The sequence below is a fragment of the Amblyomma americanum genome, chromosome 10, assembly GCF_052857255.1.
Source record: "Amblyomma americanum isolate KBUSLIRL-KWMA chromosome 10, ASM5285725v1, whole genome shotgun sequence".
Classification (NCBI taxonomy): Eukaryota; Metazoa; Arthropoda; class Arachnida; order Ixodida; family Ixodidae; genus Amblyomma; species Amblyomma americanum.
The window spans coordinates 11,103,637-11,247,206 of NC_135506.1; the positions used below are offsets into that span (position 1 = coordinate 11,103,637).

Here is a 143,570-nt window from a genome sequence, read left to right on the forward strand (position 1 = left end):
TACTGGACATGGGCGGTGGCGCCCCCCGTGTCGACGCGTGGCGTATGGATCCATGTCTGCTGAGAGATTGATTGAGCGTGACCTCTATTGAACAGGCGTTGGAAGGCCCGGTTGGAGACATTGCAAGTGCCAACACCTGGGATGACCTCAAATCGACATGGCCGGCGCTTTTAGTTAGCGAAGGGCGCCAGCGCAGGAGGCGTATCTCGGAGGAGATAAACACAACCCTTGCCAGTATTCGCATTGTGCAGCGCGGCGCGCCGCTTACCTTTGCAATGCGCAATTACCTCGCCCTTTTAAAAGCGCGCTACCACATGCTTCTACGCCAGTCCTCGCGAGCCGCAAGTCAGGCACTAGTGCAGGGTAGACCTGTGTCTGATCCAACAGTGCTGCGGCAGGTGCGCACAGGTAGTCTTGACGTGACACGTCAGGTTCGCGTGGAGGAGGTCGTTTAGCCGGACGGTTCCAGGAGCAGCAGCGCGGCTGTCATCTCTGCCGTTTTTCAGCATCACTTCTCACAGCTGTTTGTTTCTGAGGCCGGACGGTGGGACGCCGCCTCCTTCACGGTCGCTTTAAGCAGTTTTCTCGGCCATCTGCCGCACGTGCCGAGCGATGTCTGCACACAGCTCGGCGCTCCGGTGAGCTCAGAGGAACTCTTTGCCACAGTTAAAGGCATGAACGCTGCCTCAGCTCCAGGCCCTGACGGCATTCCCATTAGCTTTTATGCGCGGTTTTACACCGTTCTGGAGAAACACCTTCTCCAGATGGTGAACGCCTTCGTTAGGGACGGCGAGAGGCCGGAGTCCTTCAGAGAGAGCCGTATTGTGCTCATCCTTAAGCCTGGCGGGAGCCCATCTGACCCGCAGGCGTGGCGCCCGATCACACTGCTTAATGCAGATTACAAGATTGTGGCGTCACTGCTGGCTAAAGGGTTGAGTACGGTTTTAGCGGAGCTCATAAGCCCTGCACAGACATGCAGTGTGCCCGGACGATCGGTGTTCTCGTCTCTCGCACTAACGCGTGACTTGTTCACGTTCACCTCGAGAACGGGAATACCGGGTTGTTTCGTCTTACTTGATCAGCCTAAAGCCTTCGACCGAGTTGAGCACCGCTATACTTTTAGGAGTTCTCGGGGCTTACGGCTTTCCGTCCGAGTTCGTGGCGCGGTTAGCGCAGTTGTACTCCGGCCTTACAGCTCGGTTGTTTTTTAACGGTTCGTTGAGCGACCACTTCAATATCGGGCGCGGCATACGACAGGGTTGTCCCATGTCGCCTTTGCTATTCGTGTTGTGTTTAGACCCACTCCTGCGGCGCGTAACTGAGTGTCCATCGGTGCGCGGGTTCCCTTTGCCTGGCCAAGGTCAGGTGAAGGTGTCCGCGTACGCTGACGACGTGTCCCTGTTTTTGCGAGACGAGGACAGCTACGCAGCGTTCTTACGGCTTTTTGCGTGTTACAGCGAGCTGTCCGGCGCCCTGCTTAACAGGGGCAAGAGCAAAGCTCTGCGCTTTGGCGCTTTTACGTCAGACCTGCTGGGCGACGTTGAGTGGGTCTCGGCGGTCAAGGTCCTTGGCGTCGTGTTCCTCTCCTCAGGAGAGGTAGCTCGCGAGTGGTGGTCGCAGTTAAGAACGACCGCAGAGCGACGTCTCGCAGTGGCAGCGCGTTTTCGCTTGTCGCTATCTGAGCGCGCTTTTGTAATCAGATCATCTGTGTGCGCGCCACTCTTCTACGCAGCTCGCGTCGCCTGTCCGCCGCGCACATTCATGCGTCGTTTGGCCACACTTTGTGGCGCTTTTTTCTGGGCGGGAAAGACTGAGACCGTCGCTCACGCGCTCCTCCGCCTTCCCACGCGCATGGGCGGGTTCAGCTTGCCCGATTTTCGCACCATGTGCAGTGTTCTAGCTGTCCGAGGCGTCCGCGACCTGGTCAACGTCACCGACTACCCGGGGAGGGGACTTCTCGCCTACCTTCTTGGGACGTCGCGGCGCCACTTTTTTGGTCCGGTAACAGGTCCTTCAGCCGAACAGCCGCCGAGGTTTTTTAGGTATGTCTGTCGGGCGGCCGAGTCTCTCACAGCCGCTCTGCCCGAGGTCGACGTCACTAAGACACAGGCCTCCCGTGTTTGCGAGCTCCTTGCTATCCAGGAGGCTACTCCAGAACAGCTCGCACGGAGCAGGCGGGTGCGGTGGCGAGATTTGACGTCTGGCACTCTTCCACCAGACGTTCGTGACTTCGGCTGGCTGCGAGGCTGGAGGGTCTTGCCCACTGGAGTCCGTGTTGAAGCGTGGGGCATCGCCCCTTCTTCGCGGTGTCCTCAGTGTGGCGACACTGAAACCCTGCAGCATGCCATGTATGACTGCGTGGTGGCTAGAACGTTTTGGCGGCTCATGTCGCGTATGTTTTTTGTTTCCCTGAACTCCCGCACCCGGCCACGTGAGTCATTTGTGCGGCTTCTGCTCTGTGTGGGTGCGTTTGTTTTGTGGCGGCAGAGAGGCGTGGCCTCCTTGCAGGGTCGACCTCAGCGGGCCATGTTCCCATTGTTGCTAAGAGTGAGAACGCGCCTCTTCGAACAGGCGGGCTTAGACTGGGTCACCCTCGACGAGGAAGAATTCCTACGCCGGTGGAGCACCCGGTTCATCCACACAAGCAGGGGCCGCGTCACCGTGCAGCTCCTGCCATACTGAGTGTGCTGTGCGCTCCTTGTGTGCGGCAATTGTGCGCGGTGTGTTGTGCGTGCATGCCCCACGTGCTCCCCCCCCCCCCCCGCACGTATGGACCCTCTTTTGAACTCTTTTGGACTTTTATGCGTTTTGTATTTGTGCATTTCATGCCAACGTGCATTTTTGCATAAGTAGATTGCCGCTAAAGCATGTCATTAGTTTACGTTGGGCGACATTACTCGCCGTTCTGTGCCTATGTTTTTGCGAGGGATACCAGTCCCTTCCAGGCCCGTGGTCAATAAACTTCTCTTCAATCTGGTTATCCAATTTCAGTGGAGGCGAAATTCTATAGGCTTGTCAAAGAACCTCAGGTGCTCGAAAATTCCTGGGCCTTTCACTATGGCCTCCTTCATAGTCCGAATCGCTTTGGGACGTCAACACCCCCCCCCCCCCCCCCCATAAATGAAACCATCCACTGCCGCCTGTTTTGTAGTGAAAGCTACACTAGGCTACTCAACAGCGCATTTCAGGCGGTCCGCGCTAGTCACTTCTGCGCATGCGCCGTAACCATGGCAACCTGCTGCGCCGAGTCACAGGTGTTCGCCGTCGCCTCGCCGGTCTCCGCGCTTCACGTCACACTTAGCTATGCGCCTCACTGCGCATGCTCGGTGCTCAGCGCAGCGTCGCTCGTGACGTCATCACTTAGCTATGCGCCTCACTGCGCATGCTCGGTGCTCTTAGCGGTTGCTCCGCGGCGGAGCAGCAGCCGCTCGCCTTGGGAGAAGGCACGATGGAAGAAGCAGACGCGGCTGATGGAAGGAGAAGACGCTTGGCGAGACGTTCTTCACGACTCTCGGGCGTCTCCGACACGCGCATAGCTCTCCGCTCTCCATTCATAGGTGGGCGGGCAGCTTCACGCCAGCCTGACTTCAGGGTCGTTAGAAGCAGCTTCCCGTAGGCTGTGAAGATGTCGCTTGCCACCAGTCGCGTCTTCGTCTTCCATTGCGCCTTCTCACAAAGTGAGCGACCGCTCCGCGGCTTATATCCTCCGCCGCGGCGCAGCCGCTAAGAGCATAGCGCACGCGCCCTTTCCTCAAAATCATCGGCGTCTGTATATATATATATATATATATATATATATATACACACACACACAGGGGTCAAGCCCTTCACGCTTGTCACCAAAATACGCCCTTCCCGCCGCGGTGGCTCAGTGGTTAGGGCGGTCGACTACTGATCCAGAGTTCCCGGGTTCGAACCCGACCGCGGCGGCTGCGTTTTTATGGAGGAAAAACGCTAAGGCGCCCGTGTGCTGTGTGATGTCATTGCACGTTAAAGATCCCCAGGTGGTCGAAATTATTCCGGAGCCCTCCACTACGGCACCTCCTTCTTCCTCTCTTCTTTCACTCCCTTCCTTATCCCTTCCCTTACGGCGCGGTTCAGGTGTCCAACGATATATGAGACAGATACTGCGCCATTTCCTTCCCCCAAAAACCAATTATTATTATTATCACCCCTTTCCAAAGAAGCCCTGAGGTGGTGGAAAAGAATCCCCCCTTTTCTTTCTTTTTTCCTTTTTTTCATTTTTTAATGCCCTATTCTGTATTCTCTCGTGTTGCCACCACCCTTCTCTGAATGCATATTACCAAGCCTTGTACAATGGCTCTTTTTTCCTTTTTTCACTACTTTCCTTTTTTTCGTCTGTTTTCTTTATTAGAGGCCTCGTTTGCATTACTCTTTACTCCCCCTCCTTCCCCCCTACCAGTTTCTCTGGAATGTAGAGAGAGAGAAGAAAGGGAATTTTAATGAAAGAAAGGCGGAGAGGTCGGCCGGTGGTAACAGGGCCCTGGCCTGCTACTCCACACAGGGGAAAGGGAAGAGGAGGAAAAGGAAAGTGTGAATGAAGGCTGATGATGGCATAATACAATGAGTTTCACGGGTGATGTCTATGCACACGCACACACACACACACACAACACTGGCTGGCGCTCGCATCGCGGTTACTGGACACACATAAAACTCAAAACTGGTGTCTGCAACACAACACCGACACATGTCATTAACCATGTAGGTTGTGCACAGGCGGTCACAAACGAGTATCCAGGCCTGTTTCACACAAAATGTTGAGCAGGGCTTTTGTCACGCGCCACCAATCAGAACGTCTCGTCCTTGCGCCCAGAAGAGTTTCCTCAGAGAGAGGGCGAGAGTCCAGGTTTTTCACGGTCGCCTCCAATGTTGTTCTTTCAGAAGTATACTTCGGGCACGCGCAAAGAAGGTGTCCAATAGTCTCTGGTGTGTTGCACTGTGCGCAATTTGGGTTACTTTCGATGCCGATCTTGTGAAGATAGTGTTTGGTGTAGGCAACGCCAAGCCGTAGCCGGTGGAGTAAAGTCCCATGACGTCGCACCACCACAGATGGGAAATGTAATCGTGAGCCAGCGTCAAGCTTACACACGCGGTCCTGTTGATGACTCGGATCATGCCAGTGCGACTGCATTGCCGCCTGCATTAAATGCGCCAACAAGGCTCCAATGTCTGATCTTGAAAAGGCTATCTCAATGAAAGCACCATCACTATGTGCCATCCGAGCCTCGGCGTCAGCACGCTCGTTTCCCGCTATGCCGCAATGGCTCGGTATCCATTGAAACTTTATGATATGGCCGCGGTGGAAAGCCTCGGCTAACAAAAGCACAATCTGTTGAACCAGCTGCTCGCATGCTCTTGGTTTTAGATAAGTTTGTACGACCTGTAATGCCGATCTCGAGTCGCAGAATATTGTCCATTGCTGCGCTGGCTGGTGACCAATATAAAGGACGGCTTCTCGTATGGCTGCCAATTCGGTTGCCGAGCTTCCTCCTTGTACAGGGGTGGAGCCCTTCACACTTGTCACCAAAATCCTGAGAGGAGCGACACCTCGAGGGCCTTTTCAAGGCAGCCCTGAGGTGGTGAGAAAGAATCTCCCTTTTTTATATTTTTATTATCTTAATCTTATTGTTCTCTTGTTATTAAAAAAAAATCGGCCTCTCCGGAACACCTGCACCGATTCTCTCTTCCTTTGTTAAAAAAAATGTTCTTCCCAGACTCTTCCCTCCCCCCCCCCCCCCCCCAAGTGTTCTGAACTTGTGCTTTGCAGTAAACTTGGCGGCTGCGTTTTTATGGAGAAAAAACGCTAAGGCGCCCGTGTGCTGTGCGATGTCAGTGCACGTTAAAGATCCCCAGGTGGTCGAAATTATTCCGGAGCCCTCCACTACGGCACCTATTCTTCCTCTCTTTCACTCCCTCCTTTATCCCTTCCCTTACGGCGCGGTTAAGGTGTCCAAAGATATATGAGACAGATACTGCGCCATTTCCTTTCCCAAAAAACCAATTATTATTTATTTGTGAACTTGTAAACTTTGTACCTCGCGCATTCTCTATAAAAACTGCGTGTTTCAAACGCTGTACTACACTCGAAAAAGGCTGGTCCTCCAGCCGAAACGTCGTGAATTAAATCCTGTTATGTTTCTTCAATTATTGGTGATTTTATATTATATTGACCAAATCAGCTGCCAGAAATCACTTTTGGTATATATATATATATATATATATATATATATATATATATATATATATATATATATATATATATATATATATATATATATATATATATAGAACGTTGTCAAGGCCAAGGCCTAAACCAAAGCCAATGAACACAATGAATGGCGTCATCTTTGGCTTGGTATATCCCGGCTTAGATGAACTAATCCACATTCATTTTTTCCTTCCCTTACGGCGCGGTACGGGTGTCCACCAAGATATGTGAGACAGGCGTCCTTTCCTTAAACATTATTTTCATTTTCCTTCCCTTGCGGCGCGGTTCTGGTGTCCACCAAGATATGTTTCCTTTGCTTAAGCTGTCCGGGCAAGGAGTCGCACCAAAGGACGATGGCGTTCCGTGGATACCTTGGCAATGCTGCAACACGCTGTCGCGCCCTGCTTTTAAAGGCGAAGCTTAAGCGTCCTCCAAGTTATTTTCATTTTCCTTCTCTTACGGGCGCGGTTCGTGTGTTGGTCTCCGCGGCACGATCACACCTAGCGTTCCACTGAACGCATCAATGTGAACCGGCGTTTTATGCAGAATCCACACTCTTGACCTGCGCATGCGATGTCGGCAGACGCTTTCTCGCTTGACCGGAGGTCAAAGTCAAGATAGATGGTACAAGAGCCGCTGCTGTAGCTGACGTCATGAGAAAGCTCTGTGGAAAACAGGGATACTGACGAAATCGGAACTGGGAACATACAGGATCGTTAAACAGGAAATTGCCAGAGAACATATCTATAATAATTGCAGGGGAAGCTCTGTTGTTTGAAGCTAGGACGGGAGTTTTGCGGACTCAGACACACAGTCAGGTAGCACGAGATAAACACGTCGTGCGGGGCTTGTGAAGACGAGGAAACGGCTGAACACTTGACACTTTTCTGTAAAGGGCTTCACCCTACAGTGGAAAACAGCGGGGCTGATTTATTCAAAGCATTGGGGTTTAAGGAGAGTGAAGGAAAAGATTTTAAGCGGGTTGACGTAACCAAGCGAAGGTTGATTGTTGAGTAAAATCAAGACCAGTAAAATTTCACAAGTCATGGCTAGGTGGCTTGAACCACCGCCTGATTTAAAGGGTGCAGCCTCATCCATCCATCATTCATGTGTCGAACCTGACTACCACCAGTTATGCTCACGGTTTGACCTCTACCTATATTCAAGGCGAAACTTGCAATCACCGTGACCTCTAGAAACATTCAAGGTCAAACCTGCGGCCCTGGCTGGCATAGTGAAACTTTTCACTTCAAAACCAATCATTTTCTTCGAAACCAAAGAAAAGGCGCATTACCCCTGGGGCAGTGGACACCTCAGTCGCGCTTTAAGCTATGTGGTGGTGGTGACAGATGTGCGCTGTATGTGTTGGCATTCACAATGTTGTAGCAGAAAGCGGCACTGACGCTATAGACCACTATAGACCATCTGCGTGTTTTGTGTTTATTGGCATTAGTGTTGACAACCCTCTAGACTCAGATAATTTTGAGGAAAGGAATGGCTCCCTGGGCCAGTGGACGCCTCAATCACGCTTTGAGGTACATGGCCTGGCTTGGCGGCAGGGAGAGAAGATGTGGGCTGCATGCAAGCATTAGCCCTGTTGTGGCAGACATGCGCCACTGCCACAGTGTTCACTGGGTGACTAACCTCTCGCGATCAACCATTAATTTAACCGCCACCTGGCAGGGTGTGTGCGGCCATCCGGTGTGCTGAACGCACTCAACGTTAGAGGACAAGCCGTGTCTACTTACCTGATACACCACAGGCTTCGCTCTTTGTACTCTGTTTCGTACATACCAGGCAACGCTGCCAAGGTTAGCGCCTGTTCGCGCATGCTAAGCCCGCGCCAGAAAAGTAGTTTATTTATTTTATTTATTACAATACCCTCAGGGCTCGCAGAGTGTTATAGAGGGGGTGGGTGAAAAAAAAAAAGTACATGTAAAAAGTACAGGCAAAAGGGAAAAAAAAGCAAAAATCACGATGCAGATGCTTGTTCAATGACATACTTGGTGATAAGTGGCTTGACGAATGATGCGTCTTCAATGCATGCGATATGGTGTGGAAGGTGGTTCCACTCAGTGCTAGTCTTCGGTAAGAAAGAATTAAAAAGCACATTTGTTTTACAGGTTGGGATGGCAACTTTATGCGGATGATCAACACGTGATGATACGTATGATGATATAGCAGAAAAAAATTCCTGTTTTAGTGTCGCCATACAACTACAGCGAACACAAGCACATTTCGTTGCGACATTTTTCCTCTTGCCATATTTGCGTACTGCGACACGCATTCTTTGAGAAGCAAGAATTACATGCGGCAGTATGATACGCGGTTAGCAGGGCAAATCGCTCTTACTCAATCCGCGCCCAAAACTTAGTTCACATTCAATGAACATTGCAGCCAGAGGGCCGAACACTGAGCGCCTAACAGCTTCTACCATGATTTTCAAAGCTACCACATCGTTTTATACCGCTCTCTGTTTTCGTCCAAACACTCACCGGAATTTCAAAAAGAAGGAATGATATGTGGCGGAGTTATATGGTTTCGCGGACGCACTACTTTCGTAGCGTATGCAGCGTTGCCTGCAATGTGTGAAACGGAGTATAACTAGGTTCAGCGTTTAGGTGGACATACTTTTGCTCGACACCACGGTCCTACTCTCGACAGCACATACTGGGTCGGCATGTGCGGCCCAGTGGATAGCAGGTCATGCGTGCGGCATGCATACAATGCATGTTTAGGTGGACATGCTTTTCATTTAGTTTCATTGGCGCCCTCCACCAGACAGCACACATATGTGTATGCTATGTATCACTTGCCGCATTTTCCCTCTGCTAGACAGAGGTACAGCTATTTGATGAGCATTGTTCCTCATTGATGCGATACTTGACGGTAGTCGAATTGGCAGATGTAGATTTATTGATTGAGTGATGTGCAAACAGTAGCCAGGCTCACCAGCAGCAGACTGGTTTGTTTGGGCAAAATGCATGTTTTTAATCGCCAGTGGTTTGTTTTCGTCATCCATGTGCTGAGCTTACTACAGTTTGCAATTGAAGTAAAAGATTTATTTCAGAAATTATATAGTACATGAAAAGTGAATGCTATTATAAATAGCATAAGGAGGTCCCAAGGTGAGAAACTTTAAGGGGGACATCCTTAAAATAAGCATGAGGTAATACACCAAAGGAGAACACAAACATCAAAAAAGGCACAAACATCAGAAAAGGCAAACATCATATAAAATTTAGGTGGTTAGAGCACAAAGCACAGTGCACAAAGCACTCAGTAGCAACTGTTTTTTAAAATGAACAGTTTACATTTCATGTACGGGAATGTCACCACGAGAGCTACCAATTTATTTCTGTTTCCGTATGCCAGAGGGCAGACGACATGGTAAAGGGCTGACTGTAGAATCTTTCTGCTGTTGGTGTGTGCCTGAACCGCAGCAAAATATACTCAACTTCATTACAGTCTACATGACACTGACCCAAATGGTAGTGCAAACCTGTCACATGCACTGAAAAAAATCTGAATAAAATGGACTCATTTTCTGCAGAAGTTGTGAAAGCTGACTTGCATGCTAAGCAAAAATGTCTTGTTTTACATCACCAACCATTTATTAGCAGCGCTTTTCTTTGGCCTGCATGATGATATATTTTAAGTATCCAAAATGATGTATCAAGCCTCTGATGACATACAGGCAGAAGTTTAATAAGCTCCCGATTTGCTAAGCACATAAAGAAAGGATCCCAATGGAGTGGCATGCACATCTGTTGGCTCTACAACTTAAGCTCCCGATGATAAACTGATGCGACTGGAACACCATGGTGCAGGAAACGACACAGCCTTATTTGGGGGGTTCTCTATCGCAAGCAGGAAGCATACTGGAATTGGAATTGCATGTGAGCCATACAATTAACACTTGCGATTGTCTAAATTTTTTTTTTTTTTCTGTGACAGAGTACAAGGTGGCAATGGAGTGGGGGTGCATCCTCAATGATGGGACAGTTTACAACAACGTCAAACTAAACATGATGACTAACGCATTGATTTCATCTCTGTGGTGATGCAAAAACTTGCTGCAATCGTGCTGTCCAAATATGCTTGGCAAAGTTTTCCAGTGCCCAAAGGAGAGTAAACTGTGGCTATCATGTATACACAAGTTGCAAAGCTTTCATAGTCCCGTAATCCCCAAGAAAACGCCTGCTCTGTGGCACACTAGTCTGCAACAAAAGGCCGTGCTGGAGAGCACCTCTGGTTTCGGGTCTATAAGGATAGAAAATTTTTCCTGGATGCATGATGTAATGACGTGTTTGGGTGCAAGGAGCCTGGGGGTTCGGCAAGGGCAACTTTTAGATTTCTAGCGGAAAGAGCCAAAGCACTGCACTGGTTTTTAAATAAATTTCAATGGCGCAAGGAAACGGACACAAGAAGAAAAAGATAGAAAGAGAGCCTTGTCTTCCTGTATCCCTGTGTTTGTTCCTTTGCACCACTCAAGTTTAATATGAACCAGCTAGCCCAGCAGCAAGTACTTCTGGTTTTTAAATTTTAGGCAGAACATAAGAGAAGCACATAAGTATCACAAAGAGCAAAACGTAAGGGCAAATGCAATAAAATATTCATGTGAACTAAGCAACACTACAAAGCATCCAGAGATTGAATGGAAGCTCCGAATACATAGGATTTCTCAATAGTACATTCAAATGAATGCTCCTGCAAGCACATCAGCAAATCCACAACCTGTGATCAAACACAAATTATACAGTATTATCTAAGTGGCAATAAACCTGATAGCCAATTATTTTAGAGAACACCCAATGTGAATGAGATCCGGCTTTAATTATTAAATCTCGTCACAACAAAGAATATAGGTTAAAGCAAAATGACAGAAAACAGTTGATATTCACAGCACGAAAACAGACCTTCAATAGCATGCACCTAGTGCTCCACAAAACAATGTGCCATTTATATCTAGTACAGACAATTTTTAGAGCTAGTAATGCAGTTATGCAATGAGAGAACAGGCAGTGAACTTGGAAGAGCCCCAGCGGTGAGACTAAAAATGAAACAGACTTCATACTGTGCGCTCACCCTGGCATCGTGCAGGATGTGGAAGCCCTCGGAAAGGTGCGATGCAGAGACCATGGAATGGTAAGGTGTCGAATTAGCCTAGACTTGACGAGGGAATGCAAGAAACTAGTGAGGCAGAACCCCATCAATGAGTTAACGGTAAGACGGAGAGTAGAAGAGTACAGTATCTCACTGCAGAACAGATATTCAGCTTCATCCAAGAACGACGACCTTAATGTTCAAGCAATGAACGATAATCACACAGCTATCACTACACAGTGCACTGTAGAAGCAGGTGGTAGGATTGATAGACAGGATACCGGCAAGCTATCTGAGGAGACGAAAGATCTTATTAAAAAATACCAAAGCATGAAAGCCTCTAACCCCACTGACAAAAGAACTGGCAGAGTTATCAAAGGTAATCAGTAAGCACAGGGTAACAGCCATAAAGAAGCATAACATGGAGAGAATCAAGCATGCTCTGAAGAACGAACGTAACTTGAAAATGTTCAAGAAGAAACTAGGCATAGGAAAAAACTGATGTATGCGCTAAGAGACGCGGAGTGCAATGCCATTTGTCAATGTCATTTAATTGTCCAGTCATTCTGTGCTTCCGTATTATCACAGATTTCCTCTCTTCAGGTTGTTCTGGATGTGCATTTTTGATGCTAATTTTTCTAGATAGTGTTTCAATTTTAATGAGTGTGCAGTTTTAAATGTTGGCCTATGCTGTTAACCTGTGCTGACTACTGTCTTGTACTATGCCCACAGGGCTGTTGTCAGGTTGCTGAGTACAACTTGTAGCCAACGGGACCATTCAGAGTTGTCTTTGTAACCGCTCTTAAAGAAAAACGAATTGAATTGGTTTGAATAAACAATATGGATAAGACAGTTAAATTAGCTGAATAGCTCTACATAAATCTATACAGTAGCCAATATAATCAGGACAATGATAGAAGTACTGCACACCCACTGGACATCCTACCAGCAACAAAAGAGGAAGTAAAAGAAGCTTTAGGAGCAACGCAGAGGCGGAAAGCAGCTGCTGAGGATCAGGTAACAGCAGATCTGTTGAAGGATGCTGCAAAGATTCCACTACAAAAATGAGCCACACTGTATAAGCAATGCCTTATAACCTCAAGTGTACCAGAATCTCGGAAGAACGCTAACGTCTTAACCCATAAAGAAAGAGATGTCAAAGGCTTGAAAAATTACAGACTGGTCTGCTTACTGTCCGTCGCCTACAAGGTATCTAATACTGTAATCGCCAAAAGAATGAGGACAACCTTAGACTTTAATCAATCAAATGATCTTGCAGGCTTTCGTAAAGGCTGCTCGACAACAGACTATGTTACACTATCAATCATATGATAGAGAAATGCATAGGATATAACCAACTCCTATATATAGCCTTCACGGATTGCGAGAATGCATTTGACTCTGTCGAAACCTCAGTAGTCATGTAGGCATTGCAGAATCGGGGTGTAGATGAGCCTTATGTAGAAATACTGGAAGATATCTATGATAACAGCTGCACAGCCTTCATAGTACTCCATAAAGTCAGCAATAAAATTCCAATAAGGAAGGATGTCAGGCAGGTAGACACGATCTCTGCAATGCTGTTCACCACCTGTTTAGAGGGCGTATTGAAAGACCTGGATTGGAAACAATTGAGGATATGAGTTAATGGACAATACATTAGCAATCTGCGATTTGCTGATGACATTGCCTTGCCATGTCACTCAGGGGATATTCGAATTGCAATGCATTATCAATGACTTAGATGTCCAAAGTCAAAGAGTGGGTCCAAATACATGCAGAAAACTAAAGTGATGTTCAATAGTCTCGGAAAGGAATAGCAGCTTATGATTGGTAGCGAGGTGGTGAAACTGCTAGGGGAATACATCTTCTCAGGGCAGGTAGTGACTGCAGATCCTATCATGAGAGTGAAATCTTCTAAAAATACTTCTAAAAATAGGGTGGAGTGCATTTGGCAAGTTCTCTCAGACCATGAATGGCAGCTTACCAATATACCTCACAAGAAAAGTAAATAACAGCTGTATGTAACCAGCACTCACCTATAGTGCAGAAATATGGAGGCTAACAGAAATGGCTCGACTTTAATTCAAAACAATGCAGCAAGCAATGAAAAAGAAAATGATAGGCATAACATTAACAGACAGGAAGAGGGTAGAGTGGGTCAGGGAACAAAGGTGAGTTTGATTTATAACTATAAATTAAGATGAACAAATTGGTTTTGGGAGGGTATGTAATGCAAAGGCAAGATAACCAATGGTTGTTAAAGGTAGTGGACCGGAATGCAAAAGAAGGCAAGCATAGCAAGAGGTGGCATTAAGTTAGGCAGGGAGATGAAATTAACGAATCTGCAGGGATAAGGTGGCTGCAGTTGGCACAGGACAGAGCTAACTAAAAGGATATAGAAGAAGCTTTTGTCCTCCAGTGGGTGCAATCAGGCTGTTCATGATGTAGATACAGATACTTGAATGCAGATACTCGAGCAGACTTTTTCTCATTTGGTTAAATTGGCAAATAAATCCTAAAGCCTCCAAAGTAAAGGAAGAATTATCATCTTTAACTTGGACTTTTATACCCTCTCCTGTCATTTCCATTACCAGTCCTAGAATATAAACACAGAAGGAATTTCAAAAGAGCAGGCCTCTTTTGTGCTGTAATGCAAACAAATAAAGCTGCAGTGGTAGTGATTTGTGAATTCATCAACAGTTCCCCAAAACCTAATGCAGGAAGAATGCACAATAAAAATAATGGGAGCACCTTCATTGATTTCCACAAAGCTTTTGATGGAGGCAGGGTGCAAAACTGAATTTGTTATATATGTATACTGATTTTGAAAGTCCTTTACAAACTGTTGAAGGTGTTTTAGTGAAAAGAAGTGATGCCATGATTTTATTTTGAAGCACAAAAGATTAACTGCTCAGTAGGCTGGTGTATCTTGTAGATGAAATGCTTATAGAGCAGCTGTGTGCCAGTGAAATCTAAAAGGACATAAATGCCTTTTTAAGACAGATTCGTCAACATGAAAGAAAGCTTACAAATTTAACAAACTATCAATAACATAGGCTGTCAAGCAACAGTTAGAGTAGGTTACATAGCTAGCATGTTTCTAGCTAATGGTAAACAACAAGATACCCAGCAAAACATGCTACCAATGGGTTTCATGGAACACTACAATCTCTTTTGTGTTTAAGTTCTTTGTGACGTGCCAAGTTGCACTTCTCAGAGAAGCTCTTCAGGCACAAGTCGCACTGAAATGGCTTTTCACCGTTGTGGGATCGCACATGTCTCGCAAGTTGTGAATGCTGTGCAAAAACCATGGGACATAGCTGGCACCGATACGGCTTTTCACCTGTGTGGGTTCGGATGTGCAAAACCAGGGTACTCCTTATTGCAAAGGCACTACCACAGTACTGGCAACGATATGGACGTTCACCTGTGTGGGTTCGTAGGTGTTCTATCAGGTTGCTACTCGCAGCAAAGGCACTGGCACAGTAGTCACAACGGTATGGACGTTCGCCAGTGTGAGTACGAAGATGTGCCTCAAGGGTTGCCTTCAGTGCAAAGCTGCTACCACAGTGGTCACAACGATAGGGGCGCTCGCCTGAGTGAGTGCGCTGGTGTACCTTTAGATGGGGCTTTTGTGCAAAGCTGCTACCACAATGGTCACAGAGGTATGGGCGGTCGCCGGTATGAACTCGCAGATGCACCACTAGCTGGCTTCTCTTTGTGAATACCTTTTTGCAGTGGCTGCACTCATGCAGCTTCTTCTTTGTCGGTGTATTCTGCTGGTCACCCATGCTGATAAGAGTAGATTCTATGTAGTTGCTCACAGGGTGCCTCGGATCGGGTGAATCTTGCCCATGAGGTGTGCCATGTCTGCTCCGTGCTATGATCAAACCTGCGTTTTAAAAGCAGAGCACTTTTAATAAAATGCACGAACGAACAATGCCGAGCTCAATTGAAGCTAGACATACAAGAAGTATGTGCAAGACACTTTCATCTATAGCTATGGATATTTATCCAAAGCTACATTCAGTAGAGTGAGTTAAAAAGAATTCAGGTCTGAAGCAAGGTATCACTACTACTAATTCTGCATGTAGCTGAAGAAAACATTTAAGTTTGCAGAAGTGTCATAATTTCCAATATTATTTCGTAGCTTTTTAACCGAGCTAAAATTAGTGCCTTTTACCCATGCGCTTGCGATATTGGTTTCATGATAGACATCTTTTTCAGTTCACCTATGCAGGCTTAAATGTGCCCTAAAGAGAAATCTGAACTAGTCTTTTCAGTGCGGGAACTCGATCTACACATTTCGAGCATTCTTATATATTTCAAATTATTGTCCCGTGCAGCCGATTTCCCTAATTTAAATCGGATCAAACGTCCCAGCTCCCGCCTTTACATGAACTCAATGCTGAAGATAGGAGGAGTCAACCAACGTGTGGTGTTCCTTTCAGCCAGTCCCGTGGCGGCTTCGCTTTCGCATTTATTCTGTTTCTTAGGTTTGTGTGAATAAATAGTTTGTCACAGACAACATTGCTTTAAATTAGGCCCAAGGAAATAAAAACAAGTGTGGACTATTTGGTTTACGTATCACTCCACCGATGGCAGGGCGGCAAGACGCCACGAGACTGGCTGAAAGGCACTGCACGCGTTGTATGACTCTTCCTACCTTCAGTGTTGAGTTAAAAAAAAAAAAAAGGAGTCGAGACGTTTGATCCGATTTAAATTAGGGAAATCGAAAGCACAGGGCAATAATTCGAAGAGTTTAAGAATGCTCACAACGTGTAGACAGAGTTCATGCAGTAAAAAGAGGAGTTCAGATTCCTATTTAATGCACCTTTAATAACCAACATGTGGCAATCAGTGATATTTAGTAAGACAACATGCTGTCATTTACAACTACTACTGTAAACTAAGCTACCTTCATCCTGCTCACTGAATGACAACCTTCAGAAAATGTCCTCTGGAGAAAATCAGCACATTCTAACCTGTTGAATCCTGTCCAGAAGGTACACCAAGTATGTAGTCCCTTGTGCTCCAGCCTGCATTTGAAAGCCATATTATACTAAGACACAGGCCTCCACATGACATGACACGCCTGGTCTTATGCACAAGAGAGAGTGAATGCAGAGTACTATTTCATACAACTGCCTTGGTCAGCGTACATGCATAATTACTGGCTTCATGGGAAGGACTGCATGTGTCTACCTATATAGGCATAAACAGTAGCAAGTTCAGTTATGCTTAGTGACACAACACATTGGTAATACACTCTTTTTTTCATTATCCCTCTTACATCCTTTCAGAGCACTGCTGTGAGCAAAGAATTGCCAAAGCTTACTTGCAACCCACATTTCAGGTGTTTACGAACATGGCCATATGTTCAGTATGGTGCTTACACTACGCTATCTCCAAGAGTGCAGTTAGGCAATATTGTACTTACTCATGTAAGACCTGCCTTGGGGAGAGGCCCACACTCGCATTTTGGGACACAAAAATTGGGGAAGGTAAGAAAATGGAGACCTTGATGACCCGGTTCGTCAATGCACTCTCTCAAATAGGTTCAAGGTGACTGGCATTTCTAACGCCATGGACAGCATGGAAGACTATCGAAATGCGCTGATGAGGCGAGGTCATCATAAAGCAACGAAAGCGACAGCATTGTGGAATGGTAAATAAAAGTAATTGTAACGTGTCATCAGCTGTTGTGTTATTGTGTGCAGAAGTCGCAGCTACATTACAATTTTTACAGGTATTTAATGATGCACGACCTTGACACTCCTGTAAAGCCTGCAACCAGGCAAAATTATAAAAAGTACAGATCTTACATGAGTAAATCCAGTAAATCTGGCACTACGTTGTGCAACAGTGCATAGCATCAAAGAGCAGAGCTCTACAATAACATTCAGCAAAATATTTTTTTCAAATAGCTTCATATTAAAATAAGAACTGCCCAGTTCAAAGGTAATTCAGAGCCCATACCACTATCCCAAATTGAAATCAATACGTGATGAATTACACATATGCAGAATAGCATTCAGTTTTGTGCAAAAGCTTTTAAAAAAAACCTATATGTCAAGGCATACCCCATACGGCAAAATGCCGCTGTTCATTAAAGAAGCCTTAAAAAGTAACCGGAGGTGTTAGAGTGCAGGCTAAATGCTCACAGCAATGAATAATTTTTTTGAAAGTGTCGGTAATGCTATAAGCATGAAGAAAAGAAGTCAGTCACTTGTGACAAAACACAAGGAACCACAGTGTACTCTTCAGCAACACCACCAAAATGCCTATGAACCAGTCAACAGCAGCAAAAACAGTGCAGAGTAGAACTCATCACACAATAATGACAGCACCACTTTTGCACAGTTCGAGTCCTCAGAAAGCTTCAAGCATAGGACAAGCAAATGAAATTGAAAAAAAAAAAAAAATTCAGTACCAAAGTGTCAAAGTCACATTGAATGACTTAAGAAAGCATTTGCAATGACTCGAGACAGTAAAGCGCAAGAATCCAGATAAAGAATGAGGCGTCAAACACAGAGGCCCCCAGAGACTTATTCCTATGGACACAATTTTCTCCCTTGAGGTACCTGCTTTGAGTGGAATTGTAAAAGAACAAGGATTAAAGGAAAGAATTTCATTTGCACACTTCTATTAATTGATCACAAAACAGCACACTTTTCTGCTCTTTCACATGATGTCACACATATAGTGCTTCACAATAATCACTTCTGTTTCAGAGACTTTGCTTTGACCTTCGAGCAACAGGACAGGGTTCGATTCATCCCAATATCTACTAAAAATTGAGCTCCATTTCGCAACCATATTTTTTAAAATCGTGAGTGATGTTTTGAAAACAATAGCCCTTCTTTTTCAAGGGTGAGCACAAGCAGCTTTTTTTTTCTTTCATTTCTCAAAGTGACAGAATGCAGACCAAGCGTATACCGGTGGGAGGTTGCCATTTGATTGGTGCATGTTGTTGGGTGTGTTCTGTACATGCCACAAATCAAATGGGAATCTCTGTCAGTGCCAAATTTCAACACTGCTCCGCTGCTACCTTTTATTCCCTCCTCTTTCCTGAACTCCCCCTTCTTCAGACCATTTAATTATGCATACCGAACCACCAGTTGTCATCCTTGAGAAACGAATGCCATTGTTTATGAAATGGAGTCAGCACACTAAATTTTTGTTCTGAGAATGACACCCTTATTCTCACTAGGTAAAACCCTGCAACTGAAGCAATTGCATTAAAAAAAATCTCCACCACAGTTATTGCATAGGCACGATGCATTGAAACCACTGCACACGCAGTTTTCCAGGTTATAGCATGAAGAAATGGAATCAGGGGGAGGATGGCAGCCGTAGTATTGAAGATTCCTTCCTCCAGCACCTTCTACACTTTGGCTTATCAATATTGGCCTGCAAAATAAAGAATAGTAAAGGAGAGTCATTACAAGAAACGCACAAATGCCACAAGCAGTGGTGCTTGTTTCTATTTGACAAATGACAATTCATAAAGCAGCAGCAGCCAAACACAAAAAACCACATCTGATTACACACTGTCGTCTTGTTTCTTATAAAGGCGTAAAATTCGAAAGCATATGGGCAGGAAAAGAAAAGAACAACTGGCTGGTTTGGTTTGGTTTGGTTTATGGGCGTTTTAAACGTCCCAAAGCGATTCAGGCTATGAAGGACGCCGTAGTGAAGGGCTCCAGAAATTTAGACCACCTGGGGTTCTTTAACATGCACTAACATTACAAGTACATGGGCCTCTAGAATTTCGCTTCATCGAAATGCGGCTGCTGTGGCCGAAATCGAACCCATGTCTTTCAGGTCAGTAGCAGAGTGCCGTAACCACTAAGCCACCGTGGCGGCTAGAAGTGCAACTGGCATTGCGTATGAAAAATAAGACTACAAATGATAGAAAATTATGTTTCCTAGATGTTAAAATGCAATGTCACGTGTGGAATCTCTTACAGTGCTTTTCATTTTAGCCAAGCTGGTTTGGCTAGTTCTCCCGGCACAATCAGATGGGCTCTCAAGCACCTAACTTTACATATGTGATTAGCTGAAAGTACTGCTTTAAAGGATACACGCACAAAGGTAAGGCCTAAATAGGTTGGCAGCAGTATATTGCTTTCGAAGATTCTTCCTCAGTCAAGTTGCACTCTTTGTCCTGCGAATTCAAATAGAGCAGAGCAGCCTAAAAGTAGCTGGAAAACCCCAAAGCCAACACAGCACTGTTTAATGAGCACTTATAATGCAGCAGGCATCATGGATTTTTCTGGGAAACAGATATTTCCCTTTAATGAAGGACAATGAATTTCGTGTTCGGCAAATTATTACACAGTACACGCAATACAAGCATGGGGCACTTAGCTAGATAGCATACTAGATAGCTTTCTCAGAAAACAAGACCTGATTAAGAAACACCAAAGTATGAAAGCATCTAACCCCATAGATAGTATGCAGCTGAAAGAACTGTCAAAGCTAATCAATAAGCATAAGGTAAATGATGTAAGGAAGTATAATGTGGAGACGATTGAGCAGGATCTAAACAAAAGAGATAGCCTGAAAGGAGTCGAGAGGAAATTAGACACTAGCAAAAATCAGACACACGCCCTAAGAGAAAAACAGGACGATGCTGTTACCAATATGGATAAGATAGTTACAATAATTGCAGAGTTCTAAAGAGATCTCTGCAGTAGTCAATATAATAAGAGCGGTAATCATGAAGTCAGTGGGGTAGAAAAATTGGCGATCCCGTCGATGACGACCGAGGAAGTAGAGAAAGCTCTTAAAATAAAATTAGAAGTGGGACATATGTTAAGGTTCTGGAAAATATCTATAGCAGTTGCATAGCGACAATACTCCTTCACAGGTAAAGTGATAAAATAGCAATCAGGAAGGGTGCCTGGTAGGGAAACACAATGCCTACAGTACAATTTGCCACATGTTTCAGGAGGCATCCAGGAGAACTGAAATGGGAAGAGTTACGTATAAAAGCTAGTGGAGAATACCTCAGCGACCCGCTGATGACATTGCCTTGCTATGTAACTCGGGGGCCAAGTTGCAAAGCATGACTAAGGACCCAGAAAGGCAAAACAGAAGGATGGGTCGAAAAAATTATGAAATACAAAACAATGTAGGGAACAGTTCAAAATAGGCAGTGAAGCACTGGTAGTGATAAGGGAATAGATATACATAGAGCAGGTAGTGAACACAGATCCGGACCACGAGAATGAAATAACAAGGAGAATAAGAATGAGGCAGAGTGTATTTGGCAGGCACTCTAGGTAATGAATAGCAGTTTGCCATTATCCCTCAAGAGGAAAGTATATAACAGCTGTTTCTCAGTGGTACTTACCTACAAGATGGAAACGTGGAGGCAAACGAAAAGTGTTGAGCTTAAAATTGCGGACAGCATGGAGAGCTGTGAAAAGGAGAACAGTATGTGTAATAAGAGACAGGGAGAAAGCAGAATGGGGCAGGGAAGACATGCGAATTAATGATTTCTTAGTTGAAATCAAGAATAAGAAACGGGTATGGGCAGGGCATGTGATGCAAAGGGAAGATAACCAACGGTCCTTGAAGGAATGAAGTAGATTCCAAGAGGGAGCAAGCATAGTAGAGGGCTTCAGATTGTCAGGTGGGTGTATGAGATTCGGCCGTTTGCAGGGATATAGTGTCCACAGCTGGCACAAGACAGGGCTAACTGGGGGGACATGGGAGAGGACTTCGCACTGCATAGTTAGGCTGATGATAATGATGAATGGCACCTGTATTTGAAAAGCATCTGGTTGCGCTAATAGCTCAATGCATGTGCAAGCAGTAGACAATACAGCAAATGGGTGTGCTAATTTTCAAGCTTTGAACAGTAAGGCACATGGAATGTAAGCTTGGAAGCAGCTGAAAGGTTGATCTTAGGAGCCTGTAGCCCCTGGTCCGCATTGTGATCTGCAATATCAAGCAGAGTAAGACAAAATATGTACCCAAAGAACCTAAATGCTACTTATTGAGGTGTTTATGTAATATGCGGATTAAACAATCATAATCTGGTAGCTGTTAATTTCAATGGGCAGATTAGTTAATCTCAGCAGCCTTGAGTAATAACTGCTATTTCCAAAGAAGCAGTGCTTATTAAAATACAGATTTGCACCGGGTGCCAGACAGAAATGACTTTGTTACTGATGCAGGAATATGATTCATCACAATTTGAAATATGCTGTTTTCGTAGGTTTCCCACAATAAAACCAGCTGGAGGGACCTAAACGCAGTGAACACAGAATGGCACTGGGTTTTGAAAGTTTCCTCAGCGCCATGGGTGCACTGCCTTGCCACGAGATCAGCACACATCTAAAAAAGAAACTCGATCCTCTGGTTTCAGCATAGCGAACACCGCACAGGTTGGCTTACCGCCAGAGCCCTGTCACCACACAGTGAGCTTGAGTTGGTCATGATCTATCGCTGCGTTCCGGGCATCCAAAGCGAATGGCTGTGTTTCGTTTTTGTTGTCTCTTGCGGCAGCGGGATTCAGGTTTGAGCTGTTTGCAGCGTGCCGCACATCTCTGCTAGGATACTAGGCGTGCAGGGGTTTCGGCTCGTTGTCGTGAGTCGTTTCCGGGGATCAACGCACAAAGGAACGCAGAAAATCCGCCTTGATATCCACGATTCTGTTGCGAAAATCGCCATCGATTCTAAATCTACCGCGACTAGAAAGCGCGACTACAAGGTGCTGTCACTGATATGTTTCACTAACATACGTTTGGCTACTTTCCCTTCCAGTAGTTCACTCTACTTCCAATAAGAAACTCTATGCTTCCTCCCATAGAGCTTTCCTCCATTGATGATCATTCGCGATGCTGCTACTGCCTCCGCAGCTGAGATCGATAGAAAACTCGCATTGGTGCTCAGTTTCTGTTTTTTTCTGAATTGCTTCGGAAGCACAGAATTTTTATTTATGTTAATACTTATTTTGAACGATAATTAACACTAGGCAAAAAATCTTAGTGGTCTCATTCAACTTTGGTCCCAGAAGCACGCAGTAGCACAGTAGCCATTTATCGATGCTCACGGATGGCCGCGCCATCTAGAAAGGATCAGTGAAAGCTCTCGCTCAATATCACTCATGCACCCGAGGAGGAAGTGAGTTTTCCTTCCTCCGTGAACGCGCCGGGAATGTCGCAATTATCTTCTAGAGAGCGTTCCTCTTCCTGCTTCTCTTAAACCATTGAATTTCTCTCTCGGACGGTCATATCTAAGGATTTTCTTTTGTATCTGTTTCACTGATTTTGTTGCCCGGCTGTTGCGCGTCTTGTCAACAAACTGAATTGGCTGTATTGGCTATTGGGGAAGACCGCGGCGGCAGCGTTTCGATGGTGGCGAAACGCAAAGGCGCCCGTGTGCTGTGCGATGTCAGTGCACATCAAAGATACCCAGGTGGTCGAAATTATTCTGGAACCCTCCACTACGGCACCTCTTTCTTCCTTTCTTCTTTCACTCCCTGCTTTATCCCTTCTCTTACGGCGCGGTTCAGGTGTCACCGATATGTGAGACAGATACTGCGCCATTTCCTTTCCCCAAAAAACAAATTTTTCCATTTTTCGAAAGGAAATGGCGCAGTATCAGTCTCGCATATCGGCCGACACCTGGACCGCGCCGTAAGGAAAGGGATAAAGGAGGGCTGAGAGAGGAAAGGAAGAAACTCAACAAACTCGAAGTGTACAAACGATTGCAACTTGAACAGAGTTTACATTGTTTACCACGGGCGTCACTTCAATCCGACAATCGTTTATCAATCGTAATCGTAGCAGTAAGACCGTCGGAAAAAGATGTTTTTTTTTTTTAGCTCCAGCATCATCGTCCGAAACTGGGTGCTTTTGTATTACTGGTTCGTTTCTTGGAAGGGTGCTTGTATGCATGGTGTATGGCGGTAGTTTTAAACCACGGTAGGTGGTAGCAGGCTAGAGCAGAGCCTAAGGAGGCGCTGGCTAGAGGGATTGCCGTAGGGCTTTGTTTAGTTATTTTGGTGGGCTTTTATGTTAGGACGTCGACCGGACGATGGATCGAGACGCTAGGAAAGCCACGGGGGTTGAGAGCTAGTGCAGTGCGAGTAGTGAAAGCGTTGGCGGTATCTGGACGAGACAGACTTCGAGGGCTATGTAAGAGATTTAAGGAGGCCGTTCGGGCAACGGGAGGGGAATGGACAGCTAGACTCAAGGAACTCAAAGCGACAAGAAGGTGCTGAAGGTGGAGCGAGAACAATCGCTACATACAATAAACACTGTTCCGTAATGAAACGCGCGCCATAGAAGGCTCTTCACAGCTAAACCGGTGAAATGTTCGAACTCAAATTTTGCACAGAAATGACATTTGGTCGGCAGAAGTGCTTTATAACGTATTTGTCTGGAGTACTTGCCTGAATCGATTAGAAGAAGTCGGATATTAGCATCGTCTGCGGCGACGCCGAAACGAACAGGCTACTCTCTCAGCAACTGCACTGGTGGCGCCATCTCGTCGGCCGACCGTGAAGATTAGGTAAAAGATAGTGGGGAGAAGTCATTTGCGGGAGGTTTGAAGACTCTTCAGCAACTGCTTTATCAGTGATCACAAATAGCTTAGTTTGGCCAAAACTGCACTAAGTGCACTAAGTTTGAAGACTTTCGTGGTACAGCATCCTCAAAGTGGGGATGTGTACGCTTAGAGAGGCCTCTGAGAGGGTGTATGTGAGCACATGCACAACCCCAGAGGTCCACAGACAGTCTAGCTGGTTGGAAAGGAAGGTCGCTGAGGCTAACCGTGTCAGTAGGGTAATGAGTCGACGACTTGGATATGGCGTAGTGGACGTTAACAGCGACATGTACGAGGCCATCTCCCACACTTTTGTACAAGATGGTGACACTACAGCAGTCACACTGGCGAAAGGATAAGGAGTAGGACACATTGCCAGACAACAGGTTTTTTGGGAGCACCCAGGGCCCTGAGGGCACCAACGTAGACAAGGACGAACTGAGGGAAGAACTAAGAGCAAAGAAACGTAGGATCCGTAGGAGAAGAAATAGAGAGATACGCCAGTGCCAAATTAATTCAGGCATAGAGTACTTTAATATGCAAGGTGGCAGGAATATACTGACATGGGAGGAATCAGAAGAAGAGCCAAGGCAGGAGGAATTAATGATATATGGTTTAGTGGGAACACATCTTAGGGATATGGAGAAACCATCCCATAATCCTGACTACGCATGGGAATAACGCAATAAACAGAGGGCAGCCGAAAGGAGGGTGGAATTGGGGCATTCATTCATAAAAGCATGAATTAGCAAAGGGTCAGACAGGAATGGAAGAAACATCTTTAGCTAAAAGGAAAAGTGGCAGGGGAGCAAACACTCCTTGTCTCTGTATGCCTGTGGACAGGAGCTAATGGCAAAGAGTAAAACAGAAAAACTGTAGGATATATAGCAAGCGACATTGATGAGCTAGAAGGAGAGGACAAGATAATTATACTAGGCGACATGAATGCACACATGACAGCAAAATGCACAGTGACGGCTGAATTCAATTCAAAGATGCAATGGAAAGCGGATCAGTCTAAAAGCGAAATGTACAACCAATACGGCTAACGAATATTTTTCAAATTACATATCATATGTTCGCCTGTTCATATTTAATCCTTTATGTCTCTCCTATTAACCCTGTCTTTTTCCAGCTGCGGCCACCGTAGTACTGCTGGCAGTACTGTTGGCAGAGCAATCTAAATACTATCTCATCGAATATTCTACAACAGGAAAACTAAGCTCGTTTGCGTGCACGCACACAATGTACTTCGAGCGCAGTAGTTTCTACCTCCTTGGGACGAATATCTGGATTCGCCCACTGAAGGTTCTTTGTTCTGGCCCTCTTAGCGCCGCTACTTGTTACAAGAGAGGCGGGCTTTTTTTTTTCTTTAGCACAAGTACTTCCATGCCTAGACATTGCTGAAGAAATATTTATGATTATGGTCTCACCTTAAATGGCGCCTTCCCACGATGGGGAACAAAATATAGCGTTTTTGGTCTGGACTGCTTTTCACGGGAGCTACCATGGAAGCATGTGCATTTTATCACCGCTATATTCTTTGTGTGTCTACTACTTTCCCCTCTTCTCAGATCACCAGGTTAAAAATTGCAGGGGACACATGCTCACCAGAAGGGTATAACGAAGTAGCGTTAATGTCCATACTAAATTTGTCATTCTCTGTTTTACATTCATGGATTCCTGGGAGTTACCACACCACTCTTGGATCAGCGGTGCAGCCGTTAAACGATGAGCCACTGCCCTGCGATATCAGCTGCTGCCGCGGGTGGGGACTTATGAGACACGAAGGAAGGATGAAGAAACATCTATTTAAGCAAGCGAGATTAATGATCTTGAGGTTGAGTGGTTGCATGGCCTCCGCATTCCAGGACTCCACTGGCCATGGCCGCTTGATGAATTTGTTGGACGAGCGCTTCTTGTCCCGCCAGGGCGTCGCCTGACAGCTCAAATGACGAGCCATGCGCCTTTTAAGTGCTAAGATTTGCACCAGCACCCTAAGGAGATGTTGAAGTGTGGGACATTGCCGGCGCACAAGGCACAGACGGAACGATATGTTAGTGGGTACATTTTGCTGCACCTTTGTTGCTTTGGGAATGTGCTTGAATAAGTCTCGCCACTGCGTTTTCAGTGCTCAGCTTTTTGTGAGAGGGATGATAAATCTTGCGGGTAAGTCACTGGATCTTGGGGCGTGCGCCGTAATTGGATGGCAGGGCCACGAAGGTAAAGGATGGGGATTGATCGGAAGAATAGTGTTGCCAAGGTAATTCGGAGGAACGCAGGAGGAATCTACAAGTTCCCCGGCTCCACAGACCTCTATGTTTAAGGCCAGAATATCCCAGAGAGCAGCAAGACAAGGACTGTGGGTTTTTGCGTCCAGAGCAACCCGAAATCCTCCCACACTATCTAAACCCGAGCAACCTCTCGCGACCTTATGGAAACAATGAATAACTGCGCAAAAAAGGACGGGACAAGAGAGAAGAATCACACGAGGCAAGCGCAGACTAACAACTGGTTTAATGCACCAACGCCTCCTTCCTTCGACAACAAAGTGCATGCGCACCAACCACAAAGACAAAAGCCATAATCATCTAGTCAATCCAAGAAACTCCAACTCCTGGTGCAATAAACCAATTGTTAGTCTGCGCTTGTCTCGTGTGATTCTTCGCTCTTGTCCCGTCCTTTTTGCGCAGTTATTCATTGTTTCCATAATGTCGTACCAACTAGCCCCTCACCGCACTCTTTTAGATTTCATCTCTCGCGACCGCCGGCACTCATGGTAGGCTGTTTACACACAATCTGGTGGGCTGGCTGTAATGACGTCACAAGTTCACTTGACCCAGATGGCCTGCTTATGTTGCTTCTCTGGGGATTTTTCGCACACGCCGCCGACCGCCACGACGATGTGTTTCCCGCTGATGTTTACTGAGGTAAACGACAACAACGGGACCCTTAACGCTACCGCGTTAATATGGGTGATCCTCCCACACTTCCTGCTATATATGAAATGCGACCAAATAATGAGGTGCGCGCTGACGCATCTAGGCGAGATGCAGTGCGAATGCAAACTAACTTGAAATCCTTATAAGGAATTTCAGCATTTAAAAACTGAGTTAGGTGTAGATATACGTAGCTATGTGTAAATCACGTGACGATACCAGCTCTGTTGTGTACAATAGTAACATTTATTGACCGCATCTTCTGGGCCGAAATGCCCTCAGCGTAGTGGTTCCAGTCGTAGGAACGGGGCGTAAAATTGCAGTGGCGGCGGCTGCGACCCACCCTGCGGTTCCAAGCAGTGGCGCCCCTGCTAGGCACCCGGAATGGTACCGCGGCAACAGCCAGGGAATCTACGTCCGCGGAGCTCCCCATTTGGCTCCGGGGGCGGCCGGACTTCGCGGAGACTGGTATGTGGGGAAGCCGTTCGCGGACAGCCACTGGGCGATGAAGATGAGCCGCGACACGACGATGTAGCACGTGGCGGCGATCACCACCAGGACTGCTAAAATGAGGCACGCCCGCGGCATGTTCACCGCGTCACGCTGGACCAGAGGGAAGACGCCGTCTGGCGTCGACGGCTGCGGCGAGTGCCCGGGCTCGTCTCCAATGCGCGGCTCCTCTCGTTGCAGCTCCATTTCGTCCGCCTCCGGTAGTACCCTGTACGAACCACTCCTGTCGTTCGCCGTTGGCGATGGCGTTCGCACCGGGGTCCTCATTGATGGCAGTCGGGAGATTTACGTCTATCCCAGGGCTTGTGGGCTTGTCCTTCGAGCTTGGCTCGCCCTGCTCACGTGCGGCATGAGGTGGCGCCGCCCTCTTTATCGTTCACTTCCGGCGTCTGAAAAAAGCTGCGTTCTTTCAGTCGCAAGCCATGGACATTGCCAGAAGATATTTTCTGGTGGGGATTCTTCGTTTTCTCTCTATTTCTTGCTAAGGCACTGTATGCTAATGCAAATTATAAAAGGAAAAACACATTGCTGACAGCAGGTGTGCAGTGACCCGATATTCGGCGTCGGAGAAGATGACGAAGACGTGAGGGGTGCAGCAAGTAGAGACCAAAATGCTGTCCGTTATTTCACGGTCAATATTGTTCTGTTGTTTTTATTCATTGATTTTTCAAAATTCACGATTGGTGCTACAACTTTGTCGTCATCTTCCATGGACACTTCTTTGTTTATTCAACTATACCTTGGCCAATCCCGCCGCGTGGGTATGTGCCATATACCTGGGGTGAAGAAGAAGAAGAAGAAGAAGAAGAAGAAGAAGAAGAAGAAGAAGAAGAAGAAGAAGAAGAAGAAGAAGAAGAAGAAGAAGAAGAAGAAGAAGAAGAAGAAGAAGAAGAAGAAGAAGAAGAAGAAGAAGAAGAAGAAGAGTAGGGTCGATGAAGACATCTTGGCCTTAGTTTGAGCAGCCCGCTCTTGCTATCATTTGGCGCCACCACCTTTGGGTTCAGCCACAGATCTGTTTGCACCGCTGTTCAAAATTTCCTGATAGAATCTCACCGACTGCCTTGCTAAGTGTTCCAACCTTTTCTTTTCTATCAATTATTACATTTTGACTAAATCATTAATATTTAATCCCTCTCTTTATTATTATTCTTAAAATTTTAAAATCAAAACACTCATCCCTTTTCTGTTCATGACGAAAAATTCACCGGTGTTGCGCTCCCACGTGCTTTTCCTTTTTGTTAACTGCGTTCAGGTGAATAGCCACCCGATTCTTGGCCGATCCCCCAGTGTGGGTATGTGCCATCTTTTGATAGGCTAACAACAACAACAACAACATCAGAGTGGGTAGTTCCCTAGGGTACAAACAAACATCAAAATAGTGACGGAAGGAAAAAGCAAATTAGCGCAATATGCTTCTATGGGCTCTCATTAGACGGAACTAGAATTTTACTTGTACCGGAGAGAGAGATAATTTTGCTACAGAGCACTTTGGCCTTCGAAGGTAGGCCTTTTATTTTGAAAGTCCAGCGCTGGCTATAATCTTTCGCGCGAGCCGGGCCAGCAGAAGTTGGTGGCTGGGCAGGAGGAGGGACAGCCACTAGTTGCACGAGGCTCTTGTGAGGTAGTGGATTGGCAGTTGGGGGTACTACTCACATATTCTCAGACCATGTCGTAGGGAGTCGGGGAGTCTGCGCATAAGCTACAAGTTGGAGGTGTGCCGGCGGGGAGGGCTGGCTCGTTGGTTCTGTGGCGTCAGGAAAATGTCTGTCTAGCTGCCCATATAAGACAACTTCCTTTCTCGAGAGTGTATGCTGAGGGGGGGGGGGGGGGGGGGGGGGGGTCTCACGGTGCACAGGTAAGTTGTTTCCGTAAAGGAAATGCGTGCTCGAAACCTGTGCCGCCCCACGGACGGAAAGGTGAGGTACTGTTGTGGTCAAACGCTTGTATTTTAAAACAAATTTTTCTGCCATCTCAGGTTTGTGCTTTGTTTAAACTTACTCTACCAAAAGTCTATTCGGTGCCACGGGTCACTTTACAATCTGTCTGCACGAAAACAATTGTTCAGTGCCCCTCTCAGATCAAGCTAAAAATTTCTGAAGCGGACCGCAAAGGCGTGTCTCCTGCTTACATGTCGATCCTCCATCGCCTTCACCTTCACCGTCATGTCAGCTACGTCAGAAAAGTCATCAGCTACTACAACTCTAAGAGCTTCGTGATCGTTGTCCTCCCAGGTTTTCGACCTGCCCAGATTGAGTAGCAGCCAACGTCTACAGGATCATATCGCGGTCTAAGCCGACGAACTGTCCTTTGTCTTCCAGACCAGCGACCGTTTTGAGGTCTTTCTCGCCTGCTCGCGACTGTGCTCTTGTTAGCTATACCTACAGGAGACCTATCATCAGGTGTCCGTTACTATACCTGTCAGTTTCCGCCTACCCTCTCCCGAGTTCCTTACTTCTCAGTGGCGCAACAGGTGAATAATATATTCCAAATTTCCCAATCGTAAGCGATTTTGAAGACGAGGTCACCTTGAACGGATTCGGTCTCTGCAATCATCAGCTGAAAAAAAAAGTCGTACTCGACATAATTCTACGAACTACCATAGCCCGCTGGTCATTTGCAAGCATATTTCAGTAAGGAAATGGGTAGCACACGTACGCAAGAGTACTTGGGTTGTAAGGTAGGACTCCAAAACCAAGGTCCCTCAAACTGTAAGTCTTCGTTCCTCTTGAGGGGTATACGACTAAAATGCCATTCATAATCTGAGAGTAATTGTCAAGTGCGCACCATCCTTTCTTATTCTGGTTCTTCTCGATGTCAGTTGTGGTGCAACGGTACAACTATCCGCACCTACGTGTGCGGGTGTGCGCGAATAATTGGGCTTTTCTGAGTGTCTGTGTAGATTTTTTTGTTACAAATAGCCTTCGGAAGCCCACGGGATCTCTGCGACGCCTGTCGGTTGCAAGCGGTGAAGCTACAGAATCCAATCCGATCTATGGAATCAGCGTCATCTCCAGAAACCGTCCAAGCTGATGATGACGATGATAAGAATTCGCTTAGACGAAGGAGGCGTCGCCAAGTGGTACAACAGCTAGCTGCCGGTAATTATTCATTAAACAATGATTAACAACCTTTTCTCCGCGTGTATCAGTTAAATAAAATGTCATGAATGACGAAAGTTTCAGGTAAACTCCAGCAAATTCCAGTGTAATAATCGATTCGGGTTTCTAACAGAAATACTCGGGGTGATTTTGCAAATAGTATTGGTTAAAAAGTCCTGGAACTTAAATGGCGGAGCCTAGGTGAATAAAAAAGAGAATTATAATAAGCGCATGCTGATAAGTATGCTGTTCGTGCCTAAGGAAGAAGAAGCATCGCGATGGCTGGTGAGCCAGCGATTTTCGCTCCACTATTTTAGCGTGCAGAACGATAATTACACCGGATAAAATGTGATTAGGTGTCGTAGGCGACTCCAAGTATCCATGGGTTGTGCGGTGGTCATGTGGGAGCTGGTATCCATCATCTTTCAAAATGTAGTGTTCCTGTTACGTTAGCACATACGATCTGCCTTCTCCAACTTACTTTATGTCTGAGCGGGTTCTGGCAAGCGTATGACAACTTCTCTTCCTCACATTTTTCTGTATCTCTCGGTTCATGCATGACAAAACTCGTGTGAAGGGACTCCTGCATTTCATCAAGTTATTTCATGTCTCTCGCAACAGGCGCAGCGTAATACTTCGGCTATTTATATTCTTCACAAGAAATTACTGCTAGAGAAGCAGCTTATCACGCGCTAAACTAAGCCGCACAAATATGAGGGTGTTCTGAGCCTTCAGTAAACCGTGGTGTGCAGCCTCAGAATGTAAAAATGTCTAGTTACCTTTTAAAACTGGCCGCCGCGGTGGCTCAGTAATTCCTCATCGCAATGTCGAATTACTGAGCCACCGCGGCGGTCAGTACGCCGGGCGCACAGCACGGTTTACTGCAAGGATTACTTCAAAGAAAACATATTTAAGCTGCGTGAAGTGTACAAGGAGCTATGTTTTCGAGATGGTTATCGAGTTGATGGGAGACTTGTGTTCTTTGAAACAGTTTTGATTTTCGCGAATTAGTGAAACGCATGTCCGCTCTTAATGTTTAGGAATGTAGCACAGAACATGCTTGTGAAATGCTGTAAATTTTCGAAACAGGCAATAAAGACAAAAAAAAAAAAGCCGCGGTGGCTCAGTGGTTACGGCGCTCGGCTGCTGACCCGAAAGACGCGGGTTCGATCCCGGCCGCGTGGTTGAATTTCGATGGAGGCTAAATTCTGGAGGCCCGTGTACTATGCGATGTCAGTTGAAGTTCAAGAACCCCAGGTGGTCGAAATTTCCATAGCCCTTCACTACGGCGTCCCTCATAGCCTGAGCCGCTTCGAGGCGTTAAACCCCAATAAACCATAAACCTTTTGAAACTTTGTGTTCGAGAGCCAGTGAATGTCTTCCCAAGGTTGCAGACACGCGCCTGGCAGAGCCATGAATAACCGAAATTTTCAGAGACCAATATATCCAATATTTGTCTCACTCCCCCCCACCCCCCACCCAATCTGCTGTGTGATGTAAGCAAATTTTCATTGCCGCTTACGTGTGAACTTGTTATTGATCATTGACTGATCAGTTGATTGATTGATTGATTGATTGACTGATTGATTGATTGATCGATCATCGGTCGACGAGAAAGAGCTTTTAACTCCTGGTGCTCTCATTGCATATACTGAAGATGATGCTGCTTCCGGCGTCGCGAGTACCAGTACCGGTATGTTCATCTTCTGGCTTCGGCCAAAAGCTTGCGTTGCCTAAACCAGCACGTACCGACAGTCCTTTCTGAGTGGCCGGATCCGTTATATACGGACAAAACAGAGATGAATTATTGTCACAGCTGTTTTCTTAGGTATAGCATTAATAATTGCTTGATGATGTGCTGCTTTGACATTGCCTCAGCTATGTTACCTCTATAAGGGTGCGATGCATTTTTTCCCCTCTTTTATCCGCTTCGACGTGCTTCGTTACTCCTCCTTTCCACGCCTTTTTCACTTGCATGTGCAGGTTTATAATTTGTATTCATCGTTCGAGGCCGGCGTATCATACGAAGCCTGGACGTTTTTCTCTCGCGAGCAAAGGGCCCCACTCGGCTAATACGCCAAGTCCCCAAGGCATGCATAGGCAGTTTAGTAAACTCTCAGCATATGGGAACAATGAAACTGCGCAAAAAGGACGGGACAAGAGAGAAGAGCCTTTTCTCTTCTCTCTTGTCCCGTCCTTTTTGCGCAGTTTTTCATTGTTCCCATAATGTTGTAGCAACTAGCCCCTCACCGCACTCTTCTAAACTATCAGCGTACAGCCGTCAGTAGCACCATCTGCAATGTTGCCAACAAACTTTGACGCGGTCATTTATCTCAACCTGCTGAACCTATTTTGACGCTCTTGCTACTCGAACAAAAATGCCTACAGGCCAACATTTACGTCAGTTGTTCTGTTCCCTTCACAGGAAAGTCCGAGTAAGTTTGTTTTCTCCTCATGAGGCTTCTATGCCATCGCATAAAATGCCACTCAGAAGTTTGGGGCTGACGTTTCGTGGGAAGCTGACCACAACCGAATTACAGTGAATAAGTGATGGAGTTTTCGCGCAGTGATGCCGCCACCGGAAGCAACTGCAAGCGAATTATGGTCGTTGGTATGGTCGCTACCCTTGTTTTCACATGTGTGGTCCTGGGTGTCATGTTCGGTGAGTACACGGAAGCCGCAGTCAAGTTTCGTTTATCAAATATTGAGCCGCCTGCCCATCTTGCTACGCATAGTTTGCTGCTACCCGTACCATCTTTTACTATACCATCGGTTTTAAGATTTTTTCGGTTCATACTAGGACAGGTGCTGCTTACAGTTAGCCTCTGTATGCAGCCAGGATTTGGCGATGAATTACACAATGTTTTGATCGTTATGAATTGATAGCTGATTTTACCAACTGTCGCTTCTTGCATCTAACATAATGAAGGCATCCACTCATTCACACAGGTTTGCTATGACTTCCGCAATTGCTTTATTTTAGATCTAGTTTATCGTTCAGGAGAAGCGTAATACGTATACATCAACGTAATATCTTTATCAACTAAATTTTTGCAGAAAAGTTGAGCCCCAGATCCAATCTTGAATATACTTGTGAAAGAAGGACTGATCACTTACCCTAAAACAAGATGAATACAAGTCAGCTGCGGAACCGAGCATTCCATATTCGACTTCACTGAATTTTTTCTGTGCGACAAGTTTGACACATCACCCCTCTCTCTCTCATTTAATTTTTGCACACTCCTTCGTTTCTTACTTCATTGCTCAGGGGAGGTATTCATCAAGAGTGAGACAAATACTCGCCTTTTTTTTTCCTCATTTCCAGCTCAGTTTTCATTTCATCGAGGACAATGAGACAGTTCGTATACAGGGGACTTGTGCGACCCTCAGATTTAAAAACAGAAAACCGGGGGCAAGCTTCATCTAATGTTCCCTCTTATCATTGTCTGGTTCCCAAAGGTACAGTGCTTAAATTTGTTCATAAAGTTCCCGGCCAGTATGCATATTCATTCCTCCTTTCTTGGAGGCTTATTAGAGTCGTGGAGCATAAGCTTCATGGGGATTTTTGTCTGGGCAAGTTTATTTATTTATTTACAATACCCTCAATCGCCGAAGCACTGCAGAGGGGTGTGGGGTTGAAATGGTATCACATGCAAAGAAAATGAATATGCGGAGACATCTGCTACAGCAGTGAACATTTGTGAGGCATCTAGGTCGAAGAGTAGCAAGTTGTATGTAGAAGACTTTAGGAAAAACAGTAATAATAAACAAACTGCAACAACAGTAGAGTGGACAATAACCAGCCATTAAAAGCTCGACATAATATTAAAAACAAATACCTAAGAATGAAAAAATGCAGATAACAAAACGGACCGCTCAAATTGGTTCTTTGTGCAACTGGCTCATTTTTTTCGACGACAGATTAACACAGCGCTATAGAACACAGAACACAAAAATACCTTAAAGATCACATTTGGTTGCTGTAGTTTTTCAGGCTTTTACAGTTGTCATGGCGGCTGTTGTTCTTCTGCCTCTTCCTGTATCATGCTCATGTGCATTTGGCGTTTTTTTTTAGAATATTGAACGCTCACTGATTTCTGTTTGTGTCTTGTTTTCTGTGGTTGGTTTTATTTGGCTAGTTTTCTTAGCACGCTTCATAACATAAGTGATTTTTCGCGTTGCAACGATTTCCAAGCGTTTTTTGAGGCATTCACTCTCACAAATCAGTGGCCGACGGTATCACGTGGTCCAATGTAATTAATATAAGACGTGCTTGTTATTTCGGTGCAGTAAATAGACAAAAGAAAAAAGCAGCGCCCGTCCTGCCTTGCGTGTCTTCTTCCTGTGTCCGTGTTCCATAGTGTTGTGGTATTCTGTCGAAGGAAAACATAAGCTGCATCTCCGCCGTCACACTAAGCAGTGTTTACACACAGTTTACTGAAGATTTTGCACCGAAATGATGAAAAATAACAGTGTTCATTTGGCAAGGAACTGTGTGCATAATTTTTGACTGAATATACAATAAGTGTTCATCGACGTCGGGAGCATGTGGTCGGGAGCTTATAGATTTGCCCGAGAGCAGAGTTGTGCATATTAACAGAAAAGTGTGCCCAGTGTTCGACAGAATATCATGAGGTGAAGTGAGCCGTGATGAGAAAAAAGAAAGGGTCGCCTAAGCGTAAAGATAATGTGAAATCGTCAAAAAACAAAGGCAGTATTCCATACCGGTTCATGACCGGTATTCGAACCTTACGAGCCAAGTATTACCTGCTCCGTCAATACGGAAAGGTATGCAAAGTGATATTGATTTCTCCGAGGCATTGTCGGAGGTGTGGGAGGCCTGCGCCTTCATTGCAGAATGTCTTTGTCATACCAATCGCTGATAGTCCTCACTGCCTAATGTTTCCAAATTTGGCTCTCCGAATCGTAAATTTGCATATATGCAGAACATCACGCCGTCTGCGGCTGCAAAACAGTATACTGAGAACTGTTGATGCTTCGCAGGCTGCAGCCAGTAGTTTACGCAAGAGACCATATACGGCTCTTTCACTGCCAATCTCTCGAAGATTCCCGCATGTCTTCCTCAGATTAGCAACCGTAATGTGAAACCTCCTGTGATAACTTTTACCACATTCCAGTTGGTGGCCGGAAAGAGGTGGTTACGGATAGCGGAGCAGACGCTACGATACCGCAGGCGGATTCTGGAAGACCTGATCCACCTACTGATGCGAAGGGCGAAGACACCGCGCTATACGGTGAGTGGATCGCGGAGCAGAACACAGAAACCTCCGTTGATGTGGACTACACCACATTGCCCCTGGTGAGCTTTCACTTCTGAAACAATTTCAGAAGTGTTACAATTGCCACCGGGCGCGACCATCGAACAAGCATCTTATTGTCATAGGCAAAGAACGGTCGTTTTTTTTAGGCATAATCCAGCCCCACTCTCAACGTTTCGCGTTTTGCAATGTCCCAGAGGCAACCCAATGTATGACTTCCTACCGATGCGGAAAGCGAACTTTCAGAGCCCCACATTTGCGTGATTTTTTGTATATGGACTTCCAAAAATACATATCATGATCTTCATCATAATTACGTAACAGAGATGCCATTGGTCACACCTCCTAAAAGCTCCGAAGGCACAACGTTGTTTTTTTATGCGATTGCATAAAGAGCTTGTCCGCTCGTTTGGCAGCGTCTGGTGTCACACTTGGGTCGATGCCAAGTGTTGCGACACGTGATCACACACGGTCGGTTATCATAAATAGGTGTATGACTAAGACTGATATGTAATGCGTGGCCACGACAACCATGTCAGGCCATGTGAAGTTCCATACCATGTGACGTGACCAAACTGATCATGGCGTCGTTAAACCGGAAACGACAACCGGAACTGACATTAGCAAACGGGAAGTGACGAGAGCATTGTTTAGGCATCCGCTTATGTTTGTGGTACCTCCATTCTACAGTAATCACAGTGAATGGGCACTGCAGTTATTAGGTATAGGAATAAATCAATGCGTAGACATTTCTAGTCTATCTCGTCAAAAATAGGTTCGAACGTGAGATGCATTGCAGGGGAGGCGGGCCATTTTTAAGAGTGCTCTCCCTCGAAGACAGCGGCTTCAGATCTTCAGATAGCGCGCGTTCCTCCGCTAGTTGAACGCTTTGAGCGGCATTGGTGTTCACCCGGGAGTCGTTCGGAAGCGTTCGTTCGAACACACACAACATGAGCCGGTGGCACAGATTGTGCACGCCTGTTCATTGTTCAGCCAATAGCTGGGAAGACTGCCTCCTCACCCACTCGTGGGCGCGGGCGTCACCCTGGTGCCGTGGCCATAAAACGAGGAATCTGCTCTTCACCGTTATTCCAGCCCGCGTGGCAACTTTTGATCACGGCACGCCGGTTTTCTTTGCGCTCAGAACAAAAGATTTGCTTAAATTGCTTCAGGTTCTGGTCGTATTCCCTCTCCGGTTCAGGTTCTTGTTCTACCTCCGGTTCTTCCGGGTGGCGTTTACCTGAGATTGGCGAGAACGGCAGCAAATAACAATTTGTGCCTAATGAATGTTACAGAAATAAACGAGTCCTGTCCCCTTTCAGTAATCCGTATTCTGTGCTATACTGGTTAGGTGCCAATACTGGCTATCGGTTTACATTGTCTCGTATCCACTCAGACACGTAAAAAACTCGGCGGACACTTAAGTTCCACCTTAAGGGTATGACGCGATAACATTAATGATTTCCTTCAGCGGCCCGGGGTCCTCTTTGCGTATCAATTCGCAGAGAAGGACACTGTTGGACAAGACACACAAGGCCTCCCTTTAACGATGTCGAGTGTACGTTCCTCAGAGGTCGAGGGGTAGCGTGCATCTCTCATGACCCAAGGGACACCGGTTCGAGCCACGGCTTGGCCATCTTTCTTTTTAGCGTAGTTGCTTTTCCTTCTCCAGAGGCGCTGCGTAACGTTGGTGTGACGACGTCGCTAGCCTGTATACCAATGAAGAATTCTGTAGCGAGGTCATCCCTACTGTACTGTGTGATCGTTGTGAAGCGTTTGAATTACCCGCGCTAGGTCACGTGGTTGCGACGCCACGACTGTCTCGACCAATCCCGATTTTCTAGACACGCCGACGCCGAGTTCGCTGAGCATTGAAAGGTCACCAGTTCACGTCATGCACCTATCCTATTCAGTTTTTTTGTTTTCATTTCTGCTGAAGGTTCTGACATTATTTAATCGAACGAAGAATCGCACTGCAGAGCAGAATCTGAAGACCAGCAACGTGTTTCGTTTATGTTCGGAAATCTCTGTCACTTGACAACATGCTGACGTCCTCGAGCAAGCTTCGCCTTCTGCCTTCTGTACAGCCGGCCTCACCTGCGTCACGTCGGAGCGAGCTTCAGCTGACACAGTCGACCCTGTCCTGCTGTACAAGCCGTGCGACAACATCGTGTACAGCGTGGGCACAAGCTGCACCACGACGGGAGGTGAGCTTTCGTTTTATTTTCTGTCGGCAAATGGGCCGTACAGGATTTACGAAATTCACACACCGTTTGGCGTTGGTCATAGCTGTGTGTGCGGCAACCAACGCTATCATACCTCCGGTCAGCAGCTGGACATGAACAGCAGGCCCAAATCACTTCCCAATTGATGACGTACACATTGGCCAGAAAACGGGTCAATAAGAGGAAGATGAATATTCAGGCCACGTTGCCATCTCATTCGAAATGAAGAATTTCAGTCAGTCAGTCAGTCGGTCGGTCGGTCGGTCGGTCGGTCGGTCGGCCAGCGATGGTCAACCAGCCAGCCAGCCAGTCAGCAATAATAATAATAATAATAATAATAATAATAATAATAATAATAATAATAATAATAATAATAATAATAATAATAATAATAATAATAATTGGTTTTGGGGGAAAGGAAATGGCGCAGTATCTCTCATATATCGTTGGACACCTAAACCACACCGTAAGGGAAGGGATAAAGGAAAGAGTGTAAGAGGGAAGGAAGAAAGAGGTGCCGTAGTGGAGGGCTCCGGAATAATTTCGACCACCTGGGGCATGTAATGTACTCTGGTAACGCACAGCACACGGGTGCCTTTTGCGTTCGGCGACTGAGATCCTCGAAGCAAATGGTGGCCACAGTGAGTGCGAAAATGCGAGTCCGCGCAATCGGCACGCGCTTACAGAGGAGCCGCCTCGCAATTCTTAAATCGAAATGTGCTTACATTCGTAACCCGCCGCGGTGGCTCAGTGGTTAGGGCGCTCGACTACTGATCCGGAGTTCCCGGGTTCGAACCCGACCGCGGCGGCTGCGTTTTTATGGAGGAAAAACGCTAAGGCGCCCGTGTGCTGTGCGATGTCAGTGCACGTTAAAGATCCCCAGGTGGTCGAAATTATTCCGGAGCCCTCCACTACGGCACCTCTTCTTCCTTTCTTCTTTCACTCCCTCCTTTATCCCTTTCCTTACGGCGCGGTTCAGGTGTCCAACGATATATGAGACAGATACTGCGCCATTTCCTTTCCCTAAAAAACCGGTTATTATTATTATTACATACATTCGTACCGGACCACTTTTTTGCCATAATAGGAAAAGCGGTCATTAAAAGCCTATGCGCCAGGGCAATTCGCCTTATGTTCGCTGCGGCACTCGTCTTGCTCCTTGTTTGCGGTCATCGCGTGCATTTAGACACCGACTGATGACACGTATTTTGAAGGTCGCTCACAATCTCGTTTCCCCCCTCGTGAGTAGACGAGAAAGGCCTCAGTGTGGTTGCCAAGCTGGAAAACAAAGGGAAGTTCATCGGCTTCGACTACGACGGCTCCGTGGACGTGAACTGCTACGCCAACCTGGGCAGCTTGAAAGGCTGGGAGGACAACGGCTACGCTGCCCTCGGAGTTGTGCTCGCTAACGACTTCGCCGACGTGGCTCAGGTGACCGCGAAGGTGAAAGTAAGTGAACTTAATAATAATAATAATAATAATTGGTTTTTTGGGGAAAGGAAATGGCGCAGTATCTGTCTCATATATCGTTGGACACCTGAACCGCGCCGTAAGGGAAGGGACAAGGGAGGGAGTGAAAGAAGAAAGGAAGAAAGAGGTGCCGTAGTGGAGGGCTCCGGAATAATTTAGACCACCTGGGGATCTTTAACGTGCACTGACATCGCACAGCACACGGGCGCCTTAGCGTTTTTCCTCCATAAAAACGCAGCCGCCGCGGTCGGGTTCGAACCCGGGAACTCCGGATCAGTAGTCGAGCGCCCTAACCAGTGAGCCACCGCGGCGGGTTGAACTTAAAATCCCAGATTAAGAAGGCTAGGAGAGGTCCCTTTTCGATCCGCCTCTTAATTTTTTGCCCTTTATGTACCGGTTATTTAGTGAACACTTCAGAAAGTTCATAAATGTGGGGAGCTTGAAATGCAAAGTGTCAGCTGTGGTTGACGTCAGTTACTAGCGCATATATCAGGTTCTCTCAGATCATGTATAGCATGTTACCAATATCCCTCAAGAGAAAAGTATACAACAGCTGTATCATGCCGGCACTCACCTACGGGGCATAAACGTGGAGGCTAACGAAAATGGCTCAGCTTAAGTTAAGGACAACGCAGTTAGCCATGAAATAAAACTGATAGATGTAACGTTAAGAGACCAAAAGCGGGCTGAGTGGGTGAGGGAACAAACGCGTGTTAATGACATCCTAGTCGAAAATAAAGAGGAAGAAATGGACTTGGGCAGTGCATGTAATGTGGAGGCAAGACAAGCGCTGGTTCTTAAGGGTAAAGGAGTGGATTCCAAGAGAAGGCAAGCGTAGCAGGGCGCGGCAGAAGGGTAGGTGGGCGGATGAGATTAAGAAGTTTGCATGCATAGGGTGGGTGCAGCTGTCAACGGACAGGGTTAATTGGAGAGACATGGGAGAGGCATTTGCTCTGCAGTGGATGTAGTCAGGTTGAGGATGATGATGATGATGATGACTATAAGAAGATTTTCTTTCTATTTCGAAGTCCCTATACTCAGAACTTTTGAACGTGTTCACTGAAACGCCTGCTATAAATGACTGCATGGGGGTGTTTCTTTGAACGACTACTGTTTTTTTTTTATTTCCTGAAGCACGCCTTCGACGCTATCAAAGGAACAAGCCGCGCGCACATCCCAAAGATCGTCGGCATCAAAATAAACCCCGCGGCCGCCGACATAACGAAGGAAAATTCCGCGAAACTCGCCGACCTTCTCGATAAGTGAGCGTTACTTATTTTCATGCAAATTGAAATAGTCGAGTTCAATGTCAGATCAAACGCCTGCTGGAAAAGCTTTCAGCTCATCGCAAAGCTGAATTCACGTACACGAACTAGCGTCGAGGTGGACTCCGAGACACCGCTTTCTTCCCTCCAAGAACCGCATGCCGCGTAGTACAGTCGGCAATAAAAGTTGAGCCAATTTCTCTGTTAATAGACACTGGCTCGATACGAAATTTTTGAAGGTAAAAGTTTGATGGAAACCGTGAGGTAATATGTAGCTGTAGCATGGCATGACCGGAAAGAAATTGGCAACTATGCGCCAATGGCGCTTTTCAGGCATCATGGAGAATTTTGTTTCCGACAACTGTATACGCCTTATTGCAAACATTACTGTCTGAATATATTTGCGCATCTCTAGTTCGCTATCAGAATTCTATCAAATAATTCAAAAGATTGTTCCTGTTGCCACTGGGCACTGTAAATAGATGCGACTAATTATTATTTTCCACCATTTTTTCTGAAATTGATCACAGTATATCGGCTTTTTTGCTAAGTTTTAGCATGCAGGAATGCTGTATCGTAGAGTCCTTGCAGCATGCGCAGCGTGTCAGATATATATGTGCTTCAATTTTTGTCCCTTCTTTTCTCCATAGCGTCTCACTCGTAATTTTTGAATCGCACATTGGAATCAAAGGTGCGCCATGCAAGATTGCAGTAACCGACGTCTTGATAAGCAAAGTGAGTACTTATTCTTACGGGAAGTCACAAAACTAGGAAAATAAAAATACAGGGCTAGAAGACTAAAAACTAATAAAGGCGAGATAATAATGAAATCAAGCGCTGGATTCTAGGTTAACTCTAAAAATTTAGCCTGCCGTTTCTACCATTGTTAAATTTCTTTTCGTCTACTTCGTTTGCTGCTCCGATCTCTCTTTAGCTGGTGCGTTAATGTTTCCATCAGTATCTTAAGCAGAAGGCAATCAAACACTGTTATATTTTTACGCTTTATGCCAGAGACTGTAGCTTTATCGCCTGACCTTCGTGCTCGACATATGGAAGTTGTGGCTTCTGTGCTCGCTGGCAGCGGATTCCACCTTTCTTCTACTCGGTCGAGCTTCGACACTGTGCCTTTTACAATTAAAAGAGGTAATATCGAAGGTTACACTGAAGTTTTGTTTGCTCTCAGACACAGATGTATCCTCTAATATATTGACGTAGCGGGGGAAGCGGTGACTGGGTGCTTTGAGCATCCTCCGTGTAATAATAATAATAATAATAATAATAATAATAATAATAATAATAATAATAATAATAATAATAATAATAATAATAATAATAATAATAATAATAATAATAATAATAATAATAATAATAATAATAGGTTTTTGGGGGGAAAGGAAATGGCGCAGTATCTGTCTCATACATCGTTGGACACCTGAACCGCGCCGTAAGGAAAGGGTAAAGGAGGGAGTGAAAGAAGAAAGGAAGAGAGAGGTGCCGTAGTGGAGGGCTCCGGAATAATTTCGACCACCTGTGGATCTTTAACGTGCACTGACATCGCACAGCACACGGGCGCCTTGGCGTTTTTCCTCCATAAAAACGCAGCCGCCGCGGTCGGGTTCGAACCCGGGAACTCCGGATCAGTAGTCGAGCGCCCTAACCACTGAGCCACCGCGGCGGGGCACCTCCATGTATGAAGAAGCAGTGTTCATTCTCTAGTGCTGCGGGGCACTCGCCGATTTTGTGTTTGGTCCCAGCTTTTCCCTAGCCTGGTGCTCGGTTTCTGTGGTGTGACATTTTTGGTAAAACGCGTATATTATCCAACCTCGTCCAGACAAAACACAGGTTAGCCATGGTGCCCTTAGACCAAGCTGCCCATGAGCCATTACTGACCCATTATGAGCATTATATTTGTATTCTTTCGCTGCTGGTGTTTCTAGCTTTTCTAGTTTTATTTTTTCTAGGAATTTGCCGTTTCCTTTAGTCATATGCGCAAGAAAATCTGGATAGGGTCGTCTTATAGACGTTCCCTTAAATTCGGCGGAAGTGTGCCTGAAAGGACGCTATGTTGTTATTCAGGCAAATAATTGCAAAAAAAAAAAATCCCTTGAATTTCAAGGAACGTCACCTGGTTCCTAGGAGACTTTCTTACTCGGTAGTTAGAGCAGTTCCTTTTCCCCTTTTCCCGCACTCCCTTTTAAAGACCCTTTTAAAGACCCTGTAGACCAATGACGAATTGTGTAGTGACGTCACCACTGTTGTACTTTTTGATCGTTGTGATGTGTTTGAATTACCCGCGCTGTGCGATGTATTTGTGACGTCACATCGTCCCCGCACCCCTAGGATTGTCGCCGTACGTACGCCCTAACGCTATCGCGTTACAAACCGTGTGCGGCGATCGTGTTCGTGCCCCCAACGGCTACACGCGTTTCGGCATGGTAATCGCGCTTGGAATTCCACAAAAGCTTTACCACATTACCAGACTTACTACTGCTAGGCGCTTTTTTCCTCCAGTCTTTCACTTCACGCCGTCAGTATTCGGTTCCCTCTCAGTGAGCCCTCTCTCGGTTTCCTGCACCCGCATCATATTTGATCAGTTGCCTAATTGCACGACGCGCCGCCAGGTGCACACGTTTACAGCTACAGAGCTTTTTAAAGCTTGCAACAACACTACTGATTATCTAACTAGTTTGCATCTTGTCCCTACTAGTTTAATGATATATCCAGCACATTATAGGGCATTCTGTTGAAAATGAAATGTCGTTGCAATTGTCCTTGAAGTCCTGCACTGCCCGACCCCACTCTAGACATCGCTCTTCTGTTTACGGTCATTAATCACCGCTTCATGGTGCCTCCTATGAAGACATCACAGCAAATAAGAAATTGTATACTCTTCTTTAACAATGCTGGATTTGTTTACCTTTAATACTTTTATTAATACTGTCTCTGCTGTCTTCGTCCATGCTTGCTTTCACTTTAGCGCAATCTAAAATAGAACGTACACTTGGTTAACGCTGAATGCTTAAAAGGGCAACCCCCGTTGCTGACAAAGTTATCTAATAACTTCGCGAAAACTTTCTCAAATTTTATTGGGGGCTCTATACTGCTTCAGCTGGTATCAAGAAAGACAAACTAGTGTACTTTTCCAGTGTTTCTAAAACACGACTGATAATTCTACAAAACATGTTGCAGAACAACGTGATTAAATTGATGGAAGACATTGACAAGCCAGTCGCAATATCGTCGACAGCAGGACTGCTTTTAATCACTCCCAACGAGCAGAATACTCAACGCGGGAGCAGGTGTAAGGGTTCCAGGGTGGTCCCTCGTACGAGTGTAAGTACCACGGGCGTGTATTATGATTCTGATGCTTTTGCGTATTCATGTGTCTCGAATATGGATATATCATTAGTCGCTGCAGTTACACACTCTAGAGTGTTCATGAATGCGATTGACAGCGGTCTCAGAACATGAATAGCAGCCTACCAATATCCCCCTAGATGAAAGTACATAGCAGTTGTATATTGAAAATTGTAGGCTGAAGAAAAATGTTGACAAACGTTAGGGGCAACGTAGTGAGTTATGGAATGGGCATGTTAGGGGTTACCTTTAAGGCCCGTTAAGGGAGCACTGTGGGTAAGGAAAGATACCCGAGTTAGCGATATCCGAGCTGAAATCGAGAAGAATAAACGGTCATGGCCACGGATGGGTTAGCGTTGCGGAATGAGAACTGAGTGGTTAATTCGGACAGTAGACAACTAAATTGCAAGAGAAAGGAAACAGAGTAGGGGAAGACAGAAGATCAGGTGTGATGATGAGGGTATAGAACGTACGGGCTTGGGGAAGGGGGTGGTGCAGCTGGCGCGTAGCAGAAGTGATTGGAGTTCAGTGAGACATACCTTTGCTTCCAGTGGATGCATCCGGGCTCATCGGTATGGTTGTTATAAAGATAAGTGAAATGAGTGAGTCCAAACACGCATGTTTTCTACAAATATGGAAGTTCTAAGCAAAGCTGCTTTTTTTCTTTCAACAAAATTTTTTGTATAATTTCTCAAGCAACAGAAATTGGTGGAGAAACATAATGTGTTTCAAGCAACGGTTCAAGCAGGACAGACATGCGTGCTACAATGTTGCATATATCTCATAATGATTGATACTACTTTTACTCACTCGAAAAGGGCAGGATGGATAAATCGACCAGAGAGATAGTGGTCGAACTACCAAGTACCCTTCGTATGATCCACTGGCATGCATCACGATATAAATCAATGACTCATGCACCCTGTGTAGGCTTAACAATTTTTCTTTAGCTCGTCACACCAAGTTTCGGGTTCGTAGCCTCTCTCAGTGAGCGGCATGGAAGTAGACTTCTAAAGTGCTGAATTTGCGCGGGAAATTTATGAATTCTGGGAGTAAAATAGCATAAATAAATATAAGCCGGATGTTACGCAGAGTTTTTAGAGGAAACTTTTTGTTGCTCGAGATTAACGTTTTTCCCATGCCATATGAGCGCGAATCCGGTTGTGCTTCACTTCTGACAGGACAGGTGCGGCCTGTTCAAAGGAGCAAGCCGGGACGGACACAGCGTGATTTCTAGCCTCGGAGTTGTCATTGAATATCTCGTTACGGACTCGGCCAACTCACTGGCAAGTGTTTCGTGCCTTGATTGTTTTCGGCTTCGTACAACCCTTCTAAAATAGTCTATAGACTTCTTATAGACTCTATTGCCTTCCTAGAGATATTTATTTTGTCTATGCATAGTCCATAGACTGTCTATAGACAAACGTCTACTAAAAGTGTATGGCCATTAATCTATAGATTGTCTATAGGCTGTCTATATGATTCGTACTGCCTATAAAGTGTTCTCTAGGGTTTGTCTATAGACAGTTAAAAACTTTTTAGTCAGAAGTCTATGGACAGTCTATAGACTGTATAAAGAAATTTTGGCAAGGGAACGTTCCTTTTTGTGGTTTCTTGGCCGAGAAGTAGAACAATTTCTTGACAAATGCATGCAGAGAGCCCTCAACTCACTTTATTCAGCGAAAGTTGGTATTTTGCAGCAGTGCTGGTTACAAACTTGCAGGTTCTCCCTGGCAGAGTCAAGCAGGATAGAATCTACAAAAGATGTCTTCTAAAAACAATTTCTGTAGAGGTCTAGGATAAGACTAGGAATCAAATAAAACGTATATATCTACTTAGAAATGCCATTTCGGTGGGTTGTGATCATAGGACAAAGTCACAACCATGGCACAAAGGAAGGCAAAAAAATCGCATACATTTTTGCAAATATTCCCGCGTCTCGCGTCCGCCTAGGTCGCTCATTGGCTCTGGCGTCCTGGTGCTGAGCACAAGGTCGCGGGATCGAATCCCACTCGTGGCAGTCTCACTTTGTATAGGAGAATGAAGGGAAAAAACGTGCCTATTTCGTTCTATGTCAGTGCACGCTAAATATCCCAAGGTGCTAGAAATTTACCCGGAGCTTCTATTATATTTAACCTATGGGCATTACGGTTCTCGAAACAGTATTGCTGTTTAGTAGGATTGGACGACAGCGATAAATAGCTGAGATTTTTTATGCAAAATTCAGTGGTAAAGAGTGTGAAATTTTCATGCTATATAATATTCATTAACCGCATATTCAGTTGCGCAAGTACTCCGCTAAGCATTCGTTTATTTATTTGTTCGTTCGTTTATTTAGCGAGCCAACTTTCGTAGACGCCTTCGCCTTGTTTTTGGCGCATTATGGCCCAAGGTGCCGCCGCGCCAGTAAAACTGCTACATCGCAACAAATCCAAAAACGAGAGATGTTTATACCGCATTTCTTTGCTCGCACTGACGCTGGCCTGTATTTTCGGGACAAATTCCTCAGTTGAGCTTTTTTTCCAGTAATAATATGCTGGGTGTCCTCCTTCCTTCTCCGACTTTCATTTCATACCCGGCAGTTCTGGACAAAGGCATTTTTGAGCGGGAAACCCTTTATGAATATGAACGAATTTTTTTTTTTCACATAATATAACAATTCAATATAACAATCAATATATCCGCAGATTACCCAACGGCAGTCTTGCTTTTTTTTCTATTAACGTTTTTGCTATCGTCAAATGTGTTCCCCATTGGCCTTCTATGGCAGTCTTAACTGTTCGATGCGATCGATGGAAACACCTTAAAAGGTAGATTTTGCTACATATGGGAATAATGGATCATTACCTTCAATGTTTCTATAACAATGTCCTACAACTTTCCAACTTTCAAAATTTTTGCCAGAGAAAGCTGGACTTGTATATCTAGCCTTAGATTCTCATAACCGGACAAAAATCCTTCCGTGCTCGTAGACGTGGTGAGTAATAAGCAATAACACCGCAGCTGCCCGACAGCTCCGTCAAGAAGCGTACAAAGTACGGTGTGGCCATGTTCAACCTGGAGCACTACTTCCTGGACCAGCACCCCAATTGCCCACCGCTCAACCTGAATGCGTTCAAGTTGCCCAGACCAGCATCGACGTGGTAATGGCGGATGGAGTGCTACTCGGCAGAAAAAAAACTAAGCGTACCGCTAAAACCTGCAGCTACAAATATTTCCGAACAGTTTGACTAACAAGTTTATGTGCATGCAACGTTTGAGCAATCAACAATCTGCAATATTGCATTGTATAGAGTGCGACTCGCCGTAATTCACTCCCGTAAGAGAACCTTTGTGACATAGTGAATGCTACTAGTGTCTTTTAGGTGGCGCACAGGAACTAGATAGGGCATCTACAGTGAACTGTGTATACAGTCGAACCCGACTATCGAGTCATTGGCTATATCGAACACACCGATTATCCCCTTAAGAATCACGTCTGAAAGAAAGTATAGGAAAGTCGCGCAGAATATTGAACCCTAATTTCGCCGGTCGTTCGATATTTATTTATTTATTTACTTATTTATTTATTTTACTCCTAAGGCCTGGGGCATTACAGAGTGGAGTGGATGAATGAAATAAATATAATTCAAAAAAGAAAACCTGAAGAAGACAAACTTTTGTAGTCGGTAAACCATCTCATTCAAGACCTGAATCAATGACTGCAAGAAGACAAGTTTTCCAGTGCTGGTGCTAAGTGCGATACGTGCATGTCAGTCAGCACCGCTTCCTCTTCAGAACCGTCGTCTATGTACTCTCTGCCTGCATGGTGTGATGCATACCCAAAGCCACCGAAAACTAACACCCTTTCTCCCGTCACACTGAAGCCGGGAGAGCTCCTAACAGACGGGCGTAATTAACCCGCGTGACGTCACTTTGATTCAACACGACTTCTCGATATCGTACCTATGCATGTCTGCAAAGTGGGCGCCCCGCTGTCCGTTGTAACAACCAAAGATGTACAGCTGTTCGTCATACACGAAGGCACAACGATGTATGCGACCCGTGGGGTGCACGCCTTCCACCCTTGGCCGCACCCACATCGATGTGGTCGTTTTCAGATAATACAATGAACTATCGTACTGGTCGTTGCCCTCTAGGTTGAACACCTGGACACCCCAAACATACATTCGTGTTCCGATTGCGGACGCCGTGTGGTAGTAGCGCTTAGCCGGGGCCTCTCCGCTGGTCGGGACGCGATGCCACGTCAGGCTCTCCAGGTCTAGAAAATATACATCGTCCGAGGAACTCCGGGTTCAAGCCATCAAAGATGTACATCCGGTGACCCAACACGCAAACAATGCTCGGTGTCGGTACTTGACCGCTCATCTTCGGGCGGCTCCATGTCATGGCGGTGGTATCGAACCGGTATATGTCGCCAATCCATGCCCTTGTGCTCCCGCACATGTATAAGCGCAGTGGTCGTAGGTGACAACACTGTGGACGATGAAGTTAACGGACCCGCCGTCGAGGTGCAGCTCAGTCAGCAGCACACGCCACGCGCATGTTGCGGGGTGGAAGTGGTATACGCCGAAGTGGCTGCCTAAGATTTCGTCGCTGTCACCGTGGTAATTGTAGAACACGTCGAACGAGTAGACCTTCCCTTTGATGGTGACAGCCATGTCGTCGACCAGTTCTGGAACGCCGTTCAGCAGCGCAGTGCACATCGTGCAGTGGTGACCAGTTCTCTCAGAAACGAAGCCGGGCGTTAGTTTTTCTTCGCTGCTATCGGGTAAACATGCACTACGTAAGAACAGGTCTGGTACTTTTCTTTTTTTTTCTGCAAGCCTGTTTTAGTGTGGTAGCTTCTAACGCACCGTTTTCCGGTATGACAATGTAACAACTGTTCCCCGGTTCACACGAAGAAGACAGAGGGAAATAGTGTAAGAAGGTTTGCGCAGGGAAAGAGGGACACAAGGAGGGAAGGGAGGGCGCTGCGCACCGGGTGGCGCACGAGTTCGTGATAACGAAACACATTTTTCTTCGCTACAGCTTAGTGCATCGTTCAATGTGAGGAAGCGAAGCGCTAGGAATAATTAGCTTCTTGAATAGCAAACGCCTTGTGTGATTGCTTCGGAAGCCACGGAATTGTAGGCCCTGCACACGCACATGATTTGCAGTGCTCGTAAGATTGCGAACACAAGCGTGTAGTCTGCTAATACCTGCATAGACGTGTAGCTGAGGTCACAAAGATATGCGAACATCAGAATCAGGCAGCCATGGAAGCAGTCGACAAGCGTGTGCACGCTTGAAAGCATCAGGGGTAGGCCAAGCCAGCTAACATGCGGCCGTTGGAAAATGCGATCAACGCGCTAGGAAAGCTGACATCAAACGCTTTACCCCATAAGAATCCTCACATCCCAAGGTTCAAATGCTCGCGCCAACTGTATCCAGGCAGAATGACGTAGTCGCGAGTCCTCACCTCTGCGTACAAACCAATCTTTCGCTGCAATTCCCGTTACTGGTGTTAACCATTCCTTCAGTTTTAATGTAGGACTACAAATTAGGTGTTAATAAAGATTTATACTTGACAAAAAGAAAAATTTAGTAAACTTAAGTTCACCTGAAGAGTACGACGCGATAGCGTTAAAGGGTCCCTACGGTGGCTAGAGGGTCCGCTGGCAAACCCTTTTGCAATCTGCACATCATTGTTCATATGAGTTCGTGGCGCTAATTAGTCACCCTAATTAACAAAGTGTTTCTGCAATGCAATTCGCCTGCTGTCTGGTGGGAGGTGCTCGTACAAGGCCTCTATTTATTCCAATGAACGGATGTTCCTCACTGGCGTGGATGGAGGCAGCGTTCCCGGATGACGACTGAATGGACAGCGGTCTAGATTCCGCTTTACCGCTCTCTATTCTTTAATTTCAGTAAAACTGCCTTTCCGCCTCACTGCCGTGTCGACCAGTCAAGATTTTGTAGTCGCCAGTTAGCTGACGCCGGGTTTTCGGCCAAACGGGACCTTTAACGCAGCCGCGTTAAAAAAAGAAATCGAGTGGACACTTAAGCTCCGCCTTAAGCGTATGACGCGTTAGCGTAACGGGTTAATTCTCATATATGCAGAAGGTTATCCTCTGCTTTACATTCATACATCCCTGGCAGCCCTCTAACCCCTCTTGTCGCAGGGGTGCAGTGGTTAAGCGATGCGCCAAAGCCCTGCCATGGCAGGTTCTCCAAGCTGTGGGCCTTGTGCCGCCCAGGTTTCTCCTCCCGAGCGACCAGTCATTCATTTAACAGCCGGCTGCCACGATGGGCAGGTTGTGATGACGCAACAAGGTCACGTGACCTTGGTGGCCAACCTGCTTCCTAGGTTGTTCTTACGGGGAGCACCTGCCAGAACCATGCCCCAGATCTTTTGCTTACCGAGCATCTATGCCGACAACGCCGACACCAGATTTTCTGGACATTGGGCTTTTAAAGCTACGGCGTTAAAACAGCGCAATCTATTCGATACAGTGCAGCCAGATACAGTGTTAACGTTCTTCTTTCTGCGGCTCAGTAACTAAAGAAATGGTGCCCCCTGATTAAAAAAAAAAAGAAGAGGCGCGCGGCGTTTGCAGACGAGGTGTCTACTCCATTTGTCGATTCACACACTACGTGGTGTGCAAAACCAAAGACATATTTATCAGACACCTTTATTGTGCAGGACTTCAGATATCGGTCACACAGGCCGTTGTGTAAGTACCTGAAAAGAGCACGAAAGTTATCAGCTCTTTTACACACCTATATTGTCAGCTGCTAATGTATACGAAGATAACCAAGAAGACACGTGAGCGCAGTTCAGACACGCGCCAATTCATTTTAACCGCTGAGATTACCGCAGGCGTTAGATAGCAGAGACGTACCACATCATCACATAGTAGGGTATGTGTAGCATCTAGCCTACTATAGCCCTCTCTGATTAAGGCTGGCCCTAAACATGGATGCCACTAATTGAATTTAGTAGAACGTTCTTGCGGTCCAGTTGATCGATGTCCTCGAAGGTTAAGACGCCGCGACCAGTACGAGGACGCGGTCAAACGAAACCAATACGCCATCACGTGCGCAGACTCTAAGCTGCGTACTCATGGTAGGGGAAGCACAGGTATATAAGCGTGCGAACAGAGGAGGGGCGACGTGAGCAATATATTTAGTTCAAGCATGATTTTTGCGATAAATTGCCTGAGAAAGCTATGGCGTGTAACTTCGAAGAGAACCCTACGCTCACGTGTTCAAGGAAGCAGTAGGTGCTTTTCGAAGTCTTAAAATCAGTGGTTTTTAAAATCAGTGGTCTCCTTCGTTTTCTAGGGTAAATATTTTTGGAAGCAAAACACTTGCTGCAAGTCTTCACACAATTGGACAACAATTCGCAACAAGTAATAAATATACAATAGCTTTCAGGACCACCTAATGAGCGTAAAATGGTGCCAAAAGTGATTATGAAGAGAGTAGATGCCTTCGTTCCTATTTATGCTACTCTTTAGATAAATGACAAAAGGTGGCCCAGCACCGAACGTCGCGGTAAGCCTGCATAAACAGAACTAATTATATCGACTAAGTGGTTCGCGGAAGTAAAGAAACACGCAAATTCTGTTTACCTTCCTGTGGTGACACGTATTCTACTCAAATACGCCCATCCGTCTGTGTTCTGATAGCAGATCGCATTATCTTCAGGTGCACAGCCAAGCTTTTATCGCCATCGTTGGATTCCTCGCTGAGAATGTGACTAACGTGCGCGGTGCTCTGCAGGGCTCTCACAAGAATATACATAAGCTTTCGGGAACCTTCAAATACTGGCCAGTATGCTGTATATTGCGTCCAATACGATCTGCACCTGATACCATCTGTCAGACAAGATTTGATGAATTCTGTTCGCTCATGTTTAAGACATAGATACCGGCCAGGTGCTCCCGGATTGTAATCAGAATGCTTAGCAGGAATATGGACAATAAATAGCAGCCTATTGAATGAGCGAACGTTCACACAAGCGTAAACCAAAAGGTAGACATGCGGAAACAGGTAAAAACTGTTCGGCTTTCTTAATAGGTGTAAGGCTTAAGGCAGTTTAACGCCCCACAGCTACTCACGCTTTGAGGGACGCTGTAGTGGAGGGCTTTTGACAATATCGATCACCTGGCGTTCTTTAAAGTGCAATGACACCGCACAGTACACTGGCTTCCAGAATTTAGCCTCTATCGAAATTCGACAGACGCGGCCGGGACTGAACCCGCATCGTTCGGGTCAGCAGCCGAACGCCATAACCACTGAGCCACCGCGGCGGCGGGTTCGACGCTAAGGCGCCCCTGTGCTGTGCGATGACAGTGCACGTTAAAGATCCCCAGGTGGTCGAAATTATTCCGGAGCCCTCCACTACGGCACTTGTCTCTTCCTTTCTTATTTCACTCCCTCCTTTATCTCTTCCCTTACGGCGCGGTTCAGGTGTCCACCGATATATGAGACAGATACTTCGCCATTTCCTTTCCCCAAAAAACCAATTATTGATTATTTCTCAAGACATCGCAGATAAGTTAGATTGTTTCCGTCTGCCTTGAAAAGGACGAATAGCAAATGCTAAACTGCCATCTAGAATCACGAGCTTCAAGCCAAAGTGATGTTAATGAGATTCGTTAGAAGAAATCACCGGGTTGGAGTTTAATCGATCTCGTTGAAAATTTCACGTTTGGAAATTTTGTTCTCGTTTTTCTTTCTGATAAAGTGGCGCCCCAGAGAGACCTGAATATAAACCACACACTAGCGACTTTCTTGCTTGCGCGAAAATCGAGCACGAAAGAAGGCGTTTTTTGCGTACAAAAGAAGAGTTTATTGCTGTGTCCAGTAGCGACGCCAAAGTTGCATTATCGCCATACCACCAAGCTGTATACGCCGAAGACGGTCCTTTTGCTTGAGATGCAGCACCTACGGTCGACTACGATGGGTGAGAAGTGATAGCGTTGACCATTTGAATAATGAAGGATGGTGATTCGGGTAGATCCAGCTGTGCATCAATTACTGCTAGTAAGCACAGGTTCTGCAGTGTCGGTGCCAAGTGCAACACGTGGAGATCGCTCAGAGCCATTGGTTCCTCGGCAATCTGCCCTTCATAAAGTTGAGGTAAAGGGCCAAGTCCGCCGAAGATAAACACTCTTTCGCCCATCACTGAGCAGCCATGGCAGAATCTGGCAGACGGGCCTAAGCCACATGGCTTCACTTCGGTCCAAAACGACGTCTCGGGGTCGTACTTGTGCATATCTGCTAAACTGGCACGCAGAATATCGCTGTACCCTCCGAAAATGTACAGCTCTTCGTTGTACACGAAGGCTGAGTGTCCTCGGCGACGCACAGGGGCAACGCCTTGCACCTGTGGGCGCACCCAGGAAGAGGTGGTCGCTTCAAAATAGTAAAGGGCGAAGGAAGGGTCTTGTGGGCTGCCGTCAAATAGATACATGCGCGTTCCTATGGTAGAGGCAGTGTAGAATGTATGCCGAAGAGGGGCCTCTCCGCTGGTGGGGACACGATGCCACTCCAGGGTATCCAAGTCAAGGAACCGAACGTTATGCGAATTATTCAAGACACTGAAGACATACATGCGGTGACCAACCACGCAAGCTGTGCTGCCGCAAATCGTTGTCGGCGCCTCACCGGATACCTCCAGACGCCTGCATGTCGTGGTGTTTGTGTCAAAGCGATAAATGACACAGGGAAATGGCCAGCTCTCCGAACGGCCCCACAGATACGCGCATTGGCCATACGTTACAACTGTGTCGCGGTAAATCTTAAACTTCTCGCCGTTGGGAAGCTGCGTACGCACCGCATCCCACCCGTACGAAGCGGGGTCGAAGATGAACACGTCGACGAAGTTTCTGGGCTCGAGGCAACTGTTGAACGAGTAGACTTTACCGTTGATGCAGGGAGCCTTGTGCGTAAGATGTTCCGGAACGTCGTTCAGCCGCACCGTCCACATCTTGCAGAGACACCCAGCTCTGTCGGAGAGAAGGCTCGGTAATTCCAGCGATGGTGGCGGCGTTATGCGGCCTTTTTCTGAAGCAGCGAGATGGTGATCGGTATCCGCGGCGTGTCCTCCAGACGTTGTGCGTCGAAGGGTAACTATCGGCAGTCAGGAGGGTTCTTCTGCTCTTACGTGTCTTTTTCAGAGCGAAGTACTTTCTTGACGCCGCGAGACACGTGGTTAATGCCTTCCATTCGAGAATTTCGTCAGGTTGATATGTCTTACGAGCCGCATTGATAGGGTCTAAATATCTTTCCGCCTCAAAGGAAGCACGTGAAATATATATAGCCTATATCCTCCGGAACTTTCGCCTTTCCTTTCGCATGTGTTTGGTTGTCGCCTTATCGTCTAGCATGTTTTTGGTATCAGTGTCATGCAGCTATCTTCTATTCACATCGCGAACAACAAAATTTCTGTTCAACTCAGCCGCGATGGTGAAACTGGGGCATGAATAGTTGGCATTTCACATTTACATTTCATCTTGGAGCAAGAAATGCCTACAGTGGCTAAATTCCTGCAGCTGTTTCTGGTGAGCTAGAAACTTGTTATTTGTATAATGTGCGTTGCATATCTGGATTTAAATTAGTGTTCAGCGGAGTACTTTTAAAACTCGATTTAAAGAAAAAATTATTTGGTTAAACTGAGAAATTCTTCGAATTCAGGAAAGCATTTTTTAGCCTTCTAATTAAAAATGGTAACGTAACGGCACCCAAAAGCTTTCCTGGCATCATATTTGCCGCCAACCCACGCCTGCGTACATAAGAAGTCCGAGAAAACACCCCGAATCACTTGTGCATGAAACGCCATCTGCGCAACCAGATTCGAAACCAAGGCGGAAGCGCCGCAGATTGGCGCGTCCTCTGTTCCGTGCAGAGGCGCACCTTGCAGCCTTTTAAAATCAAAACCAGGGCCGTGACATTGGCGCCTAGATGATACTGTTTGCACGCTGGCACAAGCTGCGAGACATCGTGGGCAGAATAAAGGATAAATAAGCTTTCTTTTCTCATATATTCCTTGGGGAACTCCGTTAAACCGAGAATAGTCGTCACTTGTTTCGTAATGTATGGTTATTGAGAAATTATAACTCTATGGGTACTTGCTGCGTAATCAAAATTTGTTCGTTAGACTGGGAGCTTCGTGAAATCGAGCTTTGGTTGATCGAGCTTTAAATGTATCATCGTACTTACTAAGGTTGGGAGGACGGGTGAATCATATGTAGCATTAAAGGAAAGGAAGTTAGTATGCTATCATGGATGAGCGGACGCAGGATAGCTATACGTGGGACCTGTGGTCAATAAGGATAGAGCTGGCAACATACAGCAATTATGTAACCTTAACGAGAAGGTGGCAGTTATCGTCGATAAACTTAATAAGATAGAGAAATTGAGACTGGTACTGGCCTTCGCACATACATCCAGCCACGATGACTAGATACTCGCACGCTTCCGTGAAGAAGTAACAAACCTTCAATGAGTAAAGTAAAAACACAGTATACTGTAATAATGCCCGGCGGAATTCAATGCCAAGGTAGACAAGAGGCAGGCAGGATCGAGCACTGGGAGTAACTGAGCACTGAATGGCTTGAAGCAGTAGAAGTGGGTGTTATTAGGAGCGTTTGCAGAACTGAAAAATTTACGGATCGTGAATACCGTTTTCTGCGAAAGAGAGATCTGGAAGTGGGCATACAGCAGCCCGAATGTGAAGACTGAAAATGAGGTAGACTTCATATTGTTGGTGGAATCATGCAATATGCGGAGGTGCTTGGCAAGGTGCAATGTAGTTGGCGTAAGACTCTGAGGTGTCGATTTAGAACAGACCAACAGGGAACGGAATAAGCTAATAAAAAAGAAGCCCGTCAACGTGTTAGACGTAAGAGGCAAAGTGGAGGAATTCAGGATCTTGCTGCAGAGCATAAATTGGGCTCAAACCGAGGACGATAACCTTAATGAGTACGTCTTAAAATTTTGCGGCTATGCTTACTCTAATAAATGAACTACCGTAAAAAACTTGTTCACCATGTTTTTCTTCAGCGAAGCACATGCACATCACGCCACTTGTAACACTCTGAAAAACTTCACATTTATTTACACGGCACACGAATGCTTTTTACACTGATTCGTGCCTCGCTCAATTGAGGACGGGAACCAATAACACGACGCTCTAATTTCAATAACCTGTATTCATTTGTTCAAAAATGATCTGACCGCTCATACCGGTGTTCCTAATAAACCATATGTACACACTATAATTATTTCTAGTAGAAACTATTCCATTTTTGTCTGCGTTTTCTTTTTTCTTATAAATTATTGAATATCTTGTGCAAATCCACGCCCTCCTTTAAAGCGCGACCATGGGCCTCAGGGCGTTACAAATAAAAATAAAAAGGGTGCTGAAATGCATCTACACTTACGATGTACACTTCAATGTATCAGCAAGTTGTTCTAAGACATCGAACAGCTCTACGCGCTGCCCTGACGTACTAATGTGGAAATGTTAGCAGCGCATTATCAGGGCATCTGTCTTACTTTCTTGCTTTCCTGGATAAACATTTTTCGAAGCGAGACACTTACTTAAAGTCTTAACACAATTGGTTAACAATTCTCAAGGCGTGGTAAATATTAATACGTTTCAGGGTCTCTTAATGATCGTGAAATGGTGCCGGAAATGATTATATAGAGAGTAGATACCCTATTTATGGGCACTCTTTGCATGAATAATAAAAGGTGTCGCACCGCCCAACGTCGGGGCAAGCCGGGGTAAACAGATGTAATATCAACGAAGTTGTTCGGTCAAGCAATGAAAGACCAAAATTTTGCTTACCTTCCCGTATATAATTTTATTCAACTCAAGTACGCCTGTCCGTCTGTTCTCTGGTATCAGATCGCATTATCGTAAGGTGCAGAGCCAACTTTTATCACATCGTGGGATGGCTGCGCGCCCGGTGCTCTGGAACGCTCTTACATCAGTATAATTAACCTGTTCAAATACTGGCCAGCAGGGTGTCGATTCCGTCCAATAGGATCTGCACCTTATACGATATGTTACACAAGCATTGAAGAATTCTATCGGCTCAGGTTCAAGACAAATACTGTGCGGGTGCTTCCGAATTGCACTTGGAATATATAATAAGGAAAAATTTACAGCAAATCGTAGGCTCTAAAGCGAGATAATCAAGAAACCTTTACATCAGCATAAACTCAGGGCAGACATAAGGAAACAAGTAAGAACTGTTCGGCTCTACGAAACCCTCTTAGTAAAGGTAATTGCGTTCCGGAAAACGCTTAAACCACCCACACCACGTAATCCAGCAACTAAACTCAATCTGCCGACTGCCTTGAAAAGAATGACCCGCAAACGTCACACTGCGGCATGTAATTGCTCGCGAGCTTCAAGCGAAAAGTACGTTAATGCGATTCGATTGAAGAAACCACAAGGCTGGGGTTCAATCAATATCACCGAATAATTCTTCTTGCGGAAAATTTGTTCTCGTTATTTTTTTAAAAATTGGCACCCCAAGATACCTGAATATAAACGATACACTAGCGACTTTCTTGCTTGCGAGAAAATCGAGCACGAAAGAAGGCGTTTTTTGCGTACAAAAGAAGAGTTTATTGCTGTGTCGTGTAGTGATGCCAAAGTTGTATTATCGCCGTACCACCGAGCTGTCTACGCCGAAGACGCTCCGGTCGCTTGAACTGCAGCACCTGCCGTCGTCTACGATGGGTGAGAAGTGATAGCCTTCACCATTTCAACAATGAAGTATAGTGATTCGGGTAGATCCAGCTGTGCATCAATTACTGCTAGTAAGCTCAGGTTCTGCAGTGTCGGTGCCAAGTGCAACACGTGGAGATCGCTCAGAGCCATTGGTTCCTCGGCAATCTCCCCTTCATATAGTTGGGGTGCCGGACCAAGTCCGCCGAAGATAATCACTCTTTCGCCCATCACTGAGCAGCCATGGCAGGACCTGGCAGACGGGCCTAAGCCACATGGCTTCACTTCGGTCCAACACGACGTCTCGGGGTCGTACTTGTGCATATCTGCTAAGTAGGTCTCCAGGATATCGCTGTACCCTCCGAAAATGTACAGCTGTTCGTTGTACACGAAGGCTGAGTGTCCTCGCCGATTCACAGGGGAAACGCCTTGCACCTTTGGGCGCACCCAGGAAGAGGTGGTCGTTTCAAAAGAGTAAAGGGCAAAGGAAGGGTCTTCTGGGCTGCCGCCAATCGCGTACATTCGGGTCCCGATTGTGGACACAGTTTTCAAGGCGTGCCGAACAGGGGCCTCTCCGCTGGTGCGGACACGACGCCACTCCAGGGTATCCAAGTCAAGGAACCGAACGTTGTGCGAATTACCCAAGATACTGAAGACATACATGCGGTGACCAACCACGCCAGCTGTGTTGCCGATAATCGTTGGCGGCGCCTCGCCGGACACCTCCAGACGGCTGCATGTCATGGTGTTTGTGTCGAAGCGATAAATGACACTGGGAGATTGCCAGCACAGCGGGGCTCCCCACAGATACGCGCATTGGCCGTACGCTACAATTGTATTGCGATAATTGTTAAACTGCTCGCCATGGGGAAACTGCGTCCGCACCATATCCCACCGGTGCGAAGCGGGGGCGAAGATGAACACGTCGACGAAGTTTCTGGGGGCGGGGCGACTGTTGAACGAGTAAACCTTACCGTTGATGCAGACAGCCTTGTGCGTAACATCTTCTGGAACGCCGTTCAGCCGCACCGTCCACGTCCTGCAACAAGACTCGGTCATTCCGGTGATGGCGGCGGCGTTAGGCGGCCTTTTTCTGAAGCAACGAGATGGTGATGTATGGATGCAGTGCGTCGAAGGGTCACTGTCGGCACTCAGAAAGGCTCTTCTGCTTTTACGCGTCTTTTTCAGAGCGAAGTGCTTTCCTGACGTCGCGAGACACGTGGTTAATGCTTTCCAATCGAGAATTTCATTAGGTTGATTTGTCATGCGAGCCCCATGGATGGGCTCTAAATATCTCGCGGCCTTAAAGAAAGCATGTGAAATGTATATGGCTTGATTCCTACGTAACTTTTTTTATCTGGTTTGCAATGTGTTCGATTGCCGCCTTATCGTCTAGCAGGTGTTTGATATCGGCGTCATACAGCTCTCGCCTATTCATATCGCGAGCAACAACCTTTCTGTTCAACCCCGCACGATTGGGAAAATGTGACGTGAATAAATGGTTATTTTTCGTTTGCATGTCCTCATCTATCAAGATTTGGCTAAATTGGTTGAATTCTTGCAGCTGCCTCTGGTGATCTAGGAACTTGTGGTTTGGCCAGAGTGCCTTGTATGCCTACCTTTAAATTAGAATTCAACGTGGTACTTTTAAACTCGATTTATGACGCAAAGTATTTATTTAAATCCATAAATTCTTCAAATTGAGAATGGAATTTTTGAATTGAGGAAGGCAAGAACAAAGTATACTGTAATATTGATCGGAGAATTTCAGTGCCAAGGTATTCAAGCAGAAGGCAGGATAGCGAGCAGTGGGTGACACCTGAATATATTCTAGGAATAAAAAAGGGTTTAATTAGTAGAGTTCGTTGATGCGGAATAATTAGCGTATCATGAGTACCTTTTTCCGCGAAAAGGACCTCCGGAAGAGGGCACGCAGAACGCTATATGGGGAGACTAAAAAATCCACACGGAATGTTAGCTACATTCGAATCAGTGTGAAATCACGGATTTCTGCTACGTAGAAGACGACAATGAGCAGGCAGTGCCGCGGGACGAAGCAGATGGAAGTTGATGAGGACGACGCTCTTCACTGCTCAGCACGAGAGTATGGAGCAGTTTAACACGTGGTGTGTTCGGCTTCAGCGATAGCCTAGAAGGTTTGTGAATGGGAATTATAATTTTCATATAAAGAGTTCAGAACTTCGCGACCGTATTGGGTGGAAGACGTTAGGAACCCGAAGAAAAATCTGCGCGCTGAAGATCTTGCACAGCCTTTACAATGATTGCACCGGTATTAATAAAAACAATTATCTAAAGCGCCCATATTACATTTCATAGAAACTAGACAACACTAAAATGAAAAAGTGTTATCAATGCCGCATTAATGCATTTAAGTATTCGTTTTTTCCTAACACAATTGTGGACTGGAATAAGCTTCTGAAAGATGTGGATTGTGCACCTGATTTTCAAAGTGCTGTTGAAATGATGATGTGATGTATTTCTTCCAAGTCTCCTGCGTTTACCAGCGGTGTGCAGATACATGTTATGTTATCACTCATACTACACGTGAATTCATTTAGTCTTCTTTCAGTATGTTGTGTTACCTTGCTTACATGTTTCCCAATACCTTCTTTGCGTGTGTTATTGTATGTAGTTATATCACCCCAATAATAATGCCTCATGGGCGCTCTAGGTACTTGCAATATATAAATAAATAAATATATACCAGCCAGAGCTGCGGAGGCTGCGGAAGTATTGCGTCCGAGAAACTATATTGCTCCGCCATGTATCATTCGTTCTTTCGAAACTTCGGTGAGCATTAAAAATCAGGGTCGAAGCTGTGAGGCACTGAGTGTCGAAGCTGTGAGGCCCCCTGGCTAATATTTAAATTGTGTGTGAACTGCTTTTTGGGCGCGGATTGAGTAGAAGCGATTCGCCCTACGATCCGCGTATCATGCCGCCGCATGTAATTCTTGCTTCTCAAAGAATGCATGAGTCGCAGGACGAATATTTGGCACGAGGTAAAACGAAGTCCAGGAGGCACCATTCGCGGCACTTAAGGTTTTTCGCAACAATATTTGCTTGTGTTCACTTTGGATAAATGGCGAACTAAATTTTGGGTGCGGGCTTAAACTGCACGAACAGATGCTCCGGCTTCGGCAGGTTTGCCTGCACAGCGGCTGTTGAAGCCGATCTGTTCGCGCCGCCGCGGGTTCGGCCCCTCAGTCATGGGTATTGACGTAATTTCTTTTTTTTTTCTAGCCTGTGTACCTCCGGACATACATCAGCCATAGATGATTTTACTAAGCTCTCAACATCCGGATGATTGCTTTCGCACCAAAAATGAAATGGACATGATATTGATCGTGGAATTGTGCAGGATGTGGATCTGCTTGGCAAGGCGCGATGAAGTTACCATAGGTTTGTGAGGTATTAAGTTGGAATAGACTAAGAGGCAGTAGAAGGCACTAGTAAGAAAAAAGCCCATCGACGAATTAGGGGCAAGAGTTGGAAAGAAGAAATTTAAGATCTCGCTGCAGAACGAATGTTGTGATCTACTCGAAAATTATAACCTTAGTGTTCGAAGAATTCACTCGAAGCTCACCAGACTTCCGTGGTCTGTATGTTGACTTTCTGTCTGTATGTATGCCGTGGTCTGTATGTCAACATGGTGGGGAGAATATTTGCTATCTTTAGCACGTTTTAAACTTAGCAAATTGTTAGTGTGCGCAGCGACATTACCATGTATTTCCGTTCAATTCACAGTGTTCATTTACACTGATATCTTGTCGCATGCTCTTGCTATGTCCTATCGGAGTGCTTGCATTATCCTCTATTATCGTTTTACCACAAGTTCCTAAATCACCAGAAGCAGCTGCAAAAATTCAACCACTTCAGGCAAATCTTGCTAGATGAGGACATGCAAACGTAAAATAGCCATGATTCACGCCAGATTTTCCCAATCGTGGCGGGGCTGAACAGTGAGGTTGTTACTCGCGATATGAATAGGCGAGGGCTGTATGACACCGATATCAAACACCTGCTAGATGATAAGGCGGCAATCGAACACATTGCAAACGAAAGAAAAAAAGCTACGCAGGAATCAAGCCATATATATTTCACGTGCTTTCTTTAAGCCGCCAGATACTTAGACCCTTTCAATGCGGCTCGCATGACATATGAACCTGACGAAATTCGCGAATGGAAGGCATTAACCACGTGTCTCGCGACGTCTAGAAAGTACTTCGCTCTGAAACAGACGCGTAAAAGCAGAAGAGCCTTTCTGAGTGCCGACAGTGACCCTTCGACGCGCTGCATCCATACATCACCATCTCGCTGCTTTACGAAAAGGCCGCCTAACGCCGCCGCCATCGCCGGAATGACCGAGCCTTGTTGCAAAATGTGGACGGTGCGGCTGGAAAACGTTCCGGAACACGTTACGCCTATGGTTGTCTGCATCAACGGTAAGGTCTACTCGTTCAGGAGTGGCTTCGAACCCAGAAACTCCGTCGATGTGTTCATCTTCGACCCCGCTTCGTACCGGTGGGATATGGTGCGGACGAAGCTTCCCGATTGCGAGCAGTTTAACGTTTCCCTTGACACAGTCGTAGCGTACGGCCAATGCGCCTATCTGTGCGGCCCCGCGCTTAGGTGGCAATGTTTAACTGTCACTTATCGCTTCGACACGAACACCATGACATGCAGCCGTCTGGACGTGTTCGGCGAGGCGCCGCCAATCATTATCGGCAACAAAGCTTGCATGGTTGGTCACCGCATGTATGTCTTCAGTGAGCTGGGTAATTCGCACAACTTGCAGTTCCTTGACTTGGATACCCTGGAGTGGCATCGTATCGCCACCAGCGGAGAGTGCCCTGTTCGGCGCACCTTGAACACTGTGTCTACCATCGGGACGCGCGTGTACACGCTTGGCGGCAGCCTACAAGACCCTTCCTTCGCCATTTACTATTTTGAAACGACCACCTCTTCCTGGGTGCGCCCAAAGGTGCAAGGTGTTGCCCCTGTGCGTCGGCGAGAACATTCAGCCTTCGTGTACAACGAAGAGCTGTACATTTTCGGAGGGCTCAGCGATCTCCTGCCGACCTACTTAGCAGATATGCACAAGTACGACCCCGAGACGTCGTGTTGGACCGAAGTGAAGCCATGTGGCTTAGGCCCGTCTGCCAGGTTCTGGCATGGCTGCTCAGTGATGGGTGAAAGAGTGTTTATCTTCGGCGGAATTGGTCCGGCACCCAACCAGAAGGAAGGGCAGGTTATTGAGGAGCGAAGGGGGCTGACGGATCTCCACTTGCTTCACTTGGCACCGACACTGCAGAACCTGTGCGTACTTGCAGTAATTGATGCACAGCTGGATCTACGTGGCTCACCACCCTTCATTAGAAAAATGGTCAACGCTATCACTACTCACCCGTCGTAGTCGATGGTAGATGCTGCATCTCGAGCAAACGGAATGTCTTCAGCGTATACATCTTGGTGGTGCGGCGATAATACAACTTTGGCATCGCTACATGACACAGCAATAAAGTCTTCTCTTGTAAGCAAGAAACGCCTTCTGTCGTGCTCGGCTTTCGCGAAAGCAAGAAAGTCGCTTGTGTATCGTTTATATACAGGTCTGTTTGGGGCGCCAATTTTTAAAAAATAATGAGAACAAATTTTCTGAACGAAGAATTATTCAGTGATATCGATTGAACCCCAGCCTTGTGGTTTCTTCAAGCGAGTCGCATTAACCTACCTTGCGCTTCAGCCTCGCAAGCAAATACAGGTCGCAGTGTGACGTTTGCTGGTCATTCCTTTCAAGGCAGTCTGCAGATTGAGTTTAGTTGCTGGATTAAGTGATAGTAGTGGATATAATTTTTTTTCAGCAAACAATTTACCTTAACTTCGATGGCTTCAGAAAGCCGAATAGGTTTTACTTATTTCCTTATGTCTGCCCTGAGTTCATGCTGGCGTAAATGTTTGTTGATTCTATTGCTTTATAGCCTACTATTTACTGTACATTTTTCGTTATATATTTCAAGTGCAATTCGGAAGCACCCAACCATGTCCGTGTCTTGAACCTGAGCCGAAAGAATTCATCCAGGCTTGTGTAACATATCTTATCAGCTGCAGATCCTATTGGACGGTATCGACAGCTTGCTCGCCAATATTTGAACAGGTTATTTATACTGATGTAAGAGCGTTCCAGAGCACCGGGCGCGCAGCCATTCTATTATGGTGATAAAAGTTAGCTCTGCCCCTGGCGATAATTCGATCTGATATCAGAGAACAGACGGACAGGCGTACTTGAGTGTAATTAAAATTATATACGGGAAGGTAAGCAGAATTTTTGTCTTTCATTGCTTGAGCGAACCACTTCATCCATATTAGAACTGTTTACCCCGGCTTACCTCGATGTTTGGTTATGCGACACCTTTTATCATTCACCTAAAGAGTGCCATAAATGGAGTATCTACTCTATTTATAATCATTTCCGGCACCATTTCACGCTCACTAGGAGGGCCTTAAACCTATTAATACTTACCACGCGTTGAGAATTGTTAACCAATTGTGTTAAGACTTTCATAAAGTGTTTTGCTTCGAAAATTGTTTATGCTGAAAAGCAAGAAAGTAAGACAGATGCCCTGATAATCCGCAGCCAACATTTCCACATTAGTACGTCAGGGCAGTGCGCAGAGCTGTTCGATGTATTAGAACAACTTGCTGATACACTGAAGTCTCCATTGAAAGTGCAAATGCATTTCGGCACCTTTTTTATTTTTTTATTTGTAACTGCCTGAGGGCCAGGGTCGGGCGTTAAAGGAGGGTGTGGATTTGCACGAGATATTCAATTATTTAGAGGCAGAAGAGAAAAAGCAGGCACAAATAGAATAGTTTCTACTACAAATAATTATGCAGTGTGTAAATATTGTTTACTTGGAACACCAGAATAAGCTTTAAGATCATTTTACACAAATAAATATATGGTATTGCAATTAGAGCGTCGTGTTATTGGTTCCCGTCCTGAATTGAGCGAGGCATGAATCAGTGTAAAAAGCATTCGTGTGCCGTGTCAAAAAAAAATGTAAGTTTTTCACGGTGGTACAAGTGGCGTGATGTGCATGTGGTTCGCTGAAGCAAAATATGGTGAAGAAGTTTTTATTGTAGTTTATTTAATAGAGTAAGCATAGCGGGTAAATTTGAAAACGTACTGATTAAGTCCTTGGTTAGAGCCCAATTTATGTTCTGCAGCGAGATCCTGAATTCCTCTACTTTGCTTCTTTCGTCTAACACGTTGAAGGACTTCTTTCTTAATAGCATATTCCGTTCCTTGTTGGTCTGTTCTAAATCGACACCTCAGAGTACTACGGCAACTACATTGCACCTTGCCAACCACCTCTGCATATTGCGTGATGCCACAATCAATATGAAGTCTCTCATTTTCAGTCACCACATTCGGCTGCTCTGTGCCCACTTTCGGATCTCCCTTTGGCGGAAAACGATGTTCATGATCCGTAAATTATTCAGTTCTGCAAACGCTTCTAATAACACCCATTTCTAATGCTTGAATCTATTCAGTGCTCAGTTACTGCCAGTGTTCGATCCTGCCTGTCTCTTGTCTACCTTGGCATTGAATTGCACCGGCCATTATTACAGTATACTGCGTTTTTACTTTACTCATTGAAGATTTGTTACCTCTTCACGGAAGCTTTCGAGTACCTAGTCATCGTGACTAGATGTATGCGCGAAGTCCAGTACCAGCCTGAATTTCTACCTTTTATTAAGTTTATGGACGATAACTGCAACCTTCTCGTTACGGATACAGAATTGCTGTAGGTTGCCAGGTCTATCCTTATTGTCCACAGATCCCACGTATAGCTATCCTGTGTCCGCTAAACCATAATAGCATACTAACTTCCTTTCCTTTAACGCTACATATGATTCACCTGTCCTCCTAACCTCAGCAAATACGATGATACATTTAAAGCTCGATCAACCAAAGCTCGATTTCACGAAGCTCCCGGTTTAGGGAACAAATTTTTATTCCGCGGCAAGTACCCAGGGTTATAACTTCTCAATAAGCAGAGATTACGAAACAAGTGACGACTATTCTCGGTTTAAGAGAGTTCTTCAAGGAACAAGTGAGTAAAGAAAGGGGACTTATCATTTATTCTGCCCACGATGTCTCGCAGCTGGTGCCAGCGTGCAAACAGTAACATCTTGGCGCCAAAGTCATGGTCCTGATTTTGATTTGAAGGGGCTGCAAGCTGCGCCTCTGCACGGAACAGAGGATGCGCCAATCGGCGGCGCTTCCATTGGCTTCGAATCCGGTTTAGCAGATGGCGCTTTCATGCACAAGTGATTCGGGGCGCTTTCTCGGACTTATGTACGCAGATGCGCGTTGTCAGCAAATATGATGCCACGAAAGCTTTTAGATGCCGTTACATTACCATTTTTAATTTAGAAGGCGAAAAAGTGTTTTCCTGAATTCGAAAAATTTCTCGGCTTAGCTAAATAATTTTTCTGTTAAATCGAATTTTTAATGTACTCCACTGAACACTAAATCCACATATGAAACGCGGCGGCTGCGTTTTTATGGAGGAAAAACGCTAAGGCGCCCGTGTGCTGTGCGATGTCAGTGCACGTTAAAGATCCCCAGGTGGTCGAAATTATTCCGGAGCCCTCCACTACGGCACCCCTTTCTTCCTTTCTTCTTTCACTCCCTCCCTTATCCTTTCCCTTGCGGCGCGGTTCAGGTGTCCGACGATAATTGAGACATATACTGCGCCATTTCCTTTCCCCAAAAACCAATTATCATTATTATTAAACGCACATTATACAAATAACAAGTTTCTGGCTAACCAGACACAGCTGCAGGAATTTAGCCCCTGTAGGCATTTCTTGCTACAAGATGAAATGTATATGTGACATGCCAACCATTCATGCCCCATTTTCACCATCGCGGCTGAGTTGAACAGAAAGTTTGTTGTTCGCGATGTGAATAGACGATAGCTGCATGACACTGATACCAAAAACATGCTAGACGATAAGGCGGCAACCAAACACATGCGAAAGGAAGGGCGAAAGTTCCGGAGGATATAGGCTATATATATTTCACGTGCTTCCTTTGAGGCCCCCAGATATTTAAACCCTATCAATGCGACTGGCATGACCGATCAAGTTAACGAAATTCTCTATTGGACAGCATTAACCACGTGTCTCGCGGCGTCAAGAAAGTACTTCGCTCTGAAAAAGAGACGTAAGAGCAGAAGAGCCTTCCTGGCTGCCGATAGTTACCGATCACTATCGATAGATACCGATCACCATCTCGCTGCTTCAGGAAAAGGCCGCATAACGAAGCCAACATCGCAGGAACTACCGAGCCTTCTCTCCCATAGAACTTGGCGTCTTTGCAAGATGTGGACGGTGCAGCTGAACGGCGTTCCGGAACACGTTACGCACAGGGCTGTCTGCATAAACGGTAAGGTCTACTCGTTCAAGAGTTGCCTCCAGCCCAGAAACTTCGTCGACGTGTTCATCTTCGACCCCACTTCCTACGGGTGGGATATGGTGCGGACGCAGCTTCCCAACGGCGGGAAGTTTAAATTTTACCGCAACACAGTTGTAGCGTACGGTCAATGCGCGTTTCTGGGGCGCAGCCCGCAGAGCTGGCAATTTCCCAGTGTCATTTATCCCTTCGACACAAACACAATGACATGCAGGCGTCTGGAGGTGACCGGTGTGGCGCCGACAACGATTAGCGGCAGCACAGCTTGCGTGGTTGGTCACCGCATCTATGTCTTCAGTGTCTTCGATAATTCGCATAACGTTCAGTTCCTTGACTTGTATACCATGGAGTGGCATCGTGTACCCACCAGCGAAGATTCCTCTGTTCGGCATACCTTCTACACTGCTTCTGCCTTAGGAACGCGCATGTGTCAGTTTGACGGCAGCCCACAAGACCCTTCCTTCGCCCTATACTATTTTGAAACGACCACCACTTCCTGGCTGCGCCCGCAGGTGCAAGGCATTGCCCCTGTGCGTCGCCGAGGACATTCATCATTCGTGTACAGCGAAGAGCTGTACATCTTCGGAGGGTACAGCGATATCCTGCAGACCTACTTAGCAGATATGCACAAGTACGACCCCGAGACGTCGTGTTGGACCGAAGTGAAGCCATGTGGCTTAGGCCCGTCTGCCAGGTCCTGCCATGGCTGTTCAGTGATGGGTGAAATAGTATTTATCTTCGGCGGTCTTGGCCCCGCGCCCAATCTCTATGAATGGCAGATTGCTGAGGAACAAAGGACTCTGAGTGATCTCCACGTGCTGCACTTGGCAACGACACTGCATAACCTGTGCGGTAATTGCAGTAATTGATGCACAGCTGGATCTAAGCGAATCACCATACTTCATTATTGAAATGATGAACGCTATCTCTTCCCACCCATCGTAGCCGACGGTGGGTGCTGCATCTCAAGCAAACGGTGCGTCTTCGGTGTAGACAGCCTGGTGGCACGGCGATAATATAACTTTGGCATCGCTACAGGACACAGCAATACTCTTCTTTTGTAAGCAAAAAACGCCTTCTTTCGTGCTCGATTTTCGCGCAACCGAAATAGTCGCTTGTGTTTCTTTTATGTAAAGACCGCTGTGGTGCGCCACTATCTCTGAAAGAATAACGAGAACAAAATTTCCAAACGAAGAATTATTCACCGATATCGATTAAACTCCAACCTGGTGATTTCTTCTAACGAATCGCATTTACATCACTTCAGCTTGAAGCTCGTGATTCTGGTTTGGTTTGGTTTATGGGGTTTAACGTCCCAAGGCGACTCAGGTTATAAGGGACGCCGTAGTGAAGGTCTCCGGAAATTTCGACCATCTGGGGTTGTTTAGCGTGCACTGACATCGCACAGCACACGGGCCTCTAGAATTTCGCCTCGATCGAAATTCGACCGCCGCGGCCGGGATCTTACCCGCGTCTTTCCGGCGAGCAGCCGAGCGCCGTAATCACTCAGCCACCGCGGCGGCTTTCGTGATTCGAGATGACAGTTTAGCATTTGCTATTGGTCCTTTTCAAGGCAGGCGGAAACAATCTGACTGATCTGCGATGTCTTGAGAAAGCCAGACTTGCCGCCGCGGTGGCTCAGTGGATTGGCGCTCGGCTGCTGACCCGAACGATGTGGGTTCAGTCCCGGCCGCGGCTCTCGAGTTTCGATGGAGGCTAAATTTTGGAGGGCCGTGTACTGTGCTTTGTTACTGCATGTTAAAGAGCGCCAGGTGGTCGAAATTATCGAAAGCCCTCCACTACGGCGTCGCTCATAGCGTGAGAAGCTCTGGGACGTTAAAAACCTCCCTTAAGCCTTAAAACTATTAAGAAAGCCCTTCGCCGCGCCACTACTTCCATGGGCAGATGGCTGATTCCAACGTTTGCTGCGGCCAGACGTTTTTCTTTTTCTTCTTGTTTTCTGCCTCTGGCCCGTCTAGATGAAGCGATATCAAGACTGTTTTAGATGCACAAGTTTCGGCTTTCATGCGCATGCCCGAACTTGGGCGACGTTTTCCTTGTTCCTCTTATTTCCTGAACTTGAAACAAACGGTCTAAAAGCAAAACAATAATTTTTGCACGCTTTAGTTCTCAGTCAAAAACATAACGGTCTCTAAGTTTCGTAGAGTGAATGAAGCGTCTCAAGACCATAGTAGACAGCTGTGGATAATGCATCCAGAAGGTGAGGCAATGTACGTGCTCGGTTTTTCAGTTCTTCTTCAGCGGCTGTATAGACTGGCTGTGCACGGCCAGTCTTCGTGCATGGTCGTCCGCTCCTCTCATTTTCTCGCTTGATTTGCTTCTGTTAACATCTATTTGACGGGTTCACCGTCCTAGACGACTGTGGGTGGCTGTTTGCCTTGTCTGTCTGCAACGGGCAGCAGTCCCCGAGCTTCAAGCCGGCGAGCAGAAGAAGAATGCCTAAACTATAAGCTCACGGGGATATCTACAACCTTTGTCCGTAACGTTCCAAGATAGAGTCCATTAAAAATGCGTTTAATATTGAAATCATTAGTGCAGGACCCCTTCGAAAAAAGTCTACCTTGCAGTCTATACACAGCTTCCAACTCTTCTTGAAGAATTGGAAACAGTTTGAAAACGCTTCTTTTGACTGCGCTCTCAGCTCCTTTGTCCTGGTGTCTTGAATGGCCTCCACTCTCCCCATCCAGCGATCTTGTATGGCTCTCTTCACACGATGAAATAGGAAAAAATCGCATGGGAAGAGGTCAGCCGAGTGTAGCAGATATAGAAGTACAGTAATGCTGTGCTTGACGAGAAATTTTATCACGCTGAGAGCAGTGTGCGTCCTTGTGTTACCTTGGAGAGGGCTTCATTGTCCAGATGCCCATAAGTCAGGCCGACGGCTCCGCAGTGCACCCCGCATGTGTTGGAGCAGGCGTATATAAAACTCCTGATTCACCGCCTGCCCTTACGGGACGAACTCGTGGTGTATGACACCTCTTGCATCGAAAAAAAAGCATCGTCTTTGTTTTCGTCTTCTGCCGCACCTTTCTCGACGCCGGAGAGCCTGCAGAACGCTATTCGGCGCTCTGGCTCTTTGTTCGAGGCTCGTATTTAAATACTATGTTTCTTCTTCAGCAATGATGCTGCCGACGAATGCAGCATTCTTCTGATAACATGCGGACTGTAATGGTGTGGTCTTGCTGTACGATTTCCCCGATCCGTGCCATGTTGTTTTCATTCCGTGAGGTTGAAAGGCTCCCCTACCTTGTGTCGTCTTCCACCGACGTTCGCCCCGAAAGGGATCTCTCGTTTCACTCGAAAACTCGCTCCGGCGATAATGTCTCGTTGCCGTTGGCGATACGAAGGAGCTCACACGTCTGTGCGGCTGTCTTGCCAAGCTTCACACAGAATTTTATGTTTACACGCTGTTCGAGGTAAACGTCCATCTCTCCACGTCCACTCACACAAGAATGCGCACACGACTAGTGACAGCGTAATTACATACATGTTGTGGCATCTAGCGGCTGCCACAGCAAGAAACATAAAAAGCTCAGGTTAGCCCGAAAAGATTACGCTATACATACGCACCAACTAGCACCAACATTTGTTTTGGCGAATGTATGTATGTACGTACGTACGTACATACACCGGTCACCTCCAGACGCCTGCATGTCATTGTGTTTGTGTCGAAGCGATAAATGACACTGGGAAATTGCCAGCTCTGCGGGCTGCGCCCCAGAAACGCGCATTGACCGTACGCTACAACTGTGTTGCGGTAAAATTTAAACTTCTCGCCGTTGGGAAGCTGCGTCCGCACCATATCCCACCCGTAGGAAGTGGGGTCGCAGATGAACACGTCGACGAAGTTTCTGGGCTGGAGGCAACTCTTGAACGAGTAGACCTTACCGTTGATGCAGACAGCCCTGTGCGTAACGTGTTCCTGAACGCCGTTCAGCTGCACCGTCCACATCTTGCAAAGACGCCAAGTTCTATGGGAGAGAAGGCTCGCTAGTTCCTGCGATGTTGGCTTCGTTATGCGGCCTTTTCCTGAAGCAGCGAGATGGTGATCGGTATCTATCGATAGTGATCGGTAACTATCGGCAGCCAGGAAGGCTCTTCTGCTCTTACGTCTCTTTTTCAGAGCGAAGTACTTTCTTGACGCCGCGAGACACGTGGTTAATGCTGTCGAATAGAGAATTTCGTTAACTTGATCGGTCATGCCAGTCGCATTGATAGGGTCTAAATATCGGGGGGCCTCAAAGGAAGCACGTGAAATATATATAGCCTATATCCTCCGGAACTTTCGCCTTTCCTTTCGCATGTGTTTGGTTGCCGCCTTATCGTCTAGCATGTTTTTGGTATCAGTGTCATGCAGCTATCGTCTATTCACATCGCGAACAACAAACTTTCTGTTCAACTCAGCCGCGATGGTGAAAATGGGGCATGAATGGTTGGCATGTCACATACACATTTCATCTTGTAGCAAGAAATGCCTACAGGGGCTAAATTCCTGCAGCTGTTTCTGGTTAGCCAGAAACTTGTTATTTGTATAATGTGCGTTTAATAATAATAATAATTGGTTTTTGGGGAAAGGAAATGGCGCAGTATATGTCTCAATTATCGTCGGACACCTGAACCGCGCCGCAAGGGAAAGGATAAGGGAGGGAGTGAAAGAACAAAGGAAGAAAGGGGTGCCGTAGTGGAGGGCTCCGGAATAATTTCGACCACCTGGGGATCTTTAACGTGCACTGACATCGCACAGCACACGGGCGTCTTAGCGTTTTTCCTCCATAAAAACGCAGCCGCCGCGTTTCAAATGTGGATTTAGTGTTCAGTGGAGTACATTAAAAATTCGATTTAACAGAAAAATTATTTAGCTAAGCCGAGAAATTTTCCGAATTCAGGAAAACACTTTTTCGCCTTCTAAATTAAAAATGGTAATGTAACGGCATCTAAAAGCTTTCGTGGCATCATATTTGCCGACAACGCGCATCTGCGTACATAAGTCCGAGAAAGCGCCCCGAATCACTTGTGCATGAAAGCGCCATCTGCTAAACCGGATTCGAAGCCAATGGAAGCGCCGCCGATTGGCGCATCCTCTGTTAAGTGCAGAGGCTCAGCTTGCAGCCCCTTCAAATCAAAATCAGGACCATGACTTTGGCGCCAAGATGTTACTGTTTGCACGCTGGCACCAGCTGCGAGACATCGTGGGCAGAATAAATGATAAGTCCCCTTTCTTTACTCACTTGTTCCTTGAAGAACTCTCTTAAACCGAGAATAGTCGTCACTTGTTTCGTAATCTCTGCTTATTGAGAAGTTATAACTCTGGGTACTTGCCGCGGAATAAAAATTTGTTCGCTAGACCGGGAGCTTCGTGAAATCGAGCTTTGGTTGATCGAGCTTTAAATGTATCATCGTATTTGCTGAGGTTAGGAGGACAGGTGAATCATATGTAGCGTTAAAGGAAAGGCAGTTGGTATGCTATTATGGTTTAGCGGACACAGGATAGCTATACGTGGGATCTGTGGACAATAAGGATAGAGCTAGCAACCTACAGCAATTCTGTATCCGTAACGAGAAGGTTGCAGTTATCGTCCATAAACTTAATAAAAGGTAGAAATTCAGGCTGGTACTGGACTTCGCGCATACATCTAGTCACGATGACTAGGTACTCGAAAGCCTCCGTGAAGAGGTAACAAATCTTCAATGAGTAAAGTAAAAACGCAGTATACTGTAATAATGGCTGGTGCAATTCAATGCCAAGGTAGAGAAGAGACAGGCAGGATCGAACACTGGCAGTAACTGAGCACTGAATAGATTCAAGCATTAGAAATGGGTGTTATTAGAAGCGTTTGCAGAACTGAATAATTTACGGATAATGAACATCGTTTCCCGCCTAAGGGAGATCCGGAAGTAGGCACAGAGCAGCCCGAATGGGGTGACTGAAAATGAGATAGACTTCATGTTGGATAGTGGCATCATGCAATACGCGGAGGTGCTTGGCAAGGTGCAATGTAGTTACCGTGGGACTGTGAGGTGTCGATTTAGAACAGACCAACAAAAAACGGAATAAGCTATTAAGAAAGAAGTCCGTCAACGTGTTAGACGTAAGAGGCAAAGTAGAAGAATTCTGGATCTCACTGCAGAACATAAATTGGACTCTAATCAAGGACGATAACCTTAATCAGTACGATTTCAAATTTAGCGGCTATGCTTACTCTAAAAAATGAACTACCACAAAAACTTCTTCACCATATTTTGCTTCAGCGAACCACATGCTCATCACGACACTTTTACCAACGTGAAAAACTTACACTTTTTTTTTTACACGGCACACGAATGCTTTTTACACTGATTCATGCCTCGCTCAATTCAGGACGGGAACCAACAACACGACGCTCTAATTGCAATACCATATATTTATTTGTGTAAAATGATCTTAAAGCTTATTCTGGTGTTCCGAGTAAACAATATTTACACACTGCATAATTATTTGTAGTAGAAACTATTCTATTTCTGCCTGCTTTTTCTCTTCTGCCTCTAAATAATTGAATATCTTGTGCAAATCCACGCCCTCCTTTAACGCCCGACCCTGGCCCTCAGGCAGTTACAAATAAAAAAATAAAAAAGGTGCTGAAATGCATTTGCACTTACAATGGAGACTTCAGTGTATCAGCAAGTTGTTCTAAGACATCGAACAGCTCTACGCACTGCCCTGACGTACTAATGTGGAAATGTTGGCTGCGGATTATCAGGGCATCTGTCTTACTTTCTTGCTTTCCAGGATAAACATTTTTCGAAGCAAGACACTTACTTAAAGTCTTAACACAATTGGTTAACAGTTCTCAACGCGTGGTAAATATTAATACGTTTCAGGGTCTCTCAATGATCGTGAAATGGTGCCGGAAATGATTATATAGAGAGTAGATACCCTATTTATGGGCACTCTTTACATGAATAATAAAAGGTGTCGCACCGCCCAACGTCGGGGCAAGCCGGGGTAAACAGATGTAATATCGACGTAGTTCGCTCAAGCAACGAAAGACGAACATTCCGCTTACCTTGCCGTAGAGAATTTTAATTCAACTCAAGTACGCCTGTCTGTCTGTTCTCTGATATCAGATCGCATTATCGTAAGGTGCAGAGCCAACTTTTATCACCATCGTGGGATGGCCGCGCGCTCGGTGCTCTGGAACGCTCTTACATCAGTATAAATAACCTGTTCAAATACTGGCGAGCAAGCTGTCGATACCGTCCAATAGGATCTGCAGCTGATACGATATGTTACACAAGCCTGGACGAATTCTATCGGCTCAGGTTCAAGACACGGACCTGGTCGGGTGCTTCCGAATTGCACTTGGAATATATAATAAGGAAAAATGTACAATAAATAGTAGGCTATAAAGCAATAGAATCAACAAACATTTACGCCAGCATGAACTCAGGGCAGACATAAGGAAATAAGTAAAACCTATTCGGCTTTCTGAAGCCATCGAAGTTAAGGTAAATTGTTTGCTGAAAAAAAATTATATCCACTACTACCACTTAATTCAGGAACTAAACTCAATCTGCAGACTGCCTTGAAAGGAATGACCAGCAAACGTGACACTGCGACCTGTATTTGCTTGCGAGGCTGAAGCGCAAGGTACGTTAATGCAATTCTCTTGAAGAAACCACAAGGCTGGGGTTCAATCGATATCACTGATTAATTCTTCGTTCTGAAAATTTTTTCTTATTTTTTAAAAATTGGCGCCCCAAACAGACCTGAATATAAACGATACACTAGCGACTTTCTTGCTTTCGCGAAAGCCGAGCACGACAGAAGGCGTTTTTTGCGTACAAAAGAAGAGTTTATTGCTGTGTCATATAGCGATGCCAAAGTTGTATTATCGCCATGCCACCAAGCTGTCTACACCGAAGACGCAACGTCTGCTCCAGATGCAGCATCTACCGTCGACTACGACGGGTGAGTAGTGATAGCGTTGACCATTTTTCTAATGAAGGGTGGTGAGCCACGTATGTCCAGCTGTGCATCAATTACTGCAAGTACGCACAGGTTCTGCAGTGTCGGTGCCAAGTGAAGCAAGTGGATATCCGTCAGCGCCCTTCGCTCCTCAATAACCTGCCCTTCCTTCTGGTTGGGTGCCGGACCAATTCCGCCGAAGATAAACACTCTTTCACCCATCACTGAGCAGCCATGCCAAAACCTGGCAGACGGGCCTAAGCCACATGGCTTCACTTCGGTCCAACACGACGTCTCGGGGTCGTACTTGTGCATATCTGCTAAACAGGTCGGCAGGAGATCGCTGTACCCTCCGAAAATGTACAGCTCATCGTTGTACACGAAGGCTGAATGTTCTTGCCGACGCACAGGGGCAACACCTTGCACCTTAGGGCGCACCCAGGAAGAGGTGGTCGTTTCAAAATAGTAAATGGCGAAGGAAGGGTCTTGTAGGCTGCTTCCAAACGTGTACATGCGGGTCCCGATGGTAGACACAGTGTTCGAGGTGCGCCGAACAGGGCCCTCTCCGCTGGTGGCGATACGATGCCACTCCAGGGTATCCAAGTCAAGAAAGTGCAAGTTGTGCGAAAAACCCAGCTCACTGAAGACATACATGCGGTGACCAACCATGCAAGCTTTGTCGCCGATAATCATTGGCGGCACCTCGCCGAACACGTCCAGACGGCTGCATGTCATGGTGTTCGTGTCGAAGCGATAAGTGACAGTGAAACATTGCCACCTAAACGGGGGCCGCACAGATAGGCGCATTGGCCGTACGCTACGACTGTGTCAAGGGAAACGTTAAACTGCTCGCAATCGGGAAGCTTCGTCCGCACCATATCCCACCTGTGCAAAGCGGGGTCGAAGATGAACACGTCGACGAAGTTTCTGGGTTCGAAGCCACTGCTGAACGAGTAGACCTTACCGTTGATGCAGACAACCATAGGCGTAACGTGTTCCGGAACGTTTTCCAGCCGCACCGTCCACATTTTGCAACAAGGCTCGGTCATTCCGGCGATGGCGGCGGCGTTAGGCGGCCTTTTCATAAAGCAGCGAGATGGTGGTGTATGGATGCAGCGCGTCGAAGGGTCACTGTCGGCATTCAGAAAGGCTCTTCTGCTTTTACGCGTCTGTTTCAGAGCGAAGTACTTTCTTGACGTCGCGAGACACGTGGTTAATGCTTTCCAATCGAGAATTTCGTTAGGTTTATGTTTCGTGCCAGCCGCATTGAAATTGTCTAAGTATCTGGCGGCCTTAAATAGTAGCACGTGAAATATATATGCCTTGATTCTTGCGTAACATTTTTCTTTCGTTTGCAATGTGTTCGATTGCACCTTATCGTCTGGCATGTGCATGGTATCGGTGTCATGCAGCTATCGTCTATTCACATCGCGAAGAACAACGTTTCTCTTCAACTCCGCCACATTCGTGAAAATGGGGCATTAATGGTTGGCATTTCACATTTACATTTCATCTTGGAGCAAGAAATGCCTACAGTGGCTGGATTCCTGCAGCTGTTTCTGGTGAGCTAGAAACTTCTGATTTGGATATTGTGCGTTCCATATCTGCCTTTAAATTAGTGTTCAATGGAATACTTTTAAAACTCGGGTTAAAGGAAAAATTATTTAGTTAAATTGAGAAATTTTTAGGATTCAGGAAAGCACTTTTCAACCTTCTAAATTAAAATTATTAACGTAACGGCATCCAGAAAATTTCTTGGCATCGTATTTTTTCCTCCATTTTTTTCTCAGACAGTGCCTAAGAGGAGGCCAAGGCTAAAGGCCAAGAGCCTGACGAGGCCTTGGCCCCTTGTACATGCGGTTGCATTGATGAACAAATCTCGCAGATACACTTGGGTCAGTACAATTGCGATAAAAAGACAAGTTTTAGATATCAGATTTCAGAGGCCTATCACATCCGTAAGAATCAGCACACGTGTGTTGCCGACCCTATGGTGGTTTTGGATGAAAGAGAGTTTTGTTATCTTGACGCACCTGTATGAGCACTTTTCCTGTCACGCCTGCGCGATGGCTTTTGTTTTGTTTGTGATTGTTCTTCCATTTGTGTGTTTCTCGAATAAACGCGCAGTTGCATGTAAGCGCTTGTGTTGTTTGGTCTTCCTTGTCTGTTGTCCTAAGTGCGCTTTATATAATTTTTGAAAATTTGAAAAAGTTTTAGAAAGGCAGAAAAAAATATACCACCCTGTGGATCAGTTGGAAACAATTCAATCATGCAGTACAAAACAAGACTTCTGGTTACGCTCGCAAGTCGGCACAAAAAGCAAAGGCAACATTATGCATCGAATGCGAAACCCGCAATAAAACGTCAGAACCATTTACACCACGAAAGGGAAAAAACAGAATCTCAAAATAATTTGGTTTTGGAACAATGTAAAGCGCAATACAAGTACAGTGGCAATACAATTTTCGTGTACACAGCCCGAAAAAACCTAGAACATGGTCATTAAACTGTAAAGCAAGTCATTGAGCCGTGTATGAAATTCCGGAGTTAACCAAGATTCTTCTACATTCACTTTTAAAAATAGAAAGGATTTGTTAAAGTTGACGTCTATTTCAGAGCGGTTCAACAGTTTAGTGGACTGAAAAGTTATCGTTCGCCTACCGGAATTGGTTCGTATCTTTGGCGCTCTCCTTTTAAGATCGCGGATCGGGTATGTGCTCGTATATTCTATCGGAGGGACATGCAGTTTATTTCGATAGGTCCATTGCAGTAGTTCGGGGTAATAGATCTTGTTTGCTTTTAGCATACTGTACTTAATGAAAAGAGGCCTTGTTCGCAGGTTACGCCTGTCGCTTTTGTAATTCTCACACAAGCGTACTATCTTTTATTGAGCAACAATAAACTTATTATAGCTATAGATTACAGTTGCCGCTAACTCGCGCCTGCGTACATAAAGAAGTCCAAGAAAGCACCCCGAATCACTTGTGCATGAAAGCGCCATCTGCGCAACCAGATTCGAAACCAAGGCGGAAGCGCCGCAGATTGGCGCGTCCTCTGTTCCGTGCAGAGGCGCAGCTTGCAGCCCCTTCAAATCAAAACCAGGGCCGTGACTTTGGCGCCTAGATGCTACTGTTAGCACGCTGGCACCAGCTGCGAGACACTGTAGGCAGAATAAATGATAAATCCCCTTTCTTTACTCATCTATTCTTGAGGAACTCCGTTAATCCGAGATTAGTCGTCACTTGTTTCGTAATCTATGGTTATTGAGAAATTATAACTCTATGGGTACTTGTCGCGGTATCAGAATTTGTTCGTTAGACTCGGAGCTTCGTGAAATCGAGCTTTGTTTGATCGAGCTTTAAATGTATCATCGTAGTTACTGAGGTTGGGAGTACAGGTGAATCATATGTAGCGTTAAACGAAAGGAAGTTACTATGCTATGACGGTTTAGCGGACACAAGATAGCTATACGTGGGATCTGTGGTCAATAAGGATAGAGCTGGCAACATACGGCAATTCTGCAAACTTAACGAGAAGGGGGAAGTTGTCGTCAATAAACTTAATAAGAGGTAGAAATTGAGACTGGTACTGGCTTTCGCACATACATCCAGCCACGATGACTAGATACACTAAAGCTCCCGTGAAGAGGTAACAAATCTTCGGTGAGTAAAGTAAAAACGCAGTATACTGTAATAATGGCCGGCGGAATTCAATGCCAAGGTAGGCAAGAGGCAGGCAGGATCGAGCACCGGCAGTAACTGAGCACTGAATAGATTCAAGCATTAGAAGTGGGTGTTATTAGGAGCGTTTGCAGAACTGAAAAATTTACGGATCGTGAATACCGTTTTCTGCGAAAGAGAGATCTGGAAGTGGGCATACAGCAGCCCGAATGTGGAGACTGAAAATGAGGTAGACTTCATATTGTTAATGGTATCATGCAATATGCGGAGGTGCTTTGGAAGGTGCAATGTAGTTTGCGTAAGACTCTGAGGTGTCGATTTAGAACAGACCAACAGGGAACGGTATAAGCTAATAAGAAAAAAGCCCGTCAACGTGTTAGACGTAAGAAGCAAAGTGGAGGAATTCAGGATCTCGCTGCAGAACATAAATTGGGCTCAAACCGAGGACGATAACCTTAATGAGTACGTCTTAAAATTTTGCGGCTATGCTTACTCTAGTAAATAAACTAACTTAAAATGTTCTTCACCATGTTTTGCTTCTGTGACCCACATGCACATCACGTCACTTGTACCACCGTGAAAAACTTACATTTTTTTTTACACGGTATCGAATGCTTTTCACACTGATTCGTGCCTCGCTCAATTCAGAACGGGAACCAATAACACGACGCTCTAATTGCAATACTATATATTCATTTGTGTAAAATGATCTCAAAGCTCATTCTGGTGTTCCGAATAACCAATATTTAGACAATGTATAATTATTTTAAGTGAAACTATTCTATTTGTTTATGCGTTTTCTTTTTTCATATAAATTATTGAATATCTTGTGCAAATCCACGCCCCCCTTTAAAGCTCGACCATGGGCCTCAGGGCGTTACAAATAAAAATAAAAAGGGTGCTGAAATGCATCTACACTTACGATGTACACTTCAATGTATCAGCAAGTTGTTCTAAGACATCAAACAGCTCTACCTACTGCCCTGACGTACTAATGTTTAAATGTTAGCTGCGCATTATCAGGGCATCTGTCTTACTTTCTTGCTTTCCAGGATAAACATTTTTCGAAGCAAGACACTTACTTAAAGTCTTAACACAATTGGTTAACAGTTCTCAACGCGGGGTAAGTATTAATAGGTTTCAGGGCCTCCTAATGAGCGTGAAATGGTGCCGGAAATGATTATATAGAGAGTAGATACCCTATTTATGGGCACTCTTTACATGAATAATAAAAGGTGTCGCACCACCCAACGACGGGGCAAGCCGTGGTAAACAGATGTAATATCGACGTGGTTCGCTCACGCAACGAAAGACGAAAATTCCGCTTACCTTGCCGTAGAGAATTTTAATTCAACTCAAGTACGCCTGTCCGTCTGTTCTCTGACATCAGATCGCATTATCGTAAGGTGTAGAGCCAACTTTTATCACCATCATGGGATGGCTGCGCGCCTGGTGCTCTGGAACGCTCTTACATCAGTATAAATAACCTGTTCAAATACTGGCGAGCAAGCTGTCGATACCGTCCAATAGGATCTGCAGCTGATACGATATGTTACACAAGCCTGGATGAATTCTTTCGGCTCAGGTTCAAGACACGGACCTGGTCGGGTGCTTCCGAATTGCACTTGGAATATATAATAATGAAAAATTTACAGCAAATGGAAGGCTCTAAAGCGATAAAATCCACTAACATTTACACCAGCATAAACTCTGGGCAGACATAAGGGAATAAGTAAAAACTGGCTTTCTGAAGCCATCGAAGTTAAGGTAAATTGTTTCCTGAAAAAAAAAATTATATCCACTACTACCACTTAATCCAGCAACTAAACTCAATCTGCAGACTGCCTTGAAAGGAATGACCAGCAAACGTGACAATGCGACCTGTAATTGCTTGCAAGGCTGAAGCGCAAGGTACGTTAATGCGATTCTCTTGAAGAAACCACAAGGCTGGGGTTCAATCGATATCACTGAATAATTCTTCGTTCTGAAAATTTTTTCTTATTATTTTTTAAAAATTGGCGCCCCAAACAGACCTGAATATAAACGATACACTAGCGTCTTTCTTGCTTTCGCGAAAGCCGAGCACGACAGAAGGCGTTTTTTGCGTACAAAAGAAGAGTTTATTGCTGTGTCATATAGCGATGCCAAAGTTGTATTATCGCCATGCCACCAAGCTGTCTACACCGAAGACGCAACGTCTGCTCCAGATGCAGCATCTACCGTCGACTACGACGGGTGAGTAGTGATAGCGTTGACCATTTTTCTAATGAAGGGTGGTGAGCCACGTATATCCAGCTGTGCATCAATTACTGCAAGTACGCACAGGTTCTGCAGTGTCGGTGCCAAGTGAAGCAAGTGGAGATCCGTCAGCGCCCTTCGCTCCTCAATAACCTGCCCTTCCTTCTGGTTGGGTGCCGGACCAATTCCGCCGAAGATAAACACTCTTTCACCCATCAATGAGCAGCCATGCCAAAACCTGGCAGACGGGCCTAAGCCACATGGCCTCATTTCGGTCCAACACGACGTCTCGGGGTCGTACTTGTGCATATCTGCTAAACAGGTCGGCAGGAGATCGCTGCGCCCTCCGAAAATGTACAGCTCTTCGTTGTACACGAAGGCTGAATGTTCTCGCCGACGCACAGGGGCAACACCTTGCACCTTTGGGCGCACCCAGGAAGAGGTGGTCGTTTCAAAATAGTAAATGGCGAAGGAAGGGTCTTGTAGGCTGCCGCCAAACGTGTACACGCGGGTCCCGATGGTAGACACAGTGTTCAAGGTGCGCCGAACAGGGCACTCTCCGCTGGTGGCGATACGATGCCACTCCAGGGTATCCAAGTCAAGGAACTGCAACTTGTGCGAATTACCCAGCTGACTGAAGACATACATGCGGTGACCAACCATGCAAGCTTTGTGTCCGATAATCATTGGCGGCGCCTCGCCGAACACCTCCAGACGGCTCCATGTCATGGTGTTCGTGTCGAAGCGATAAGTGACAGTGAAAAATTGCCAACTAAGCGCGGGGCCACACAGATAGGCGCATTGGCCGTACGCTACGACTGTGTCAAGGGAAACGTTAAACTGCTCGCAATCGGGAAGCTTCGTCCGCACCATATCCCACCGGTACGAAGCGGGGTCGAAGATGAACACATCGACGAAGTTTCTGGGTTCGAAGCCACTGCTGAACGAGTAGACCTTACCGTTGATGCAGACAACCATAGGCGTAACGTGTTCCGGAACGTTTTCCAGCCGCACCGTCCACATTTTGCAACAAGGCTCGGTCATTCCGGCGATGGCGGCGGCGTTAGGCGGCCTTTTCGTAAAGCAGCGAGATGGTGATGTATGGATGCAGTGCGTCGAAGGGTCACTGTTGGCACTCAGAAAGGCTCTTCTGCTTTTACGCGTCTGTTTCAGAGCGAAGTACTTTCTTGACGCCGCGAGACACGTGGTTAATGCCTTCCATTCGCGAATTTCGTCAGGTTCATATGTCATGCGAGCCGCATTGAAAGGGTCTAAGTATCTGGCGGCTTAAAGAAAGCACGTGAAATATATATGGCTTGATTCCTGCGTAGCTTTTTTTCTTTCGTTTGCAATGTGTTCGATTGCCGCCTTATCGTCTAGCAGGTGTTTGATATCGGTGTCATACAGCCCTCGCCTATTCATATCGCGAGCAACAACCTCACTGTTCAACCCCGCCACGATTGGGAAAATCTGGCGTGAATCATGGCTATTTTACGTTTGCATGTCCTCATCTAGCAAGATTTGCCTGAAGTGGTTGAATTCTTGCAGCTGCTTCTGGTGATTTAGGAAATTGTGGTTTGGTCACTGTGCCTTCTATGCCTACCTTTAAATTTGAATTCGACGGGGTACTTTTACACTCGATTTATGACACAAACTATTTAGTTAAATCCATAAATTCTTCAAATTGAGGATGGAATTTTCGAATTGAGGAAGGCAAGAACACAGTAATTTGTAATACTGATCGGAGCACATCAGTGCCAAGGCATTCAAGTGGCAGGTAGGATAACGAGCAGTGGGTGAGCCCTGAATATATTCTAGGAATAAAAAAGGGCTTTATTAGTAGAGTTCGTTGATGCGGAATAATTTGCGGATCATGAGTACCTTTTTCAGCGAAAGGGACCTCCGGAAGAGGGCACGCAGAACGCTAAATGGGGAGACTAATAACTCCACACGGAATGTAAACTACATTCGAATGGGTGTGAAATCACGGATTTCTCTACGTAGAAGACGACAATGAGCGGGCAGTGCCGCGGGACGAAGCAGATGGAAGTTGATGAGGACGACGCTCTTCACTGCTCAGCACGAGAGTATGGAGCAGTTTAACACGCGGTGTGTTCGGCTTCAGCGTTAGCCTAGAAGGTTTGTGACTGGGAATTATAATTTTCATATAAAGAGTTCAGAACTTCGCGACCGTGTTGGGTGGAAGACTTTGGCAGCCCGAATAGAAATCTGCTGACTGATGATCTTGCACAGCATTTACAATGATTGTGTCGGTATTAATAGAAAAACAGTTATCTAATGCGATCATATTACATTTCGGAGAAGCTAGACAACACTAAAAAGATTGAGTTATCAATGCCGCATTAAAGTATTTAAGTATTCCTTTTTCCTAACACAATTCTGGACTCGAATAAGCTTCCGATAGATGTGGCTTGTGCACCTGATTTTCAAAGTGGTGTTGAAATGATGATCTGATGTATTTTTTCCAAGTCTCATGCGTTTACCAGCGCTATGCAGATGTGTGTTATGTTATCACTCATACTACTCGTGAATTCATTTAGTCTTCTTTCAGTATGTTGCGTTACCTTGCTTACATGTTTCCCAATATCTTCTTTATGTGTGTTATTGTATGTAGTTATATCCCCCTACAATTATGTCTCATGGGCGCTGTAGTTACTTGCAATAAATAAATAAATATATAACAGTCAGAGCTGCGTAGGCTGCGGAAGTATTATGTCGGCGAAACTATATTACTCTGCCATGTATCATTCGTTTTTTCGAAACTTCGGTGAGTTTACAGACGACAACAAAGTGCGGTATCAAAATATGCAGAAGCATTGAAAATCACGGTCGAAGCTGTGAGGCACTGAGTGTTCGGGCCCTCTGGCTAATATGTGAATTGTGTGTGAACTGCTTTTTGGGCGCCGATTGAGTAGGAGCGATTCGCCCTACAATCCGCGTATCATGCCGCCGCATGTAATTTTTGCTTCTCAAAGAATGCATGAGTCGCAGGACGAATATTTGGCACGAGGTAAAACGAAGTCCAGGAGGCGCCATTCATGGCACTTAAGGTTTGTCGCAACGATATTTGCTTGTGTTCACTTTGGATAAATGGCGAACTAAATTTTGGGTGCGGGCTTAAACTGCACGAACAGATGCTCCGGCTTCGGCAGGTTTGCCTGCACAGCGGCTGTTGAAGCCGATCTGTTCGCGCCGCCGCGGGTTCGGCCCCTCAGTCATGGGTATTGACGTAATTTCTTTTTTTTTTAGCCTGTGTACCTCCGGACATACATCAGCCATAGATGATTTTACTAAGCTCTCAACATCCGGATTATTGCTTTCGCACCAAAAATGAAATGGACATGATATTGATCGTGGAATTGTGCAGGATGTGTATCTGCTTGGCAAGGCGCGATGAAGTTACCATAGGATTGTGAGGTATTAAGTTGGAATAGACTAAGAGGCAGTAGAAGACACTAGTAAGAAAAAAGCCCATCGAAGAATTAGGGGCAAGAGTTGGAAAGAAGAAATTTAAGATCTCGCTGCAGAACGAATGTTGAGATCAAATCGAAAATGATAACCTTTGTGTTCAAAGAATTCACTCGTATCTAACACTGATTTCCGTGGTCTGTATGTCGAATTTCAGTATGTGTGTTTGTCGTTGTGTGTATGTCGACATGGTGGGGATAACATTCGTTCGCTTTAGCACGTTTTAAACTTAGCAAATTGTTAGTGTGCGGAGCGACATTACCATTTATTTCCGTTCAATTCACAGTGTTCATTTACACCGATATTTTGTCGTATGCTCTTGCTATGTCCTATTGGAGGACACAGCGTGTACACAGCGTGTAACCTGTTGGTTGCATAGGAGGAGTTATAGTGATGTTATTAACACCGGTCGTGAAGCGTATACTGTGGTTTTTAATATTTTAATTAGCTCGCAAAAACAAATTCGTGGCGCTGACGGTGTCACCATACAGTGGCGTTTCTTAGCAGCGGATATGACATCCCTTAGTGCGAGCTTGATGATGGGACAAACAGTAAATATACTGCAAATTGGGTTAATAGCTAGAGATAGGTTTTTCTCAAGTTTTTGTGTTTTATATTACATTAACAAAATCAACTTCTATGCCCTAGATAAAAACACTGTATATCAAGTAAAACAAAAACACGCCACCAGAGGCACTGGCTACATTTTGCATAGAAGGACTTTGCGCCTCTCTGCAAACATCTTACGACCTAGCTCTAAACACTTATGGATACTCTCTATGTATCTGAGAGCGGCTTTGCGTAATCGATCCGATCGAGCCATTGCACTCTATAAGCGTTCGTTTCGGCCCCAAGGAAAGATGCGTACGTTTCACATTTAGCAGGCAGTGCGCATCCTCAGCTTGTGGAGAATCACCGGGCGGTGGCGTCAGATGGCGCCGCGTTCCCGTCAACAGCGCGCGCTCCTTGCTCGGCGTGACCATAGCCTCGGCTATGCCGTGGCCAACCGGTGCGCTAGGAGCGACGGGCGACGGTTGGCGGTAAGCAGTAGCGGCACACGCTATGCGAAATGTGTCTGATATCTTTCGTAGGCTGTCACACCGTCGCAGTATCTCGCGCTCGAGTTCGGATCCATAAGTAAAGGAATGTCCCTGATCAGTGTTCCCTTCTGCGCCGTCGACGTGACGGTGAAGCATCGCTGGGTCAGCTAGGCATTCACATGGTTGTTGCAACCATGCAAACGGCGCTGCCAGCCTTGGCATGGACGAGTTACAGAGATTAGACAACCTGGAGTGCAAGCTTCCGCCACGTGCTAAGATAGGCTGTTTTGATTGGTCGACTTGAGTGTCGTCATTGGGAGAGTTAAATGGGAATGGGAAGCTGTGCGAAAATCGAGTTAAGGGCAGCATTTTGTTTGCTTGTATTTTGAAATTTCTTCGTTGAATAACTCCCGTTTGTATGCACCGATTCTCGCAATTCTTTTTGAGACAGCATCTGTGTGACATAAAGAATCCACCTCAAGCGTAACCGGCAACCGTTCAAGCGGTGTTTCGCAGCCCCTTTAAGGTTTGTCGCTACGATATTTGCTTGTTTAAGCATTGGATAAATGGCGAGCTTCTTTTTGGGTGCGGGCTTAAACTGCACGAACAGATGCTCCAGGTTCGGCAGGTTTGCCTGCACAGCGGCTGTTGAAGCTGATCTGTTCGCGCCACCGTGGGTTCGGCCCCCCAGCCATGGGTATTGACGTAATTACTTTCTTTTTCTAGCCTGTGAACCTCCGGACACAAATCAGCCATAGATGATTTTACAAAGCTCTCAACATCCGGATTTTTGCCTTCGCACTGAAACAAATATGGACATGATACTAATCGTGGCATCGTGCAGGATGTGGACGTGCTTTTGAAGGCGTGATGACGTTACCATAGGATTGTGAGGTATTAAGTTAGAATAGAGTAAGAGGCAGTAGAAGACACTAGTAAGAAACAAGCCCATCGAAAAATTAGGGGCAAGAGTTAGAAAGAAGAAATTTAGGATCTCGCTGCAGAAAGTATGTAGGGATCTAATCGAAAATGATAACCTTAGTGTTTAAAAAATCCACGCGAATCTCACTTTGATTTCCGTGGTCTATATGTCGACTTTCTGTCTGTATGTATGTCGGGTTCTGTATGTTGACATGGTGGGGAAAACATTCGTTCTCTTTAGCACGTTTTAAACTTAGCAAATTGTTAGTGTGCGCAGCGACATTACCATGTATTACCGTTCAATTCACAGTGTTCATTTACACTGATATTTTGTCACATGCTCTTGCTACGTCCTATTGCAGTGCCTGCATTATTCTCTGTTATCGTTTTACTTGCCTGTATATTTCTTTGCTAGGCGCTAATATATAAAGAATACTGTGGTACACCCCCCTACTGTAATGCCCGTGCGAGCGAGAGTATGTATATATATAAATAAATTAATTATTGAATCAATATATAAATAAAATATCATTACGGAATGCGCATTAGAATGTATGCAGTGGAAAAGCGAGGCAGGATACCAGTAAGCTCGCTTGGAACAATGAAGACATTGTTAAAAAAAAAACGTCAGAATATGAAAGCCTCTAACTCAACCGAGAGAATGAAACGGGCACAGCTATCAAGATTAATGAGGATAAGATAACTGACATAAGGAACTGTAATATAGATAGAAACCTGCATTCCCAATCAAGCGGATGTACGGTGAAAAGCATTCAAGATGAAATTGGGCATAGGAAAAATTAGATTTGTCCGTTAGTAAATTAACAGTACAGTGTCATTGATCGGAGAGTTAATGTAGCCGAGGAGTTTTACAGAGGTCAATATTGTAGCCGAACGTATCAAAAGGACAACGACTAGCAATAGCGCAGAAAATTTTTGACATGCCGCCAGTAACCAAGAAGGAAATAAAGTTAGCCTTAGAAGCAATGCAAAGGGGCAAGGCAGCTGATGAAGATCACATAACAGCATATATAGGGAAGGATAGTGGGGACGTGCTACTGGAAAAAGTGGCCACCTTGCATGCGCAGTGTATCGTGATCTTGCCGTACGGAATATTGGAGGGAGGCTAAATTTATCTGTAACCCATTAAAAATGGGCGTGAAGGACTTTAAACATTACAGACCGATCAGCTGACTGCACGTTTCCGATCAGGAGTTTACAAAGGCAGTTGCAAGTAGAAGCGGAACATCCTTAGATTTAAATCCAACAAAGTACCAGGCAGTAAGACTGTGCGCATATTCAGAAATTTCGAGTACTAAACAAGAAAAGTGACCACTATTAACACTGATACACTTTTCCGCAGCGAGCGTAACCATCATGATCATCTTCACACATTCCTTACCATTCTTAACCATGCATTCTCTCTTGTATGCTTTTCAGAAACACAGCTATCACCTGATGAAAAAAAATTGTGCAGTTTACAAGGATATGTTTCCGAATTTTCCAGTCGTGATATTTGCCGCGGCTGTCGTTGTGCGATATTTTTAAGTGATTGCTGCATTACACACGCCGTGCTAATGTTGCCTTTAACGTTACACAATGCGTGTCTCCTCGGTCTGAATTTGATAATAACTTTATCGCTATCAACAACCGTGTTGCAATAATCACTTCCATTTCTCGAGCGCCATCCGCTTCGCACTCAGACGCCTGTTCCCGATTGAGCAACATTCTGAGCACCCCAATTTGTAAAACGAAGAACAATATTATCCCTGGCGACATAACTATCAATATGATTCATCTTAGCAGTTGATATTCCTGTGGCTACATAAGCTCTTTTCTCGGTTGTGGTCTGGAATCTTTAATTGAGTCCACGATGAGGTGTGGGTCTTCCGGTCCTAGCACTTTAATTGACCATACTCTATCTGACATTAACTTAGATCATACTGCCCTCGTATTTGAGCACCCTGTCACCAATTACTACCTTTGTGTGTGTGTGTGTGTGCACCGGTTCTGGAAATCCGTTTCGTCTTAAACCATTCACTAAATTGTTATTTAACTAAGATGAATTTGCCCAGACGACTTAATCTTTTGACTGGTCTTCTAACATTACTGAAACCTGTCGCAATGAAACCTTCAGTTTATTTCAGCAAAACTGGTTGGCTGCATAAACATTACACGCGACATATCATCATTCAACGACGATTCGAATCCCCCATTAATGCTTGCATCGCCAAGGCCTTAACACGCACCATAACTAAGAAAAGTAATCTACACAGAAAAGTCAAATCGCTGCCATTTAGCACTGCCCTCCATTCGCTTGAGATGGAGCATTTTCCATCGAGGGTGATGGGTTCAAAATTATAGCGTTGACCATTTCTGCAACTAAGTGTGGTACAGGCTGTAGATACAGCCGTGCATCAATTACTGCAAGCAAGGACAGGGTCTCCAGTGTCGGTGCCAAGTGCAACACGTGGAGATCCGTCTGCACCCTTCTCTCTCCAACAACTTGCCCTTACTCCTGTGCCAGGCCCAAGCCACCGAAGATTTATCACTCTTTCACCCGTCACTGAGCAGCCATGCCAGTACCTGCCAGAGGGGCCTGAGCCACATGGCCTCACTTCGGTCCAACACGACGTCTCGGGGTCGTACTGGTGGACGTCTGCGAAGTGGATCCGCACGACATCGATGCAGCCTCCGAGAATGTACAACTTTTCGTTGTACACGAACGCTGAATGTACTCGCCGACAGACAATGGAACGACTTGCACCTGTGGGTGCACCCTGGAAAGCTTGGTCGTTTCGAGATAGTATATGGAGCTGTCGATTGGGGCGGCGGGTAAAGGGTCTGCTAGACTGCCGCCAAACACGTACATGCGGGTCCCGATGGCAGACGCAGTGTGGTATACCCGCCGAACCGGGAACTCTCCACTGGTAGACTCGCTATGCCACTCCAGGGTATGCATGTCAAGGAACCGCACATATGGCGAATGATCCAAGGCACCGAACATATACATGCGGTGACCCACCACACAAATTTTGTCGCCGCAACTCGATATGGGCACCTTACCGGACACCTCCAGACGGCTGCATGTCATGGCGCTTGTGTCGAAGCGACAAAGGGCACGCGCAGATGGCCAGCTGCTACCGCACCACAGTTGCGCGCAGTGGCCGTACGCTACGAATGTGTCAAGGGAAACGTGAAACTGCCCGCGAGAGGGAAGCCGCGTCTGCACCGTATCCCACCGGTACGAAGCGGGGTCGAAGATGAACACGTCGACGAAGTTTTTGGTGGTCTCGAAGCTGTTGAACGAGTAGACCTTGCCGTTGATGCAGACAGCCTTGGGAGTAGCATGTTCCGGAACGTTTTCAGCCGCATTATCCACATCTTGCAACAAGGCTCGATAATTCCAGCGATAGTGGCGCGTTATGCGGCCTTTTTCTGAATCAGCGAGGTCGTGATCGGTATTCGTGGCGTGTCCTTCAGACGTAACTGAAGCTTTGCTGCGAAAATTGAAGGAAGAACGTAGTAAAAAAGTTGACCAAGATGAGGTCATCAAAAGCAAAAGTAGACCGGTTGTCATCCCGTACACCCATAAGGTGGCGCACAATTTGCAGCATGTGTCAACAAAATATAAGGTTCCTGTGCCCCCCATAAAACTGGCTGGCATGTGCGTTAAAACTGATCACAACAAGGTAAACAAAACTGAATGTAAAAAGAGGCATGCAGCTCCGCTTGTTAAATGTACCGTGGGAGTCGTCTATCAGATTCCTCTCACATTCGGAAAGAAGTACATCGGATAAACCGGCCGTTGTATTAACGACCGATTAGCAGAACACAATCGGGATTTACAAAATGGCACAGGTTCTCATTTCCGCATCATTGTAAAGCCTGCGGAGAAGAAAGGAAGATTAAGTGTGCGGCAAGGCTGAAAGAAGCAAAGGTTTTAAACAGAAGTAAGGACCAGACAGCCCGTGAACTGTTGGAGGCCTTCTATATTAAAGGAAACTGCAGCGATTGTGTTAGTGCCCCATCTATCAACATTTAAAAGAATGAAACTGCTTTTTTAGATACATGCGGGTGAGATACGTGTGTGCCTCACCTATCATTTCTCCACTTTTTTTTTTTGTAAAATACTGGCGCGCATATGTGGTTCTTGCTACCCATCTTGATTGTTGTCCTTATATTCATTCGCATTCGTGGTGGATAAACAGTTGGAAGTTGCGCCTGTCCCGTCTCGCTAGCTATGTGCAGTCTTTTTCGGCGCTACAACCCTTTTCTGGGAAGTAGTGTTGCAGTAGACTGCAGTGTTCCGCCTGTTCAGAGAAATCCAGTGAAGTTAAACTAGTTATAAAAAAATGTGTAACATCAGAAGCTACATTGTGGTCTGTTTTCGAGCCTATATATGGCAGTAATTAGAGCAGGAGATTCTTCAAAAATCGGAATGCAATCGCGTCGAATGCGCTGATTAAAGAAACCGTCAGCCACCGTTAGGCCCCTTACCGTCGTGATTTCAAACCGCTATGGCTGAATGCACAGGAGTGTTTTGTTGTGCGTTTTTTAAGCAGAGTTTTTTTGTTTCATCTTACGAGGAATTTGTTAATATGATTAAAATAAAATACTTGAACGTGCTTAAGTCAGTGATCTCTTACTTTATTGTAATACGTGCACAGAAGTTCAATGGCTGTCTTCGTAATAACCACCAATACGCAGATACGCCAGATTAGTACGTTCACTATATAGAGTGGTGTCTATTTGAATAAATTATGCGATTCAACCGGAATTTTTCGTGATGGTGCCTAGTCTGCGTGCGGGAACGCCGCAAGGCAAATCGCGATGCATTAATTTTCCGCCAGCGCTCAGTGTAATCAAATATAGGAAAGTCCTGCCTGATAACATTACTCAATAAAAAGCATCAATAACTGAGTTGGCAGCATCCAGTGCGAGAACTACCAGCGGAACAGCCGGCCAGGTGCGCGCTGCCTTATTGGATAGGAAGCGTTTGTTGTGGGGTTGCTGAACCCGTGTGCTGTAAATTGTCAGTAAAATTTCGACGCTCTGAACTTTTATAAACGCCACCGATAACCCCTGCCGTTGCCGTAACGAGTCATCAGCTCTGCGTCCAAACCAATCGGTCGCTGGAATTGCCGTTACTGGTGGTAACTGTTCCGTCAATTTCAATCATCATCGTCATCATCAGCCTGACTGCGCCCTCTTCAGGGCAAAACCTCTCCCATGCCTCTGCAATTAACCCATGTCCTTTGCCAGCTCCGGCCAACATATCCCCGCAAACATCTTAAACTCACCTGCCCACCTAAGATTCACCCCCCCCCCCCCCCCCCCATGCTACGCTCGCCCTCTCTTGGAATCCACTCCGTTACTCTTAAGGATCGTAAGTTATCTTGCCTTCACATTACATGCCCTGCCCAAGCCCATTTCTTCCTCTCGATTTCGACTATGATGTCCTTTACTCGCGTTTTTTTCCTCAGCCACTCTGCCTGCTTCCGGTCTCTTAACGTTACACTTATCATTTTTTTTTCCATAGCTGACTGCGTTGTCCTTAATTTAAGCTGAATCCTTTTCCTTAGGTTCCACGTTTGTGCCCCATAGATAAGTACCGGTAATATACAGCTGTTGTACAGCTGTGTACCGCTCATAACGAAATTTGTAGGCGCAAGTTTTCAAAAGACAGAGAAAAAAAACTCACCGAACAGTTATGACTGTGCAACGTGGGATATTGTGCTAGCTGTTTAGGCGTTTAGTCACGTCACCACCGGTGTAGTGGTTACGCGATGCGCTCCTGCATTGGCAGGTGATTGTTCCAAACAGAGCCACTCGTAGGCTTCACTACTCAGTTGAGTTTTGTACAGTTCCGTTCTCACAACCAATTTGTGAAAACGGCGCCTGCCCTGTGTCCTCTTTAGTGTCTCTCCTTGCAAAGTTTGCGCCTACAAATTTCTTTGTGAACGTCCTTCAACTAGCCCAGCTTTACATCCTGTTGTATAGAGCTCGTGTCAGTTTTAATACACGAGTGCAATTTCGACGGGATTAACGATTCATACTTGAGAAGAAAAGCTTTGGGAAACTTAAGTTCCCATTAAGAGTACGACGCGACAGCGTTAATGGGTGCCTACGGACGCACCCTTTCACAGACATGGAAACGCTTGTTGCAATCATATACGGTTTATTGCACATCATCGTGTATAATATTTAGAGACGCTAATTGGTGAAATTAATGAACTAAGTGGTCCTTTAATGTAATTCCCTGTGGTTCGTTGTGAGGTACTTGTACAAGGCCTCTATTTATACCAATGAGCACCTTTTTTTCTTATCAAAAATGAAATTTGGTTTTGAAGAAAGTAAATGGTGCAGTAACTGTCTCACATACCTCGGTGGACACCTGAACCGCGCCGTAAGGGAAGAGATATAGGAGGGACTGAAAGAAGACAGAAAGAAAGAAGTGTCATGGTGGAGGTCTCCGGATTAATTTCGACCCCCTGGATCATCTTTAATGTGCGCCGACATCGCATAGCACACGGGAGCCTTTTTGCGTTTCACCTCCATCGAAACGCGGCGGTGCGGCCGGGTTTCACTCCGGGTACTCCGGCTCGGTAGACGAGCGGCTTAATCATATCAGCAAAGCTGCTTTTCTACTTTACTGCAGTCTCGACCGATCAGTATTTTCTTAACAACGTCGCTGACGCTGGATTTCCGGCTGAACGGGACATTTAACGCTGTCGCGGTAAAAAAAAAAATGGAGGGGACGCTTAAGTTCCGCCTGAAGAGCATGACGCGATAGCCTGATGGGTTATTGCCATATAGGCAGGTCTTTCGCTATTTTACATTGATAGGTCCCTGGAAGTGCTCATATCCTCATATCCCTCCTATCGCACTCGTGGAGTGGGTAAGCTATGGTCCACTTCCCGGAATGGCGGGTACTCCCAGCTGTGGGCCTTGTGGGAACCAGGTTGCCCTTCCCCAGCGACCAATAATTTATTTCAATGCCACGGTTGGCAGTTTGCTCGCTGCACGGTGGCCAGGTTGCGATGACACAACAACGTAAAGTTACCTGGGTGGCCTACCTGCCTCCTAGGTTACTCTCTGGGTACAACCACCTGCCAGAGTCATTCCCGCGATTCTTCGCTCACAACGCCGACGCCGATAAAGCCGATGCCGAGAATATATAATGTTTTGAACTCCTCCGCAGTAACGGTTTCAGATAAATTACGCTGGTTGTTTTACCCGGCACGTAGTGTGTCAATTGACAAATGAAGTAGGCGTCTAGTTTGCAAACAGCGCTCGCCGTTCTCCTTTTTTTTTATTCAGAGGGCATTATTTCTTTAGTTATTGAGCAACAGAAAGAAGAATGTTATCACTGTTTTTGGATGCTTTTTATCGACTTGATCGCGCTGGTTGAACGCGATAGCTTTGTATCGACTTGATCGCGCTGCTTTAACGCTACGGTGTTAAAGCAGCGCGATAAAGTCGATGCAAGGCTATCGCGTTAAAGGAGCGCGATCAAGTCGTTACAGAGCACTCAGCAACAGTGTTAACGTTCTTCTTTCTGCTGCTCAATAACTAAAGATATTGTGCCTCCTGATTAAAAAAAGGAGAACGGCGAGCGGTGTTTGCAAACTAGGCGTCTACTTCATTTGTCAATTCACGCACTACGTGCCGGGTAAAACAACTAGTGTAATTTATCAGACACCATTATTGCGCAGGAGTTCAAAACATTAATATTGCCACAACTGTGTTTCGAACCTGCGGCGGAGCAAACAGGTAAACTTCGCTGGCCACTGCACGAGGGCTCAATGCTATCGCCGCAACCGATCACACCTCGTGCTAAAATGCAGCACGCTCTCGCGCTGTGTGTTGAAAATCGTCCCTTCATCAACTTCCACCTGCGGCGTAGCGGTCGCAACACGTTCCCACTAACGGTAGATACCCGCCGCGGTGGGTCGGTGGGTAGCACACTCTGCTGCTCAGCTGGAGTACCTGATTCGAACCCGATCGCGGGGGTCGCGTTTATGTGGAAGCAAAACACAAAAGGCCCCCGTGTGCTATGCGATGTGAGTGCACGTTGAAGATCTTCAGGTGGTCGAAATTTTTCCGGAACGCTCCACTACGGCACCTCCTTCTTCCTTTCCTGCCTTTGTCCCTCCTTTATCCCTCCATCACGGTGTAGTTGGTGTCTCGACCGAGAAATCAGACAATTCAGCGCCATTTTTTTCCTGAAAAACCACAAATTTATAGGTAAATATGGAAGACACAGTGACCAAATCACAAGTTCCTAGTTCATCAGAAGCAGCTGCAGGAATTCAGCCACTTTAGGCAATTCTTGCTAGAAGAGAAAATAAAAATGAAATGCTAACGATTCACGCCACATTTTCCCAATCGTGGCGGGGTTGAACAGAAAGGCTGTTGCTCGCGATATGAATAGGCGAGTGCTGTATGACACCGATATCAAACACCTGCTAGACGATAAGGCGGCAATCGAACACATGTGAAACGAAAAAGAAAAAAAAATGTTCGCCAAGATTCAAGCAATATATATTTCAAATGCAGTCGGTTAGGCCGCGAGATGTTTAGACCCTATCAATGCGACTGGCACTACCGATCAATTTAACGAAATACTCGATTGGAAAGCATTAACCACGTGTCTCGTGGCGTCAAGAAAGTGAACCTTTGCCCGTGATGTTCCGAGACTGATTTATTTTCTTATCTAGAAATGATTCCCCAAAACAAATGTTGGTGCTAGTTGGTGCGTATGTATAGCGTAATCTTTTCGGGCTAACCTGAGCTTTTTATGTTACTTGCTGTGGCAGCCGCTAGATGCCACAACATGTATGAAATTACGTTGTCACTAGTCGTGTGCGCATCTAGTGTGAGTGGACGTGGAGAGATGGACGTCTACCTCGAACAGCGTGTAAACATAAAATTCTGCGTGAAGCTTGGCAAGACAGCCGCACAGAGGTACGAGCTCCTTCGCGTCGCTAACGGCAACGAGACATTATCGCGGGCGCGAGTTTTCGAGCGAAACGAGAGATATGTTTCGGGGCGAACGTCGGTGGAAGACGACACAAGGTAGGGGCGCCTTTCAACCTCACGGAATGAAAACAACATGGCACGGATCGGGGAAATCGTACAGCAAGACCGCACCTTTACAGTCCGCATGTTATAAAATGCTCTCCACCTTAGGGAGACAACATGCCACCAAATTTTGCGTGAGAAGTTGGGGAAACGAAAGCTGAATGCCAGGCTTTTGCCGCACTCCCTCACACAGGACCAGAAGGACATGAAGACATTAGTGAGCGCTGATTTGCTCTCCGAGGCAAAGGAGAACGCTGCATTCGTCGGCAGCATCATTGCTGAAGAGGAAACATGGTTGTTTAAATACGAGCCCCGAACAAAGAGCCAGAGCGCCGAATAGCGTTCTTCAGGCTCTCCGGCGTCGAGAAAAGTGCGACAGAAGACGAAAACAAAGACGATGCTGATAGTTTTTTTCGATGCGAGAGGTGTCATACACCACGAGTTCGTCCCAAAAGGGCAGACGGTGAATCAGGAGTTTTATATACGCGTGCTCCAACACATGCGGGGTGCACTGCGAAGCCATCGGCCCGGCTTATGGGCATCTGGATAATGGAGCCTTCTCCAGGATATCACAAGGACGCACACTGCTCTCAGCGTGATAAAACTTCTCGTCAAGCACAGCATTACTGTACTTCTACATCCGCCACACTCGCCTGACCTCTTCTCATGCGATTTTTTCCTATTTCCTCCTGTGAAGAGAGCCATAAAATGTAGCTGGATGGTGAGAGTGGAGGCCATTCAAGACGCCAGGACAAAGGAGCTGACAGCGCAGTCAAAAGAAGCGTTTTCAAACTGTTTCCAAGACCTCAAGAAGCGTTGGAAGGTGTGTATAGACTGCAAGGGAGACTTTTTCGAAGGGGTGCTGCACAGATGATTACAATGTTAAACCCATTTTTTAATGGACTCTGTCTCGGAACTTTACGGACAAAGGTTGTAGAGAAAGGTTGTAGCCGCTGAAGAAATGAAAAATCGAGCACATACATTGTCTCACCTTATGGATGCATCATCCACACCTGTCTACTATGGTCTTGAAAGCGCTTCATTCACTGTACGAAATTTAGAGCCCGTTATGTTTTTGAATTGGAACGAAAGGATGCAAAAAATATTGCTTTCCTTATAGATCGTTTGTTTGAAGTGCAGGAAATAAGAGGAACAAGGAAAACGTCGCCCAAGCTCGGGCATGTGCATGAAAGGCGCAACTTGTGCATGTAAATCAGTCTTGATATCACTTCATCAAGACGGGCCAGAGACAAACAAAAAGAAAAAGAAAAATCCCTGGCCGCAGGAAACATTGGAATCAGTCATCTGCCCATCGACCTAACGAAGAATGTGCTTGCGCAATGAACACAGGAAACAGCAATGTAACACATACGACAAGTGCAGAGAATTGTCGTATATGTTACATTGCTGTTTCCTGTGTTCATTGCGCAAGCACATTCTTCGTTAGAAATGAACCCACTCGCCCAGACAAGAGTGTTAATCTATCGAAGTAGTGGCGCGGTGAAGGGCTTTCTTAATAGCTTTAAGGCTTAAGGCAGGTTTCACGTCCCAGAGTTACTCACGCTATGAGCGACGCCGTAATGGAGGGCTTTGGATAATTTCAACCACCTGGCGCTCTTTAACTTGCAATAACGTAGCACAGTACACGACACTCCAAAATTTAGCCTGCGTCGAAATTCGACAGCCGCGGCCGGGGCTGAACACGCATAGTTCGGTTCAGCAGCCGAGCGCTAAACCACTGAGCCACCGCGGTGGCGGGGCTGGCTTTCTCTAGACATCGCAGATCAGTCAAATTGTTTCCGGCTGCCTTGAAAAGGACGAATAGGAAACGCTAAACTGCCGTCTAGAATCACGAGCTTCAAGCCAAAATGATATTAATGCGATTCATTAGAAGAAATCACCCGGTTGGAGTTTAATCGATATCGGTGAATAATTCTTCGTTTGGAAATTTTGTTCTCGTTATTCCTTCAGAGAAAGTAGCGCACCAGAGCGGTCTGTATATAAACGAAACGGAAGCGACTTTCTCGGTTGCGCGAAAATCAAGCACGAAAGAAAGCGTTCTCTGCTCATAAAACAAGAGTTTATTGCTGTCTCATGTTGCGATGCCAAAGTTATATTATCGCCGTGCCACCAAGCTGTCTACACCGAAGACGCACCGATTGCTTGAGATGCAACACCTACCGTCGACTACGATGGGTGGGAAGTAAAAGCGTTGACCATTTTTCTAATGAAGGGTGGTGAGCCACGTAGATCCAGCTGTGCATCAATTACTGCAAGTACGCACAGGTTCTGCAGTGTCGGTGCCAAGTGCAACACGTGGAGATCCCTCAGAGTCCAGTACTCATTAGCAATCTGCCATTCATAGAGTTGGGGTGCCGGGCCAAGTCCGCCGAAGATAAACACTCTTTCGCCCATCACTGAGCAGCCATGGCAGGACCTGGCAGACGGGCCTAAGCCACATGGCCACACTTCGGTCCAACACGACGTCTCGGGGTCGTACTTGTGCATATTTGCAAAAGAGGTCTGCAGGATATCGCTGTACCCTTCGAAAATGTACAGCTCTTCGTTGTACACAAAGGTTGAAGGCCCTAGACGACGCACAGGGGCAACGCCTTGCACCGGTGGGCGCACCCAGGAAGTGGTGGTCGTTTCAAAATAGTAAAGGGCGAAGGAAGGGTCTTGTAGCCTGCCGCCAAACAGATATATGCGCGTTCCTATGGCGGAGAGAGTGTGGAAAATATGCCGAACAGGGGCCTCTCCGCGCGTAGGGAGACGGTTCCACTGCATGGTATCCAAGTCAAGGAACCGAATGTTATGTGAATTATCCTATTCACTGAATGCATACATGCAGTGACCAACCACGCAAGCTCTGTTGCCGATAATCGTTGTTGGCGCCTCACCGCATACCTCCAGACGCCTGCATGTCATCGTGTTCGTGTCGAAGCGATAAATGACGCTGAAAAATTGACAGCTCAGCGCGAAGCTCCACAGATAGGCGCATTGGCCGTACGCTACGACTGTGTCAAAGGAAACGTTAAACTGCTCGCCAGTGGGAAGCTGCGTCCGCACCATATCCCACCGGTGCGAAGCGGGGTCGAAGATGAACACATCGACGAAGTTTCTGGGTTCGAAGCCACTGCTGAACGAGTAGACCTTACCGTTGATGCAGACAACCATAGGCGTAACGTGTTCCGGAACGTTTTCCAGCCGCACCGTCCACATCTTGCAACAAGGCTCGGTCATTCCGGTGATGGCGGCGGCGTTAGGCGGCCTTTTCGTAAAGCAGCGAGATGGCGATGTATGGATGTAGTGCGTCGAAGGGTCACTGTCGGCACTCAGAAAGGCTCTTCTGCTTTTACGCGTCTGTTTCAGAGCGAAGTACTTTCTTGACATCACGAGTCACGTAGTTAATGCTTTCCAATCGAGAATTTCGTTAGGTTTATGTTTCGTGCCAGCCGCATTGAAATTGTCTAAGTATCTGGCGGCCTTAAATAGTAGCACGTGAAATATATATGCCTTGATTCCTGCGTAACATTTTTCTTTCGTTTGCAATGTGTTCGATTGCACCTTATCGTCTGGCATGTGCTTGGTATCGGTGTCATGCAGCTATCGTCTATTCACATCGCGAAGAACAACGTTTCTGTTCAACTCCGCCACATTAGTGAAAATGGGGGATGAATGGTTGGCATTTCACATTTACATTTCATCTTGGAGCAAGAAATGCCTACAGTGGCTGCATTCCTGCAGCTGTTTCTGGTGAGCTAGAAACTTCTGCTTTGGATATTGTGCGTTCCATATCTGCCTTTAAATTAGTGTTCAATGGGGTACTTTTAAAACTCGGGTTAAAGGAAAAATTATTTAGTTAAATTGAGAAATTTTAAGGATTCAGGAAAGCACTTTTCAACCTTCTAAATTAAAATTAGTAACGTAACGGCATCCAGAAACTTTCTTAGCATCGTATTTTTTCCTCCATTTTTTTTCTCAGACAGTGCCTAAGAGGAGGCCAAGGCTAAAGGCCAAGAGCCTGACGAGGCCTTGGCCCCTTGTACATGCGGTTGCATTGATGAACAAATCTCGCAGATACACTTGGGTCAGTACAACAATTGCGATAAAAAGACAAGTTTTAGATATCAGATCTCAGAGGCCTATCACATTCGTAAGAATCAGCACACGTGTGTTGCCGACCCTATGGTGGTTTTGGATGAAAGAGTTTTGTTATCTTGACGCACCTGTATGAGCGCTTTTCCTGTCACGCCTGCGCGATGGCTTTTGTTTTGTTTGTTCTTCCATTTGTGTGTTTCTGGAATAAACGCGCAGTTGCAAGTAAGCGCTTGTGTTGTTTGGTCTTCCTTGTCTGTGGTCCTAAGTGCGCTTTATATAATTTTTGAAAATTTGAAAAATTTTAGAAAGGCAGAAAAAAATATACCACCCTGTGGATCAGTCGGAAACAATTCAATCATGCAGTACAAAAGACTTCTGGTTACGCTCGCAAGTCGGCACAAAAAGCAACGGCAACATTATGCATCGAATGCGAAACCCGCAATAAAACGTCAGAACCATTTACACCACGAAAGGGAAAAAACAGAATCTCAAAATAATTTGGTTTTGGAACAATGTAAAGCGCAATACAAGTACAGTGGCAATACAATTTTCATGTACACAGCCCGAAAAAAATCTAGAACATGGTCATTAAACTGTTAAAGCAAGTCATTGAGACGTGCATAAAATTCCGGAGTTAACCAAGATTCTTCTACATTCACTTTTAAAAATAGAAAGGATTGGTTAAAGTTGACGTCTATTTCAGAGCGGTTCAACAGTTTAGTGGACTGAAAAGTTATCGTTCGCCTACCGGAATTGGTTCGTATCTTTGGCGCTCTCCTTTTAAGATCGCGGATCGGGTATGTGCTCGTATATTCTATCGGAGGGACATGCAGTTTATTTCGATAGGTCCATTGCAGTAGTTCAATCAATCAATCAATCATGTTATTCAGACATGAACTTGTATGCACAGTACATGCCCACGAGATGAGACAAAAGGAAGAAGCTGCTGGCATTCTTCCTGACGAGGCCTCACCCCGGGTCACACATCAAAGGCAGAAGGGTGGTTACATTCATTAAAACTCAACAAGCTCTTTAGTTCAATTTTCACTGTAGTTGAAAGTTAATGAAGGCACATAGGATAACAAAGAGAAAAGAAAAAGACCAGTAACGCTACAGTTCGCAACACAATAGAAAATATGACAGGAGTGAGGCTATCACTGTAAACACTACATAGCACAAGTATTTGATGGGTCAGTCGTACGCATAAAAAGCATCTTCATTTTCTTTTTGAAATGACAAATGGTTTTACAAGTTACAGCTTCGTCAATTATGGAAGGATACACATTGCAAACTGCAGAAATTTGGTTATCAATGTGTTCGGTGCCGTAGTTTGTCCGGGCACGACTGGAAATAAAAGAAGTGACTCGCAGACTATAGCGTAAGTTTCTGTTCACGTACTTGTTTCTGAAAGATGTGATGTCCTGCTTTATTTTATGATAAATATGAACAGCAACTGAAAGCTTATAGCACAGTGGGAATGGAAGAACATTGAAGGACTGTAATAAGCAGTCACCTGAGGAAGGATTAGGAGGACATGCGCGCAGAGCTCTTTTTTGTAATGATAATAATCTGGCTGTGTCAGTTTTGTTACAAGTGCCCCAAATTAAATTGCAATACACCAGTTGTGAATGGATGAGGGCAAAATACAACTGCTTTTTAGCCTGTATGGGCAACAAATACCTGATGCGATTTATCACACCAATAGATCGAGCTACACGCAAACGGACGTGATTTACATGGTCACCCCAGCCTAGGTCACTACGAAAGAATACGCCCAAGAATTTAAAAGAATTTACGGATTCAATCAATGTATTGTTGAACTGGAGTTGGATGGGATAATCTATAGGCTTATTTTTGGGACGAAAAATGATAAAGTTTGTTTTCTTAACATTCAATTCCAATCTGTTCACTGCAAGCCACAACATAAGTTCATGTAGCCAGGAATTTGAACGACGCTCGAGTTCACGAAGATCTGAACCGGAAAAGAAAAAGTTAGAGTCATCTGCGTACAGAGCAATGCTAGAATAAGATAAAATGTTTACAATATCATTGATGTATAGTGTAAAAAGAAGGGGCCCCAGTATGAATCCTTGAGGAACGCCAAATTTGATTAATTCTGCGTCGGATATGGCATCATTTAGTCGCGTGAACTGAGTGCGATTTGACAAATAGCTTTGTAGTAACCTGTGAGGTGTTCCGCGGATACCATACGTGTATAACTTATGAAGTAGTATGTCGTGCTTGATGGAATCGAAGGCTTTGGAGAAGTCAAGGAAGACACCGACAGTGTAGAGCTTATGTTCGATATTATGGATCAGACTGTTTTTTATCTCGAGCAGAGCTGCCTGCGTGGATTTTCCGGGCTGAAATCCGTATTGCTCCTTGCAGATGATATTGTTGGAATGCAGCAATTTGTATACCCTCGTGAAGATCACTCGCTCAGCAACTTTGGAGAACAAAGGCAGTATAGATATCGGACGGTAGTTATTGGGATCATTTTTGTTGCCTCCTTTGAAAATTACTGTAACACGGGCAGACTTCATTTTATCCGGGAACTCTCCTGTAAGAAGCATTTGATTACAAATGTGCGCAAGAGGAAGGGCAATAATCTTAGCAGCAGCTTTTATTGCGAGTGCAGTAATGCCGTCTGGGCCAGGAGAGCATGTATTACGAAATGAGTTTATAATGGAAAGAATTTCATATTCAGAAGTGGGGGATAAAAATATTGAATGTTCACAAGCAGGGGCCAAAAAGGAATCGACTGATTTTACAGCTAAGGGAAGATTATACGAAGTACAATTTCCTACATTTAAAAAATGGGCATTCAGCTTATTGGCGAGAGAGACACCGCTATACATTACTCCATTGATTTGCATTTCCGAAGGAAGAGCGTGCTGCTTCTTTCCAATGATTTTATTAATGCTTTGCCACAGTGATCTAGTGTTTTGCATTGATGAAAACTTTAGGCGATAAAAAAGCGTCTTTGCCTTTTTTAAGTCAAGGTTTAGTTTATTTCGAAACTTTTTAAATTCCTTAAAATCGTCTTGATTGCGAGTGTCAAGAAATCGTGCAAATAAGGCATTTTTTTGTTTAATACGCTTCAGAAGGTCACCAGAGATCCACTCTTTTCTTGCTTTCCTACATTTCCTGACTTCTACAACTGGAAAGGCTTTGTCGAACGCATCCAGTGCATTCTCAAGGAAGATGTTATACGCGGCAGATGGGTTTTCTGTTTTTAATACTTCATCCATGCCAGTTTCAGACAGAAGTAAACAAAATTTATCAATGTTCTTTTGGTCAAATGTCTTGCGTATAAAGACAGAAGTATCTGGTACCTTCTCACATGAAAAAAGTGCAAAAAAGGGAAGGTGATCGCTTATTCCCGAAGAGAAAACACCAGAATTGGTATTGCAGGGTGAAAAGTCTGTGAAACATACATCGAGTAAGGTTTCCGATTGACAACTTATTCGAGTGGGCGCATCAATGATGTTGTCACAGCCATAAGATAACATCATTTCCATTAATCTGATTTGTATTGGATTAACATTCATGATATCAATATTCAGGTCACCTAGTAATACAACGTGCATTTTTTGTTGACTGGTAAATTCCAAAAAAGGTTCAACAAACTGGAAAAACACATCCACATCACTGTGAGGGGGACGATACACCACCATTATAGCTATATTATAATACCGGATGGTAACAACTTCAAAATTGTCAGTCACCAGTGAATAGTTGTTCAGTACGTCAAAATGCAGGCGCCTCTTTATGAACAGGGATACTCCCCCTCCTCGTTTATTTACCCTGAACTGAGATACGTTTTCATACCCTGCCAGGGGGATAACATCCTCCTGACAGCGAAACCAAGTTTCCGTAAACGCTAGGAAATCAAATTTGTGCGATAAAGTTTCTACTTTGCCTTCGATGTGCTCCATTTTATTTTTCAAACTCTGAGCGTTTAAATGATAGATAGATAAAGACTTATCTACAGAGTAGCTAGCATTAGTGAGCAAGTCTTTAAAAGTATTAGTATTGTAGTAGGGCATGGTGACAAAAAGCGGATCTTCGTATCGCAACCAATCCTGATGGCCTTTGCCCCTGCTTCCTTTCGAACGTAGACCTTCCCTTCCTTTGTCCAGACAAATTCGTACCTTTTTTCTTTGGCGGCGGATTTTGCAAGCCACAGCAGTTTCTTATTCAAGACAGTCAGGTTGTCAACAAAATAGACACCGTCCTTGAGGCCTGCACGCTTAGCCATCCAGTTTGTTTTTGTCAATCTTTTCGCAAACCTGATCAATACAGGCGGTACAGTGTCTGGTCGAGCGGACAGACGGTGTAATCCCTCAATATCGCTCTCCGTGAGGCAAAGCAAATCGAGCTGATTGGCAAGGTCGTTCACTTTTTCCAGCAAGTTTTCATTTGCTGAGAGGGACAATCCTCGAATTTCCATATTTTGGCAACGACTGTATCGTTCCATATCATTCAATTCAAGTTTCAACTTTCCAATGTCTTCTGCGTCCTGTTTCTTTTCAATTTCGTCGACCCTCTTGCGAATATCATCGATTTCTTTCTCATGCCTTTCAGACGTTAGTAGCAGCTGATCATATGTATCTGACATGTGTTGCACAGACGCTTCAATGCTGGTCACAGTTTGTTTTAAGGATGATAAATCATCCACCTTAGCTGTAAGAGCGACTAAGGCTTTGCTTATTTCAACAAGGTCCTGAGCCAAAATTGGGGAGGGAGAACCTGAGAGCTGTCTTTCATCGGTGCGGGATTTTGATAATCAACATACCGGGCATCTCAAGGTTTTTCTTGCCTCAATGTTTTTCTTTTTATACGCCTGCTCACTAACACCCGCACATTTGCCTAGATGGTAATACTGGCAACACTCAGCGCATTGCATCATTTCTTCCCCTTCTTGAAAAAACTTATAACAGGAAAGGCACGTATCATCAGGCATAGTTCCCATGACTATGAATCAGCTAAGAGCGTACAGTACGGCTCCACGACACAAAGACAGAAACAGTGCGGTGGCAGCAACGGCAACGGCAGTGACAGAAGGAAGTACAGTGAAGCAAAACCAACCTGTAACACGAAGGTAGGTTTGTAAAGTTGCTCGTAGATAGCCGCTGCCGCCACCGCTGCTGCCAAGCGTGTGAAAGGGTTGCTGCAGAGCACACGGGCTTTTGTAGGCCGCACAGGCGCTGTAGTCCGCTTGTTGGGGGCGTAGGCCACTTGATGCTTCCACGAAGATAACTCCCGCAGACTGTCAGTGACGTCAGCCCTCGGAAAACCTTGCCATCCGTTGACTGGGACAGAAGCTGGGCTCGTCGTCGCCGGGGCTGAGTCAGCGTGGTGTGGCACGGGCTCGATGAATGGCTGGTTGTCAGCAGCGGCCGGGCTGGGAGTTCCTCGTGGCTGTGCTGCCCTCGTTCTCGGCTGGTCGTTGGATGAGCTGCCAGGCGTGGAGGCGCGTTGGCGAAGGTCGAACGTTAGCGACGGCTAGACCCCGGGCTCAGGTCAATGCGCAGCCCCAGTCTTCTGCCTCGCTCCGTCTCCGGCCCTCTCGTCCACTCGCCCCGATCGCTCTTGTTTGCCTTTAGCATTTTTTATTTATTTATTTATAAATACTGCGGTCTTGAACAACAAGACTATCGCAGATGGGTACATAATTTGTGTAACACCAAAGGAAACAAAAAAAAAAGGAAATCCAGCAGACAAGGCGTCACAGCAACGAAATTAGTACATCACACTGTACTGTATCGTTTCACAACCACAGAATATATATACTGCAGTCATAGAGCCAAGCATATAATTAGGTAAATCTCAACAAATTACTCATCAACCGAACATTCAAAATTTCGTCACTTGTTGCAGCAGCGCCTCAAAATGGGACAAATTATTCTCTTCGACTATATGACCAGCAATGTTGTTCCATTCGGTAATAGTTCTAGGAAAATAGGAATATTTGTAGCAGTTCGTTCTTGTGGATAAAGGTTTTACGGAAAGAGAATGTCTCAGGCGTGTTGCATAACCACTAGAGTAACTAACAATTTTCGAGATGTCAATGTTGTATTGCCCATGAATTAACTGGAAAAAGAATTTCAAACGACAGGTACGGTTTCTATCAGTAACGGATGGTAAGCCACTCTTTTTAATAAGGTTATTGATAGAAGTGCGACCATAGGAATTATAAATAAATCTTACTGCTTTCTTTTGAATCATTTCTAATTTGTTAATGTTAATCTTGGTATATGGGTCCCAGATCATTACGGCATATTCTAAGATTGGCCGCACAATAGTGTTATACGCAAGGAAACGTGTTTCAGGAGTAGCGAACCGTAGTGAACGCCTCAAGAAGAATATTTTGCGCAGAGCATTTGCCGAGATGGTATCAATATGTTTGTTCCAGGAAAGATTATTGGAAATCCATAGGCCGAGATATTTGTAGCATGTTACCTCTGAGAGTGCACTATCGGAAGTACCATACTAGTAGAGAAGAGGATTCCTTTTAAGCGTTATTCTCATATATACTGTTTTATCAAAATTTATCACCATTTGCCACCTATCACACCAGCGCATTACCTTCCGAAAGTCATTATTTAGCCTGATTTGATCTTCACTTGAGTTAATTCGTTCATAGAGGACACAATCATCGGCATATAACTTAACATTAACAGAGAGATCTTGGACGATATCATTAATATAAATAATAAACAAAAGCGGTCCAAGCACAGATCCTTGAGGAACTCCCGATTCAACTAGAATGCAATGTGAGAGGGCACCATTTAGTGTAACAAACTGGCGCCTGTTTGTCAGGTAAGCCTTAATCCAGGTTATTAGTTTATCGTTCTTTATTACAGAACTCATTTTATATATTTGCTTGTTATGAGAAACCGTATCAAAGGCCTTGCGAAAATCTAAAAATATTACGTCAGTTTGTTTTCCTTCGTTTATGGCTTCTGCAAAATCATGAATTGTTTGTATTAGCTTTGTACATGTCGAATATCCTTTTCTGAAACCATGTTGAGCTTTCGATATTACGTTATGTTCTTCAAGAAAGGTAGATAAATGCTTATGAATAATGTGCTCAAGTATCTTACACGCTGTGGAAGTAAGTGAAATAGGGCGATAGTTTTGCACCTGTGTTTTGTCACCAGTTTTATGTAAAGGTTTAACTCTGGCAACTCGCCAGTCATCGGGTAGGGCGCCTTCATCTATAGACCTTCTAAAAATGACACATAAATACTTGGAGCACCATTGCGCGTACTGCTTCAGAAAGGCATTTGGGATGTCGTCTGGGCCAAACGATTTCTTAACATCAAGATTTAGAAGTAAATTGAACACTCCATTTTCAGATTTGGTAACATCAGGTATAGGGGGTAAAGACAGACTGAAAGATGGGAGATGACCATTGTCTGCAGTAAAAACAGTTTTAATGTGGTTATTAAAGGCTACACAGGCTGCATTATCATCGCGAATACATTTTCCATCTATTACAAACATGTCGGCACTGCGGGAACTCGGGGTAATCGTCCTAAAGAATTTTTCAGGAGATTTTTTAATAAATGATGGGAGTTGGACACCAAAATATCTTTCTTTGTCAAGTAAAGTCTGATCTTTTAATTGTTGTGACACCTCCTCAATAACACGGACTATGGAAGGGGTGGCTGATCTCGCTCGTTTTTTAAGACGTTTTAGTCGACGTTGCAAGTGCAGCGTCTCTCTGCTGATCCAAGGGTTGCGGCTACAAGACTGCTTAGATATCTTCGGCACGAAACACCGGATACATTCATGAACCCTGTTCTTGAAGATGAGCCACAAGTCATTAATACTGCAAGGATTCGTTTGGAAATCGTCATAACGAAGGTCAAGAATGTCAATGATGGACTCATTATCTGCTCGTGAAAAATTTGGATAGGAATGAAGAGCATCTTCATGCTTTAAAGAAACATCATTTAGTGACAATAAAACTGCCTTATGATCTGATATACCAGTAGCAACATCACAAGAGATGTTTTCCGTAATGTTGCCACTTAAAAAGAAGAGATCTAGGATGGACATCGAACCGTGCTGTATTCTTGTAGGCTCATTTACAACTTGCAGCAGATCAAAGTTTAAGGCAAGGTCCAGCATTTCGTTTTCCATCAAATTACAGGACTGTGAAGAAAAAGTGCACCAATCAATATTCGGGAAATTGAAATCACCAGTCATAATTATTCTGTCTCCCGGTTTTACATGACACTGGATATACTCTTTTAAATGGTGCAAGACAGGGACAGGAGAGTTAGGGGGCCTGTAAATGGCGCCTAGTAAATACTTGATGTTATCAGCATAAACTTTGCAGAATATGCCCTCGACTCCGGTGACATCAGGTAATCTTATAAGTTGTAGAGATGCTTTGTATAGTATCGCAACTCCCCCACCTCTTCTGTCACGATCTTTTCTAAAGACCTGGTAGTTACTTGGAACAAATTCACTGTCATATATATCTTCACTTAACCACGTCTCAGTTAGCACTACTACATCAGGGTCATGCGTAAGTAAAAGACCTTCCAACTCAACGACTTTATTAACAACACTGCGATAGTTAGTATTTAAAACTCGAAAACAACCTTTTTTAGTTTTGTTCTGTCAGGTGTGCTTGGTAATCCTGTAACGCCTGTTTTTAGTTTTGTCCCAGGCAAATAAAGTCCCGTTCACACTTAATTTATCGAAGAATAACTTGACCTTCGCAGAGGCCTTGTTCGCAGGTTACGCCTGTCGCTTTTGTAATTCTCACACAAGCGTACTATCTTTTATTGAGCAACAATAAACTTATTATAGCTATAGATTACAGTTGCCGCTAACTCGCGCCTGCGTACATAAAGAAGTCCAAGAAAGCACCCCGAATCACTAGTGCATGAAAGCGCCATCTGCGCAACAAGATTCGAAACAAAGGCGGAAGCGCCGCCGATTGGCGCGTCCTCTGTTCCGTGCAGAGGCGCAGCTTGCAGCCCCTTCAAATCAAAACCAGGGCCGTGACTTTGGCGCCTAGATGCTACTGTTAGCACGCTGGCACCAGCTGCGAGACACTGTAGGCAGAATAAATGATAAATCCCCTTTCTTTACTCATCTATTCTTGAGGAACTCCGTTAATCCGAGAATAGTCGTCACTTGTTTCGTAATCTATGGTTATTGAGAAATTATAACTCTATGGGTACTTGTTGCGGTATCAGAATTTGTTCGTTAGACTCGGAGCTTCGTGAAATCGAGCTTTGTTTGATCGAGCTTTAAATGTATCATCGTAGTTACTGAGGTTGGGAGTACAGGTGAATCATATGTAGCGTTAAACGAAAGGAAGTTACTATGCTATGACGGTTTAGCGGACACAAGATAGCTATACGTGGGATCTGTGGTCAATAAGGATAGAGCTGGCAACATACGGCAATTCTGCAAACTTAACGAGAAGGGGGAAGTTGTCGTCAATAAACTTAATAAGAGGTAGAAATTGAGACTGGTACTGGCTTTCGCACATACATCCAGCCACGATGACTAGATACACTAAAGCTCCCGTGAAGAGGTAACAAATCTTCGGTGAGTAAAGTAAATACGCAGTATACTGTAATAATGGCCGGCGGAATTCAATGCCAAGATAGGCAAGAGGCAGGCAGGATCGAGCACCGGCAGTAACTGAGCACTGAATAGATTCAAGCATTAGAAGTTGGTGTTATTAGGAGCGTTTGCAGAACTGAAAAATTTACGGATCGTGAATACCGTTTTCTGCGAAAGAGAGATCCGGAAGTGGGCATAGAGCAGCCCGAATGTGGAGACTGAAAATGAGGTAGACTTCATATTGTTAATGGTATCATGCAATATGCGGAGGTGCTTTGGAAGGTGCAATGTAGTTTGCGTAAGACTCTGAGGTGTCGATTTAGAACAGACCAACAGGGAACGGAATAAGCTAATAAGAAAGAAGCCCATCAACGTGTTAGACGTAAGAGGCAAAGTGGAGGAATTCAGGATCTCGCTGCAGAACATAAATTGGGATCTAACCGAGGATGATAACCTTAATGAGTACGTCTTAAAATTTTGCGGCTATGCTTACTCTAGTAAATAAACTAACTTAAAATGTTCTTCACCATGTTTTGCTTCAGCGACCCACATGCACATCACGTCACTTGTACCACCGTGAAAAACTTACATTTTTTTTTACACGGTATCGAATGCTTTTCACACTGATTCGTGCCTCGCTCAATTCAGAACGGGAACCAATAACACGACGCTCTAATTGCAATACTATATATTCATTTGTGTAAAATGATCTCAAAGCTCATTCTGGTGTTCCGAATAACCAATATTTAGACAATGTATAATTATTTTAAGTGAAACTATTCTATTTGTTTATGCGTTTTATTTTTTCATATAAATTATTGAATATCTTGTGCAAATCCGCGCCCCCCTTTAAAGGTCGACCATGGGCCTCAGGGCGTTACAAATAAAAATAAAAAGGGTGCTGAAATGCATCTCCACTTACGATGTACACTTCAATGTATCAGCAAGTTGTTCTAAGACATCGAACAGCTCTACGTACTGCCCTGACGTACTAATGTTTAAATGTTAGCTGCGCATTATCAGGGCATCTGTCTTACTTTCTTGCTTTCCAGGATAAACATTTTTCGAAGCAAGACACTTACTTAAATTCTTAACACAATTGGTTAACAGTTCTCAACGCGTGGTAAATATTAATACGTTTCAGGGTCTCTTAATGATCGTGAAATGGTGCCGGAAATGATTATATAGAGAGTAGATACCCTATTTATGGACACTCTTTACATTAATAATAAAAGGTATCGCACCGCCCAACGTCGGGGCAAGCCGGGGTAAACAGATGTAATATCAAAGTGGTTCGCTCAAGCAACGAAAGACGAAAATTCCGCTTACCTTGCCGTAGAGAATTTTAATTCAATTCAAGTACGCCTGTCCGTCTGTTCTCTGATATCAAATCGCATTATCGTAAGGTGCAGAGCCAACTTTTATCACCATCGTGGGATGGCTGCGCGCCCGGTGCTCTGGAACGCTCTTACATCAGTATAAATAACCTGTTCAAATACTGGCGAGGAAGCAGCCGATACCGTCCAATAGGATCTGCAGCTGATACGATATGTTACACAAGCCTGGACGAATTCTATCGGCTCAGGTTCAAGACACGGACCTGGTCGGGTGCTTCCGAATTGCACTTGGAATATATAATAAGGAAAAATGTACAATAAATAGTAGGCTATAAAGCAATAGAATTAACAAACATTTACTCCAGCATGAACTCAGGGCAGACATACGGAAATAAGTAAAACCTATTCGGCTTTCTGAAGCCATCGAAGTTAAGGTAAATTGTTTCCTGAAAAAAAATTATATCCACTACTACCACTTAATCCAGCAACAAAACTCAATCTGCAGACTGCCTTGAAAGGAATGACCAGCAAACGTGACACTGCGACCTGTAATTGCTTGCAAGGCTGAAGCGCAAGGTACGTTAATGCGATTCTCTTGAAGAAACCACAAGGCTGGGGTTCAATCGATATCACTGAATAATTCTTCGTTCAGAAAATTTGTTCTCATTATTTTTTAAAAATTGGCGCCCCAAGGTACCCGAATACAAACGATACACTAGCGACTTTCTTGCTTTCGCGAAAGCCGAGCACGACAGAAGGCGTTTCTAGCGTACAAGAAAAGACTTTATTGCTGTGTCATGTAGCGATGCCAAAGTTGTATTATCGCCGTGCCAACAAGCTGTCTACGCCGAAGACGCACCGTTTGCTTGAGATGCGGCACCCACCGTCGACTACGACGGGTGGGAAGTAAAAGCGTTTACCATTTTTCTAATAAAGGGTGGTGAGCCACGTATATCCAGCTGTGCATCAATTACTGCAAGTACGCACAGGTTCTGCAGTGTCGGTGCCAAGTGAAGCAAGTGGAGATCCGTCAGCGCCCTTCGCTCCTCAATAACCTCCGCTTCCTTCAGGTTGGGTGCCGGACCAATTCCGCCGAAGATGAACACTCTTTCACCCATCACTGAGCAGCCATGCCAAAACCTGGCAGACGGGCCTAAGCCACATGGCCTCACTTCGGTCCAACACGACGTCTCGGGGTCGTACTTGTGCATATCTGCTAAACAGGTCGGCAGGAGATCGCTGTGCCCTCCGAAAATGTACAGCTCTTCGTTGTACACAAAGGCTGAATGTCCTCGGCGACGCACAGGGGTGACGCCTTGCACCTGTGGGCGCACCCACGAAGAGGTGGTCGTTTCAAAATAGTAAATGGCGAAGGAAGGGTCTTGTAGGCTGCCGCCAAACGTGTACATGCGGGTCCCGATGGTAGACATTGTGTTCAAGGTGCGCCGAGCAGGTGCCTCTCCGCTGGTGGCGATACGATGCCACTCCAGGGTATCCAAGTCAAGGAACTGCAAGTTGTGCGAATTACCCAGCTCACTGAAGACATACATGCGGTGACCAACCATGCAAGCTTTGTTGCCGATAATCATTGGCGGCGCCTCGCCGAACACCTCCAGACGGCTGCATGTCATGGTGTTCGTGTCGAAGCGATAAGTGACACTGAAACATTGCCACCTAAGCGCGGGGCCGCACAGATAGGCGCATTGGCCGTACGCTACGACTGTGTCAAGGGAAACGTTAAACTGCTCGTAATCAGGAAGCTTCGTCCGCACCATATCCCACCGGTACGAAGCGGGGTCGAAGATGAACACATTGACGAAGTTTCTGGGTTCGAAGCCACTGCTGAACGAGTAGACCTTACCGTTGATGCAGACAACCATAGGCGTAACGTGTTCCGGAACGTTTTCCAGCCGCACCGTCCACATTTTGCAACAAGGCTCGGTCATTCCGGCGATGGCGGCGGCGTTAGGCGGCCTTTTCGTAAAGCAGCGAGATGGTGATGTATGGATGCAGCGCGTCGAAGGGTCACTGTCGGCACTCAGAAAGGCTCTTCTGCTTTTACGCGTCTGTTTCAGAGCGAAGTACTTTCTTGACGTCGCGAGACACGTGGTTAATGCCTTCTTTTCGCGAATTTCGTCAGGTTCATATGTCATGCGAGCCGCATTGAAAGGGTCTAAGTATCTGGCGGCTTAAAGAAAGCACGTGAAATATATATGGCTTGATTCCTGCGTAGCTTTTTTTCTTTCGTTTGCAATGTGTTCGATTGCCGCCTTATCGTCTAGCAGGTGTTTGATATCGGTGTCATACAGCCCTCGCCTATTCATATCGCGAGCAACAACCTCACTGTTCAACCCCGCCACGATTGGGAAAATCTGGCGTGAATCATGGCTATTTTACGTTTGCATGTCCTCATCTAGCAAGATTTGCCTGAAGTGGTTGAATTCTTGCAGCTGCTTCTGGTGATTTAGGAACTTGTGGTTTGGTCACTGTGCCTTCTATGCCTACCTTTAAATTAGAATTCGACGGGGTACTTTTACACTCGATTTAGGACACAAACTATTTAGTTAAATCCATAAATTCTTCAAATTGAGGATGGAATTTTCGAATTGAGGAAGGCAAGAACACAGTATACTGCAATAATGATCGGAGCACATCAGTGCCAAGGCATTCAAGTGGCAGGTAGGATAACGAGCAGTGGGTGAGCCCTGAATATATTCTAGGAATAAAAAAGGGTTTTATTAGTAGAGTTCGTTGATGCGGAATAATTTGCGGATCATGAGTATCTTTTTCAGCGAAAGGGACCTCCGGAAGAGGGCACGCAGAACGCTAAATGGGGAGACTAATAACTCCACACGGAATGTAAACTACATTCGAATGAGTGTGAAATCACGGATTTCTGCTACGTAGAAGACGACAATGAGCGGGCAGTGCCGCGGGACGAAGCAGATGGAAGTTGATGAGGACGACGCTCTTCACTGCTCAGCACGAGAGTATGCTGCAGTTTAACACGTGGTGTGTTCGGCTTCAGCGATAGCCTAGAAGGTTTGTGACTGGGAATTATAATTTTCGTATAAAGAGTTCAGAACTTCGCGACCGCATTTCGAGGAAGAATTTGGCAACCAGAAGAAACATATGCGGGCTGAAGATCCTGCACAGCATTCACAATGATTGCACCGGTATTAATAAAAACAATTATCTAAAGCGGCCATATTACATTTCAGAGAAACTAGACAACATTAAAAAGATTGAGTTATCAATGCCGCATTAAAGTATTTAAGTATTCGTTTTTTAATAACACATTCTGGACAGGAATAAGCTTCCGAATGATGTGGTTTGTGCACCTGATTTCCAAAGTACTGTTGAAACGATGATCTGATGTATTTCTTCCAGGTCTCATGCGTTTACCAGCGCTGTGCAGATGTATGTTATGCTGTCACTCATACTGCTTGCGAATTCATTTAGTCTTCTGTCAGTATGTTGTGTTACCTTGCTTACATGTTTCCCAATATCTTCTTTGCGTGTGTTATTGTATGTAGTTATATCCCGCATACAATAATGCTTCATGGGCGCTGTAGGTACTTGCAATAAATAAATAAATATATAGCAGGCAGCCCTCCGGAGTCTGCGGAAGTATTGTGTCCGCGAAACTATGTATCATGCGCCATGTATCATTCGTTCTTTCGAAACTTCGGTGCGTTTACAGACGACAACAAAGTGCGGTATCAGAATATGCAGTAGCATTGAAAATCACAGTCGAAGCTCTGAGGCACTGAGTGTTCGGGCCCTCTGCCTAATATTTAAACTGTGTGTGAACTGGTTTTTGGGCGCGGATTGAGTTGGAGCGATTCGCCCTACGATCCACGTATCATGCCGCCGCATGTAATAGACCCTTTAGAAAATTCAGTCTGGCAACTTGGCAGGCGTCATCATCAGCAACTTCCGTCAGCGCCGTCGCCGAGCACATAGTAGACACACAGGTGCTCGGCTCAGCATTTGCTCCAGATTCCACCTTGTTGCGTCTAAATACTTTGGTTCCATTTGTGATAGCGATGGCGGAAAATTTGCAGTGGGCGAAGGACCTACCATCATCCCGGGAGGATTTTCTCAAAGGCTGTTGGACTCCTATTGCGATGCCCACGGTGTGCGCGGTCTGTTCGGCCGCACCTCTCAGCGAAGCTACAAGCCTTGTATGCGAGACTTAATGCGATCCGTCGACAGTGCGCGTTGCCAGTGTCATCCTGCAGGTACAGCATTAGTGCCTGTCTTGCGGACTTGCAAATATTCGCGTTCTCAGTGCTTCTGCTGCGTCCGTACATACCACTCAAGTGCGTCCGCGCTGCACGTCAGTGGCAGTGAACGCGTTAAAGTTTATTTGCTAACCGCAGCATATGTCTTCTCACTAGGAACAATATAAGCGTAGCGTGTTTAACAACGTTTAATGCACAGACTTGAACTCGGGCGTCATGTTTGGCGAAAGTGCGATACGAACGCGACCTCGTACTTAATGTGTTATGAAGCCGTGTTGATGTGCGCACGCTGGTCTAGAGAGGTCAGGATCAGTGTGCTACAGAAGTAACCAGACATCTTACGCAGTTGCTCTGTGTGTGAGAACTGTACTTTTGTTTTTTATGCTTTGTTTGGCTATGCTGCAGCGATTGCGTGCTGGGATTACCCGTGAAAACGCATGTTTTTAAATTTATCATCTCTTGCTTCGCGAGACTCTGTTCGGGCGCTCTAGACAAGCCTGCGTCTGTACAGTGTTCTGCGCCAATGACTGCAAGCGTGCTGCGTGGGTTGCTCTCTGTTCTCTTGTAACAAGCGTGTAGAGGAAGCAAGGGGGGTTAGCGACGCGACACGCCGGTGCTGTGTGTTCGGTAACTCAAGACGCCTCGCCCATCTGCGCCGTTCGTCGGTCACCGGAGGCGCGCACTGCATAAACCTCTAGCCGCTTTGCCCTTTGATATATATATATATATATATATCTTTGACTCCGCACATCCTTTAGAATCAGTTTTCCTTTGTCGAGAATCAATTCTGTGGTGAACCTGCACGCTCAGAGCATGCTTCATGCTGTCTGGAGAACGAGGCTCTCGCTACGAACGTATATTCATGTTGCCACCATACAAGAGTACCAGGAGCACCACAGGATCCAGCTGTGCATCAATTACTGCAAGTACGCACAGGTTCTGCAGTGTCGGTGCCAAGTGCAACACGTGGAGATCCCTCAGAGTCCAGTACACATTAGCAATCTGCCATTCATAGAGTTGGGGTGCCGGACCAAGACCGCCGGAGATAAACACTCTTTCGCCCATCACTGAGCAGCCATGGCAGAACCTGGCAGACGGGCCTCAGCCACATGGCCTCACTTCGGTCCAACACGACGTCTCGGGGTCGTACTTGTGCATATCTGCTAAAGAGGTCTGCAGGATATCGCTGTACCCTCCGAAAATGTACAGCTCTTCGTTGTACACGAAGGCTGAATGTTCTCGCCGACGCACAGGGGCAACACCTTGCACCTGTGGGCGCACCCAGGAAGAGGTGGTCGTTTCAAAATAGTAAATGGCGAAGGAAGGGTCTTGTAGGCTGCCGCCAAACGTGTACATGCGGGTCCCGATGGTAGACAGTGTTCAAGGTGCGCCGAACAGGGCCCTCTCCGCTGGTGGGTACACGATGCCACTCCAGGGTACCCAAGTCAAGGAACCGAACGTTATGCGAATGATCCAAGACACTGAAGACATACATGCGGTGACCAACCACGCAAGCTGTGCTGCCGCTAATCGTTGTCGGCGCCTCACCGGACAGCTCCAGACGCCTGCATGTCATGGTGTTTGTGTCGAAGCGATAAATTACACTTGGAAATGGCCAGCTCAGCGGGGTGCCCCACAGATACGCGCATTGGCCATACGCTACAGCTGTGTCAAAGGAAACGTTAAACTGCTCGCAATCGGGAAGTTGCGTCCGCACCATATCCCACCGGTGCGAAGCGGGGTCGAAGATGAACACGTCGACGAAGTTTCTGGGTTCGAAGCCACTGTTGAACGAGTAGACCTTACCGTTGATGCAGACAGCCCTGTGCGTAACGTGTTCCGGAACGCCGTTCAGCCGCACCGTCCGCATCTTGAACAGACCCCAGTTCTATGGGAGAGGAGGCTCAGTAATTCCTGCGATGGTGGCGGCGTTATGCGACCTTTTTCTGAAGCAGCGAGATGATGATCGGTATCTATCGATGGTGATCGGTAACTATCGGAAGTCAGGAAGACTCTTGTGCTTTTACGCGTCTTTTTCAGAGCGAAGTACTTTCTTGACGCCGCGAGACACGTGGTTAATGCTTTCCAATCGGGAATTTTGTTAAGTTTATATGTCACGCGAGCCGCATTCATAGGGTCTACATATCTGAAGGCCTTAACGGAAGCACGTGAAAAATATATAGCCTATATCCTACGGAACTTACGTCATTCCTTTCGCATGTGTTTGGTTGTCGCCTTATCGTCTAGCGTGTGTTTGGTATCGGTGTCATGCAGCTATCGTCTATTCACATCGTGAACAACAAACTTTCTGTTCAACTCCGCCACATTGGTGAAAATGGGGCATGAATGGTTGGCATTTCACATTTACATTTCATCTTGGAGCAATAAATGCCTACAGTGGCTGGATTCCTGCAGCTGTTGCTAGTGAGCTAGAAACTTCTGATTTGGATATTGTGCGTTCCATATCTGCCTTTAAATTAGTGTTCAATGGGGTACTTTTAAAACTTGATTTAAAGGAAAAATGATTTAGTTAAACCGAGAACTTTCTCGAATTCATAAAGCACGTTCCAACCTTCTAAATTAAAAATAGTAACGTAACGGCATCCAGAAACTTTCTTGGCATCGTATTTTTCCTTCATTTTTTTTTTCTCAGACAGTGCCTAAGAGGAGGCCAAGGCTAAAGGCTAAGAGCCTGACGAGGCCTTGGCCCCTTGTACATTCGGTTGCATTGATGAACAAATCTCGCAGATACACTTGGGTCAGTACAACGATTGCGATAAAAAGACAAGTTTTAAAAAGGCAGAAAAAAATATACCACCCTGAGCATCAGTCCGAAACAAATCAATCATGCAGTACAAAACAAGACTTCTGGTTACGTTCGCAAGTCGGCACAAAAAGCAAAGGCAACATTATGCATCGAATGCGAAAGCCGCAATAAAACGTCATAACCATTTACACCACGAAAGGGAAAAAACAGAATCTCAAAATAATTTGGTTTTGGAACAATGTAAAGCGCAATACATGTACAGTGGCAATACAATCTTCATGTACACAGCCCGAAAAAATCTAGAACATGGTTATTTAACTGTTAAAGCAAGTCACTGAGCCGTGTATGAAATTCCGGAGTTAACCAAGATGCTTCTACATTCACGTTTAAAAATAGAATGGACTTGCTGAAGTTCACGTCTATTTCAAGAACGGTTCAACAGTATGGTGGACTGAAAAGTTATCGTTCGCCTACCGGAATTGGTTCTTATATTTGGCGCTATCCTTTTAAGATCGCGGATCGGATATGTGCTCGTGTGTTCTATCGGAGGGACATGCAGTTTATTTCGATAGATCCATTGCAGTAGTTTGGGGTAATAGTTCTGGTTTGCTTTTAGCATACTGTACTTAATGAAAAGAGCCCCGGTTCGCAGGTTACGTCTATCGATTTTGTAATACTCACACAAGCGTAGTATCCTTTATTGAGCAACAATTAACTTATTATAGCTATAGATTATAGTTGCCGCCAACTCGCGCCTGCGTACATAAAAAGTCCAAGAAAGCACCCCGAATGACTTGTGCATGAAAGCGCCATCTGGGTAACCAGATTCGAAGACAGGGCGGAAGCGCCACCGATTGGCGCGTCCTCTGTTCCGTGCAGAGGCGCAGCTTGCAGCCCCTTCAAATCAAAACCAGGGCCGTGACTTTGGCGCCTAGATGCTACTGTTTGCACGCTGGCACATGCTGCGAGACATCGTGTGCTGAATAAATGATAAATAAACTTTCTTTACTCGTATATTCCTTAGGGAACTCGGAAACCGAGAATAGTGGCGGTTTGTCTCGTAATCTCTGGTTATTGAGAATTTATAACTCTATGGGTACTTGCCACGCTCTCTGCGTCGGTATCCCACAGCGGAGAACTTGATTGCCTTTAAGAGGGCCAAGGCCAGAGCGCGATTCGTTCGGAGAAATGCCGAGAAATCCTCGTGGCAGAAATATGTGTCCTCTATTAACAGCTCAATAACCTCAAAAAAAATGTGGGAAAAAGTTCGAAGATTCAGTAGTGACCATACCCCTTTCACACTTCCTCTGTTGACTACACCCGGGACACAAACATCATTAGAAGAACAGGCCAACATACTAGGTGAGCATTTTGCTGAAGTTTCCAGTTCGTCCAATTACACAAACACGTTCCAGAAGTACAAAGCAATAGCAGAAAAACAAAAACTTCCATTTGCAGCAGGTATGCACGAGGACTACAATCAACCCATCACACTCCAGGAATTGATCAGGGCATTATCTTGTGGTAAAAAGACAGCAACAGGCCCAGATAATATGCATTACGCTATGCTCGCCCATCTCTCTGAGGCTGCCGTGCAGGCATTGTTGAAATTTTTTAACAAAATATGGACAACTGGAAATATACCTGAGGAGTGGAAGAAAGCAATAATAGTACCTTTTCTGAAACCCGGAAAACAACCAACAAGTCCTAACAATTACAGACCGATAGCCCTCACCAGCTGCATCGCTAAATCTTTCGAAAGCATAATAAACACTAGACTGACCTTCACACTTGAATCTCGTCGACTATTAGATTTACATCAATGTGGATTTAAGAAAGCATGCTCGACCACTGATCACCTTGTCCGCCTAGAAAACACCATCCGAGAGGCGTTCATCCACAAACAGCACTGTATCGGTGTCTTCTTCGATTTGGAGAAGGCATATGATACCGCGTGGAAGTTCGGCATCCTCCATGACCTAGCAGATCTAGGGATCCGCGGCAGGATGCTGAACTGCTTGAACGACTTCCTGACTAACCGCACATTCAGAGTCCGTCTGGGAGCAACTCTATCAACGACATTCGCCCAAGAGAATGGCGTACCCCAGGGATGCATTTTAAGTACGACACTCTTTATAGTAAAAATGAATTCCTTGGCCAAAGTAATACCTAAGTCCATAATGTATTCAGTTTATGTAGATGACATACAGATAGCATACACTTCTTCCAACATACTGTCCTGCGAGAGACAAATACAAATCACTCTAAATAAACTGTCTGCTTGGGCAGAGAAAAATGGATTCAAGTTCTCCCCTCAAAAAACAGTAGCTGTTTTATTCTCATTACGACGAGGCCTACAGGTCGATCCCAATCTGTGCTTGAATCAAACCACACTGCCAGTCAAACAGGAACAAATTTTTAGGCGTCACTTTTGACAAGAAACTTACATTTCTGTCACACATTAACAACCTGAAAAAGAAAGCATCCCAAGCCCTCAATGTATTAAAGGTACTGTCGCGAAAACGGTGGGGGTCCGATAGAGCATGCCTATTGCAAATATATCGCTCTTTGGTGCGCTCCAAGCTGGACTACGGGTGTGTGGTATATGGTTCGGCAAGAACATCCTACTTAAAACGACTGGACCCTGTTCATAATCTTGGTTTGCGCCTATCAACTGGAGCGTATAGAACATCCCCGGTAAAGAGTCTTTACGTTGAAGCTAATGAGCCCACACTAGAGGATAGAAGAGTCACACTAACATGCACGTACATCCTAAAAACCCGTTCTCTCCCTAAACATCTCTGCTATCCCATTGTTACCGAGTGCCCATCTAGGAGATTATTCAATAATAAACCACATTTTATCAGGCCACTAATAATGCGCTTTGAAGATAAATGTGAAGGCTTAGCAGTGCTGGACGCCCTACCTAATATTGCACAAAGACATGAATATCTACCACCATGGTACAGCCTTCCTTCAGTGTGTGACTTCACATTGACATACTTAAAAACAAAGAGAAAATACCACACGAGCACATACTACAAGAGTTCTTTGCACTACAAGAAAAATATGACACTTACACCGAATTTTACACTGATGGCTCAAAAACAGAAAGTCATGTCGGAAGTGCAGTAATTCAAGGAACAAATGAAAAAATGATACGATTGCCACAGTATGCATCGGTATTTACTGCGGAGTGTTATGCCATCTTTGTAGCTGTAGAACAAATAGTAAAACAAAACATAAAAAATAGCATAATTTACACCGATTCACTCAGTATGCTAAAAGCGCTGCATTCTACAAACGCTGCTGAACCCATAATAGGAAAAATCATACATAACATAGTTAAAATTACAAAGCAAAAACATAACATCATATTCTGCTGGGTCCCTAGCCATGTTGGAATTTTAGGTAATGAGAGAGCAGATGCTTGCGCAGCACCAGCTAGAATTGGCCATATAAAACAAGTTAACATACCACAGAGGGATTTTTCTAAATTACTGCACAGTAAACTCAGGAATAAGTGGCAGATTGCATGGGACGAACAAACAAACAACAAACTACATTCTATAAAACCTGTTTTGGGAGAATGGAGATCATGTACACATCAGGAGCGTTTCATAGAAGTTATTTTGTGTCGACTACGCATTGGACACACACACCTTACTCACAACTTCTTACTGACAAAAAAAGGCAAACCTCTCTGCGAAATGTGTGGTGATGAACTCACGGTAAACCACATTTTAATTGTATGCAAAAAACTGGAACAACTGAGGAAAAAAAATTTCACAACATTGTACAATGAATACATCCCACTACACCCCATGTTACTTTTAGGAGATCAAGCACTGGTTGATTTTTCTAGCATTTTTAAATTTCTCAGAGAAGCCAATGTTTTATACAAACTTTAGATATAAAAAGCGTAACCTTTAACAAAAGCTCTAACCGTGTGTTTGGCGCATCATAGACTCAGTTGCTTTTGCGCCATTAAAATCAATATAACTAACTAACTAACCAAAATTTGTTCGTTAGACTGGGAGCCTCGTGAAATCGAGCTTTGGTTGATCGAGCTTTAAATGTATCATCGTAGTTACTGAGGTTGGGAGGACGGTTGAACCATATGTAGCGTTAAAGGAAAGGAAGTTAGTATGCTATCATGGTTTAGCGGACACAGGATAGCTATACGTGGGATCTGTGGTCAATAAGGATAGAGCTGGCAACATACGGCAATTCTGCAAACTTTACGAGAAGGGGGAAGTTGTAGTCGATAAACTTAATAAGAGGTAGAAATTGAGACTGGTACTGGCTTTCGCACATACATCCAGCCACGATGACTAGATACACTAAAGCTCCCGTGAAGAGGTAACAAATCTTCAATGAGTAAAGTAAAAACGCAGTATACTGTAATATTGGCCGGTGGAATTCAATGCCAAGGTAGAAAAGAGGCAGGCAGGATCGAGCACCGGCAGTAACTGAGCACTGAATAGATTCAAGCATTAGAAGTGGGTGTTATTAGGAGTGTTTGCAGAACTGAAAAATTTACGGATCGTGAATACCGTTTTCTGCGAAAGAGAGATCCGGAAGTGGGCATAGAGTAGCCCGAATGTGGAGACTGAAAATGAGGTAGACTTCATATTGTTGGTGGTATCATGCAATATGCGGAGGTGCTTGGCAAGGTGCAATGTAGTTGGCGTAAGACTCTGAGGTGTCGATTTAGAACAGACCAATACAAAACAGAATAAGCTATTAAGAAAGAAGCCCTTCAACGTGTTAGACGTAAGAAGCAAACTAGAGGAATTCAGAATCTCGCTGCAGAACATAAATGGGGCTCTAACCAAGGACGATAACCTTAATCATTACGTTTTCAAATATTGCCGCTATGCTTACTCTATTAAATAAATTAACTTAAAATGTTCTTCACCGTATTTTTCTTCTACGACCCACATGCACATCACGCCACTTGTACCGCCGTGAAAAACTTCACATCATTTTACACGGCACACGAATGCTTTTTACACAGATGCGTGCCTCGCTCAATTCAGAACGGGAACCAATAACACGACACTCTATATTCAATACCATATATTCATTTGTTTAAAATTGTCTCAAAGCTCATTCCGGTGTTCCGAATAAACAATATGTACACACTGTATAATTATTTCTAGTAGAAACTGTTCTATTTGTGTCTGCGTTCTTTTTTTCTCTAAATCATTGATTTAGCTCGACCATGGGCCTCAGGGCGTTACAAATAAAAGTAAAAAGGGTGCCGAAATGCATTTGCACTTACGATGTACACTTCAATGTATCAGCAAGTTGTTCTAATACATCGAACAGCTCTACGCACTGCCCTGACGTACTAATGTGGAAATGTTGGCTGCGGATTATTAGGGCATCTGTCTAACTTTTTATTTTGCTTTCCAGGATAAACATTTTTCGAAGCAAACGCTTTCTGAAAGCCTTCACACAATTGGTTAACAGTTCTCAACGCGTGGTAAATATTAATATGTTTCAGAGTCTCCTAATGAGGGTGAAATGGTGCCGGAAATGATTATAAATAGAGTAGATACCCCATTTATGGCACTCTTTGCATGATTGATAAAAGGTGTCGCACCAAAAAACGTCGGGGTATGCTGGGGTAAACCTGTGTAATATCGACGAAGTTGTTCGCTCAAGCAATGAAAGACAAAAATTCTGCTTACCTTCCCGTATATAATTTTAATTACACTCAAGTACGCCTGTCCGTCTGTTCTCTGATATCAGATCGAATTATCGCCAGGGGCAGAGCCACCTTTTATCACATTCATCGAATGGCTGCGCGCCCGGTGCTCTGGAACGCTCTTACATCAGTATAAATAACCTGTTCAAATACTGGCGAGCAAGCTGTCGATACCGTCCAATAGGATCTGCAGCTGATACGATATGTTACACAAGCCTGGACGAATTCTATCGGCTAAGATTCAAGACACGGACCTGGTCGGGTGCTACCGAATTGCACTTGCAATATATAATAAGAAAAAATTTACAGCAAATGGTAGGCTCTAAAGCGATAAAATCCACAAATATTTACACCAGCATAAACTCTGGGCAGACATAAGGGAATAAGTAAAAACTGGCTTTCTGAAGCCATCGCAGTTAAGGTAAATTGTTTCCGGAAAAAAAAAAATCCACCGCTACCACCCAATCCAGCAACTAAACTCAATCTGCCGACTGCCTTGAAAAGAATGACCAGCAAACGTCACACTGCGACCTGGAATTGATCCCGAGCTTCAAGCGAAAGGTACTTTAATGCGATTCAATTGAAGAAACCACAAGGCTGCAGTTCAATCGATATCACTAAATAATACTTCATTTAGAAGATTTGTTCTCGTTATTTTTAAAATTTTGGTGCCCCATACAGACCTGAATATAAACGATACACTAGCGACTTTCTTGCTTTCGCGAAAACCGAGCACGACAGAAGGCGTTTTTTCCGTACAAAAGAAGAGTTTATTGCTGTGTCATGTATCGATGCCGAAGTTGAATTATCGCCGTACCACCAAGATGTCTATGCTGAAGACACTCCGTTTGCTTGAGATGTAGCACCTACCGTCGACTACGATGGGTGAGAAGTGGTAGCGTTGACCATTTTTCTAATGAAGGGTGGTGAGCCACGTAGATCCAGCTGTGCATCAATTACTGCAAGTACGCACAGGTTCTGCAGTGTCGGTGCCAAGTGAAGCACGTGGAGATCCGTCAGAGTCCTTTGTTCCTCGGCAATCTGCCCTTCATAGAGTTGGGGTGCTGGCCCAAGTCCGCCGAAGATAAACACTCTTTCGCCCATCACTGAGCAGCCATGGCAGGACCTGGCAGACGGGCCTGAGCCACATGGCTTCACTTCGGTCCAATACGACGTCTCGGGGTCGTACTTGTGCATATCTGCTAAACAGGTCTGCCGACAATCGCTGTACCCTCCGAAAATGTACAGCTCTTCGTTGTACACAAAGGCTGAATGTCCTCGCCGACGCACAGGGGCAACACCTTGCACCTTTGGGCGCACCCAGGAAGTGGTGGTGGTTTCAAAATAGTAAATAGCGAAGGAAGGGTCTTGTAGGCTGCCGCCAAACAGATACATGCGCGTTCCTATTGTGGAGAGAGTGTAGAAAGTATGCAGAACAGGTGCCTCTCCGCTGGTGGGTACACGATGCCACTCCATGGTATCCAAGTCAAGGAACCGAATGTTATGCGAATTATCTAACATACTGAAGACATACATGCGGTGACCAACCACGCAAGCTGCGTTGCCGATAATTGTTGTCGGTGCCTCACCGGTCACTTCCAGACGGCTGCATGTCATGGTGTTTGTGTCGAAGCGATAGATGACACTGGGAAATGGCCAGCTCAGCGGGGTGCCCCATAGATAGGCGCATTGGCCGTACGCTACGACTGTGTCAAGGGAAACGTTAAACTGCTCGCCATCGGGAAGCTGCGTCCGCACCATATCCCACCGGTACGAAGCGGGGTCGAGGATGAACACATCGACGAAGTTTCTGGGGGCGAGGCGAGTGTTGAACGAGTAGACCTTACCGTTGATGCAGACAGCCTTGGGAGTAACATGTTCCGGAACGTTTCTCAGCCGCACCGTCCACATCTTGCAACAAGGCTCGGTCATTCCGGCGATGTTGGCGGTGTTATGCGGCCTTTTCGTAAAGCAGCGAGATGGTGATGTACGAATGTAGTGCGTCGAAGGGTCGCTGTCGGCACTCAGGAAGGCTCTTCTGCTTTACGCTTCTGTTTCAGCACGAAGTACTTTCTTGACGTCGCGAGACTTGTGGTTAATGCTTTCTAATCGAGAATTTCGTTAGGTTGATCTGTCGTGCGAGCCGCATTGATGGGGTCTAAATATCTGGCGGCTATAAAGAAAGTACTTGAAATATATATTGCTTGATTCCTGCTTAAATCTTTTTTCTTTCTTTTGCAATCTGTTTGATTGCCGCCTTATCGTCTCGCAGGTGTTTGATATCGGTGTCATACAGCTCTCGCCTATTCATATCGCGAGCGAAAGCCTTTCTGTTCAACCCCGGCTCGATTGCGAAAATTTGGTGCGAATCATTGTTACTTTACGTTTGCATTTCCTGATCTAGCAAGTATTGCCTAAAGTGGTTTAGTTCCTGCAGCTGCTTCTGGTGAACTTTCACTGTGCCTTTCATATTTACGCCTAAATTAAAATTCGACGGTGTACTTTTACACTCGATTTATGGCACAAACTATTTTGCTAAATCCATAAATTCATAAATTGAGGAAGGCATTTTTTGAAATTGGGAAGGCATGAGGAAGGTAAAAACACAGTAGGCTGTAATAATGATCGGAGGACTTCAGTGTGCCAAGGTATTCAAGCAGAAGGCAGGATAACGAGGAGTGGGTGACTCCTGAATATATTCTAGGAATAAAAAAGGGTTTTATTAGAAGAGTTCGTTGATGCGGAATAATTTGCGGATCATGAGTACCTTTTTCCGCGAAAGGGATCTCCGGAAGACGGCACGCGGAACCTTGAATGCGGAGACTAAAAAATCCACACGGAATGTAAACTACATTCGAATGAGTGTGAAATCACGGATTTCTGCTACGTAGAAGACGACAGTGAGCGGGCAGTGCCGCGGGACGAAGCAGATGGAAGTTGATGAGGACGACGCTCTTCACTGCTCAGAGGTGAACAACAACAACAACGAGAGTATGGTGCAGTTTAACACGTGGTGTGTTCGGCTTCAGCGATAGCCTAGAAGGTTTGTGAGTGGGAATTATAATTTTCGTATAAAGAGCTCAGAACTTCGTGACCGTATTGGGTGGAAGACGTTAGGAACCCGAAGAAAAATATGCGGGCTGAATATCTTGGACAGCATTTACAATGATTGCACCGGTAATAATAAAAATAATTATCTAAAGCGGCAATATTACATTTCAGAGAAACTAGACAACACTAAAAAGAATAAGTGTTATCAATGCCGCATTAATGTATTTAAGTATTCGCTTTTTCCTAACACATTCTGGACTGGAATAAGCTTCCGAATGATGTGGATTGTGCACCTGATTTCCAAAGTGCTGTTGAAACGATGATCTGATGTATTTCTTCCAGGTCTCGTGCTTTTACCAGGGCTGTGCAGATGTATGTTATGTTATCACTCATACTACTCGTGAATTCATTTAGTCTTGTTTCAGTATGTTGTGTTACCTTGCTTACATATTTTCCAATATCTTCTTTCCATGTGTTGTTGTATGTAGTTATATCCCTTTTACAATAATGCCTCATGGGCGCTGTAGCTACTTGAAATAAATAAATAAATATATAACAGGCAGGGCCGCGGATACTGCGGAAGTATCGCGTGCGCGAAAGTATATTACTCCGCCATGTATCATTCGTTATTTCGAAACTTTGGCGAGTTTACAGACGACAACAAAGTGCGGTATCAAAATATGCGGAAGCATTGAAAATAACGGTAGAAGCTGTGAGGCACTGAGTGTTCGGGTCCTCTGGCTAATATTTAAATTGTGTGTGAACTGCTTTTTGGGCGCGGATTGAGTAGGAGCGATTCGTCCTACGATCCGTGTATCATGCCGCCGCATGTAATTCTTGCTTCTCAAAGAATGCATGAGTCGCAGGACGAATATGTGGCACGAGGTAAAACGAAGTCCAGGAGGCGCCATTTACGGCATTTAAGGTTTTTCGCAACCATATTTGCTTCTGTTCACATTGGATAAATGGCTAGCTTCATTTTGGGTGCGGGCTTAAACTGCACGAGCAGATGCTCCAGGTTCGGCAGGTTGGCCTGCACAGCGGCTGTTGAAGCTGATCTGTTCGCGCCGCCGCGGGTTCGGCCCCCCAGTCATGGGTATTGACGTAATTTTTTTTTTCTAGCCTGTGAACCTCCGGACATACATCAGCCATAGATGCTTTTACTAAGCTCTGAACATACGGATTATTGCTTTCGCACCAGAAATGAAACGGACATGATGTTGATCGTGGCATCGGGCAGGATGTGGACGTGCTTTTCAAGGCGCGATGACGTTACCATAGGATTGTGAGGTACTGAGTTAGAATAGACTAACAGGCAGTAGAAGAAACTAGTAAGAAAAAAGCCCATCGAAGAATTAAGGGCAAGAATTATAAAAGGCAAATTTAAGATCTCGCTGCAGAATATATGTTGGGATCTACTCGAAAATGATAGCATTAGCGTTCAGAGTAGTCAATCTAATCTTACACTGATTTTCGTGGTCTGTATGTCGAATTTCTGTCTGTCTGTATGTATGTCAACATGGTGGGGAAAACGTTCGTTCTATTTAGCTCGTTTTAAACTTGGCAAATTTTTAGTGTGCGCGGCGACATTACCATGTATATCCATTCAATTCACAGTGTTCATTTAGGCTGATATTTTGTCGCATGCTCTTGCTATGTCCTATCGGAGTGTTTTTATTATCCTGTATTATCGTTTTACTTGTTTATATATTTGTTTCCTCGGCGGTAATATATGAAGAATACTGCGGTATACCCCCCTACTGTAATGCCACGGCGAGCGAGAGTAGGTGAAGGTATAAACAAATAAATTAATGAATTAATAAATAAATAAAATATCATTACGGAAAGCGCATTGAAATGTAGGCAGTGGAATAGTTAGGCAGGATACAGTAACCTCTCTTAGAAGAATGAACATATTACTAAAAAAACGTCAGAATATGAAAGCCTCTAACTCAACCGAGAGAATGAAACGGGCACAGCTATCAAAATTAATGAGGATAAGATAACTGACATAAGGAACTGTAATATGGATAGAAACCAGCATTCCCAATCAAGCGGATGTACGGTGAAAAGCATTCAAGATGAAATTAGGCATAGGAAAAATTAGATTTGTCCGCTAGGAAATAAACAGTACAGTGTCATTAGCAGTATTGATAGGAGAGTTAATGTAGCCGAGGAGTTTTACAGACCTATACAGTAGCCGAGGTAATCAAAAGGATAACGACAAGCAGTACCGCAGAAAAATTGGACATCCCGCCAGTAACCAAGAAGGAAATAAAGTTAGCCTTAGAAGCAATGCAAAGGGGCAAAGCAGCTGATGAAGATCACAAAATAGCATATATAGGGAAGGATAGTGGGGACATGCTACTAGAAAAACTGGCCACCTTGCATGCGCAGTGTCGCGTGATCTTGCCGTACGGAATCTTGGAGGGAAGCTAAAATTATCTATAACCCGTAAAAAAGGAACGTGAAGGACTTTAAAAGTTACAGACTGATGAGATGAATGCACGTTTCCGATCAGGAGTTTACGATGGCTCTTGCTAGTAGAAGCCGAACAACCTTAGATTTCAATCCACCAAAGTACCAGGCAGTAAGACTTTGCGCATATTAAGAAATTTCGAGTACTAAACAAGAAACGTCACCAGGATAAACACTGATACACTTTTCCGCAGCCAACGTAACCGCCACGATGGTCTTGACACATTCCTTACCATACTTAACCATGCATTGTCTCGTATGTTTATCAGAAACACGACTATCACCTGATGAAAAAAAAAAGTTTTTGGAGTTTACAAGGATATGTTTCAGAATTTTCCAGTCGTGATATTTGCAGCGGTGGTCGCTGTGCCATATTTTTTAAGTCATTGCTTCATCACATACGTCGTTCTAATCTTGCCTTTAACGTTACACAATGCGAGTCTCTTCGGTCAGAATTTGATAATAACTTTATCGCTATCAACAACCGTGTTGCAATAATCACTTCCATTTCTTCTGTGCCATCCGCTTCGCACTCAGACGTCTGTTCTCGATTTAAGCAACATTCTGAGCACCCCAATTTGTAAAACGAAGAACATTATTATCCCTGGCGACATAACTATCGATATGATTCAACTTAGCAGTTCTTATTCCTCTGGCTACATAAACCGTTTTCTCGGTTGTGGTCTGGAATCTTTGAGTTCAGGATGAGGTGTGGGCCTTCCGGTCCTAGCACTTTAATTGACCATATTCTATCTGACATTACCTTAGATCATCATGCCCTCGTATTTGAGCACCCTATCACCAATCACTATCTTTTTTTTGTGTGTGTGTGCACCGGTTCCGCAAAACTTTTTCATCGTAAACCATTCACTAAATTGTTATTTAACCAAGATGAATTTGCCCAGACAATTTAAGCTGTTGACTGGTCTTCTAACATTACTGAAACCTGTTGCAACAAAACCTTCAGTTTATTTCAGCAAAAGTTGTTTTCTGCATTAACCACTGCACAGAAGATATCATCATTCAACGACGATTTCAAATCCCCCGGAATCCTTGCATCACCAGGGCCTTAACACGCACCATCTGATCTGAAATGGAACTTGCACGTGAACTTTATTACGTCATCTGCACTGAAACGACTTTTCTTTCTCAAGAGGCGCCTCTGAGACGCGCCATCAGACATTAAATTGCTTTCCTGCAATACTTTTGTGAGACCTGTACTTGAATATGGGAATACAGAATGGTTTTCGTTTACAGATAAACTAATAAGGAAACTGGGGGGAGTTCAAATGAAAGCTGTAAGATTTATCTACAACAAATACAGACAAACTGAATCACCCACAGAACTCATAAACAACGCTGGAATACATACGTTAGAAAACCGCGCCAGGCTTGCACGACAGAAACTACTTTATCAATTTATTCACAACATGGTGAACATAGATTGTACAAGGTATATTTCAAAATCAGCAACAAGAACAACGAGACATCAGCACTCACAAACACTGGAAGAATATCGATTTAACGCAGACTGTTTTAGACATCCGTTCTTTCCGTCTGCCATTCGAGAATGGAATAACCTACCATTAGGTGTAACCAGGTCACCTTCAGAAAAATTTTTAGCGACATATGAAGCGCACCTACTAGCTCTACAATGTGCATTTTAAACACCATTTCGTCAGCTCCAGTGCTCTATTTGAAGTAATGAAAATTGTTCTTTCTAATGTGCAATGCATTTCTGTTGTTCTTATTTCTTTTCCCTTGTATTGTTGTTCCCATGTTCTCACCGATTATTATTATTAATATTTTTATTATTATTATTATTATTAATATTATTATTATTATTATTATTATTATTAGCCTCTGTTCACATATAGGTACAACGCTGTGTATTATGTATCTGCTTTGTTGAATACTGCTTTTGCCCTTCCTTCGATGATACCGATTGGGACTGGCAGTATTTCTAAATAAATAAATAAACAAGAAAAGTTATCCACAAAGAAAAAGTCAAATCGCAGCCATTTAACGCTGCCCTTCATTCGCACGAGATTGAGCATTTTCAATCGACGATTATGGGTTCGAAATGATAGCTTTGACCATTTCTGTAATTAAGGGTGGTACAGGCTGTAGATACAGCCGTGCATCAATTACTGCAAGCAAGGACAGGTTCTCCAGTGTCGGTGCCAAGTGCAACACGTGGAGATCCGTCTGCGCCCTTCGCTTTCCAACAACTTGCCCTTCCTCCTGTGCCAGGCCCAAGCCACCGAAGATTATCACTTTTTCACCCATCACTGCGCAGCCATGCCAGTACCTGCCAGAGGGGCCTGAGCCACATGGCCTCACTTCGGTCCAATACGACGTCTCGGGGTTGTACTGATGGACGTCAGCGAAGTGTATCCGCACGACATCGATGCAGCCTCCGAGAATGTACAACGTTTCGTTGTACACGAACGCTGAATGTCCTCGCCGACAAACAATGGAACGCCTGGCACCTGTGGGTGCACCCAGGAAAGCTTGGTCGTTTCGAGATAGTATATGGAGCTGTCGATTGGGGCGGAGGGTAAAGGGTGTGCTAGATTGCCGCCAAACACGTACATGCGGGTCCCGACGGCAGACACAGTGTGGTTTTTCACGCCGAACCGGGAACTCTCCACTGGTGGACTCGCGATGCCGCTCCAGCGTATGCAAGTCAAGGAACCGCACATATGGCGAATGATCCAAGGCACCGAACGTATGCATGCGGTGACCCAACGTACACGTTGTGTCGCCGCAACTCGACATCGGCACCTTACCGGACACCTCCAGACGGCTGCATGCCATGGTGCTTGTCTCGAAGCGATAAAGGGCACGCGCATATGGCCAGCTGCTACCGCACCACAGTTGCGCGCAGTGGCCGTACGCTACGACTGTGTCAAGAGAAACGTGAAACTGCCAGCCGGAGGGAAGCTGCGTCTGCACCGTATCCCACCGGTACGAAGCGGGGTCGAAGATGAACACGTCGACGGCGTTTTTGGCGGTGTCGCAGCTGTTGAACGAGTAGACCTTGCCGTTGATGCAGACAGCCTTGGGAGTAACATGTTCCGGAACGTTTTTCAGCCGCATCCTCCACATCTTGCAACAAGGCTCGGTCATTCCGACGATGGTGGCGGCGTTATGCGGCCTTTTCTTGAAGAAGAGAGATGGTGATCGGTATTCGCGGTGTGCCCTCCGGACGCAGTGTGTCGAAGGGTGAATATCGGCACTCAGGAGGGCTCCTTTGCTTTTACGCGTGTGTTTCAGAGGGAAGTACTTTTCCTTCACCGCTATACGCGTAGTTATTGCTTTCTAATCGACAATTTTGTCAGGTTGATCGGTAGTGCCAGTCGCATTGATAAGGTCTAAATATCTGGCAGCATTAAAGAAAGTACGCGAATTATATATTCCTTGAATCCTGCTCAACCTTTATCGTTCCTTTCGCACGTGCTTCGTTGCCGCCTTATCGTCTAGAAGGTGTTTGATATCGGTGTCATACACCTCTCGCTTGTTGACATCGCGAGCTGCAGCCTTTCTGTTCAACCCCGCCGCTATTGCGATAATGTGGCGTGAATCATTGGCATTTCACATTTGCATTTTGTGTTCTAGCAAGAAATGGCTAAGGGGGAAGAATACCTGGAGCTGTTTCTGGAGAGCTAGAAACGTCATTTCCTCTGTGTGCCTTCCATACGTACCTCCAAATTAGTGTTTTTTCAGGAAAAAACAAAGGCGCTGTATTGTCTGACTACTCGGTCGACACACCAACCGCACCGTGATAGAACGGATAAAGGAGGGACTAAGGCAAGAAAGGAAGAAGGAGGTGCCGTAGTGGAGCGCTCCGGAATAATTTCGACGACCTGGGGATCTTCAACGTGCACTCACATCGCACAGCACACGGGCGCCTTTTGTGTTTCGCTTCCACATAAAGGCGGCCGCCACGATCGGGATCGAAGCCGGGTACTCCAGCTCAGCAGCAGAGTGCGCTACCCACCGACCCACCGCGGCGGGTATCTACCGTTAGTGGGAACGTGTTGCGATCGATACGCCGCAGGTGGAAGTTGATGAAGAGACGATTTTCAACACACAGCGCGAGAGCGTGCTGCATTTTAGCCCGAGGCGTGATCGGTTGATCCGATAGCACTGAGCCCTCGTGCAGTGGCCAGCGAAGTTTACCTGTTTGCTCCGCCACAGGTTCGAAACACAGTTGTGGCCATATTAATGTTTTGAACTCCTGCCCAATAACAGTTTATGATAAATTAATCTGGTAGTTTTACCCGGCACGTAGTGCGTGAATTGACAAATGAAGTCGACGGCTAGTTTGCAAGCACCTCTCGCCGTTGTTGTTTTTTTTAATCAGTGGGCACAATTTCTTTAGTTATTGAGCAGCAGAAAGAAGAACGTTAACACTGTATCTGGATGATATGTACCGACTTGATCGCGCTGTTCTAACTCGACAGTTTTGCATCGGCTTAATCGCGCTGCTTTAACGCGATAGCCTTCTACCAACTTCAACGCACCGCTTTAACGCGATAGCTTTGTATGGACTTGATCGCGGTACTTTAACGCTACGGCGTTAAAGCAGCGCGATCAAGTCGATACAAGAGCAGCCAGATAGAGTGTTTACGTTCTTCATTCTGCTGCTTAATAACTAAAGAAATTGTGCCCCCTTATTGAAGAAATAAGAGAACAGCGAGCTGTGTTTGCAAACAAGGCGTCTAGTTCATTTGTCAATCCACACACTACGAGCCGGTTAACACCAGTGTAACCTATCAGACACCGTTAGTTGGCAGGAGCTCAAAACATTAATATTGTCGGCGTCGGCGTTGTGAGCGAAAAATCATGGGAATGACTCTGGCAGGTTGTCCCCAGAGAGTAACCTATGAGGCAGGTGCGCCACCAAGGTCACTTTACGTTGTTGCGTCATCGCAACCTACCCGCCGTATAGCTAGCATACTGCCTACCGTGGCATTGAAATAAACTACTGGTCGCTGGGGAAGCGCAATTTCGGTCCCACAAGGCCCGCAGCTGGGAGCACCTGCCATTGCGGGCCCATCTCTTAACCACTCCAGATCAGCTTCAACAGCCGCTGTGCAGGCAAACCTGCCGAAGCCGGAGCATCTGTTCGTGCAGTGTAAGCCCGCACCCAAGAAGTAGTTCGCCATTTATCCAAAGTGAACACAAGCAAATATGGTTGCGAAAAACCTTAAGTGCCGTGAATGGCGCCTCCCGGACTTCGTTTTACCTCGTGCCAAATATTCGTCCTGCGACTCATGCATTCTTCGAGAAGCAAGAATTACATGCGGCGGCATGATACGCGGATCGTTGGACGAATCGCTCCTACTCAGTCCGCGCCCAAAAAGCAGTTCACACACAATTCACATATTAGCCAGAGGGCCCGAACACTCAGTGCCTCACAGCTTCGACCGTTATTTTCAATGCTTCTGCATATTTTGATAGCGCACTTTGTTGTCGTCTGTAAACTCACCGAAGTTTCGAAAGAACGAATAATACATGGCAGAGTAATATAGTTTCGCCGACGCAATACTTCCGCAGCCTCCGCAGCTCTGCCTCTTAAATATTTATTTATTTATTTATTTATTTATTTATTTATTTATTTATTTATTCATTTATTTATTTATTTATTTATTTATTTATTTAATTATTTATTTATTTATTTATTTATTTATTTATTTATTTATTTATTTATTTATTTATTTATTTATTTATTTATTTATTTATTTATTTATTTATTTATTTATTGCAATATAGTTACAGCGCCCATGAAAAATTATTGTAAAAGGGATATAACTACATACAACAACACACGCAAAGAAGATTTTGGGAAACAAGTAAGCAAGGTAACACAACATACTGAAAGAAGACTAAATGAATTCACGAGTAGTATGAGTGATAACATAACATACATCTGCACAGCGCTGGTAAACGCACGAGACCTGGAAGAAATACATCAGATCATAATTTAAACAGCACTTTGGAAATCGGGTGCAAAAACCACATCATTCGGACGCTTATTCCAGTCCGGAATTGTGTTAGGAAAAAGCGAATACTTAAATACATTAACGCGGTATTGATAACTCTTAATCATATTAGTGTGATCTAGTCTCTCTGAAATGTAATATGGCCCCTTTAGATAATTGTTTTCATTATTACCGGCATAATCATTGTAAATGCTGTGCAAGATCTTCAGCCCGCATATTTTTCTTCGGGTTCCTAACGTCTTCCACGCAATGCGGTCGTGAAGTTCTGAGCTCTCTATATATAAAAATTATAATTCCCACTCACAAACCTTCTAGGCTATCGCTGAAGCCGAACACATTACGTGTTAAACTGCACCATACTCTCGTGCTGAGCAGTGAAGAGCGTCGTCCTCATCAACATCCATCTGCTTCGCCCCGCGGCACTGCCCGCTCATTGTCGTCTTGTACGTAGCAGAAACCCGTGATTTCACACTGATTCGAATGTAGTTAACATTCCTTGTGAATTTTTTAGTCTCCTTTTTAAGGGTTCTGCGTGCCCGCTTCCGGAGATCCCTTTCGTGGAAAAGGTACTTATGTTCCGCGAATTATTTTGTATCAATGAACTCTACTAATAACACCCCTTTTTATTCTTAGAATATATTCAGGAGTCACCTACAGGCCCCGCCGCAGTGGCTCAGTGGTTAGGGCGCTCGACTACTGACCCGGAGTTCCCGGGTTCGAACCCGACCGCGGCGGCTGCGTTTTTATGAAGGAAAAACGCTAAGGCGCCGTGTGCTGTGCGGTGTCAGTGCACGTTAAAGATCCCCAGGTGGTCGAAATTATTCCGGAGACCTCCACTACGGCACCTCTTCTTCCTTTCTTCTTTCACTTCCTCTTTTATCCCGTCCCTTACGGCGCGGTTCAGGTGTCCAACGATATATGAGACAGATACTGCGCCATTTCCTTTCCCCAAAAACCAATTATTATTAGTCACCCACAGCTCGTTACCCTGCCTTCTGCTTGAATACCTTGGCACACTGAAGTCCTCCGATCATTATTGCACTATACTGTGTTTTTGCCTTCCTCATGCCTTCGCAATTTCAAAAAATGCCTTCCTCTATTTTAAGAGTTTATGGATTTATCTAGATAGTTTGTTTCATAAATCGAGTGTAAAATTACCACGTTGAATTCTAATTTCGAGGTAGATATCGAAGGCACAGGGACGAAATGTCACGGATCTCTCCGGAGAACACTCGGACTGAAAGATTGTACTAGGCGACGGGTGTACCCACACAAACGCACATTTAATACACCCTACGTGACACATACACTAGAACACAAAACTAACACAAAACACAAATACTATAAATACACACGACCCGAGCACACTGCTACTAGCGTCTACTACTAGTGTTCTACTATTAGCGGTCGGCGTTCGTGCTCACGGTTGGTTCGGTGTGGCTGCGACGTTGTATGGATCCCATAGCCGGCGTCGAGGCGGCGTTCGCCTTGCTTGGGCTGGCGTCGATGGCGGCGTCGTACAAGCTCCAGGTACAAGCGCCCGTGGAGGTGATGCCGGTGTTGTTGGCGTGGGTGGCAACAGCGCTGGAGACACCCCTGGCCGTAGCAGATGGTAGCGTCCTCTGTTGACTATAATTGGTTTTTGGGGGAAAGGAAAAGGCGCAGTATCTGTCTCATATGTCGTTGGACACCTGAACCGCGCCGTAAGGGAAGGGATAAAGGAGGGAGTGAAAGAAGAAAGGAAGAGAGAGGTGCCATAGTGGAGGGCTCCGGAATAATTTCGACCACCTCGGGATCTTTAAAGTGCACTGACATCACACAGCACACGGGCGCCTTAGCGTTTTTCCTCTGTTGACTCCCCGGAACGGGCTCAGGCACGGCAGGCAGTCCACGATGCGATGTCGTAGAACGCGAGCTCACCGGAGCAGTAGCCGGCGTCGCTCTCTTCCAGCCGATGTGTCCCTGACCCGCCGGAGCCTCCGCTTCTCTGCTGTTTCCCCTGTGCCTCGCTCTCACTCGCCCTTTTATAGCCTCGGTGTTAGTCTACGTGAGCCTTGTCGTCGTCTTCTCTTCTCCACCAATCATCTCTCTCCACCTCACCGAATGCTTCTCCACCAATCGTCTCTCTCCACCACAACGAATGCTTCTTCTTCCTCTTCTTTATTCATCGGTTAATTTGCGTCGTCTTCTTCACACCTTTTTCCTTTAAAATTTAATTTAGGCTCCTTTATATATGTGACACCAAACCACAGGTTGCTAGTTCTCCAGGAGTAGCTGCAGGAATTCAACCATTTTAGGCAATTCTTGTTAGATGAGGAACCTCAAACGTAAAATAAAAATGATTCACACCACATTGTCACAATCGTGGAGGGGTTGAACACAAAGGCTTTCGCTCGCGATGTGAATAGGCGAGAGCTGTATGACACCGATATCAAACACCTGCGAGACGATAAGGCGGCAATCAAACAGATTGCAAACGAAAGAAAAAAAAGATACGCAGGAATCAAGGCATCTATATTTCAAGTGCTTTCTTTAAGGCCGCCAGATACTTAGACCCTATCAATGCGGCTCGCATGACACATCAACCTAACGAAATTCTCGATTGGAAAGCATTAACCACGTACGTGTTTCGCGACGTCAAGAGAGTACTTCCCTCTGAAACAGACACGTAAAGCAGAAGAGCCTTCCTGAGTGCCGACAGCGACCCTTCGACGCACTACGTTCGTACATCACCATCTCGCTGCTTTACGAAAAGGCCGCATAACACCGCCACCATCGCCGGAATGACCGAGCCTTGTTGCAAGATGTGGACGGTGCGGCTGAAAAACATTCCGGAACATGTTACGCCCACGGCTGTCTGCATCAACGGTAAGGTCTACTCGTTCAACAGTCGCCCCGCCCCCAGAAACTTCGTCGATGTGTTCATCTTCGACCCCGCTTCGTACCGGTGGGATATGGTGCGGACGCAGCTTCGCCATGGCGAGCAGTTTAACGTTTCCCTTGACACAGTCGTAGCGTACGGCCAATGCGCGTATCTGTGGGGCACCCCGTCGAGCTGGTCATTACCCAGTGTCATTTATCGCTTCGACACAAACACGATGACATGCAGGCGTCTGGAGGTATGCGGTGAGGCGCCGACAACGATTATCCTCAACACAGCTTGCGTGGTTGGTCACCGCATCTATGTCTTCAGTGCCTTGGATAATTTGCATAACATTCGGTTCCTTGACTTGGATACCATGGAGTGGCATCGTGTCCCTACGAGCGGAGAGGCCCCTGTTCGGCATATTTTCTACACTCTCTCCGCCATAGGAACGCGCATGTATCTGTTTGGCGGCCGGATACTAGACCCTTCCTTCGCCCTTTACTATTTTGAAACGACCACCTCTTCCTGGGTGCGCCCACCGGTGCAAGGCGTCACCCCTGTGCGTCGCCGAGGACATTCAGCCTTTGTGTACAACGAAGAGCTGTACATTTTCGGAGGGTACAGCGATATTCTGCGTACCTGTTTAGCAGATATGCACAAGTACGACCCCGAGACGTCGTGTTGGACCGAAATGAGGCCATGTGGCTTAGGCCCGTCTGCCAGATTCTGCCATGGCTGCTCAGTGATGGGCGAAAGAGTGTTTATCTTCGGCGGACTTGGTCCGGCACCCCAACTCTATGAAGGGCAGATTGCTGAAGAACAAAGGACTCTGACGGATCTCCACGTGTTGCACTTGGCACCGACACTGCAGAACCTGTGCGTACTTGCGGTAATTGATGCACAGCTGGATCTATCCAAATCGCCATCATTCATTATTGAAATGGTCAAGGCTATCAGTTCTCACCCATCGTAGCTGACAGTAGGCGCTGCATCTCAAGCAGACACTGTCTTCAGCGTAGAGAGCTTGGTGGTACGGCAATTATTCAACTTCGGCATCGCTACGTGACACAGCAATAAACTCTTCTTTTGTACGCAAAAAACGCCTTCTCTCGTGCTCGGCTTTCGCCCAAGCAAGAATGTCGCTAGTGTATCGTTTATATTCAGGTCTGTCTGTGGCGCCAATTTTTAAAAATAACGAGAACAAATTTTCTGAACGAAGAATTATTCAGTGATATCGATCGAACTCCAACCTTGTGGTTTCTTCAAGCGAATCGCATTAACGTACCTTTCACTTGAAGCTCGCGAGCAATTACAGGACGCAGTGTGACGTTTGCTGGTCTTTCTTTTCAAAGCAGGCGGTAGATTGAGTTCCGTTGCTGGATTACGTGGTGGGGTTGGATTTAAGCTTTATCCGGAACGCAATTACCTTTACTGTGAGGGCTTCGGAAAGCCGAACAGTTCTTACTTGTTCCCTTATGTCTGCCCTGAGTTTATGCTGATGTAAATGTTTCTTGATTATATCGCTTTATAGCTATACTATTTACTGTACATTTTTCCGTCATGTATATTCCAAGTGCAATTCGGAAGCACCCGCACAGTATTTATGTCTTGAACCTGAGCCGATAGAATTCGTCAAAGCTTGTGTAACATATCGTATAAGGTGCAGATCCTATTGGACGGAATCGACAGCCTGCTGGCCAGTATTTGATCAGGTTATTTATACTGATGTAAGAGCATTCCAGAGCACCGGGCGTGGAGCCATCCCACGATGGTGATAAAAGTTGGCTCTGCACCTGGCGATAATTCGATCTGATATCAGAGAACAGACGTACAGGCGTACTTGAGTTGAATTAAAATTCTCCACGGAAAGGTGAGCAATATTTTCGTCTTTCATTGCTTGAGCGAACAACTTCGTCGATATTACATCTGTTTACCCCGGCTTGCCCCGACGTTTGGTTATGCGACACCTTTTATCATTCATGTAAAGAGTGCCATAAATAGGGTATCTACTCTCTATATAATCATTTCCGGCACCATTTCACGATCATTAAGAGACCCTGAAACGTATTAATCTTTACCACGCGTTGAGAATTGTTATCCAATTGTGTTAAGACTTTCAGTAAGTGTCTTGCTACGAAAAATGTTTATCCTGGAAAGCAAGAAAGTAAGACAGATGCCCTGATAATGCGCAGCTAACATTTCCACATTAGTACGTTGGGGCAGTACATAGAGCTGTTCGATGTCTTAGAACAACTTGCTGATACATTGAAGTGTACATCGTAAGTGTAGATGCATTTCAGCACCCTTTTTATTTTTTATTTGTAACGCCCTGAGGCCCATGGTCGAGCTTTAAAGGAGGCCGTGGATTTGCACAAGATATTCAATAATTTATAAGAAAAAGAAAACACAGACACAAATAGAATAGTTTCTACTAAAAATAATTATACATTGTGTAAATATTGTTTATTCGGAACACCAGAATGAGCTTTGAGATCATTTTACACAAATGAATATATAGTATTGCAATTAGAGCGTCATGTTATTGGTTCCCGTTCTGAATTGAGCGAGGAACGAATCAGTGTAAAAAGCATTCGTTACCGAGTAAAAAAAAATGTAAGTTTTTCACGGTGGTACAAGTGACGTGATGTGCATGTGGGTCGCTGAAGCAAAACATGGTGAAGAACATTTTAAGTTAGTTTATTTACTAGAGTAAGCATAGCCGCAAAATTTTAAGACGTACTCATTAAGCTTATCATCCTCGGTTAGAGCCCAATTTATGTTCTGCAGCGAGATCCTGAATTCCTCCACTTTGCTTCTTACGTCTAACACGTTGATGGGCTTCTTCCTTACTAGCTTATTTCGTTTTGTGTTGGTCTGTTCTAAATCGACACCTCAGAGTCTTACGCCAACTACATTGCACCTTCCAAAGCACCTCCGCATATTGCATGATACCTTCAACACTATGAAGTCTACCTCATTTTCAGTCTCCACATTCGGGCTGCTCTATGCCCACTTCCGGATCTCTCTTTCGCAGAAAACGGTATTCACGATCCGTAAATTTTTCAGTTCTGCAAACGCTCCTAATAACTTCCACTTCTAATGCTTGAATCTATTCAGTGCTCAGTTACTGCCGGTTCTCGATCCTGCCTGCCTCTTGCCTACCTTGGCATTGAATTCCGCCGGCCATTATTACAGTATACTGCGTTATTACTTAACTCACTGAAGATTTGTTACCTCTTCACGGGAGCTTTAGTGTATCTAGTCATCGTGGCTGGATGTATGTGCGAAAGCCAGTACCAGTCTCAATTTCTACCCCTTATTAAGTTTATCGACAACAAGTTCCCCTTCTCGTTAAGTTTGCAGAATTGCCGTATGTTGCCAGCTCTATCCTTATTGACCACAGATCCGACGCATAGCTATCCTGTGTCCGCTAAACCGTGATAGCATAGTAACTTCCTTTCCTTTAACGCTGCATATGATTCACCTGTACTCCCAACCTCAGTAACTACAATGATACATTTAAAGCTCGATCAACCAAAGCTCGATTTCACGAAGCTCCGAGTCTAACGAACAAAATCTGATACCGCGACAAGTACCCATAGAGTTATAATTTCTTAATAACCAGAGATTACGAGACAAACTACCACTATTCTCGGTTTAACAGAGTTCCCCAAGGAATATATGAGTAAAGAAAGCTTATTTACCCTTTATTCAGGCCACGATGTCTCGCAGCTTGTGCCAGCGTGCTAACAGTAGCATCTGGGCGCCAACGTCACGGCCCTGGTTTTCATTTGAAGGGGCTGCAAGCTGCGCCTCTGCACGGAACAGAGGACGCGCCAATCGGCGGCGCTTCCGCTTTCGCTTCGAATCTGGTTCCGCAGATGGCGCTTTCATGCACAAGTCATTCGGGGTGCTTTCTTGGATCTATAGCTATAATAAGTTAATTGTTGCTCAATTAAAGATACTACGCTTGTGTGAGAATTACAAAATCGATAGATGTAACCTGCGAACCGGGGCTCTTTTCATTAAATACAGTATGCTAAATGCAAACCAGATCTATTACCCCAAACTACTGCAATGGATCTATCGAAATAAACTGCATGCCCCTCCGATAGAATATATGAGCACATACCCGATCCGCGATCTTAAAAGGAGAGCGCCAAAGGAAGGAACCAATTCCGGTAGGCGAACGATAACTTTTCAGTCCGCTAAATTGCTGAACCGCTCTGAAATAGACGTCAACTTCAACAAATGCTTTCTATTTTTAAAAGTGAATGTAGAAGCATCTTGGTTAACTCTTGAATTTCATACACGGCTCAATGACTTGCTTTAACAGTTTAATAACCATGTTCTAGATTTTTTCGGGCTGTGTACTTGAAAATTGTATTGCCACTGTACTTGTATTGCGCTTTACATTGTTCCAAAACCAAATTATTTTGAGATTCTGTTTTTTTCCCTTTCGTGATGTAAATGGTTCTGACGTTTTATTGCGGGTTTCGCATTCGATGCATAATGTTGCCTTTGTTTTTTGTGCCGACTTGCGAGCATAACCAGAAGTCTTGTTTTGTACTGCATGATTGAATTGTTTCCGACTGATCCACAGGGTGGTATATTTTTTTTTTGCCTTTATAAAACATGTCTTTTTATCGCAATCGTTGTACTGATCCAAGTGTATCTGCGAGATTTGTTCATCAATGCAACCGCATGTACAAGGGGCCAAGGCCTCGTCAGGCTCTTGGCCTTTAGCCTTGGCCTCCTCTTAGGCACTGTCTGAGAAAAAAAATGAAGGAAAAAATACGATGCCAAGAACGTTTCTGGATGCCGTTACGTTACTAATTTTAATTTAGAAGGTTGAAAAGTGCTTTCCTGAACAGCTGCAGGAATCCAGCCACTGTAGTCATTTCTTGCTCCAAGATGAAATGTAAATGTGAAATGCCAACCATTCGTGCCCCATTTTCACCAATGTGGCGGAGTTGAACAGAAACTTTGTTCTTCGCGATGTGAATCGACGATAGCTGCATGACACCGATACCAAACACATGCCAGACGATAAGGCGCATTCGAACACATTGCAAACGAAAGAAAAATATTACCCAAGAATCAAGGCATATATATTTCAAGTGCTACTTTTTAAGGCCGCCAGATATTTGACTCCTTCAATGCGGCTCGCACGACACATCAACCTAACGAAATTCTCGATTGGAAAGCATTAACCACGTGTCTCGCGACGTCAGGAAAGCACTTCGCTCTGAAAAAGACGCGTAAAAGGAGAAGAGCCTTTCTGAGTGCCGACAGTGACCCTTCGACGCACTACATCCATACATCACCATCTCGCTGCTTTACGAAAAGGCCGCCTAACGCCGCCGCCATCACCGGAATGACCGAGCCTTGTTGCAAGATGTGGACGGTGCGGCTGAACGGCGTTCCGGAAGATGTTACGCACAAGGCTGTCTGCATCAACGGTAAGGTCTACTCGTTTAACAGTCGCCCCGCCCTCAGAAACTTCGTCGACGTGTTCATCTTCGACCCCGCTTTGCACAGGTGGGATATGGTGCGGACGCAGGTTCCCCGTTGCGAGCAGTTTAACGTTTCCCTTGACACAGTCGTAGCGTACGGCCAATACGCCTATCTGTGGAGCTTCGCGCTGAGCCGTCAATTTTTCAGCGTCATTTATCGCTTCGACACGAACA

The 143,570-nt window shown here is 45.4% G+C and overlaps 10 protein-coding genes across 12 annotated transcripts; 3 read left to right on the plus strand and 7 right to left on the minus strand.

The window, feature by feature from the left end:
- Positions 1 to 9,278: 9,278 nt before the first annotated feature.
- On the minus strand, positions 9,279 to 22,171 carry LOC144107716 (uncharacterized). 3 transcript variants are annotated; one of them, XM_077640848.1, is made up of 4 exons: positions 21,752 to 22,171; positions 20,703 to 20,768; positions 16,327 to 18,754; positions 9,279 to 15,233 (listed from the first exon to the last, which is right to left on the minus strand). In XM_077640848.1, the coding sequence occupies exons 3-4, from the start codon at positions 16,427 to 16,429 to the stop codon at positions 14,494 to 14,496; spliced, it is 843 nt and encodes a 280-aa protein (XP_077496974.1). In that variant the 5' UTR covers positions 16,430 to 18,754; positions 20,703 to 20,768; positions 21,752 to 22,171; the 3' UTR covers positions 9,279 to 14,493. The 3 variants fall into 3 exon arrangements, with proteins under 3 accessions (XP_077496974.1, XP_077496973.1, XP_077496975.1); XM_077640847.1 differs by lacking the exons at positions 20,703 to 20,768; positions 21,752 to 22,171 and adding an exon at positions 19,435 to 19,507; XM_077640849.1 differs by lacking the exons at positions 20,703 to 20,768; positions 21,752 to 22,171 and having other exon boundaries at positions 16,327 to 16,380; positions 16,782 to 19,507.
- Positions 22,172 to 33,002: 10,831 nt separating this feature from the next.
- LOC144107404 (uncharacterized) lies at positions 33,003 to 47,195 on the plus strand. The gene is made up of 9 exons (XM_077640394.1): positions 33,003 to 33,114; positions 35,591 to 35,707; positions 37,819 to 37,938; positions 39,206 to 39,405; positions 40,561 to 40,688; positions 41,342 to 41,426; positions 43,881 to 44,024; positions 45,230 to 45,334; positions 47,052 to 47,195. The coding sequence occupies exons 1-9, from the start codon at positions 33,003 to 33,005 to the stop codon at positions 47,193 to 47,195; spliced, it is 1,155 nt and encodes a 384-aa protein (XP_077496520.1).
- A 773-nt stretch (positions 47,196 to 47,968) lies between these two features.
- On the minus strand, positions 47,969 to 48,754 carry LOC144107405 (kelch domain-containing protein 3-like). Its single transcript, XM_077640395.1, has 2 exons — positions 48,493 to 48,754; positions 47,969 to 48,309 (listed from the first exon to the last, which is right to left on the minus strand). The coding sequence occupies exons 1-2, from the start codon at positions 48,752 to 48,754 to the stop codon at positions 47,969 to 47,971; spliced, it is 603 nt and encodes a 200-aa protein (XP_077496521.1).
- A 9,032-nt stretch (positions 48,755 to 57,786) lies between these two features.
- On the minus strand, positions 57,787 to 58,842 carry LOC144107406 (kelch domain-containing protein 3-like). Its single transcript, XM_077640396.1, has one exon. The coding sequence runs from the start codon at positions 58,840 to 58,842 to the stop codon at positions 57,787 to 57,789; it is 1,056 nt and encodes a 351-aa protein (XP_077496522.1).
- Positions 58,843 to 62,227: 3,385 nt separating this feature from the next.
- LOC144107407 (kelch domain-containing protein 3-like) lies at positions 62,228 to 63,217 on the plus strand. The gene has a single exon (XM_077640397.1). The coding sequence runs from the start codon at positions 62,228 to 62,230 to the stop codon at positions 63,215 to 63,217; it is 990 nt and encodes a 329-aa protein (XP_077496523.1).
- Positions 63,218 to 67,194: 3,977 nt separating this feature from the next.
- LOC144107408 (kelch domain-containing protein 3-like) lies at positions 67,195 to 68,154 on the plus strand. The gene has a single exon (XM_077640398.1). It carries the CDS (start codon positions 67,195 to 67,197, stop codon positions 68,152 to 68,154), a length of 960 nt encoding a protein of 319 aa, XP_077496524.1.
- A 7,091-nt stretch (positions 68,155 to 75,245) lies between these two features.
- Positions 75,246 to 76,234, minus strand: LOC144107409 (kelch domain-containing protein 3-like). The gene is made up of 2 exons (XM_077640399.1): positions 76,137 to 76,234; positions 75,246 to 76,029 (listed from the first exon to the last, which is right to left on the minus strand). The coding sequence occupies exons 1-2, from the start codon at positions 76,232 to 76,234 to the stop codon at positions 75,246 to 75,248; spliced, it is 882 nt and encodes a 293-aa protein (XP_077496525.1).
- Positions 76,235 to 81,157: 4,923 nt separating this feature from the next.
- Positions 81,158 to 82,147, minus strand: LOC144107410 (kelch domain-containing protein 3-like). The gene has a single exon (XM_077640400.1). It carries the CDS (start codon positions 82,145 to 82,147, stop codon positions 81,158 to 81,160), a length of 990 nt encoding a protein of 329 aa, XP_077496526.1.
- Positions 82,148 to 116,092: 33,945 nt separating this feature from the next.
- Positions 116,093 to 116,861, minus strand: LOC144107411 (kelch domain-containing protein 3-like). Its single transcript, XM_077640401.1, has 2 exons — positions 116,709 to 116,861; positions 116,093 to 116,260 (listed from the first exon to the last, which is right to left on the minus strand). The coding sequence occupies exons 1-2, from the start codon at positions 116,859 to 116,861 to the stop codon at positions 116,093 to 116,095; spliced, it is 321 nt and encodes a 106-aa protein (XP_077496527.1).
- Positions 116,862 to 124,350: 7,489 nt separating this feature from the next.
- Positions 124,351 to 125,385, minus strand: LOC144107412 (kelch domain-containing protein 3-like). The gene has a single exon (XM_077640402.1). The coding sequence runs from the start codon at positions 125,383 to 125,385 to the stop codon at positions 124,351 to 124,353; it is 1,035 nt and encodes a 344-aa protein (XP_077496528.1).
- Positions 125,386 to 143,570: the final 18,185 nt, after the last annotated feature.

Bases quoted from the DNA above. Each gene is read 5' to 3' on its own strand.
- LOC144107716 (XM_077640848.1), bottom strand. From the start codon at position 16,429: ATGTCATGTGGAGGCCTGTGTCTTAGTATAATATGGCTTTCAAATGCA. The intron at 15,234-16,326 runs GTTAGAATGTGC...TTTAAAACGCAG, and splicing joins TTCTGGACAGGATTCAACAG to GTTTGATCATAGCACGGAGC.
- LOC144107404 (XM_077640394.1), top strand. From the start codon at position 33,003: ATGGAGTTTTCGCGCAGTGATGCCGCCACCGGAAGCAACTGCAAGCGA. The intron at 35,708-37,818 runs GTGAGTGGATCG...CCTTCTGTACAG, and splicing joins CGAAGACACCGCGCTATACG to CCGGCCTCACCTGCGTCACG. The intron at 45,335-47,051 runs GCAAGTGTTTCG...ATAACACCGCAG, and splicing joins CGGACTCGGCCAACTCACTG to CTGCCCGACAGCTCCGTCAA.
- LOC144107405 (XM_077640395.1), bottom strand. From the start codon at position 48,754: ATGTGCACTGCGCTGCTGAACGGCGTTCCAGAACTGGTCGACGACATG. The intron at 48,310-48,492 runs GTGCGGGAGCAC...TATATTTTCTAG, and splicing joins CGACCACTGCGCTTATACAT to ACCTGGAGAGCCTGACGTGG.
- LOC144107406 (XM_077640396.1), bottom strand. From the start codon at position 58,842: ATGACCGAGTCTTGTTGCAGGACGTGGACGGTGCGGCTGAACGGCGTT.
- LOC144107407 (XM_077640397.1), top strand. From the start codon at position 62,228: ATGGTTGTCTGCATCAACGGTAAGGTCTACTCGTTCAGGAGTGGCTTC.
- LOC144107408 (XM_077640398.1), top strand. From the start codon at position 67,195: ATGTGGACGGTGCAGCTGAACGGCGTTCCGGAACACGTTACGCACAGG.
- LOC144107409 (XM_077640399.1), bottom strand. From the start codon at position 76,234: ATGGTTGTCTGCATCAACGGTAAGGTCTACTCGTTCAGCAGTGGCTTC. The intron at 76,030-76,136 runs GTGGGATATGGT...GCCCCCGTTTAG, and splicing joins TTCGACCCCGCTTTGCACAG to GTGGCAATGTTTCACTGTCA.
- LOC144107410 (XM_077640400.1), bottom strand. From the start codon at position 82,147: ATGGTTGTCTGCATCAACGGTAAGGTCTACTCGTTCAGCAGTGGCTTC.
- LOC144107411 (XM_077640401.1), bottom strand. From the start codon at position 116,861: ATGCGGACGGTGCGGCTGAACGGCGTTCCGGAACACGTTACGCACAGG. The intron at 116,261-116,708 runs GTGCGGACGCAA...GTGCGCCCACAG, and splicing joins CTTCGCACCGGTGGGATATG to GTGCAAGGTGTTGCCCCTGT.
- LOC144107412 (XM_077640402.1), bottom strand. From the start codon at position 125,385: ATGTGGACGGTGCGGCTGAGAAACGTTCCGGAACATGTTACTCCCAAG.